This window comes from Mastigoproctus giganteus, chromosome 6, assembly GCF_048544385.1.
Source record: "Mastigoproctus giganteus isolate SK-2022 chromosome 6, ASM4854438v1, whole genome shotgun sequence".
NCBI classification, from domain to species: Eukaryota; Metazoa; Arthropoda; class Arachnida; order Uropygi; family Thelyphonidae; genus Mastigoproctus; species Mastigoproctus giganteus.
Window position 1 is genome coordinate 206,688,800 of NC_143580.1, and position 144,179 is coordinate 206,832,978.

The 144,179-nt window shown below is 38.6% G+C and overlaps 1 protein-coding gene across 2 annotated transcripts; it reads right to left on the bottom strand.

Moving 5' to 3' along the window:
* Positions 1–6,573: 6,573 nt before the first annotated feature.
* On the bottom strand, positions 6,574–98,645 carry mldr (mitochondrial ribonuclease P catalytic subunit). 2 transcript variants are annotated; one of them, XM_090375633.1, is made up of 7 exons: positions 98,600–98,645; positions 75,589–76,637; positions 72,499–72,543; positions 46,234–46,489; positions 39,607–39,743; positions 28,365–28,560; positions 6,574–6,722 (listed from the first exon to the last, which is right to left on the bottom strand). In XM_090375633.1, the coding sequence occupies exons 2-7, from the start codon at positions 76,533–76,535 to the stop codon at positions 6,579–6,581; spliced, it is 1,725 nt and encodes a 574-aa protein (XP_090231759.1). In that variant the 5' UTR covers positions 76,536–76,637; positions 98,600–98,645; the 3' UTR covers positions 6,574–6,578. The 2 variants fall into 2 exon arrangements, with proteins under 2 accessions (XP_090231759.1, XP_090231760.1); XM_090375634.1 differs by lacking the exon at positions 98,600–98,645 and adding an exon at positions 97,053–97,100.
* Between the last annotated feature and the right edge of the window lie 45,534 nt (positions 98,646–144,179).

A 144,179-nucleotide genomic window follows, 5' to 3' on the forward strand; every position in this document is an offset into this window, starting at 1 on the left:
GATATTATATTTTAGGCTTCCTTGTATATTTTGCAGTTATGCAACCAGGGACTAGTGTCACTACAATTTCTAGCAATGATTGACACACTGGTTTAAGTTAAACTTTGTTAAAATAAATAAATAGATATATATATCTAATATATATATCTATTAAAAACATATAAAAAAAAAAAAAAAACAGATATAAAGTACTTAAAAACAGATATAAAATAAAAGCATTAAAATACAATATATATATATTTTTTTATTTTGGTTTTTTTTTTAGGAGTATTAACAACTAAGGCCATATTGCTCCGGGGATATGCGGTGGTCATTCCCTGACCTTTCCGCATCCTCCGTATTTGGTGGCTCACGGACTCGAACCCCGATCTAATCAAGAAGCATGTGCTACGCACTGCTGCTCCTGCCCACGGAGGCGCCCAATATATATATAAGTAAAAAGCAATAAAATATAAGCTTTTGGACCAGTGTCCCTTCATCAGCTAGTTGGTGTACCGAGTGTGTGTGTGTGTATATACATATATATATAAGCTAAATTAAAATAGAATAATTGCCAGTAGCATAGCAAACCAGTAGAGTGAAAATGAACTGAACCAAATAAAATAACAATAACATAAAAATATAGGGGGGATGAGAATAAAAGAGAGAGTAGTGTTGAAGCAACGTTCCTAAAATAAGTTAGAAAATTAAGCCAATTAAAAGAAATTTGGCAGCATCCCCTAGTAGGAACCCATTTCCGAATTATGTGAAATCTCACTAAGGTGGAAACGTGGACTAACAACATTACATAACCAAATAATTAATAAAATACTGACCATTATGCCCCATCTCGACAGAGGACCATGAGGCCAATAACAGTTCATTTTCAGAAGTTCAGAGAAATTCATTTTCACTCTACTGGTTTGCTTTGCTACTGGCAATTATTCTATTTTAATTTAGCTTATTATAAGCAACATGTAGTGGAATGTGCTTTTCTGCTGCAACTGATGTTAGCTTTTCTACTATTTTTTATAATTTGTTCTTAATATATATTTTATTAATTTTTATCTCTATTTAATTTTTGGATTAATTGGATTATATTTACATGGGGATAGTGTGACTGTGCTAACGCTGCATTCGTACCGCCATCTATAGCCTAATTTGATTCTATATATTTTCAGTTCAACTATTGTTTTGTCAGTGGTGTGGTTTGGCCATGCGAGTACTAGGCTTCTGTCATTATTTTTTGCTGTATAAGGACCACTGCTATGCAAATCTATTGCATCGGTGGTTTGATCTTAGTATCATTCCATCGTTGCATGGATTTGTTTAGCGTTCGAAATACAGTGATTTCCTGACTATTATTGGCCTCGTGGTCCTCTGTTGAGATGGGGCATAATGGTCAGTCTATCTTATTTCATTTTATTAATTTGGTCATGTAAAATTGTTAGTCCACGTTTCCACCTTAATGAGATTTCACATAATTCGGAAATGGGTGCCTACTAGTAGGTGTTGCCGCCAAAATTCTTTTAATTGGCTTAATCTTCTAAATTATTTTAGGAATGTTGCTTCAACACTACCCTCTCCTTTATTCCCCCCCCCTATATTTTTATGTTATTGTTATTTTATTTGGTTCAGTTCATTTTCACTCTACTGACAATTATTCTATTTTAATTTAGCTTATTATAAGCAACATGTAGTGGGATGTGCTTTTCTGCTGCCACTGATGTTAGCTTTTCTATTTTTTTCTTATTTGTTATTAATATATATTTTTATTAATTTTTATCTCTATTTAATTTTTGGATTAATTGGATTATATATACAGTAGATTCCGGTTATTTGGGCCACCGGTTAATCGGAGCAGCCATTTATTTGGAGCAAATCCTAAAAAACAGAACCCAATCGAGAAAATAGCCAGGGTTTACTTTGCTTAATTGGGACAAAATGCCGTTTAATCGGGGCAGGAGACCGCAGCACTGAAGATTACCCTACGGTTGTCTCCGACTGTACCACGCAGTTTGGTCAGATTTCTGGAGGTCACAACCATAAAACAATAAAAACAATTAGCAGTCATCTGTTTATTGGGCTTTTCTGTTAGTGAAATCTATCATAAACTGATAGTAAACTCGATCTTACTGAATTTGCGATAATACCAACAACTGGAATTCTGTGGGTTATAATGGTACAATGTGTTTACACTTCTATGGAATCCTCAATCACATAAAAAAAAATAATTTTCAGAATCTTCTCTTCATTCCTTTTTTTAAAGCTTTATTTGTTACCCGGTTCTCACTTGTGCTTATCGTTACTTGCAATTTGTGTGTGCCGTGTTTTTTGTTATTGACTGCTTATCCTTTTACCGTTTTAAATATTAACCCCACCCACAAATGACATTGAGCAGAAATGTCAACTAGTTTAGTTAGTATGTACATATTACAGTACGTATTAATTATTCCGATTATCATGTATATTCTTCCAATTTTCACGTATCATTTAATTTTTTAATTGGTAAGGTAATAAAGGGTCAATTTGTGCTTAATATATCTTTGCTTTTATAGCCTGTGGATAATATTCCTCCTATTTTCGCTGTTCCCTAATAGAATTAAAATTCAATTCACAAACGTGATCACAATGACCGGCGCTTACTACACATCGTATAGTGAACGGTACTTTACTATGTTGAGTTCGTCGCAACGTGATTTGATTGTACAGTGAACCAATTGTAAGGGGGGGGGTACATTGTATTTTCAACTATTTACGTGAAACTTCAGATAATTGGGGCAGCTGCTTAATCGGGTCAAAATGCACTAGTCCTGATGTGTCCCAAATAACCGGAATCGACTGTGTATATATATATATATATATATATATACACACACACACACACACACACACATTGGATAAAATAAGAAGACTGGGCATGATCATGAAAATTAAAACCCCTTTTACTATTCATAGTGCCATTACAGCTATGTGGAGTGGCTCAAGCCATGAGCACTGGTGATAATCACATGAATAGTTGACAGTTTCAATGTCGTACATAAAAGGCAAGTTCACATACATTCCTGAGAGAAATCCCAGGTGCCGTCTGACACGAACATATAGAGTCTGCCCTTTTAAATCTCTGGCCTTCCCAATGAACTGGTACACCTACAATGAAAGCACGTGGAGATGGGGGAAACCCCTGGCGCCGTTAGACATGAACACACTATACTATGGGGTCTGCCATTTCTAGTGTGACGAGTGCTGGCATCCCTCACACATGCATAATACTGTGTTATCGTAGTTGTGATTTTACGATCATGCTCAATCATCTTCTGTTATTTTACCCAATGTATATATATATATACTCAGTATACCGACTAGCTCATGGCACACTATAACCTTGCTGTTTTTGTGCCTCAAAATCAATCAACCGACTAGCTGATGAAGGGACCTCACCCCGGAAGCTTCTATTTAATTGGTTTTATACTTATATTTTAACACTTATATTTTATATCTGTTTTAGTACTTTATGTGAATATATATTTATTTATATATTTATTTTAATAAAGTTTAACTTAAACCATTCTGTCGGTCGTTACTAGAAATTTTAGTGATACATAGCCAGATGTTCAACGCCTGTTTTCCAAGGACTAGTGTACCTCAATTCTTTTACAAAAGTGTCTGGTAGTTTCTCATATTGAAATTGACAGCATAATATACTGCAAAACATCTATTATTTCATCTATTTATGTTCACAATAATATTGAGAAGTACTAAAAACTTGTCCACAAAAAATTTCAAACCTGAAAATGTGCCAATTAATGTGAAATTTATGCTATCTTGAATATCAGATATCACAGAATACAATTTTTCAATAGAACTGTGCACTATGTAGTCACATAAAGCACTTCCTCAATGAACAAAAGAATAGAACCTCCTTTTGTTTTAGACTCTTCATGACCTTGGCAGTAGAAATGCTGATGAATAAATAAGAATCATCCTTCTGATTCAGTCTACTTCCAAAATGGAAACAGACTGAATCAGAAAAATGTGAAAGATTTAACAACTGTTGGCATAACAAATTTAATATCAAATTCTTCAAAATATTTAGAAGAATTTGATATTAAATTTGATATTAATGACTTTAGTAAATAGATAAAATATGTTGGATTGAAGAACTATGTTCAGATTTTCAAAGTTGGCACAGCATTTAAAAGAGACAAGCAAACTGTTTTATTCAAGCAAGAAGAGAAAAACATTGACAGACTTTTGGCACAAATGAGGATAACATTCCTTGAGTTATTAGCTTGCCTGCCCTGTTTTGAATTGTTTTCACCAGAAGTTCACAACTCACTTTTTCTTGAGTTCATTAATTTGTCTTCTTTCAAAACTTCTTTTGGATTATGAAATGGATTTGGACAGTCAGTGTCATTCATTAGTGATGACAACAAAAAATAGTCACCTTTCAATTTGGTAACTCTGTGAAGTGCAGTGCTCATGGCTATTTTAACCTTGTCTTTAAACTTGTCAGAAGTTGCTATTTCTTTCTAGTTAAACATGTACCCAAGGAATCAAAGATTGAAGCAATTAGTTTCTAAGTGAAATGCTTCTTTTCACTATGCAAAATCTTTTTTTTTTTCTTCAGTGGCATGCATTAACAAACTGCTTAAGGCTATCTTTCCTTTTAGCCATTCTTTTAAGACAGTAGTAAATATCCACCAAATATAATCCACTTTCATGGGAAAATGCCCACAAATTAATTAGATCACAATTAGAGCCTATTACCACCAAGTGCTCTCCACTTTTAGTACCCTCACTACTCCAGTTTTTAGCCATTCAGTTCTTTCTCTCTCATGGAAAATCTTGAGCTTAAAGCAATTCTCCAACACTGGCACTAAAGAGCAAGCTGGTCACCCACAATTTGGATATAGCTTGGAGTCACCCTAATTACCTTCATCTGTAAACAACTGAAAATGGTAAATTTTTAAGCCATTATTACCTCTTCTTTTCTTCTCTGTGCAATTTCACTAATAATGCTTTCTGGTTTTGTTCTACTTTTGTTCTGCATTTCAGCATTGGGAAACAAATTTCTAAACAACTCACCTGCATGATTAGAACAGCTCAGATGAAGGTTATGTTCTTTGATCAATGAGAATAAGTTTTCAACAAGTATAAAACTATCATCTCAGCAAAAGAAAAAAAGAAAAAAAAAAACCTTCCCAGAATCGAAAATATTCTTGAAAAGAGCACCCTTTTGTTCCCCTCGCTAATCTGCACCTGTTACCAACAGATAACATCTTTTCTAAATTGAAGCTTACAGACTTGTATTCAATACTCATGATGTGGCCGAACCACTGCCTTATACAATGGTATAATCACCTCCTTATCTCTGCTGGCAAAATTCCTGTATATCATTGACTAAACCACATGCCTGTCTACACTGCTCAGAGAACTTCTTATCTGACTGCACAATTACCTCCATTTATTTTTTATTCACCACTATTCTGAGTGTGGTAATGCACAGTTGGTATGTTATTCTGGAATTACTACTATCCTGTGCAATACCTTGCATTTGCAATGTTAAGCTTCAATTGCCCCTTCTCAGCCCATCTCCCTATTTTTTTCTAGATCTTGTTGCAGTAGCATATCCTGATTACTGTCATTAACACCCTGTCAACCTTCGTATCACTGTCAACTTAGACATTAAGTCTTAAGTCTTCGTCAATATGATTGATATGGAAAATATATATATTTTTTGGCATTGTTAATTAGCTTTGTACTACACAAAAACAAAATATTATAAATGATAGTGGCAGCTACATGTAAATGAAAACAAGGCATAGATTCCAGTGTTCCACGTAATTTAGGCACCACAGACTAGCACACATGATGGCCAATTAATTAATAAAAATAAGCAGAAATTCAGATGTTATCTAAATCAATATTTAAGAATTCTGAATTTAATAGCGAAGTTACGGTTTTACCTTTTTTTTTTTTGGAAAAAGCTCCATCTCGCTGATGACAGTGAGATGGAAAAGGGGTCAAAATGAGGGGAGAAAACTATCTCTGCATAAATCTGGAGAACTGGCAGGTATGAGAATTCAAATAATTCTAATATTTCTGCTTAATTTTGTCCTTCATTTCTGGTTAACAAATCAGATGTGCTAGTTTACTTTGCATGAAAGTAAACAGGACTGATCACTCTATTTTGAGTGGGGAAAAGATTTTTATACTAAGGTGTTACTGAATCCATAAAATGTCTCTTTCTCCTCGGGGTAACTCGGAATTTATTTTTATTTTTTTTTATTTTGGCTGGTGCAGCAAAAGCCTCAGACTTCCTCAGACCATATGGCTAATAATAATAATAATGTTAGATTAAAATAAATTAGTAAATTGAGGGAGGGCACATGCCAAATTGATATCAATGTAATTGCAGTGCAAGCACAATTCTTAGAGCACAAATTTTTTTTAATGGACATACACATCGAAGCAATTTGTTTCTAAGAGCAACCATTTCTTTTCGGTGTACAACCTGAAGTTGTTAATATTCCATATGCTTCTTAGAAAAAAATTCAGCAATTATGATGGTCATGAAAGTAAATGCAGTGCTTCATTTAACAACAATATCTTTTATTTTGTTGAAGACACAACCATTTCCCTGGATGCTCATATGGAGCTACTTCTTTACCATCATCATAAGGAATATGCCATCCATCTACTGTATTTCCTTGTATTGCAATGCTATACTTTAGAGGTCCCTAAATGAAGAAAAAAATAAATAAATAGCAAATTAGTCTTGATAAATTAGTATTAGTAAGGCCAAATAATGCAATAAAGACTTTTTCTACATCAGCCAAAAATAATAAATAAATAATTAAATAAAATAATAATAAAAAACACAACATTCATACCTTTTCCATTCTAACAAGGAAACCATTTAATTCCTTTGAATTTATTTACTCTTTCTGCCTCAACCACATTATGGGGCAACTTCTAGTGTTCAACAACCAGCTGGCCCTAAGTGAACTTCACAAGATCTAGTCTTCTGTTTTTTCCTTGAGATTTTTTGTTCTCTGTTTTTTGTCTCACCTATGATTGAAAAACAGATCTTCATTCATTTTACTCAACTCTTTGAGTGCTTTTTATATCTCAATCACATCTCTCTTTAGGTGTCTAGTTATCCAACTTTGCAGTCCATACTTTCTAAGACAATCTTCACCACATGCATTGATTTGCGTGAATCACTAATCCAGTTGCTTTTCTTCAAACTCTCTCCAGAAGCTCTATGTCTCTTTCTTAGGTGCAGTCTCCAGACCTGAATACAGTACTCCAAATGTAGCCTAACCATTTGGATGGTTAGGCTACATTTGGAGTACTAAAGAGATAAAGATATAATAAATACTTTCCTAACTACCTTATGCTACACAGTTTACACCAGATTGAATCATAACACTGAAGTATTTTTTCATGAACCACTTTTAGCTCCTTTCCATATGTAACTCTGGGATTTCTACTTCCTAAAAGTCTAACATCTGTCTAACGAGTACAGAGAAGGGCAACAAGATTAGTGAATGGAACAAAGGGGTGCTCTTACGAAGAAAGGCTTAAGTTTTGCAAATTACAGTGTCTGGAGACTAGGCACCAGCGAGGTGATCTGATAGAGGTGTATAAAGCCTTGAATGGTTTGAGCATGCTCAATGCTGATGGGATTCTTCCTCTAGCTCAGAATAATCACCTGAGAGGGCATGAATTCAAATTGAGGAAAGACAGATGTAGGATAGACGTGCGGAAATTTGCCTTTAGCCAGCGGGTGGTTGGTTGGTGGAACAGACTTCCATCCCTTGTCGTGGAGGTTGATAGCCTAAATAAGTTTAAGGCTCAGCTGGACAGGTATTTTGAACGAACGGAGGGGTGAAGTGGAAGTGGGTTTTTTTTTTTTTTTTTTTTGGCTGATGCTGCATAAGCTTGCTTTCTTGCATCAAATGCCTCTACTAATGCTAACATTATATTTAGAAGCATTAAACTTAATTGTCATTTTTAAAACCACATATGAAAGCAATCCATATCTTTCTGAAGCATCATGGCCTAGCATGAATTGTTTAATCGCTCTTCCCACCTTCAAAATATCTACAAACCTTGATAGCTCTCCATCACTGTCAACTTTTGACTTTCAAAAAGTTGGAGATCAGGCAGGAGGAAAAGAAATTTTTTTTTGTTTTTCTCCTGCCTAAAACATGAAAAAACAGGTTTTTCTGAAAACCCGTTTTTTTCATGTTTTGGACAAAAAAAAGGAAAAAACAGGTTTTCAGAAAAAGTGGATGGTTTTTGTAAAGTCCATACTGCACTGCACTAGAAATTAAATTTCACTGACAAAATTTACATTTTATATTAAAATATAGCCATAGAACTGTTTACTAGTACAGTATGCATGTAAACATTAATGTAGCTAGTATTTTTGGATCTATGGATTTCTGTTTGGATTATCTGTTAGACATGAACTGATTATGATTTCTTTGAGAAAGATACTATTTTAGCCTTTTCACTTCTTCAGACCTGCTGAGTCAAAGTTTTATTGATAACAATGATATTGCTATTAAGACTTGGCTGTCAGCAGCATTTTCTAAGCTCCAACAGAAAGAGATCTGAATTCAATTTTTTTTTTTTTTCACCCTCAGCATTGCTATGAGGAATTATTAAAATGGCAAAAATGACTTGGAATTATTTATCACATTTCATTCTTCCTTGTGTACTATCAGTTCCCTGACCAAAGACCACTGTACATCAATTCTTATTTCTTTCATAATAGTATCTGATGTAGTACCATCAGATGCCGAAAAACATCTCTTGCTTCATCTATTACTTCATTTGTACCTAGAAGTAACAGAAACATGTCCACAGAAAATTTCAGATTTGAAAATGGTACACTGCTAACTGATGAAATTTGTGCTACCTCAGCATTTATAAAAATACCTTTTTTCAAGGGGAACTTGTGCATCGTGTAGTAATAAAAGTACTTCCTCAATGAACCTTTTCCATTTGCTTTTGACTCTTCACAAAATTTGCAGTAGAAATACCCATGTTTAAGCCAGAATCTATAATGTGCTATGGTAACCAACTTCCAAAATGGAAGTGGATGATTTAAAAACTTGGTATAATAAATTTAATTAACCTTCTTCAACACACCTAGGAGAAATGAACCCAGTTTATGGATGTGATGTACCCTAGATTGAAAAGCTGATTGGATTTTAAAATGTTGGCATAACATTTAAAAGAAACAAGAAAATTGCTTTATTCAAGCCAGAAGACAGGAATAAGAACTGACTTTCTGCATGAGTAAGGATAAGATGCCCGGAATTATTAGCTTGCTTAACCTGTTTAGGATTGCCATCACCAGAAGTTTGTGATTTAGCTCTTTTTCTTGTGGAGTTCATTAATTTGTCTACTTTCAAAAATTTTTTTGGATCATGAACTGGATTTAGATAAGTCAGAGGTATTCACTAGTGATCATTTTGTCCTTTTCAATTTGGTAACTGAAAAAGTGCCCATATAACTTTTCTCACCACTTCTAACATAATTTTTTTAGACATATCAATGGATGTCACCGTTCTATAGGTCTAATACACATTTCACCAAAGATGGCCAACATGTACACATGTGTGATTGAAAATCTTTTTTACTTCAGTGGCATGTATCAGTTTAAATCTATCTTTCCTTTTGGTACTTTTTCTAGATAGCAATAAATTTCAATCAAATATTTATCCACTTTCACAGGAAGGCATGCAGCTCCCTTTTCAGCACAATAAGATCACAAGAACAGCTTAACAGCTTGTTAACACCAAGTGCTTAATCACCTCTTTTACTACACCAGGTTTTAGGCTTACCATTCTTCAAACAGGCTTCTGGGGTTGGGAATTTCCTAACTCATAATAGCTGCAATGGGATACACTAACCATATATATGACTCAAATTTTATTAACATAAAATAGAATAAAAATAATATAGTACAGAATAAAGTTTTGTTGTAAAAATAAAATACACCAACTGTGTAGAGATTACAATGATAGATAAAATTAAAATATATGAAATAATACAAATTAAAAGCAATAAAATTTATAAAACAACTATAGGTTTCAAATGCAACCACCTCCTTTATCAACAGTAAAACTTGTCTATCATGGCACATCCTTAAATAACATCAGCAAGATCACAGCTTGTGTTTCTGTAGGAGCATGGGAATTATCCTCCACACATGCATGAAGACCGGAAATGGCCAAGGAGGGAGCCAGGCAGAACCGTTCATTCCATCCAAACAGGGCTGCATTAATGCTACGGCCATGGCTGGTGGCCTCACCCAAAGAGGGGATTCATTTTCAATGTAAATATTTTCTAAAGTAGTGATAAAAATTTCTAATAATAATAGTTTTTACGGATGACAAAAATATGTATGACTGTATGGATGAAGAAAACTCTCTAAAAACAAGTTTTTTTTAAAAAAAAACCTATGTAGTATTTGTGTGTGTGTGTATATATATAAGCTTGCTTCACAATGGAATATACATCCATCAATTGCATACTGTGTTCGTATGAAAAAAGACTGGAAATGTGAAGCACAGATTAGAGAAGATTTTTTTTTTTTTTTTTAATGGAAACCCTAAACACGAGAGGTATTGGAACCTATAGTACTTAGTACTGTGCTTGGCTTGGAGGTTGAGAAAATGAAAGAAGATATTTGTTGACATTGGACTTGAACTTCTGTAGACTGTAATTTTCAGGAAATACGTACGAAGGAGGGTTGTTCCAGAAAACGGCAGTTGAATGAATAAACGAGGAAGATGAAAAGTTGGTTCTGTGAGTTTGAAGTTGAACAGTAAATGGATGTTGGCAGCACATGTTCAGACTGATTTGAAGGAGAGAGCGGGAATTATAGAAGCCAATTCAGAAGAACAGTGCCCATGGAAGTATCTGTAGAAGAGGCATGCAGCAGAAACAGTACACCTATGAGACAGCAAGTGGAGCGACTCTGTTAGAGATGAATCATTGATTAACCTAACTGCCCTCTTCTGAATGGAATCAAGAAGCCTGAGAGATGTGGGAACCACCCCAGATGTGGAAACAATATTTCATGGTAGGGCGGATTTGTGATTTGTACATAGTGAACAGCTGTTTGGAAGAAAAGTAATGCTGCGAACAAAAGAGAAAACCAAGTTTTTTAGATGCAGAGGAAGCAATATTTGTAATGTACTTGTGCCAAGAGAGATTAGAAGTCAAGGTAAACCCCAAAAGAGATATATCATTTTGCCTAGAAATCGGAGTGTCACTAAAGGTAAGTATAGGAGCAGAAGAATCCTTTTTGCAAGATATAAGACAAGACTGAGTTTTAGAAGGATTGAAATCAACTAAGTTGTCTTTGCCCCACTGGAGAATTACCTGGAGATCGACATTCAAGGAATTGGTAGCAGATTTTCGAGAAGTTGATCGAGTAGGACAAGATTTCTCAAAATGGAAAGTGGAATGCAATGTGCTATCATCGGCAAAACTATGGATAGAATTTACAGTCAATGGAAGAAGTTCATTAATATACAAGAGGAAAAGATTGGGGGAAAGAATTGAACCTTGGGGGACACCAGCATTAGTTAAGAAGTACAGAGAGCCATCACTCTCAGTGAGCAATCAGAGAAAAAAACTGAATAACAAATTACAAAAAACAATTGCCAAACCATAAGATGGAAGCTTGTTTAGAAGACCTTTATGCCAAACATGATCGAAAGCCTTTGAGATGTCAAGAGCAACTGCTTATGTTTCACCGTACTTTTCCATTGAATTAGTCCATAAATGGGTAACATAAGCCAGAATATCACCAGTGGATCAACACTGATGGAATCTATACTGGTGATCGTTGATCAGACGGAAGGTTTCTAAATAGTTTAACAGTTGGCAGTTAACTGATATCTCCATTACTTTAGAAAAAGTAGAAGTACCGTATTTCCCCATGTATAAGACGCACCTTAATTTTGGAGCCTGAAATTTGAAAAAAAATGTATTACATAAAGTTATTGAACTCAAGTTTTATTCATCATAAAATTCATACAACTCCTCATAACTTGAATTCAGCACTGTACGAAAATCTTTTCTGAGTCATTTCTGGGCAGAACGTGGCAAAACGTAACCTAATATACCGGTAACAACTGCAAAACAATGAGCGCAAAGACAACAAGCACGAAAAAGCAAGAAATGCAAGTAAAAAAATCTACAACCACTGTATAAGATGCACCCAGTTTTTAGACCCCAAATTTTTCGAAAAAAGGTGCGTCTTATACATGGGGAAATACAGTAATTGCAATGGGACGATAATTGGATGGGAGGGATTTGTCACCCTTTTTAGGAACTGGCTGGATATGAGCAAATTTCCAAGCAGAAGGAAAAACACCTTTGGAATAAGAAAGTGAAAAAAGGAGGCAAAGAACAGGAATAAGTTCAGGAGCACAGGTTTTGAGAACAATTGGAGAAATACCATCGGACCTGGAGCTTTCTTAGCATCAAGATTCGTCAAAATCCTTCTGACATCCTTTTGACGGAAGATCACATTGAATGGACCATGTTGGGAGGTGTTTTACCAAGATCATTAATACATGAGTTGGAAGAAAATGGGATGCTAGCAGGTCAGCTTTATCCTTGGCCGAAGTGACCTGGTTTGGACAGAGGTGGGAGCAGAGATGGGCAAAAGTTGCAGCCAATAGCTTTGGCAAGAGACCAGAATGCTCGGCTACCATTAGGGCAAGAAGCAAGTTTTCTACTCTTAGCCTGTTCAAACTCTAGTTTGGACTGATTAATAATTGCTTTACAATTGTTGCGAGCTTTGGTGTAGGCAGAAAATGAAACTGAAGAATTAGAAACAAGCCAATTATGATATGCAACGTTCTTCTCTTGGACAGCCTTAGCACATTTATTGGAAAACCAAGGTTTAGATAAAGGACGAGATTTTAAAGTGGAGTGTGGGATAAAGGATTCCATTCCTGCAAGAATAATTTCACTGACACGATCTGAGCAAACGTTGACATCAGAAGTTTTGAAACAGTAATCTGACCAAGGAAAAGAAGAAAAGAAATCGTGCAGGTCATCCCATTTTGCATTCTTGTAATGCCAAACAATACGAGGTAAGGAATAGCCATCAGATAAAGACTCCACTGGAGAAGAGGCAATCAACAAGTTGTGATCTCAGGTGCCTAAAGGACCTCTCATTTCGACCGTGTACTCAGAAGGGTTTTTTGTGAGAAAAAGATCAAGCGTATTGGCTGTATGATTAGGATTGTCCGGTATTCTTGTAGGTAAATGAAAAATCTGTGCAAGGCCATTAGTAATTGCAAAAGGCTCAGCATCTCTAACAGCTGTGTCAGTGTGAGTAGAAAACGGAAGTCAGCTGGAGTTGTGAACATTAAAATCAGCAAGGAAAATTACCTCACTGTTAGGAAAGTTGGACTGGAGAAAGTCAAGCTGCAAAGAGAGGAAGTCAAAGAGCTCCAAGTGATTAGTGGAGTTGGGAGAACGGTAGAGACAACAGATGAATTTGACAGAATGAGGTAGAGAGATTTTAAGCCAGAGAAGATGGAAAAGGGGAGATTCCAAATTATCAAGTCTCTGACAGGGAATATCGGAATGGACATATGCACAAGTACCACCTTTGAAGCAAACAGAATCACACAGCGAATAATTTGGGCATCTGAGATGAGCAGTAGTTGAATCAACCGATAACTGAGATTCTGTCAGAAAAAGTACATGGTGTTTGGCAGACTGCAAGTGGAAATGGACATCGTTGAGATTCAGTTCTTTTCACAGATAAGCTTACTCTATTAGTTTGATAATTCATGGTGTATTCAATGGTAAGGAAAAGTGGGTGGGACATGCTGTATGAAGTAATGAAATTTTTGGATATGGTGTACACATGGTAAGAATATACCCAGATCCTTGACATAACGTGCCTCGAGAATTCTCCCCCCACATACACACTACTCGAATTCCCTCCAGTCACTATCTGGCAGAGTAGAGATAGCAAGATTATACACTAGCTGATCTGGAAGTCTCCTAGAGAGTTACCAATAGGTTCGGTCTGGTGTACTAACTAGCGGCCAGCCTGCGAACACTGTTTTAGAGCTGTACCCTCAAAATGTAAAGAAGAATGGATCTCACCACAATGTTCATCATAACCTCAAAAGTCATCAATCATACTACATGATGGAAGAGATGGGGAAGGGTTGACCGGAACTTAGCTCTGGAGACTAAACATGGGTTCCACCACTTCAAGCCTTCAATAAGCAAAGTGGTGGTATTGCACCGGTTGGTGAGAGTCATCTACCACCTAGTACTGCCTGGTAACACAGGGGGGCGGCATGCCTCCATGTGGTGTGGGCGCCACATCTCGACCCCTGCTTACGTTGGTTCACACCTGAGTGGTCACACACCGTGTGCTTGTGCACGGAGGTTATATCCAGGATTACTAAGAGTCCCACCATTGTGAAGGTGCAAGCAGAGGATTTGGCTGCCACAGACCGTCCGGACTTCACCAAAATTGGGTCCACTTGACTTGAATGTCACCCGAATATCAGTTCCATCAGCGTTTTAGACTCCCAGGTAGCAAGTCCAGCTTGTCTGGCATATCTGAGAGAATGTCTGTGACAACCTCAAGGACCTCAAGATAAAGTATGATCAGCATAAATGGAATTTGTGTGAAATTTCAAAATGGGTTTTTGCTGTAGTTTCTGTAATTCCCTTAATTTCTCTAGGACAGTAGCAAGGCATTAGATTCACACTACAGTAGAAGAGAACAGTCTGCCAGTTGAATTACAGCTTGACGCATAGATTGAAATAATCAATCTTTCATCACTCTGTATCAAGCAATTTTTTTAAAGCATTTGATCCTCAAGGAGAATCTTCAGTTGGAGTGTCCAATTGAAGATTCTCCTTTATGCTTGAAGGATGGTCAATTTGAGAATTTGATCCTTCTAAATATGCAGTCTATTTTCCCAAATTGTCTAATGCAAAAGTTTAAGGTAGTATCTAGCATTTGTGTCCCCTGACTAAGTGCATTGGCTTTACATCCGTTCCAACTGATCCATCTTTCTTGAAATGCAGTGACCGATGACGATGGTTAGGCTCCAGATGCAGTCTAACCGCCATCTCATACAATAGGATAATCATCTTGTCCCTGCTGGAAAAATTCCAGACAAGCTGCTAAATTAGCTCCAGATGAGCTGAGTTAGCAGCCTGTCTGCACTGCTTACATGATGGACTGGAAGTTATACTAAAAGTTAAGATATGGAAGTTATTACTGCTTTGCTATCAGAAACAGCAAAGACTGCAACATAATACTGGAACCATCCATCCGAGGATATGTCCTCAACTGGGAGATGATTGTATAATCTCTCCATGTACTAAAACTGATTTTAAAATAATTGAAATAAATTATAAATAATCATTAGTATTAGTGCAGCTATTTAATATTTTTTTGTTGCCTTTGATAGTTAGCTATTAACTAATACTTAAAAATTAGTAATTAAAATTAAAAAATGTTATTACCTAAAATTATAGAACCTTTTCCTAATATAATATTAGTTCGTAAGTATGCATTTTCTGTTTTCTTTTTGTTTTTTTTTTTTGTCTAGGGAGTGTAAATGTGGTGGGCGATGGATGTGTTGGATTCTAACTGAGCAGCACCTTGCTGTATGGATGATGCCTGTGAAGAGGATGGAGGGCACGTTCATTATTCCTACATGGGGTGCTGCATAGTGGAAACCCAACATGTCCATCAAAGGAGCTCATCGGGAGGATAGTTAAGGAGAGAAACCGAAAAACTGTTGCATTGTAAGAACAGGGCAGAGGGTGGGCTTATTCAAGACAGATGAATTGGATCCCAATGATGTGGTGGGGCCAATAGTGCAGCAGACGTTTGCCCATTAGGAGGACAAGGTATACGGTGCACTCATCTGTTTGTGCTGGTGTCCTTCTGTAATAGCAATCCCGTCTACGGATCCGATTCACTAATTATGGATTGTTTTCTTCCTTTAAGCATTAGCTGATTGACGGATTTTCAAACGGACATTTAGAATGAGGACCGCTTCATCCAAGATGCTTGCTTGAATCGGGGATAGACAATTCAAGAATCTGTTGAAATAATGCAAAAAGGAGGCCAATGGGCTACAATTGCTATTGATTATATTATTGAGTTGATTTATGTATCATTAATCCGTGGTATTTGCAATTCGGAATGTAAATTTCTTGTTGCTAATAAACTTGATTTTTTTATTATTATTAAGAAAGTCCGTTTTCTAAAATTTCCAAAGGAGAATAGTCTTCCTTCAAATCAATATGCACTTTACAATCTACTCTGGATGGGCTGGGAATGAAGGCCTAGATGAATAACAGAGAACTTACTATTGATGATCCCTATATCACACATTCAATACTATCCACCAAGATTAAGGAACATGTTAGAATGCATAGCAAGGTGTTCCACTGTTGCTGCTTCTACTGTATGCAAAAGGATAATATATATACAAAACTTATCGTTGCCTACCCACAATCTACGTGACTTCGCCTGGGGTTAACCACCCAAACTGAAAGTTAAACAGCGATAGGGGGTTTCTCTGTTTCTGTTTCACTTTCATTTGGGTGGTTGACCATAACTTATCATTGCTTAGCCACCTAGATTGTGGATGAGCAACAATAAGTTTTGTATACTAACTTTTGTACATTATATTATGATATGCATTTTCTATAGATCTATCTAGGCATATATCTTAATATGATTACCTTATTTTCCCATTAAACTAACCTTCCCCATAATATTATAAAAATACAACATACATATATTACAGGGGCCTCAAATTTAAATATGGCCGGAAGCCTATTTCATACGTAATCCGACCCTGTATCCAAGAATTACTGTTTCAAAGAGGGGATGAATACATATTAGTGCAACAAAGACCACAAACTGGGAAATCTGCTGTGGCTGAATACTTCTGAGGGAGGGGGAAAACCACCACATTTCTCCAGGCTATGACATCATTGTTAATCATTCACATAGGTATTGGAACCAGAAATGGCTTGAGAGCTTGTAGATTTGTTATTTGGAACATAATACTATCAATACAGATAGTGGAGTCGGTATTCATCTCCTCTTTGAAGCTGTAATTTCTGGATGAGATGAACAGTTCCACCTGGCACACTCTCAAGCCACTTCTGGTCTTCATGCATGTGTAGAGGATAATTCCCATGCTCCTACAGTAACATGTGCTGTGATCCTGCTGTTATTATTTAAGGATTGGTTGGTTTTAATGGGAGTTTATCGGTACAAGTGCAACTAAGGCCAAATTGTGCCTGTCATAGTAATTCTGCAAATGAAATTTTTTTTTTCTTTTTTCCCATTCATGTATCAGATAAGTTCATATAAATGAGTTTCTTTTAAAAAATTAAATAAGTCAGACAGATTTGAGTCATCACTGAGAATATGGTTCATCTCTAATGAATTGTTTTGGGTTAAAGCTAATTTAAAATTTTTCAACTGAGCAGCATTATTTTGGGGACCTTCGAGAAGGATAGGTTTCACTGTTAATAGGGTGGGACAATGACAGCAGTGAGGAGGTTCATCACCTGTCAACAAGTTGAGGTGGGTGAGATGGGAATGCCCAATGCGTGTCCTTGCAAGGACAACCTCTTCTTATCCGTTTAATCTAGGTGGTAGATGAATCTCATCAACTGGTGCAATACCACCATTTTGCTTATTGGAGGCTTGAAGTGATGGAACCCACGTTTAGTCTCCAGAACTAAGTTCTGGTCAACCCTTCCCATCTTTCCCATCATGCAGTACGACTGATGACTTTTGAGGTTATGATGAACATCATGGCGAGTTCCAATCTTCCTTACATTTCGAAGGTTCCAAAACAGCTCTAAAACGGTGATCGCAGGCCGGCCGCTAGTTAGTACACAGGACCGAACCTATTGGTAACTCTTTAGGAGGCTTCCGGATCAGCTAGTGTATAATCTTGCTACCTCTACTCTGCCAGATAGTGACCGGAAGGAGTCCGCTTAGTGTGTATGCAGGTGGCATTGTCGAGGCCACGTTATGTCAAGGATCTGGGTATATTCTTATGATGTGTACACCACATCCAAAAATTTCATTACTTCATACAACATGTCCCACCCCCCCCACTTTTTCTTACTATTGAATACATCATGAATTGTAAAACTAATAGAGTAAGCTTATCTGCGAAAAGATCTAAACCTCCCAAACACTTCCTAGTTCATTTCACAAATATATGTGGTCTAAATTCTAATCTGAACGATGTCCATTTCCACTTGCAGTCTGCCAAACCACATGTACTTTTTCTGACAGAATCTCAGTTATTGGTTGATTCAACCACTGCTCATCTCAGTTGCCCAAATTTTTCCTTTCACCTCAAAGGTCGTACTTGTGCATATGTCCGTTCCGATATTCCCTGTCAGAGACTTGGTAATTTGGAATCTCCTCTTTTTGATCTTCTCATCTCTGGCTTAAAACTTCTCCACCTCATTCTGTCAAATTCATCTGTTGTCTCTACCATTCTTCCAACTCCACTAATCACTTGGAGTTCTTTGATTTCCTCTCTTTGCAACTTGACTTTCTCTAGTCCAACTTTCCTAACAGTGCGGTAATTTTCCTTGGTCATTTTAATGTTCACAACTCCAGCTGGCTTCCATTTTCAAGTCACACTGACCCAGCTGGTCGAGATGCTGAGGATTTTGCAATTACTAATGACCTTGCACAGATTGTTCATTTACCTACAAGGATACCAGACAATCCTAACCATATAGCCAACACGCTTGATCTTTTTCTCACAAACAACCCTTCTAAGTACACGGTCAAAGTGAGTGGCCCTTTAGGCATCTCATATATCACAACTTGGTGATTGTCTCTTCTCCAATGGAGCCATTATCTCATGGCTATTCCCAACCTTGTGTTGTTTGGCATTACAAGAATGCAAAATGGGATGACCAACGAGATTTCTTTTCCTTGGTCAGACTACTGTATCAAAACTTCTGATGTCAACATTTGCTCAGATCATGTCAGTGAAATTATTCTTGTAGGAATGGAACACTTTATTCCACACTCCACTTTAAAATCTTATGCTTTATCTAAACCTTGGTTTTCCAATAAATGTGCTAAGGCTGTTCAAGAGAAGAATGTTGCATACCGTAATAGGCTTGTTTCTAATTCTTCAGTTTCATTTTCTGCCTACACCAAAGCTCGCAACAATTGTAAAGGCAGTTATTAATCAGTCCAAACTAGAGTTTGAACAGGCTAAGAGTAGAAAAATTGCTTCTTGCCCTAATGGTAGCCGAGCATTCTGGTCTCTTGCCAAAGCTATTGGCAACAACTTTTGCCCATCTCTACTCCCATCTATGTCAAAACCAGATGGTTCTCTTGTCATTTCGGCCAAGGATAAAGCTGACCTGCTAGCATCCCATTTTTCTTCCAAATCATGTATTAATGATCTTGGTAAACACCTCCCACCATCCCCAACACGCTCCATTGAATGCTTCCTGTGGTCTTCCATCAAAAGAATATCAGAAGGATTTTGACAAAACTTGATGCTATGAAAGCTCCAGGTCCTGATCGTATTTCTCCACTTGTTCTCAAAACCTGTGCTCCTGAACTTACTCCTATTCTTTGCCACCTTTTTTCACTTTCTTATTCCAATGGTGTTTTTCCTTCTGCTTGGAAATTTGCTCATATCCAGCCAGTTCCTAAAAAGGGGTGACAAATCCCTACCATCCAATTATTGTCCCATTGCAATTACTTCTACTCTTTCTAAAGTAATGGAGAAATCAGTTAACCGCCAACTGTTAAACTATTTAGAAACCTTCCATCTGATTAACGATCACTAGTATGGATTCCGTCAGTGTTGATCCACTGGTGATATTCTGGCTTATGTTACCCATTTATGGTCAAATTCAAGGGAAAAGTTTGGTGAAACACAAACACTTGCTCTTGACATCTCAAAAGCTTTCGATCATGTTTGGCATAAAGGTCTTCTAAACAAGCTTCTTCATAAAGGGTTTTCATAAAAAAAAAAAAAAAAAAAAATCGTGAACTAAATTTCCAGTATTGTGGCTTTTTCTTTATATGGAAGAGTTTATTATGAGCTTGTTGCTGCATTGAAATGCCCATTGGTCAATACATAACTGTTTTATGATGAGTTTGCAGTCCATATAAGGAATCAATGCAAGTAAAGACACTAGGTTGACTGGATATTTTGATTGATCTGTTTTCTCATTTCTCTGGATTACAGCATGCCCAGGAATCCAGCAGAACCTTATCGTTGTGCTGTATTCTGCGAGATTAATTAACTGTGCTCTGATTTCTTTCAAAATAGGATGAGAGTTTGGACATTTATGTTATGAAGAAGTTACTGCACTCAATGAATCGGTATAGATTATTATCTCTTCATTAGACCTGTTGTTGACGTGTTCGATAACCATTTTAATTGCATGGAGTTCAGTGGTGTAAATACTGCAACTAGGGAAAAGTTTTTCAGAGATAGCACAAGTGGGAAGAAACACTGCCGCACCTACACCTGTATCAGATTTGGATCCATCAGTACATATTTGCAGTTGTTGTTGTTATTTGGTTTTTAGGAGCATTAGCAACTAAGGCCATATTGCTCCAGGGATATGCAGTGGTCATTCCCTGACCTTTCCACATCCTCCGTATTTGGTAGTCACGGGCTCGAACCCCGGCCTAATCAAGAAGCGTGTGCTACGCACTGCTGCTCCTGCCCACCTGGCTACAGAGGCGCCTTGCAGACAGTGTGTGTGTTTGCTGATGCAAGAGTTGAATGCAGTTGCTGTATATTTTGATTGTCCAGCACCTGTTTTCTCTGCTTCCAAAAAAAAGTCATCACACAAAGGTTTGAATATGGATCATGGCAGCTCCATTTCTCCGGTGTCTGTGTGGATATTGTCTAGTGGAACACTCCAATTCTGCTCTACATCCTTCAATCTGATTCCAGCCGGTTTATTTTCATTTGGTTTATTCCTGTAGAAATTTCGGAAAGACAGAGTCAACAGGTAAGGCCAAATGTGAGGGCGTACTCCAAAGTTTGGCTGCATACGTAAGCAGCAGCTGTCTCCAAAAGGATAATGGAGGTTCGTGTTCTTTGCTCCTTGCAGAAGTGTATAGCAAATGTTTTCTGCAGAGATAATCTGTAACCATTCTGTAACATCCATGATTGTGTTTTATTTATTGATAGTTGGAGTTTCCTTTCAATAGAGTACATATTTTGTGAGTGACTGGATACAGTGAGGTCATCGGCATAAAGATAAGTTTCTAGTGAATTCGGGATGGTTGTTGTTAGAGTTTGTATTCTATCTGCAAACAGTGTGGCACTGAGGACTAACCCTTGTGGACTCCTTCCTCACGTATGGAGATTTTTGAGAGTGTACTTTGATAAAATAACCCCGAGGGCTCACACCTGGTGAGTATGGGCTTGGCAAACCCAGGGTCCTGAGCTGGATATCATCATTCTTCTCTTTCTTGGTGATTCCCTTCTACTTTTGACTCTCTCTCTCTCTCTCTCTCAGCATAAGCCTCAGGCTTCCTTGCACCATATGGCTATTAATTAATAATAATAATAATAAGACCTGGAAAGTTCAATATTGAAGAAAGCTCTGAATTAATGATGGTAAATGTCCTCTTAGTCCTAGGGCATGTAGGTCACGAAGGATGCCATGATGCCACGTGGTTACAAAGGCTTTCTCTATATCTAAGCTCACCGTGGCCAAATGTTCATTCTTTATGAATGCATTTCACCCATTTGCCTCAGCCTTTATAATAAGGTCTAGGGTAGATCTGTTTTTACAAAATCCAACCTGATCGTTGTTAATGGTAGTTTGAGTTTCCAGATAACAGGTGAGGCCACTATGTACTATTTTTTCCAGAGATTTACCTAAGCAGCTAGTAATAGAGATTGGTCTATAATTATGCGGTGTGATTGGTCTTTTCTTGGCTTTGGAATGGGTAGAACTACAGAATGTCACCAGGATAGGGGAAAGTAATTTGACAAATATTCGGTTGAAAAGTTTTAGGAAAGAGTAACGAGTTTGCTCATTTAGATTCTTTAACATTAGGTAGTATATGCTGCCGTCTGGACCAGGTGCACTATTGGTTGATTTTTTTTTAAAGATTCTTCTAATTAATACATGGTTAGTGGACAAAATTAGTGAATGAGGACAAAAATTTCATGGTTATAAATGATTCTAAACTAGGCACCATAATTTCAAGTTATGGTGGGAGATGTTTAGACAGGATTTCAGGAAGTTTTATTTCAGCCAGCGAGTTATAAATTACTGGAATAAGTTACCTACATGGCTGAGAGTTTGGGGAAATTCAAAGGTCCCCTGGATAATTGTGATATGGGAGGAGGGAAACATAGGTTGTCTAGTTCCTTTTCTCTTATTAATTATTATTATTTTTAAAATTTTCTTCTTATTATTATTTTAAAAAAATTTTCTTATTATTATTATTTATTTTGTTTTATTTATTTATTTATCGGGTTTTTTTTTTTTTTTTTTTTTTTTGGGTGGTGCAGCATAAGCCAGGCTTCCTTGCACCATGTGGCCACTGCTAATATTAATAATGTGCTGGCTAAACAGAGCAGGCCATTCTGTAATGCTATCAAAGAAATACACCTTCTTATCCTTGTCAACAAAAATAGTATCCTTCCTTTAATGATTGGAATAACATGTACAAGTGGTTTTACTTCTGGTATAAATTATTACTTAAATCAGAAAATATTAGTATTAATGTGATTAATATTTTTATTCAGCAATTGAGCTTGAAGATTTACATCTTCAAATTCCTCTCAAGCATTTGCAGCTAGTTTAAAAAACAATCCTCTATACCTCTCCTCCATCCTCCATGGCAGCTTAGTAGGCAAGACATATCACCGTATGTCACTTGTTTGGTGATGGCCAAGTTTGATTCGCATCAACAAGTTGCACTTATATAAAATTCTTTAGATTACATTAAATGCCATGACAGATTAACCTCACATTTCAAACTTTAGCAAAGGCAAATATATATAAAAAAAGCATCAATGGAACTTTCAATTTTGTATTCTATTAAAAGAGATAAGCCTGTTAAATGCCAATGTGTAATTGATGTTCCTAAATAACTCTTAAGTAATTACAGTCTGCTGATGCAATCATCATAGGAAGTATTACCATGCAGCAGCATACCATAACTTTGTAATAGTTTTTGCATTATGCACTTACTGAAAACAAATGCATAATTACAGGAGATATTACAAAGTTATGGTATGCTACTACATGGAAGCACTGATTTAGAAGTAGAATAGCACTTTCTGACATAAAAATGAAGGTATCTGCTATTTCCAACTTTCACATTCAGATCCAAATTCTTTTGGATCAAAATCCTTGTCATACTTAGTTCTTCGCACATGTTTTAAGGAAAAAAATGTCTATATGCCAACTTTGTAATTTACAAAGACTATGTTCCTGAAAATTATTTTTTAAAGTGAAAGTTTGAAAATCAGAAGCAATTTTTCCATAGATATAATGTTATAACAAGAGGATGTGTGTTCAAAGAAACAAAATATGCACTTCTAAAAATGCATGAAAATCAAAATAACCATAGGATTTATGTAAAATGTATATCCTAACAACAAAACTTAAAACTTTTTTAATAATATTTTAAAATAATATCTTTATTGAAATATATAGTAGAGGCAGATTGCATTTAAGGAGCTGTGCTTATGAGTTCATGGATAGGGCGAGTGGACAAAACATTTCTGCTAAGAAAAAAATCACTACAGTTTAGCACAATGGTTTTGGAATTGTGTGTAAAAAATTATTATTATTGTAATTTAAATAGAATTAAATAATTTCATAAGTAACACTTTTCCAGCTTATTCTGACAATTGGTTAACTACCCACGGTTCTTCCAAATTTCAACAACTAACCTAATGGATACTCTATGCACCTTGTACAGCTGTGATAAAATCAGAGCCAGTCCTAGAATTCAAGGAACCCAAATGCAACAAAGTTGGGAATGTTCATCAAGGAGAAATTCTCCCTGAGATTTTGGGGGGACTTGTTTCGTTAGGATTTAAGTCCCCTTTCAGCCCGAGATTCAGGGTTCATTGCATCTGCTGAACTTCCACCCCCACTTCATATTAGCCCTCAACAATATCACTGGAAACATGAAATGATGGAATAAACTGTAGTTTCTCTACACAAATTATTTTGTTGTTTTGTTGTAAATTAGTCTTTAAAATTAATTTTAAAGACTAATTTACAAGAAATATAATACTGTTGATAATTTGCACTTCCATCACATGTGCCCAATTAGTACTTTTCGCCAAAATTAAGTATAGCATATTAGTTAAATATACACATGTTAAATATAGTACATAAAAGCTGGAAAGAGTTCACTGTTATCAATTTTACTTTCAAAAGGTGATGCTTCATGAAGTCAGAAAATTTCATAATATTGAGATATGAATCTGTATATCGAATATCCAGTGTGAAAGTCTGTAAATCATGTGTTTGTAGACCAGGAGCTCATTGTATTAAAAATTATCAAAAATTACATATGTTATGTATTCTTTGGAACCACTGTTCTTGCTCTCAAAAATTATTTTGTAAAGGAATAATGTTTCAATTCTTTAACAAGATTATTGCAGAGCAAGAATAAAATTAAGTTAAACTGAACTCTATGAAATAGCATAAATCTTGTTATGTCAAGATTTATGCTATTATCTCATCCACATTGGGTGAGCCACTCTTTGAAGGTCACTTGCTCTAACTTGTTTCAGTGTGTTATGCAGACCTCCAGTAAATAATCCTCCTGCAACAACTAACAAGCTTTAGTTTAAATAAGCCTTGTTCACTTGATCAATTAGACACATCAGTGTCATTCCAAAATATTAACAACACAATCCATTGACCAAAATTACTTGATTATCAACTAAGGAGATGCATTGTCACTAGCTATAATGAGGTCTACTCTAGTCATATACACAGGAGCAAGTCTCTAGAACTGCATCCCTGTCTTAACTCGCACAAACCTTTCCTTTGAGCTTCCCCCCCCCACTCCCCAAGGTAAATTTGCCATGCTTTCCCAATATCGATAATACAATAGCCTCCTTTTCAACACAAATTTTGATCATAATAATAAAAGGTTCGTCTTTATGTTAAGACCAAAATTTTTAAATTAATGGTATTTCTGCCTGGAATACCTTTAAAATAATATGCAACTATCACAGAAGCCATGAATGAATATACAGCCACTCCCTGACTTACATAAGGGTAGCGTTCTGCGGAACTCTACATGTCGGAATTTCCCTAAATGCTTAGGCAGCACTCCCAAATTTGATTGAAGCAAAAAAGAAATATTCAACAAACATGTAAATAGAATTATTTATTCAATTTTTTTTTATCTCATGTGCAGAAAAAATTACAAATGTGTACAAAATTACAAAAACTTCAAAATTATAAAATTACAAAAAGAGAGAGGAGACAGGCATAACGTCAGCAAGTTTTACCTTTCAAGCATTGTTGCCAGAATTAACTCTCAAGCTGATAAGCATTCCGCTATGGAAGTTGAGGGCTATGGAGATTTAGAAGGGGTTTTTTGCAGCTGCAGAATTGGCACTGGTGGCTTCACCACATACTTTAATGATTTGGCAACCAACGCAATGCCTGAACCTATTAAACCACCTGTTGCTTGCCACGAACGTGGCTTTGGCTTGGGGTTCGCTGTATTTATACTTAATATCTGAATATATACTTCTTGCTTTTGCTTGAATGGCCACTGGACTCCAGGCTACTTGCTTCTGAATCTGATTTTCCATCCATATTATTAATAGCGTTTCCATCTTTGATATAATACCTGAAAGCTATTTTAGACCTAATTTACATGGAATAGATGACAAACTTTGTCCTGCTTCATAATTCTTAATTAATCATCTTCATTTCTAAATCAATTTTGTTTCGTTTCCCAGCACTTGCACATTCCACATTCTGTTTGTCCCTTTCCCTTCACCATTGTAATAAGTAAATAGGAATGAAGAGAAGATTTTGAAAATTTATTTATGTTTTTTATATGACTGAAGATTTCAGTGAAGGTGAACTCATTTTACTGTAATGTAAAAACACACAGAATTCCAGTTATTCCTATTATCGCAAATGCAATAAGATCGAGTTTACTACCCGTTTATAATAGACTGTGCTAACAAAAAAGCCCAATAAATCAGAAAGTGCAAATTGTTTTTATTGTTTTATGGCAGTGACCTCCAGAAATGTTTTAGAAAAATATTCAAAATTGTATGAATCAATTTTGAATACAAACGCATTCAAAATTGATTCATACAATGGAACATATGATAACAATGAAAGTGTAGTGCAATTTCCATTATAAAAATGACCTTTTAGAGAGAGAAATAACTTAGTTATATAGCAAAAATTTCAAATTCCAAGATCTTGGAATGAATTACCAATAAAACACAATGTGTTATTGGGTTCACATTACGATACTTTCATGATACCTCCGTTTATTCGTACAGGATGCAAAATACGTTTCCATGATTTTTTAAGTTTGCACCGGCCAGCAAAAACTTATGTAAAGTCGAATTTCCATAAGTCAAGTATTACATAAGAAAATATAGCACGAGGGGGATGTTGAGATGGATGAATAATAAAATATAGTTTAATAGTATAGAAAATGATGACAGAGCAATGAAAGGTATGAAACCTATAACAGCAACAAGTGGATCTCTAATAGTACCACAGAAAAGGTTACACTGACAAAAAAAGGTGATAAAAAATGAGGGAGTGTGTGTTGCAATGACATACTGGTATATTGTGTCAGTAATTTGTGTACAATTCTGTTACTTTGCTGATAAAAAAAAAAAAAAAAAACAGGCTTCTGGGAGATAAAAACCATGCAATTCTCACCTGAGACCAATTAAGTCAGCTACAATGTGAAAAAAACTTGAATAAAATCCCTTGCATAATTGGTGGGTTCAATCCCAGGCCTTTTCCAGTGGGGACAGGACTGATATTCACTGTGTAACTGCAAGTTCACAAAGAAGAGAAAATAAGGAGTTTTTCATGTATGTGATACAATGAAGAAAAGAATGAATCTGATCAAATGCTTCTGTAACGGGTGTAAGAACTTATTCAACAACCCAGCTGATGACTTGAACAAGATCCTTGTATCAATATTTACAGATGAAGGAGAACCTTCATGGTGAGCAGAAACTTTCAGGGAGTCAGAAAAGTGGCAAATGTTTTAACAGAGCAAAATGCAAGTCTTACGCTTAAGGAACAGTCCCAAAATAATGTATACACTTTGTGGATTTGAATTAAAAAAGTAGATGAAGAAAGGGTTTTGTTGGCCACAACATGGGCACATGAAGTTCTCTGTGCAGTACAGACAGGTGGCAAGTACGGTCCATGGTATGCTGTCAATTTATTGAACATATGCTTGCAAAGTTAGGAGGTCACAATCGCATTGCATAAGGCAATTGTAAGACACCACTTAGAATAATGTAAGGATACCATATCACACCTAAAAAAAATATCAAGCTTCTGGAATAGGTTCAAAGACAGGTAACTTGAAATCTGCAAAAGGACACTTACTTTTTGGGAAAAACTTCAAATATGTGGACTGCAGAGCTTGATAAGCAGGCACCTCAAAGGAGATGCTGACTGAAATCTATAAGGCTCAGAGAGGGGAAAGTAAAAATAAAATAAATAAACAATTCTAGAAGTAGCAGTCATAAATTCAAATTACAGGGGAAGAGGTTTAGACTGGATTATGGGAGGTTTTCTTTCAGCTGCAAGTTGTTAATTACTGGAATGAGTTATCTCCAAGGGTGGCTGAAGGGCTTGAATAAATTCAAAGGTTAGCTGGATAGGCACCAACATGAGGAGAAAGTCACATAGACTGTTTATTTTACTTTATTATTTTGGCTGGTATAGCAAAAGCCTGGTCTTCATTGCACCATACGGCTGATACTAACTAATGTAATACTAACACACAACTACTTGAAACCAGTCTTACAAAACTGAAACTGATGACTGCTTCAATGACGCACACCAATTTTTCTAAAATCGGGAAAATATAAATCTGATAGATTTATATATATCAGATAGATTTCTTTCTGATAGATTATATCTATCAGTAAGGGTATATCAATGTATCTTACCTGCATTGCAAACAGCCTTGCACTGGAAATACTGGAAATGTCAACTCAGCAGTCTTCAAACAATAACATTTAAATCGATTTTACTATTAAATGGAAATTAAATTATAATTTAATACTGTGCTAGAAAAAATTTCCTACCTTATATATAAATTTTCTAGTTTTCTCATTAAAGAATGAATAAATTTGATGTGACTGTTGCCAACGAGCAAATAAACCACGTACTTCTAACATCTTCAATTTATTACAATGATTTCGCATAAGGTCTTTTGATACAAACATTGTATTTGGTCCACCAGCCATTGCAGCATATAAAAGGAAGGGATCATCTTTTGATCTACATAGAAAAGGATTAGTGTATATTAAATAGCATATTTAACCATTTTAAATTACAAGTACTCAATGCCCAAATTCTTCTAAATAAAATAAATCTCATTCTATGAATTTTTTGATTAGCAGTGCTAAAATCTCTAATCTCAACTTAGTTCAGCTAGGTTGTTTGCAATAAGCACAGAAGGCCACAGGGCACATATATATCATGCCTATAAATTTTGTATGTTCTATGGCTAGTTAATCTGTTTCTTGGATTAAAAACTAATTTCCGACAGAAGAAACCATGCAACCTTCACCCAGCAACTGACTAAACTTTGCAACCATGTGAAAAGTGCTAATCTGTTGCCTATGCTGATGGGAATTGAACCCGTACATTTTCCACACGGAGTGGAAAAACGGCAGTCAGAACAACCACTGTGCAGCCTTGAGGCACTTAATTCAGTTTTTGATCTACAGGGTATATAAGAAGTCTGGACACATATTGAAAATGAAAAAATATATACTTAAATCACTTATTATTCAAATCAATTGCCATCAACATCCACATACAGATGAATTCTTGTATATTTCTTAAAACAAACACTGATCTGAGAGCATGCACTCCAGACATTTTCCTTTAGTGCTGCAATATTTTTTGGTTTGGGGCTATACACCACAGACTTCAGGTAACCTCAGAGTAAAAATAAAAAGCCATATAGAGAGCTATCAGGATATTTCAATTCCTACAATATTAAACAAATATCAGAAGTGTGTTTTTGAAATTTTAAGAAAATGGTGCATATACACTGTCCTACTACTAATATCCAGATACCTCTCCTTTGATAGTTGGTTATGCCAACCTAAGCACCATGTGTTAGACTGAATTATGCATATGCTTGTATGCCTTTGAGGAGACATTAGTACAACTGTGAACGTAAGATGCCATGAATGACAGTATTAACAGATTTCCAGAGCATAAGGATAATAGGATGCCAAATAAGCAATCAACCTGCACCTGACATTTCAATGGTACTCAAGATCCTCAGGTTAACAACTGGTTCAGGTTTTATTTGAAAGAGCCTATTATGTGTTTGAGCTTGCCACAGAAGTACCCATCGTTCCTTAGAGATCATTTGTATATTAGATCTGTAGTCAAGATACAGAAAAAAATAATGACATGAGGCTGTGTTCAATGTACACAGATATACATCTGTGTCCATCCATTTTTTTGATGAACAGATGGAGAATATTTTCTAGGGCAGGCTTGATGGCATATAATTCAGCTGAACAGCTGCTGCATTCAGTAGGAAGTGATACAGAAATGGTATTATAAGAGAAGATGGCTGCAGCACCCAATCCCTCTTTCAGACTTTGATCCATCAGTATATATTTCTGTAACATGCAGATAATTTTGTGTGCAGGCAATATGGAGTTGCATGTTGATATTTGGATTATTTGGAAAGGAATGCTTTCTCTTCCAAATTATATATTTGCAAGGGAATACTTTCCCCAATTTTAAGAAATAAGTGTCATAGGATGGTTTAACATAAAATCATGTAGGATCTGAATTGTTTGGATCTTCGACACTTTTTCAAATGTATATTCCAAGTTTGTGGGAGTGCCCTGCAGTCTGATACCAGTAGGCTGAGTTGCTCTGGGTTTATTTCTATAGTACACCATAAACTCTGTATCGTTAAGTACTTGCCAAATGAGGCGTGTGTAAGCATGCTTTGAATTTTAACTGCATAATTCAGAAGTAACGTCTTTCTCCTGATTCTGAGTGGAAGTTCATGGGCCTCAATATAAAGACTTTGTACTGGTTGTTATTGTTATTATTTGGTTTTTAGGAACATTAGCAACTAAGGCCATATTGCTCCGGGGTATGCGGTCATTCCCTGACCTTTCCGCATCATCCGTATTTGGTGGTCACGGGCTCGAACCCAGGTCTAATCAAGAAGCGTGTGCTACGCAATGCTGCTCCTGCCCACCTGGCTATGGAGGCGCCACTTTGTACTGGTGATGTTCTATAAGCACCTATAGCAATACTGAGAGCAGAATGTTGAATAGTTGCAAGGCATCCCAGCATGCTCTCCCTAACAGAATCATACACCAGAGCACCAAAATCAAGGCGAGATCTAATTAGATCTGTACAAGTGAGGTAGGGTGTAACAGTCTGCACTCCATGTTGTAGAAGAAATAATTCTGTGTATGTTAATTTTTTTTGGAAAGTACCTCATATATGTTTGATGTATTCTAAGAAGTTTAACTTACTATCAAAAATCAGGCCAAGGAGAAAAACACCATTCACAACAGTTAGCATGATTTGATTTGTTAAGTGTAGCTCTGGATCAGGATGCATCTGTTTATTACAAAAGTGTATGACACTAGATTTCTGATGAGATAATGGGTACCCATTCTATAACGGCCATAGCTCACTATGATTAATTGAGGTTTGGAGTTGCCTTTCAATGAAGCTCATGTTCTGTGAACTGCAAGAAATAGATCATAGACACAGAGGTATGAGTTTACAGGGCTGGGAATACTTTTGGTTATATGAATAATTCTTATTGCAAATAAGGTTGCACTGATAACTGAGCCTTTTGGGACTGCTTCCTCTTGTATTAACCCCGGGGGCTCACATCTGGTGAGTATGGGCTTGGCACACCCAGAGTCCTGAGCTGGATATCATCATTCTTCTCTTTCTTGGTGATTCCTTTCTACTTCTGTCTGTCTCTTTCTCACTCTCAGGGTAACTTGGGATTTTTTTTTTGGCTGGTGTAGCATAAGCCTCAGGCTTCCTTGCACCATATGGCTAATAATAATAATAATAATAATACAGATTTGCAAGAGGACTTGCCGATAGCAAACTAGAGAAGATCTATGCTATCAAAACACCATGTGGCCTTCGCTCTGGCGCTTGTAATTTATAAGATTGGTTGTGGTAGGGTGCCTGTGGAATAGGTTCCATACTGTTTCTTTTCTTTTTTTTTGCACTCTTACAATCCTCATTCCACCAATAATTTAATGGTTCTGAGGATGCCTGACTATGACTGTAGGATGGTAGAAGACACAGCAGCTAGTATTTGTTTCATAATGTGGTTGGTGACTGTGTCAATAGTACGAGTCAATGATCTGATTATCAAAGGATACCTGAGAAGTGTATTTTGCCCAATCTGCCTTGTAAAATTACCATTTTTATGTGGTTTTCTGAGGTAATGGAGTGGGATATTTGAATTTTACATATTAATGGATAGTGATCACTATTGGGTGGATTGTCAAGAGCTGTCCCACTCGATACTAGGAAAGAGGGATGGAGAGCAGATAGATAGATAGACATATATTACAAAAGTTTTTCCTGTAAGGAGATGGATGTAAACTGGTGAGTCAATATTTAGCATGGTTAAATTTTGTCTATCAATGAGCATTTCAATGAGTTGTCCTCGGTCTGCATTAGAAGAAACCGACAGTGGATAGTGTAGATTGAAGTTATCCATTAAACAGAAAGGGGCCAACAACTGAAGGATAAGATCTAGTTCATGAATGGTACAAGAATGATTGGGCACTAGATAGATCAAAACAATTGTCAAAGTAATAAAAATCACTATACGCGTAGCAACAGCTTCAACAGAAGTTTGTAAAAGAGAGTGTTTGCAAGGGGCTCATGGATCTAGAAGTATGGCTACCCCTCCATGAAAATTATTTGTAACAGGTCTGTCTCATCAAAAGAGAGTATAATTTTTTATTGAGGGAGATACCTGAGATGTTAAATATGTCTCTTGTAAGCAGATGCCAACTAGATTATGGTTCTTAATTATCTTGTGGATGTCATAAATTTTGTTGCAAAAGCCTCTGTAATTCCACTGGGCGACGTTCACTGAAAGCCGAGCCTGTCTGTCTGCATTTTGAAAGTTTGCTTGGGGTGGTCAATTTATATTTTGTCCCTTTTTTTGGAAAAATAGGTCTTGTGTCCATATCATCTTTTGGGTTGATATCCAGAATGGTTTCTGTTTCTTCTGTTTCTGTAATCCTGCCCAGACACTACAGGAGGGAGTATATGTTGGAAGGAGTATATTTCCAATCAATGAATATGGTACACTGCACTATGGGACATTCTCTCTAAACACCCATTGTGGTGATGGTAGACAGTGCTCTATCTTCTAACTCCTTGACCAATGCCAGTGTTCACCAATGATTAGTTCTTTCTCCCGTTCTTACTGAGTTTTCTTTTTCTCAGCAATCTCTTTTCACTCTTGGCATTTCTTTTCTTCTAAACAACTACTCACTCTGTACAAATTTAAAATTCACCATACTATAGAATATTGTTCCCACATCTGGGATGGTGCCCCCAAATAGTCTAGAAACCTGAGAGAGAGAGAGAGAGAGAGAGAGAGAGAGAGAGAGAGAGAGAGAGAGAGAGAGAGAGAGAGAGAGAGAGGATACCCTCTCTCTCAAGCTTCTAGACCCCATTCAAAAGAGGGCAGCTCGGTTAATAAATGATCCATCTCTTACAAAATTTCTTCATTCTCTGTCTCATAGACATTCAATTTTTGCTGCATAACCTTTCTATAGATACTTCCATGGGCATTCTTCCTAACTGGTATCTATAATTCCACCCCACTCTCTCTCTTACAAACCAGTCCAAATACATGCCCAAAATGGAAAAATGGATGCTTACTCCCACAAGAAGTAAGCTATCATTCACTGTCCAAATCCAAACAAACAGAATCAACTTTTCCTTGTTTATCCCTTCTACTTCTGTTTTTTGGAACAACTTTCTTTCAGATGTATTTTCCAAAAATTGCAACCTACAGAAATTCAAATCTAATGTCAACAAGAATATTCATCTTCTCAGCCTTCAACCCATGCACAGTACCAAGTACTATAGTAACAGCAAATGAAAACAGAATATTATCATTCTAGTTGTTGCTGCCAACAACACTAGAATGATAAACTTTACGAGTTTCAAACAAACACACACTGATCTGAATATCATTTACAAGCTTCGGGGTTGGTATGGGAAGAATCTATACAGTGTTTTGGTTCTGTTATGTAAGATATAGAGAGAACATCTAGACCTACCATTTTTTTCTGAGGGACTGTGATGCCAACTTTACTCCAAATTGACTGAAGTGGAAGGACTGATGTATGTATTTCAGTAAAGAAATACAGCATGGTGATCGCCAACCTCCAATAGGAGACACCATCAAAAGAAGAATCTTAACTCACTATTTTCTATGGGACCTTAGTTTTGCTAATCACAATATTTTCAGGAATATATTCCCTGAAATTGATGAGATGAGGGATTCCTGTATTCATTTGATTTGATTTTTAATGGCGCATTGGCAGCTAAGGCCATAATGCGCCAAGACAAATTTAAAATCTTGTTAAACATTTTGGTAGCAAAGGCTACCACGTCAAACAATTAATTATTATGTTTAAAAAGGTATAAAAGTAAAAGCATAAAAAACTTAGATCTTTGTATAAACATTAAAAAATTGTAAAAAGTTAAAAACGTCACACATATTCTGTCTGTCACCTAAAATCTGACTGAGTGTAAATGGCTCAGTCAAATTATTAAAAGTGGTAAAATACAAGCGTCGGGCTTCTATAAAAACAGGACATTCTATTAAAATATGACGAACGGTTAAAATAACATTACAGATCTCGCACATAGGTGGGTCATCCGCCCTCAGCAAGTAGGAATGCGTTAGATGACTATGACCTATGCGGAGCCGAGCAAGAACAACTTCCTCTCTTCGGTCCCTGCGTAGACTGGACTGCCATTGCGCAATTACAGGCTTAATACGATGTAATTTATTTGTGGCCTGTCCGTGCCAAGAATCTTGCCATTGGGAGAGTAATTTAGAACGTATTATTTGCCTGTAGTCTGTATAGGGGACTGACAGGCAATGGTTATCCAGGGAAACAGCCGATTTTGCAGCCGTATCAGCTAATTCATTTCCCCGGATCCCAACGTGGCTTGGGATCCAGCAAAAGCGAATATCAAATTCTAATTCCAAGAGAGGAAGAAGAATCTGCCGGATCCTGGACAGGATCGGATGAGGATTAAACCTCACCGACACTAGAGCCTGTAACACGCTCAAGGAATCACAATAAATCATATACCTTTGGTAGTCGCTATTTTTAATGTGATATAGGGCTGTTTCTATTCCACGCAACTCTGCAGTATAAATGCTAGTTTCTTGTGGGATCTGATTGGATAAAGTTTTGTTAGGGAACACGACAGCATATCCCACATAGCTTTCTAACTTTGAGCCGTCTGTATAGACTGGCAGAAAGTCAGAATACTGCTGTCTATGTGATGCAAAGAGTTGCTGGTAGACAGATGGCGGTGTAGCAGCCTTCTCCCAGATCTTAAGGGAGAAGTCACAAGGTGGAGAATAAGCATGCCAGGGTGGAAAGAATTGCCTTGGTGATTGGGCAACATTGTCTACCGTCAAGTTCAGCTCATTCAGCAGCCCTTGAATGCGAATACCAAAAGGTTTGTTGGCAGTCCGACGGGAGTTGTAGAGGTTTTCCCAGCGCGGCTCAAAAACGGATGGCCACGTGGGATGATCGGGCAGGGACTTCAATTTGAAAGCGTACTGTAAGGACAACTGCTTACGTCGAAGAGACAGAGATGGTTCATTTGCTTCAACGTAAAGGCTTTGGACAGGAGATGTGCGAAATGCTCCAGTGGCTGTCCGGATGGCTTGATGGTGGATTGGATCTAAACACCGAAGTGCACTATCTCTAGCAGAACCGTAAACCTGAGACCCATAGTCGAGTTTGGAACGGACAAGTGCCCGGTAGAGACGAAGAAGGGTAGTACGATCTGCGCCCCATGAGGTTGACGAAAGGGCACGAAGGATGTTAAGCCCTTTTACACACCTTGTCCTAAGCTGGCGAATGTGTTTTAAAAATGTCAGCTTCTTGTCGAAAATAAGTCCCAGGAATTTGAATTCTGCTACAACTGGAATGTTATTTTGCCCAAGCCTTAATTCTGGGTCAGGATGAAGATTACGTTTGCGACAGAAATGCACACAAACAGTCTTCTGTGATGAAAATCTGAACCCATTAGCCAAAGACCAAGCTGTAAGATGGTCAATGGTTTTCTGCAGTTGCCTTTCAATGACCCTCATATTGCATGAATTGCAAAATATGGCAAAGTCGTCTACATAGAGGGCATTGTTTACAGTGGGTGGAAGTTGTTCTGTGATAGAGTTTATTTTGATTGCGAAAAGTGTAACACTTAGAACGGATCCTTGTGGGACTCCCTCTTCCTGAGAGAAAACTCGAGAGAGGGTGGATCCTAAACGGACTTGAAACTGGCGATTCGAAAGAAAGTTTTTAATAAAAACAGGAAGGTTACCTCTAAGACCAAAGTTATAGAGGTCTTTTAAAATTCCAAATCGCCAGGCTGTGTCGTACGCTTTTTCAATATCAAAGAAAACTGCTACCAAATGCTCGGATTTAATAAAAGCATCACGAATGGACGTTTCCAATCGGATTAAATGATCCAGAGTGGATCTATTTCTTCGGAAGCCGCACTGTGTCCTGGAAAGCAGACCATTTGTTTCTAAATACCATACGAGGCGTGCATTAACCATTCTTTCCAGGACTTTGCACAAACAGCTTGTCAGAGCGATAGGACGATAATTACTTGGATTGCTAGGATCCTTTCCTGGTTTTGGAAGGCAAGAACGATTGCTTTCCGCCAGGAGTCCGGAAATTGTTTATTAAGAAAAATTCTGTTAAACAGAATTAAAAGGTGATCCTTACATTGTGGTGTGAGGTGTTTCACCATTTCGTAGTGGATGTCATCGGGCCCCACAGCACTTGCGTGCGTGAGAAAGAGTGCAGCATTTAACTCCTCCTGTGAAAAGGGCTTGTTATAGGATTCAAGCCCTTTTGAATAGAAGTTCAGGGGGTTTTTCTCATTTTTCTCTTTCAGGGCCAAAAACTCTGCGGGAAAAGATGTTATTGCAGATATTTTTGCAAATGTTTCCCCTAGAGTATTTGCTACTGCAGTTCGATCTGCAATTGGACATCCATTATACTCGAGGATCACAGAAGGGCATGGTGGATATTTTCCCTTCATTTTCCGGATCTTATCCCAGACTACTTTTGAGCTAGCAGCCTGAGTTATGTAAGATGTAAAACGAATCCAAGATTTCCTTTGGCTCTGACGTCGTACATAACGCTTTCGCACGTGCACGTTTAAATGTTATTAAATTTTCAGTTGTGGGATATCGGCGGAATATCCCCCAGGCTTTGTTTTGTGCTTTTTTTGCTGCTGTGCATTCGGAATTCCACCAAGGTTTCGGATAGAGTGGGAACCGGCTAGATGATTTTGGGATTGCAATTGCAGCTGCTTGGACAATTGTTTCTGTGACGTACACGACTGCATCATTGATTGGCACCTGACTGACTGTAGCGATGTCAAGATTTGCCAGATGTTGGAAGGCATTCCAGTCAGCCTGATCAATCTTCCACCGCGGTAAACTAAATGGAAGACACGGTCTACCACTAGTTAGGGTGATTATCACGGGGAAGTGATCGCTTCCATATGGGTTCTCCTCTACCTCCCAAGCAAGTGAAGGAAGGAGAGAAGGGGTGCAGATAGAAAGATCAATGGCAGAGAAAGTTCGGGTAGGCATGTGGAAGAAGGTGTTTGTTCCCACATTTAGGAGGGAGAGATCATTGTCAGTGAGCATATGCTCTATGACTCGTCCCCTTCCATTGATGTCAGCACTACCCCACAGAGTGTTATGTCCATTGAAATCCCCAAGAATTAAACAAGGGGAAGGCAATTGCAAGATAAGATCATCAAGGTCTTTCTGGGGGATGTCAGTCCCAGGTGGCAAATAAACAGAGCAGACAGTTAATAAGAACCCCACTGTAAGGCGAATTGCTACAGCTTCAATGCTAGTTGTAAGCTGCAAAGGCTGAAATGGGATCTGGTTGCCGATGAGGATTGCGACTCCTCCGTGGGCAGGACCATCCACAATTCTATCCTTACGAATGATGGTAATGTTATGCATGGTGGGGTCATCATTTGCCTTTAAATAAGTCTCCTGTATGCAAAAGCAAACTGGTTTGTGCTTTTGCAGGAGTGCCTTGATGTCGTCAGTATTTTGCCGGAATCCACGACAATTCCACTGTAGGAATTTAGCCATTATTTGGACTTGGTGGGTCCATCAGGCGGCTTCCGAGGTGCTGAGGGCTTAATTTTGTCAGTCTTGGATTTCTCTTTCTTGGGGAAGTATGGACGCTGTCCTGTGTCCATTTCTTCCTCAGCGAAGAGTTCCAAAACTGACTCATCATGTACCTCCTTCTGCTCGACATCCATGTTTTCCTGGGTACTAGGTGTTACTTCCCCTTTCTTATTCTTTTCTTTTGCTTTTGTTACTTGTGGAGCATTAGGAGGTATCGATATAGGAGTGGCAGCTGATTGGTCCTTCTGTGCAGGTTTTTGGGAGCTTAAAAGATAACGTGCAATGGGAGTAAATGATTCTTTTGGAGGGACAGACATGTCCGTCTGAGTCCCAATCGAACATCTCCCTGCTACCTTCTGGGCGTAGGTAGGTTTTTTGATGTTAAGAGGTTTCACTGCTTTTCTTGCTCCTGGTACGATATGTTTAGCTCTGCCTTCAGCCGTTGAATCTCTTTTTCTTCTTTCCACCTCTGGCATGCTCTTGAATAGGCTGGATGTTCTCCCTCACAGTTAATGCAGGTGGGTTTAGTGGCTGAACATGCTGTTGTTTCGTGGTCCTTTGCACCGCACCGGGCGCATGCAAGGACTCCACGGCAGGCCATTTGAGAATGTCCATACTTCTGACATTTAAAACACCGTAATGGGTTCGGAATGTATGGACGTACTGGACAGTTGATGTATCCAGCTTTAATCTCATCAGGAGGTTTGGGAGAGTTAAAAGTCAGGATAACACTCCTGGTTTTAACAGTTTTCCCATCCCTTCGCGCAGTGATTCTCTTGACGGCAGTAACTCCCTGTGGTTTTAATTCGGAGCAGATTTCCTCCTCGGTGACGTCGAGAAGGTCCCACTCCGAAATGACACCTCTCGATGAATTTAGTGTTCTGTGTGGTGTCACTGTTATGGGTATACCTCCGATTGATGTTACTCGGAGTAGATGTTCAGACTGCCCGTCATTTTTTGTTTCAATCAAGAGGTCCCCAGAACGGAGCCTCTTAACTGACTTGGGTGTACCTGCTAACCCATCCAACCCTTTTTGTATAAAAAAGGGCGACATTTTACCAATCGGTGTTTCATTGGTGGAATGCATTATTAAGAACCTTGGGACAGGCCCTGATGGTAGTTCGGTTCGCTGCCTCTTTGTAGCAATAATGCTATCTGCCTCTCCGTCATTATTTTCAGATAGGGACCGGGTTGGGGCCCCTGAAGGAATACGTTTATCAGGATTCATGAAGTTATTTAAATTGTTCAGTGCCCGGGCTCCCCACCCACCACGGAGCCCAAAGGGACGCCCACTACCCGGCATGCAATAAATGCGCTCGGGAGTGGGACGCCAGGGCTACCCAGACACTATACCCGCACCGCTGCCAGCCTGAATCCTGTCCCTCGGACCATGAGGGTAGGGGCGTGGCATTGACACGGTTGACCCTCGCAGGCGAGCCTACTAGCCGATTGATCCTAGCCGGGCCTTCCAGGACCACCCGTCTTGTCGAAGCAGGGGCCAAAGTGGTGTATTGAAGCTGGGCCCCTCAACCACCAGGATCCCCCTTTCCGAATTTCCACGGGTCGCAGCGCACGGCAAACACGCCGGATTCCATTGATGTAAGCCCGGAACCTAGGCTGTGGGCGTTGGATCCCAGTGATGCTAGTCTGGAAGTCCAGCAGCGTCACTGGGTGGTCCCCTCACCACGTACAGGTGCCCACGTCGAGGGGTCCTGTATTCTTTCAACATCTTTTATATTATTATTGATGATAAAAATAACTTTCTCTAATTATATACTAATTTTTAATATTTACAGTTTAATTCAATAATTAAATATCACATGTATTCCTTGAAGTTTAGAAATTTTACTCACATGTTATCAACACTGAAGAATCGAGAATTATTGACTATTTCTCTTAAGTATTTTAATGGCCAATGCCTGATATGTTTCCTGCCAAGCACCACTACTCTCATTCCTTGTTTAGCAAAGTAGAGCACAACAGAAAGAAGCTATTAAAAGAAACACTGAGTAAATTTTCATATTTTCAAAATGCCACTTTTACATTGTTTATTGGTGATACTAGACTTTGGATTATATGCAGTTGCATATGTGCATATAAATGAATATAACATGAATGTTACTAGAAACACTATACATTTTGTTAATTGATCAGTTTTTTAGACATTAAACTTGGAATTTCAATCAGTGAAAACAATGCAAATAACATTAGCGTGGGGAAAATGTGTCAACAGTGTTTTTACTTTAATTCTTGCACAATCAAGAAAGTATACACTCTGAATGTGTAACATATCAGTTCAATTTTTCTGTAAAAAATTTACAGAATAAGCAGTAGGTAAAATATTTTACCATAATAAAATAGTCTATGAATGGCAGTATTGCCTTTTGTGTTGTTTGTGAAAAGAGTGTTCCACACAGAATTTTAATTTTATTAATTTTAAAACATTATCAATTTTAAAAATATTTTGTATTTTTAAAATTGATAATGTGAGGACATTATTTTTAAAAATAAAAATAATGTCCTCACTTTCCAAAAGCATATCAACAGCTGCAGTGCAATGAGGTGTGGTGTTATCATCCATAAACACAAACAGAAGCACATGGGGAAGGATTACCTCAGTACAGTACTGCCTTCCAGTATCTGGAGTTGTGTACATCCATCCAAGATAACGCCTCCTTAGGGCTTTATTGGATAGGACTTGTTCCCACTGCAGCACCTCCAATGATAGACCAGAGGTGGTTAGACATGTCACTATACATCTCGGAAAGCGTAGCATTTGCACCCATTGCTACTGCATATATTCCTTACTATTTGATTTAACAGCTGTTTAAGGAATCAGATAGTAATCTGATGTTAAATCAGACAGTTAATTTCCGTGCAAGGTTTACAACTATGGATGAGATGTTGGTTCATCACTTTCAGCCGGAGCAAAAGCTGCATGTAGTTGTCTTGAGGATAAAGGATCCTGTACCTAGTGAGGGTACAAGTGAAACTATATAAGAGATTAAATGACGTCCAGTTAAGAAGCTGGCAGCAGAATTTAAATGAAGGAACGAGAGCCTGGAAGATGATCCACACTGTGGAATACCTGCAATGTCCATCACTCCAGAAGTTGTTGACAGTGTGCATGATATGGTGATGAGTGATTGATCACTGAGACAATTTGGTACTTTGTTTGCCAATGTCTTGGGTATCTCATCTGAATGTGTATCACACAACAACAAAGGTTCTCACTAAGAAAAAGGTGTCAGCACAATGGGGCCCAAAGGTATTGACAGCACATCAAAAATGCAAAAGAATTGTCAAGTAAAGTGAACATTTGCACATCATTTTCAAGTAGATACAGCAAATTTCTGTGCAAGGTTTGCAACTATGGATGAGATGTTGGTTCATCACTTTTAGCCAGAGACAAAGGAGCGGTCCAAACAGTGGAAACACAACTCTTCTCCCATCCAAAGAACATCATCGGGATTCCTTCTGCAGGCAAGGTGATACAAAGATATTTTCAGATGCTAATGGAGTGATACTAGTGGATTACCTTTAGAAAGTCTAGACAGTCATAGCGGCATATTACACAGATTTGTGACGTGTTTGCATGTAAACATCAAAGACAAATGCCAAGAAAACTCAGAAAAGAAGTCTTGTTCCACCAGAACAATGTGACAAGTCTGTCACTGCTATGGCCACACCATATGAGTGTGGCTTTGAAATGTTGGGCCATCCCAATGTTCACCAGATATAGCACTGTCTGACTTTCCATCTATTTCCTAATTTGAAAAAATACCTGGCTGGCATCCTTTTTACTTACTGAAAGTGGCATCATTGCTGCAATGGATGCATTTCTGGAGGCCCAACAGAAATCTTTCTTTACAGCTGGAATCACACATTGCAGCATTAGTGGCACAAGGGTACTGACTCCAAAGGGGACTATGTTGAAAAATAACATGTTAGCAGACTCCTTAAATAAACCCTTGATGCTCAGGCCATGAACATTTCAAATGCTCCTCGTATGTCTACTCTGATATTTCCCATTGGAGACATACTAATTTGGAACCTTCCCTTTTTGATCTTCTCTGGCTTAAAATCTCTCTATCCCATCTGTCAAATTTATCTGTTGCTTCTATCATTCTCATCTCCACTAATCACTCCCAACTCTGACTTCCTTTCTTTGAAACTGGACTTCCTTGAGTCTAAATTTCCTAACAGTGATTACAGTGTCTGGAGATTAGGCACCTGCGAGGTGATCTGATTGAGATGTATAAAATCTTGAATGGTTTGAGCATGCTCAATGCTGATGAGATTCTTCCTCTTGCTCAGAATAATCACCTGAGAGGGCATAAATTCAAATTGAGGAAAGACAGATGTAGGATAGATGTGTGGAAGTTTGCCTTTAGACAGTGGGTAGTTGGTTAGTGGAAAAGACTTCCATCCTTTGTTGTGGAAGTTGATAGTTTAAATAAATTTAAGGCTGAGCTGGACAGGTATTTGGAACGAATAGAGGGGTGAAATGGGAGCGTTTCTTTTCTTTTTTTTTTTTTTTTTTGGCTGATGCTGCATAGGCTTGCTTTCTTGCACCATATGTCTCTACTAATGCTAATTCTTTGGTGATTTTAATGTTTATAACTCCAGCGAGATTCAGTCTTCTAATCACATGGATCCAGCTAGTTAAGAAGCTAAGGCTTTTGTAATTATTAACAACCTCACACAGATTGTTCATTTAACTACCAGAATACCGGACAATCCTAACCACACACCCAACCCTCTAGATCTTTTTCTCCTAACAACCTCTTGAAGTAAACAGTTGAAGTGAGTGGTTCTCTAGGCACCTCAGATCACAACTTAGTGATGATCTTGTGTACAACACTCCACTAGAGAAGATGCCATCATCAAGTTGTGATCTGAGGATTTTTCTCTTGTGGCCATTCTCAAACTTGCAATGTTTGGCATACAAGAATATGAAATGGGATGATCTGCAGGATTTCTATTCTTCTTTTCCTTAGCTGGATTAGTTTAAACACCATCAAATCTCATCCTTTATCTAAATCTTGGTTTTCCAATAAATGTGTTAAGGCTGTTCAAGATAGGAATGTTGCATATTACAACTGGTTTGCACTGAAATCTCCAGGTTCATTTTCTGCTTACACTAAAGCTTGCAACAATTGTAAAGCAGTTCTCAATCAATGAAACCTAGATTTTGAACAGGAGTAAAAAACACTTGCTTCTTGTCCAAATGGTAGTTGAGCATTCTGGTCTCTTGGCAAAGCTATTAACTACAACTTTTGTCCATCTATACTCCTACCTCTGTGAAAACCTGATGGTTCTATTGTCTCCTCAGCTAAAGATAATGTTAACTTACTAGTTACTTAATAGAATCCTACTTTTCTCCTAACTCTTGTATTGATAACTTTTATTAGGGATTACCATAAACCATCTTTGTGGTAAACTACCTCCTGCCATTCCCAGTACACCCTCTGTGGTCTTCCATCAAAGGGATGTCAAGAATTTTGAACAATCTGGATTTCAAAAAAGCTCCAAGTCCTAGTGAAATCTCTAAACTGGTTTTTGGAACATGTGCACTGTGCTTGCTCCTCTTTTGTGTCACTTTTTTTACATATTCTTATTCACCTAGTGCTTTTTTCTTCACCTTGGAAATTTGCTCATACCAGCCAGTTCCAGAAAAGGGTAATAAATCTTTTCCTTCCAATTATCACCCCCACTGCACTTACCTATACTCTTTCCAAAATAATGGTGAAATCTATCAACTCGCCAATAGCCAACTCTTAAGCTATCAATGCAATGCAATGCAATGCTACCCATCTGTGGACAAATTCAATGGAAAGGTTTCGTGTGACTCAAACTGTTGTTCTTGACATTTCTAAGGCTTTTAATCGTGTTTGGCATAAAGGTGTTTTAAAATAAGTTTCCATATTATGAATTGCCAACTGTTGTTTTGTAATTGGGTATCTGGTTTCTCTCTGACAGCTTGCTGCATGTGATGGCTCTCTGTTCTTTAGCTTCTCCATTAATGCCTGTGTTATCCTGGGTTCAGTTTGTTCAATGTTTTGAATATTTTCCGCCACCTCCTTAAATGCTGATCTCCAAGAAATTCTTCAGTAGGCAACGATGACTGAGTCAACTTCAATCCTTCTAAAACTCATTGCTGTCTTATACCTTGCAAAAAAGAGAGTATACTGCTCCGACACTTATCTTTGATGATGCTGAGATTTCTATACAAGTTCACATATCTCTATTAGGGATTACCCTGACTTCTAATCTCTACTGGCATAAGCAAATATTACTTTCTCTTTAACACCCACGATTAGTTTTCTTCTAAACTACTACTAATGATGCTGTATAAATTTCAAATCTACCCTACCATGTAATACTGTTCCCACAGCTGAGTTGGTGCCCCCCAAAACCTCTCTCAGGTTTCTCGACCTCCATTCAAAAGAGGGCATTTAGTTTAATTAATGACCCATCTATAACAGTCCCTCCACTCTTTGTCTCATAGATGATCTGTTTCTGCAGCATACCTTTTCTATAGATACTTCACAGACACTGTTTTTCTGAAATGGCATCTGTCATTTCCCCACTCTCTTCCAAACATGTGCTGCAACCAGTCAGCATTCATTTACTGCCCAACTCCAAACTCACAGAACTCTTCTTCTTCCTCATTTAACCCTACAACATTTTTTTTCTGGAACAACCATCCTGCACATGTATTTCCAGAAAATTACCATCTACAGAAATCAAAGTATAATATTAACAAGTATCTTCAGTTTTCTCAACCTTCAACCTATACATGGCACTAAGTACAGGTTCTAATACCTTTCATGTGGATTTTTATTAAAAAAAATAATAATAAATAAAAAACCAACCAATATTCCATGTGATATGTTAAAATCATTCATATTTTCCCCTATTTTTTTTTTTTTAACAGTCTAAATTTTTATTCAACAATAATTTATCTTGAATTTGAATAATATAATATATTCAACAATAATCTAAAGATACCTATATAGGACCTATATACATTTATAATATACAGGTGACCCCCGCTTAACGCTGATAATTCGTTATGTGGTAACTACTTACATATCAAAATTAAACTTAAAATTCCAATTAAAATTATGAATTTAACTGATCTAAACTGATTTTAATTGATTTTATTTAATTGATAAATTTTATCATGAAAAATGTGTCGATTTTGGGTTGTACTTTGGCCCTCTTCCTGGTAAACTAAAAGGGGTTTTAATTTTAAATCCTCCCCAGCATTACCACCCAACAATAAAGCTTTGAAACCTGGCATGTTTTTTTCTTCTTTCAATATGAAACTTCTTTTAGGCATTCATTTCCAAAAAAAGTCCTGCTTCATCTATGTTAAAAACTTGTCGGCAAGTATAACACATAATACCCCTCTTCAATAACTTTAACAGTTCTTTTTTTGATAGTTTCAGCTCCTTGATCTGCACTTGTGGCTTCTCCCTGGATTATAAATCTATTCAACTGGCCCTTACTAGTTTTAAATGGTTCCACATTTTTTTTTTAGGTGAGTTTTCTTCAAATCATCATATAGGCTAATCTCTCTCTTTTTTATTTATTTTTTAATAATATTTAACTTAACTGAATTCTGCATTGTATATTATTTTCAATAAAATTAGTTAAAGTCTCTCCATTTCAATCCTAATAGCCGGCCTAGCCCTAGTTGCTTTCAGTCGTACTGCATCCAGACGTTGGACCCTAGTCGTACTGCATCCAGACGTTGGATGCAGTACGAAGACTATAAATTTTTTATCATTTCTATCCGCCATTATTAACTCTTTAAAAATGTAACTGCGTTGGTTGCATTAATTATGATACAATATTCGAGTAAACTGTCCGTTACGCACGATGTCTATACTGTACTGAGTGATGATTAGACTTCGGATAAATGCATATAACACAAATATTACAAGAAATATACTTGATCATTTTTTAAAATGTTGATCTCGGAACTACGTGACAGGTCACTGTACTGCAATTAAATTGGCGTGCAAGAAAATTTCACTGAGTGTGGGAAAATTTCTCAAGTCGGCGTGGGAAATGTTTTAATGCTGTTTTGCTATTCATTTTCAAGTTTTCGACTCCATCAAATGAAAAAATTTTGTTAAATATGCCAAAAATGCAATCTGTAAAACAGCGCTATAGTGATTTGTGACAGCGTTATAGTCAGATATGGGTTATAATATAAGAACACCGTTATAGCGAATCAGCGTAAAGCGAACCGCATTATAACGAGGGCCTGCTGTATACAGGACCTATAAACATACATTATGAGTAGTTAGAGAATCAAATTATTTATTAATGTCAACTATTTCTTTGGTATTTCATAGCCATTATTTAATTAACAAGATGTATTCTATATAATACATATACTCAACAAGCATGGTATAAATAAACGAAGTATATAAAGTATATAAAAATATAAATAAAACAAATACTCTTTCTGCATATTCTTCAACAGATCCTCGAGTAGAGCCAGAAATAGCCACATTCAAACCATCTATCACAACGTCATACGGTTTCGCTCTAGCAATGAAGTTTTCATAATTTTGAAGTTCTTCTGGTGTGCTATTATAAAATATGTCAGCTCCCTTGACAATGTCAGATAAAAATGCCTGCTGCAACATTTTAAACTCTTCTTCTGTAAGCTCTAAAAGTTCCAAACATTTTTTACAAGAACTACATCTACCTTGTCTAGAGCAAATGGAAAAAAAAAAAAAAAAACATTAAAATTTTAATAAATTATATTATATAAATTACACAAACAAATTATATAAATTAAACTAAAACAAATATAAATTTATATATGTAAATTATAACAAAACGGAAAATAGTTACTAAGTAATTTTAAAGCACTTTTTAAAATCCTCTGCCAGGTATTTGTAGCTGTACAGCTGTAAAACATATGTAGAATTTTTTTTTCTTGATTGCAGAATTGTGATATGAATGTGGTATGAAGCAATAGAGTTATTCAAAAATGCTATGCTTCCTTTATGACATTCCATAGCAATAGTACAAAATGTGTGTAAAACATGGAAAACTATTGCAATATTTAAAATACTTTAGTTTCTAGAAACTACATACTAAGTCAATTAACATACTTTCTGCAAGAAAGTATGCTAATTGACTTAGCATTGTGGAATATGACACACCCCCAGAAAAAAGTGATACAAGAAAGAGAGAAAGACTGAATACCAGTTATCTAGAGCAGTGCTTGTCAAACTATCATTAGCATATGATGCAAAAAACCAAGCTTATACATCATCAGACAAAAAAAAAAAAAAAAAAACCTTCCCATTTCACCCATCCATTCATTCCAAATGTTTTTCTAGTTCTGCATTGAATTTATTTAAGTTGTCAACTTCTACGACAGAGGGAAGTTTGTTCCAGCAATCAACAACACGCTGCCTATCTATTCTACAGCTGTCTTTCCTCAATTTGAATTTATGCCCCCTCAGGCAATTAATCTGAGCAAGAGGAAGAATCCCATCAGCACCGAGCTTGCTCAACCCATTCAAGGCCTTACACAAATCAAACCGATCACCTTGCAGGTGCATAGTCTCCAGACACTGTAATTTTCAAAGCTTATGCCTTTCTTTGTAAGAGCAACCCTTTGTTCCATTCACTAATCTTGTTGCCCTTCTCTGTACTCATTTCAGCAGCTCTACATCCTTCCTAAGATGAGGCCCCCAGACATGTATGCAGTACTCAAGGTGTGGCCTGACCATTGCCTTATACAAGGGGATAATCTGCTCCTTATCCCTACCAGAAAAATTCCTGTATATCATTGACAAGACACCATGAGCTACTCTTGCAGACCATCTACACTGCTCAGAAAACTTCATACCTGCCTGTACAATTGTCAACCACTCTACCACTGTTAGTGAAGTACCCCAGATATGTTACTCTGGGGTTACTGCTACCCATATGCAGTACTTTAGATTTGTCAATGTTAAACCCCAGTTACCACCTCTCAATCCATCTGCCACAACTTTTCTAGATCATGTTGCAGTAGCGTACTGTCATTAGTGTCATTAACAACCCTGACAACCTTCATATTGTCAATAAACTTAAACGTTAAGCCTGATAAACTTTCATCAAAATCATTAATAAATACAGAAAACAATAAGGGACCCAACACTGATCCCTGGAGGACTCCACTAATAACATTAGTCCAAGAAGAGCAGTGCCCGTTCATTACCACTCTCACTCTTCTTCCACTCAACTGCTCCAATTGTACAGCAGTCTTCCATGTGCATTAGTATCAAAAGCCTTCCTAAGATCCAGGTATATGATATCAAAATTATTCTTTGCATCGAGTTCCTTTGTGACCACATCCCAATCAAATTGGTCAGAAAACACTTCCCCTTAACAAACTCATGCAGTGTCCGAACTATAACTGAAGTCTTGTCTAGATGATCCTGCAGTACTTCTTTAACCAGTGCCTCCATTAATTTCCCCAGAACAGAAGTTAAACTAACATGTCTGTAATTACTTGTGTCACCCTCTGATCCTCCTATGTAAATTGGGGTCACATTTGCACATCTCCAGTCCGTGGGTACCTCCCCTGAGTCCTAGGAAGCTCTCATAATTATGGCCAAAGGTTTGCCTACTTCCTTTCCTGCCTCCTTTAATATAACTGGATAGATCCCATCCACACCAGGTGCCTTTCTCATCTTAATTTTTAACAATTTCTCCTCCACTTTGCTCTCAGTTATTACAAAATCATTCAACTCACTGCCAAAGTTTAATACACCTGTGGCAATCCCCTCCCTTAATAACTCCTCATGTGTAAATGTTGATGCAAACTACTCATTCAGTTTGTTAGGTACTTATGCAGGATCATCAACAGTTGAACCATTGATATCATGTGGACCAATCTGATTCATCCCCTTCCTTCTGGAGTTTACATAAGTAAAGAAGTCTTTGCTGTTTTTATTTGCATCCTTTGTCAAAGATTTCTTGTAATCCACCTTTGCCTGCCTAACCTCCTTTGTGAATTGATTACTGACCAGCTTATATCTACCATAGGCTTCTGTGTTGCCAGTTAATTTATATGTATCACATGCATTTTTCTTTTCTGCCACATGTTTGAGAGCCTTGTCGATCAATTCGGCCCTGGAGGGATTGTGCAAGGCTCAACGAGTAGAATTTTTTTCAGCCTGGACTGTACTTGTTAACAGGAGAGATTGCTTCTACAGGGATGGGATACACTTAAATAGAAAGGGTGCAAGAATTTTTGCTGATGCCGTCGAGGCAGAGTTAGGTGGGTCGGAAAACTGCTAGTTGGGGGGGGGGGATACAAGGACTAATAGATTAACAGTAGCCACTGGCAGAGGTGGAAGTGATTCTTGCACTGCTTCTATTGAAATGAGCAGAAGCCTGAAAAACAAGATGCAGGATATTTCAGAGACTGCTGGGAGTCATTGCGGTACAAGTAAACACATGGGTTGTGTTAGGGTAGCTAGGAATAGAAACAGGTGCATGTATACCTGCGTGTACACCAATGCTAGGAGTTTGGTAAATAAATTTGATGAATTTGAGGTATTGCTCAAAACATCAAAGGCAGATATTGTTGGGATATCAGAGATGTGGTGTCACACAGATATAAGGAATGCGGAACTGGAATTTGGGGAATACAATGTGTATAGAAAGGATAGACAGGACAGGAGGGGTTATGCTATTAGTTAAGAAACACAAAGTCCAAGGAAGTGAAGCCAGTCGACATCGATGGACAGGCCAGTGTCGAGTCAGTTTGGTGTGACATAAGCATAGGGAAATCAAAATTGAGAGTAGAAGTGTGCTATAGGCCTAATGACTCTGATGAGTATAATAAGATACTGTACAGGGAAATAGAATGGGCCAGTAAATCAGAGAGTCTTATAATGGGGGATTTTAATTTCCCAGATATTGACTGGAATTTGTGGGTTGGTCACTCGCACACTAGCAAGGCTTTTGTGGATTTATTGGATGATTGTTTTCTACATCAGCATGTTCGTTCGGCAACAAGAGGGAGCAATACTCTTGATCTGATTAGACAATACATACACTGTATTGTCTATACATACACTATATAGAATTTAAATACTGTCTCAGACCATCATAGTCGCCTTTACGAAAACAAAAATCCTTCCCTTTACCTCTTATGGTAGTTACCTCCTTGAGTAAATCCCACTTCAACACACTGTGATCACTGCCACCTAGTGGTTCCTTTATCTGCAGATTCTTAATGCATGAAGAATCACTAGGTGGCAGTGATCAAAGTGTGTTGAAGTGGGATTTACTCAAGGAGGTAACTACCATCAGAGGTAAAGGGAAGGGTTTTTGTTTTCGTAAAGGCGACTATGATGGTCTGAGACAGTATTTAAATTCTATACAGTGGGACCAACTGATGATGTTACCAACAGCAAACTCAAAATGGGAAGCATTCAAGGAACTAATCTTGGAGGCTACCAGGCTTTACATACCAACTAAGAAATATTGTTCAAGGTTTAGGCCTAAATGGTTGTCAGATGAACTAATGAGACATGTGGCAGAGAAGAAAAATGCATGGGATACATACAAATTAATGGGTGACATGGAAGCCTATGATAGATATAAGTTGGTCTGTAACCAAGTCACAAAGGAGATTAGGCAGGCAAAGGCAGACTACGAAAAATCCTTGGCAAAGGATGCAAAGAAAAACAGAAAAGAGTTCTTTACCTATTTAAACTCAAGAAGGAAAGGGATGAATCAGATTGGTCCACTGGAGATTGATGGTTCAACAGTTGAGGATCCTGCTCAGGTGGCTAACAATCTAAACGAGTATTTTGCATCTACATTCACGCATGAGGAGTTATTCAGGAAGGAGAATGATGTCGGTAAAGTAAACACTGGCAGTGAGCTGGATGATTTTGTAATAACTGAGAGGAAAGTGGAGGAGAGATTGTTGAGGATAAACATAAAAAAGGCACCTGGGGTGGATGGGATCTATCCAGTTATATTAAAGGAGGCAGCAAAGGAAGTAAGCAAACCCCTAGCCATAATTATGAGAGCTTCTTTGGACTCAGGGGAGGTACCATAGACTGGAGATGTGCAAATGTAACCCCAATTCACAAAGGAGAATCAAAGACTGACACAAGTAATTATAGACCTGTTAGTTTAACTTCTGTTCCAGGTAAATTAATGGAGGCACTGGTTAAAGAAGCACTGCAGGATCATCTAGACAAGAATTCAGTTATAGCTCAGACGCAGCATGGTTTTGTTAAGGGCAGGTCTTGCCTGACCAATTTGATTGGATACTATGATGTAGTCACAAAAGAACTAGATGCAGGGAATAACTTTGATATTATATATTTGGATCTTAGAAAGGCTTTTGATACTGTTGCACATGGAAGACTGCTGCACAAATTGGAGCAGTGTGGCATTGGAGGCAAATTGCTGCTATGGATAAGGGGATGGTTGAGTGGCAGAAGACAGAGTGGTAATCAATGGACACTGCTCAACGTGCACTAATGTTATTAGTGGAGTTCCTCAGGGTTCAGTGTTGGGTCCGTTGTTGTTTTCGGTGTTTATGAATGATATTGATGATGGGATATCAAGTTTAATGTCCAAGTTTGCAGATGATACAAAGGTTGGCAGGGTTGTTAAGGACACCACTGATGCTATGCTGCTGCAACAGGATCTGGAAAGGTTGAACAGATGGGCTGAGAGGTGGCAAATGAAGTTTAACATTGACAAATGTAAAGTACTACATATGGGAAACAGTAACCCCAGAGCAACGTATCAACTCTGCGGTACTACACTGACAGTGGTGGAGAATGAAAAGGACCTGGGGGTAATTGTGCAGGCAGATATGAAGTTCTCTGAGCAGTGCAGACGAACTGCAAGAGTAGCTCATGGTGTGTTGTCAATGATATACAGGAATTTTTCTAGCAGGGATAAGGAGGTGATTATTCCCTTGTATAAGGCAATGGTTAGGCCACATCTTGAGTACTGTATACAGGTCTGGAGGCCTCATTTCAAGAAGGATGTAGAGCTGCTGGAACGGGTACAGAGAAGGGCAACAAGATTAGTGAATGGAACAAAGGGTTGCTCTTACGAAGAAAGGCTTAAGTTTTGCAAATTACAGAGTCTGGAGACTAGGCACCGGCGAGGTGATCTGATAGAGGTGTATAAGGCTTTGAATGGTTTGAGCATGCTCAATGCCAATGGGATTCTTCACCTTGCTCAGAATAATCAGCTCAGAGGGCATAAATTCAAATTGAGGAAGGACGGATGTCGGATAGATGTGCGGAAATTTGCCTTTGGCCAGCGGGTGGTTGGTTGGTGGAATCGACTTCCATCACTTGTTGTTGAAGTTGATAGCCTAAACAAATTTAAGGCTCAACTGGACAGGTATTTCGAGTGAACGGAGGGGTGAAATGGGAGTGGTGTTTTTTTTTTTTTTTTTTTTTTTTGGCTGATGCTGAATAAGCTTGCTTTCTTGCATCATATGCCTCTACTAATGCTAATGCTAATGTTTCATTAGTTCATCTGACATCCATTCAGGCCTAAACCTTAAACAGTACTTCTTAATTGGTACCTGTTGTGAAGGCCCAGTTTCTTTTATTTCCAATCTGTTTCAAACCGGTACTTTTGTAAAATACAAATCTTGAGGCCAGGTAAGGGACAAATCATCAGAGATCAGCAATGTCCGTGGCTAATTTCCAATTTGTCGCGGACCAGTGCTTGTCTGCTAAACCACACTTAGAGCAGCACTGATCTAGAGTATCATTTTACCTGTTGCCATGCTTTTTATAATGATATACACTTAGTGATCACTGAATTATGACCACCTAACTAATACTTTGTAGTTCCTCCTTTTGCCCTCAGTACAGCAGCTATCCGACGTGGCACTGATTCAACAAGATGTCTGAAGCATTCGGGAGGTATGGCGAACCAAGCTGTGTGTAGTGCGGCTAGCAATGCAGGTATGGAGGTGATTGGTGCATCCAGATGCCTGATATGCCTTTCCATAGTGTCCCACAATTGCTCTATGGGATTGATATCGGAGGAATTCGGAGGCCAGTTGATATGTTAGAAGTCAGAACTGTGTTCCTCAAACCATTCCTGCACATCAAGTGCCCAATGGCTCGGCACATTGTCATCTTGAAAGACACTATCACCATTAGGGGAAAAGTTTACCATAGCGGGGTGTACACAGTCAGCAAGCAGTTGATGATAGTGGAGACCAGTGATACATTGTTTCACATGCAACAGGGGTCCAAGTTTCTGCCAGTGAAACATGCCCAACACCATACAGCTGCCTCCACTTTTGATACTATGCATGATGGATGAAGAGCCTTAGGTTGTTGATGCCTAATCCGTACACAACCATCCAAGGTGTGGAGAAAATAACGTGACTCATCTGACCAGCACACCTTCTTCCAGTCTTCTAACATCCAACTTGCATGCTCTTTGCACCAGGCGAGACTTTTACACCGATGAACCTTGGTTAGGAGAGGATGCCGTAAGGGTCATCTGCTGGTATAGCCCATACGTATGAGTGTGCGACACATGGTCGTGCCAGATATTGTTCCGGGTTGGCCTATGTTGTATTGGGCAGTCAACTCTTCAGCAGTGCTGCACCTGTTCGCCTGTACGAGTTGTCAGACCCGGTGCTCACCTCTAACATCAACCTTTTGCTGACATTTGCAGTTTTGCCATCGGGTTGTTGTTTGACCATTTTGATGCCAGTCCTGGTAAACTCTAACAATGGCAGCTCTTGAACACCCCATCAGTTCAGCTGTTTGGGAAATTGAGGCACCAGCTTGTTGAGCTCCTACAATCTGTCCTTTATCAAAGTCCGATAAATCCTTCCTTTTACCCATCACGATTGGAATTTTACTACCTACTGAACCACTAACACCATATCTATGTTATGTACGTCGACTAACTGCGCACTCTCGTACCTCACGTGGTCAGCAGGTCGCATTCACTTTTCATAGGGGTGGCCATAATGCAGTGATCACTCAGTGTATACAATGGGATAATCACCTCTTTGTAATTACTGCCAAAGTTCTTTTATATCACTAAAGAACCCCATAAACTGTTCTAGCAGCACTGCACCTTTCTATCATCAACTAATTTAGACAAACCCAAAATACTCAATAATGTTAATAATTAAAAAACAGCAGGAGGACCCAACAACAAACTCTGTGAGAATCCAATAATAACACTGAGCACAGTCATTAATAACCATTCATTGTCTTCTACCACTTTTTTTTTTTTTTTAATGAAAACCCCAAACACGAGAGGTATTAGAACCTATAGTACTTATACCGTGCTGAGGCTGGAGGCTGACAAGATGAAAGAAGATGTTTATTGACATTAGACTTGAACTTTTGTAGACTGTAATTTTCAGGAAATACGTATGAAGGAAGGTTGTTCCAGGAAACGGCAGTTGAATGAATAAACGAGGAGGAAGATGAAAAGTTGGTTCTGTGGGTTTGAAGTTGGACAGTAAATAGATGTTGGCTGGTGGCGGCACGTGTTCGGACTGTTTTGAAAGAAAGAGAGTGGGAATTATAGAAGCTAATTCAGAAGAACAGCGCCCATGAAAGTATTGTAGAAAAGGCATGCAGCAGAAAAAGTACGTCTATGAGACAGCAAGTGGAAAGACTCTGTTAGAGAGGAGTCATCAATTAACATAACTGCCCTCTTCTGAATGGAATCTAGAAGCCTGAGAGAGGTTTTGGGGGTACCACCCCAGATGTGGGAACAATATTCCATGGTAGGATGGATTTGCGATTTGTACAGAGTGAACAGCTGTCTGGAAGAAAAGTAACGCCGAGAGCAAAAGAGAAAACCAAGTTTTTTAGATGCAGAGGAAGCAATATTTGTAATGTGCTTATGCCAAGAGAGATTAGAAGTCAGGGTAATCCCCAAAATAGATATATCATTTTGCCTAGAAATCGGAGTGTCACCAAAGGTAAGCATAGGAGCAGAAGAATCCTTTTTGCAAGATAAAAGACAAGACTGAGTTTTAGAAGGATTCAAATCAACTAAGTTGCCTTTGCCCCACTGGGGAATTACCTGGAGATCGGCATTTAATGAAATTGGTAGTGGATATTCGAGAAGTTGAAGCTGGTTGAACAGGGCAAGGTTACTCAAAATGGAAAGTGGAATGCAATGTGCTATCATCGGCAAAACTATGGATTAGATTTCCAGTCAAATGAAGAATTTCATTAATATACAACAGGAAAAGAGAGGCGGAAAGAACTGAACCTTGGGGAACACCAGTATTAGTGGAGAAGTTAGAAGACAGTGAGCCATCTACCATCACCCTCAGTGAGTGATCACAGAGAAAACTGGATAACCAATTACAAAAAACAGTTGGCATACCATAAGATGGAAGCTTGTTTAGAAGACCTTTATGCCAAACATGATCAAAAGTGTTTGAGATGTAAAGAGCAACTGCTTGTGTTTCACCAAACTTTTCCATTGAATTTATCCACAAATGGGTAACATAAGCCAAATATCACCAGCAGATCGACACTGAGGGAATCCATACTGGTGATCATTGATCAGACGGAAGGTTTCTAGGTAGTTTAAGAGTTGGCAGTTGATTTCTCCATTAGTTTAGAAAGAGTAGCAGTAATTGCAATAGGACGATAATTGGATGGGAGGAAAAACACCTTTGGAATAAGAAAGTGAAAAAAGGTGGCAAAGAACAGGAGTAAGTTCAGGAGCACAGGTTTTGACAAGTAGAGAAATACCATCAAGACCTGGAGCTTTCTTTGCATCAAGATTCATGAAAATCCTCCTGATGGAAGACCACAGCAGGCATTGAATGGAGCGTGCTGGGAATGGTCGGAGGTGTTTTACCAAGATTGTTAATACAGGAGTTGCAAGGAAAATGGCAGGTCAGCTTTATCCTTGGCTGAAGTGACAACAGAACCATCTGGTTTTGACAGAGGTGAGAGCAGAGATGGGCAAAAGTTGCGGCCAACAGCTTTGGCAAGAGACCAGAATGATCAGCTACCATTAAGACAAGAAGCAAGTTTTCTACTCTTAGTCTGTTCAAAATTTAGTTTGGACTGATTACTAACTGCTTTACAATTGTTGCGAGCTTTTGTGTAGGCAGAAAATGAAACTGAAGAATTGGAAACAAGCCAATTATGATATGCAACATTCTTCCCTTGAACATCATTAGCACATTTATTGGAAAACCAAGGTTTAGATAAACGATGAGATTTTAAAGTGGACTGTAGAATGAAGGATTCCATTCCTACAAGAATAATTCACTGACACGATCTGAGCAAACATTGACATTAGAAGTTTTGAAACAGTAGTCCATCCAAGGAAAAGAAGAAAAGAAATCTCACAGGTCATCCCATTTTGCATTCTTGTAATGCCAAACAATGCAAGATTGGGAACAGCCATGAGATAAAGGCTCCATTGGAGTAGAGACAATCACCAAGTTGTGATCTGAGGTGCCTAAAGGACCACTCACTTCGACCGTGTACTTAGAAGGGTTGTTTGTGAGGAAAAAGATCAAGCGTGTTGGCTGCATGGTTAGGATTGTCTGGTATTCTTGAAGGTAAATGAGCAATCTGTGCAAGGTCATTAGTAATTGCAAAAGTCTCAGCATCTCGAACAGCTCATTCGGTGTGACTAGAAAACAGAAGCCGGCTGGAGTTATGAACATTAAAATCACCAAGGAAAATTACCTCACTGTTCGGAAAGTTGGACTGGAGAAAGTCAAGTTGCAAAGAGGAGAAATCAAAGAGTTCCAAGTGATTAGTGGAGATGGGAGAACGGTAGAGACAACAGATGAATTTGACACAATCAGGTAGAGAGATTTTAAGTCAGAGAAGATCGAAAAGAGGAGATTCCAAATTACCAAGTCTCTGACAGGGAATATCGGAACAGACATATGCACAAGTACCACCTTTGAGGCGAAAGAAATCATACAACGAGTAATTTGGGCAATTGAGATGAGCAGTTGGTGAATCAACTTATAACTGAGATTCTTTCAGAAAAAGTACATAGGGTTTGGCAGACGGAAAGTGGAAATGGATGTCTTTGGGATCAGAATTGAGACCACGTATATTTGTGAAATGAACTGGGAAGTGTTTGAGAGGTTTAGATCTTTTCGCAGATAAGCTTGCTTTATTAGTTTAACAATTCATGGTGTATTCAATAGTAAGAAAAAGTGGGGGGGACACATGCTGTATGAAGTAATGAAATTTTTGGATATGGCGTACACATGGTAAGAATATACCCACATCCTTGACATAAACGTGGCCTCAACAATGGTCCACCGCATACACACTACTCGGACTCTCTACAGTCACTATCTGGCAGAGTAGAGGTAGCAAGATTATACACTAGCTGATCCGGAAGCCTCCTAAAGAGTTATCAATAGGTTCGGTCCGGTATACTAACTAGTGGCCGGCCTGCGAACACGTTTTAGAGCTGTACCCTCAAAATGTAAGGACGATTGGATCGCGCCCTGATGTTCATCATAACCTCAAAAGTCATCCTGCATGATGAAAGAGGTGGGGAAGGGTTGACCAAAACTTAGCTCCGGAGACTAAACATGGGTTCCACCACTTCAAGACTCCAATAAGCAAAGTGGTTGTATTACACCAGTTGATGAGAGTCATCTACCACCTAGTATTGCCTGGTAACACAGAGGGGTGGCATTCCTCCAGGTGGTGTAGGCGCCGCACCTCAACCTCTGCTTACGTTGGTTCACACCTGTGTGGTCACCCACAGTGTGCTTGTGCATGGAAGTTATACCCAGGATTACTAACAGTCCCACCATCATGAAGGTGCAAGCAGAGGATTTAGCTGCTGCAGACCTTCCACACTTCACTGAAATTGGGTCCACTTGACTTGAATGTCACCCGAATATCAGTTCCATCAGCGTTTTAGACTCCCAGGTAGCAAGTACAGCTTGTCTGGCATATCTGAGAGAATGTTTGTGACAACCTCAAGGACGACCAAACTATCCACTTAACTATCCATATACATATGGATAGTTAAGTGGTTGTGTTAACTGCTGTGTATGGATAGATAACTATCCATATATAGCAGTTACTTGCCCACAATGTTCCAGTTTATATAACCGTTCTTCATATGGAACAGTATCAAAAGCTTTACTGAAATCTGAGTATACGATGTCAAAATAATTTTTTGCATCTACTTTGTGATTACCTCATAATAGCTAATTAGATGGTCAGGCAAGACCTACTCAAAACAAATCCATGCTGTGATTGCCAGATAACTCCATTCCTAGCAAGATGATCCTGTTACTTCTTTAACTATTGACTTCCTTATTTTCCCCGGCATAGAAGTCAAACATGCAGGTCTGTAATTAGTAGTTTCATCCTTTGAATAGATGAGACATTTGCACATTGCCAGTCTGTAGGGACCTCCGTGAATCTGAGGATGCTCTTATAATATTGGATGAAAATTTAAAATACAGATTGACTATTATCAAAACTTTAGGTTACTAACCATTATTCACCTTTTTAAAAGTCCAAGTATAACCTCAGATAATTTATTGTATTTCAGGTTTTCTTTTGCTCCTGTCAGTTCTACAACCCGGTTCAGTGTACATGGGTTCTTTCATAATAGCTTCTGGCAGGGTCTCACATTCAAAACTGCAAGAACTGATATGCCTAAACATGTACTGCTTCATCTACTTATCTTCACTGATACTGAGAAGTGCTAGAAACTTGCCTACAAAAATTTTCAAAATTTAAAATAATCCACTGCCAATTAATGAAATTTGTACTAAATCAGCATTCATTTTTCACTGGTACTTACGCATCATATAGCAAGCACTAACATTAATGACTGTAAGTAATTTGTGTGCATGTGCACAAATGTGTGTGTGTGTGTGTGTGTGCGCGCACGTACGCATGCGTGTGTGTTGTCTATAAGCAGTGCTTTGGGAAAAAAAAAGGTACATTCCTTGTTACAGGTATATTAAGATAACACATGGAAAATTTTGCACATCCTCCTAAACACAACACCATATTTCTTTGATCTTTTTTACCGAAGAATGCTGTTAAATCAAATTTAACTTTGTTTCACACATACAAAAAAAATAATCTTTAATGCGACATACGCACAAAAAAAAACTGCTTTGATGTCATAGCAACTGAGATCATATTGCTTTGAGTACATTGTCTGTAAATTACATGTGTTCTATGGTTGATTTTCTGTTTCGATGGACAAAAAACTATGCTACCTCACCTGAGACTGACTAACTCAGCCACATTGTGAAAAAGCACCATAAAAATTCCTTGTGTTGTTGTTGTTGATGGGACTGGATCTCCAATCTTTTCTACCCAGTGTGGGGAGGATGGCGATCCAACCAACTGTGCTACTGACGAGGGCCACTTTTGTGCCAAACATACAAAAATAAATATGGTCTAACTTTACATATAACATAAAATGTGACATTTCATTTCACATATTCCACACATTTTATGTAACAGAGTAGTAAAACTGACAGGCATAATTCCTTAATTACAGTTAAATAACAAAATTCCAAGCAGAAATTGGTAGAACTGTTTTTAAAATTTCAAATTTAATGGTGAAATTCTAGTTTTCGTTCTAGTTCTAGTTTTTTAGTTCTAGTTTTAATTATAGTTATAAAAAAAATTGTATGAGCAGAATGGAAAGTAAAAATGGAGTGTCCATTCAGAGAGTTAGCAGCTATGCTAAATTTACTTACTGTAGGATTATATATCCCCTGATAATCATCTCATGCATTTTTTTTCTCTTCCACTTATCAGTTCAACCTGACATCCATTTAGGTCTAAACCCTGAACAATATCTTAGTTGGTGTAAAAAGCTTAGTAGCTCTATGATTACCTTCATGAACATTTCCCATTTGGCAATTCTATTTGTCAACAGCAGCTGGTCCCATTCTAAAAGAATTTCAAAAGTATCTAACACTCTACTGCAGTCACCTTTGTGGAAACAAAATCCTTTCCCTTTACCTTTAAATAAAACTCATATCGGTATGGTCACTGCCACCCAGTGGTTCTTTTACTCAAAGATTCTTAATACATGAAAAGTCACTGCTGATAATCAGATTCAGAGTAGTGCTTTATCTTACTGCTTCTGTATTCTGTAGCAATGCTGGTACAGAAAAGTCATCCAGCAAGTCCAGAAATAGTCTGCTACTGAGCGAGAACAAGTTCCAATCAATATCTGGAAAACTAAAATTCAACATAATAAGACATTCTGATTTACCAGTCGATTCTACTTTTCTGCATAGTTGTTCATTATACCTATCACAGTCATATGGCCTATAATGTATGCCACTTCTCATTTTATTTTTCCCAGTGTTTATGTCAAAACCACACAGACTCAATATTAGATTGGCTGCACAAAATTATTCGCTATATGATTCCTTCCGCCTCAAAGGTGGTACTTGTGCATGTGTCCGTTCTAATTATTATTATTATTATTATTCTTAGCCATATGGTACAAGGAAGCCTGAAGCTTATGCTGCACCAGCCAAAAAAAAAAAAAATTCCCGAGTTATCCCCCTGTGTGTGTGCGTGAGAGAGAGAGAGAGAAAGAGAAAAAAAGGTATCACCGAGAAAGAGAAGAATGATGATATCCAGCTCAGGACCCTGGGTTTACCAAGCCCATACTCACCAGATGTGAGCCCCCGGGGTATTCCCTGTCAAGACGTGGTAATTTGGAATATCCTCTTTTTGATCTTCTCTGGTTTAAAATCTCTCTACATCATTGTGTCAAATTCATCTGTTGTCTCTATCGTTCTCCCATCTCCATTAATCACTTGGAGCTCTTCGACTTCCTCTCTTTGCAACTTAACTTTCTCCAGTCCAACTTTCTTAACAGTGAGGTAATTTTCCTTGGTGATTTTAATGTTCACAACTCCAGCTGGCCGAGATGCTGAGACTTTTGCAATTACTAATGACCTTGAACAGATTGTTCATTTACCTACAAGAATACCAGACAATCCTAACCATACAGCCAACATGCTTGATGTTTTTCTCATAAACAACCCTTCTAAGTACACGGTTGAAGTGAATAGTCCTTTAGGTACCTCAGATCACAACTTGGTGATTGTCTCTTCTCCAATGGAGCCATTATCTCATGGCTATTCCCAACCTTGGGTTGTTTGACATTACATGAATGCAAAATGTGATGACCTGGGAGATTTCTTTTCTTCTTTTCCTTGGTCGGACTACTGTTTCAAAACTTCTGATGTCAACGTTTGCTCAGATCGTGTCAGTGAAATTATTCTTGTAGGAATGGAATCCTTTATCTCAATCCACTTTAAAATCTCATCCTCTATCTAAACCTTGGTTTTCCAATAAACGTGCTACGGCCATTCAGGAGAAGAATGTTGCATATCGTAATTGGCTTGTTTCCAATTCTTCAGTTTCATTTTCTGCCTATACCAAAGCTTGCAACAATTGTAAAGGCAGTTATTAATCAGTCCAAACTAGATTTTGAATAGGCTAAGAGTAGAAAACTTGCTTCTTGCCCTAATGGTAGCCAAGCATTCTGGTCTCTTGCTAAAGCTATTGACCGAAACTTTTGCCCATCTCTGCTCCCACCTCTGTCAAAACCAGATGGTTCTGTTGTCACTTCGTCCAAGGATAAAGTTGATCTGATAGCATCCCATTTTTGTTTCAACTCATGTATTAATGATCTTGGTAAAACACTTCCCACCATTCCAAACACGCTCCATTCAATGCCTGCTGTGGTCTTCCGTCAAAAGGATGTTAGAAGGATTTTGATGAATCTTGCTCAGAAAGCTTCAGGTCCTGATGGTATTTCTCCACTTGTTCTCAAAACCCGTGCTCCTGAACTTACTTCTGTTCTTTGCTGCTTCTTTCACTTTCTTATTCCAAAGGTGTTTTTCGTTCTACTTGGAAATTTGTTCATATCCAGCCAGTTCCTAAAAAGGGTGACAAATCCCTCCCATCCAATTATTGTCCCATTGCAATTACTTCTACTCTTTCTAAAGTAATGGAGAAATCAATTAACCGCCAACTCTTAAACTACCTAGAAACCTTCCGTCTGATCAACGATCGCCAGTATTGATTCCGTCAGTGTCAATCCACTGATGATATTCTGGCTTATGTTACCCATTTATGCATAAATTCAATGGAAAAGTTTGGTGAAACACAAGCAGTTGCTCTTTACATCTCAAAGGCTTACAATCGTGTTTTGCATAAAGGTCTTCTAAACAAGCTTTCATCTTATGGTTTGCAAACTGTTTTTTGTAATTGGTTATCCAGTTTTCATTCTGATCGCTCACTGAGGGTGATGGTAGATGGCTGTCTTCTAACTTCTCCACTAATGCTGGTGTCTCCCAAGGTTCAGTTCTTTCCCCCACTCTTTTCCTCTTGTATATTAATGACCTTCTTCCATTGACTGGAAATCCTATCCATAGTTTTGCCGATGATAGCACACAGCATTCCACTCATTTTGAGAAACCTTGCTGTGCTCAATCAGCTTCAACTTCTCAAATATCCACTACCAATTCTTCTACTCCTATGCTTATCTTTGGTGACACTCCGATTTCTAGGCAAAATGATATATCTCTTTTGGGGATTACCCCGACTTCTAATCTCTCTTGGCACAAGCTCAATACAAATATTGCTTCCTCTGCATCTAAAAAACTTGGTTTTCTGTTTCACTCTCGGTGTTACTTTTCTTCCAAACAACTGTTCACTCTGTACGAATCGCAAATCCACCCTACCATGGAATATTGTTCCCAAATCCGGGGGAAGAGGGCAGTTAGGTTAATTAATGACTCATCTCTAACAGTCTTTCCACTTGCTGGCTCATAGACGTACTGTTCTGCTGCATGCCTTTTCTACACATACCTCCACGGGCACTGTTCTTCTGAATTGGCTTCTATAATTCCCACTCTCTCTTTCAAAACAGTCCGAACACATGCCAACACCAGCCAACATCCATTTACTGTCCGGCTTCAAACTCACAGAACCAACTTTTCGTCTTCCTCGTTTATTCATTCAACTACCATTTTCTGGAACAACCTTCCTTCATATGTCTTTCCTAAAAATTGTAGTCTACAGAAGTTCAAGTCTAATGTCAACAAATATCTTCTCTCGTCTTCTTGACCTCCAACCCAAGCACGGTATTAGTAATATAAGTTGTAATACCTCTCGCTTTTGGGGTTTTCATAAAAACAAAAAAACTCAAAATTAGCAAATTATTTGCAAAGGCAGCTTTGTTTAAATTATATCTCATATTGTGAATACCTTCACAATGAGTTGGCCGTGATATTGCACTACTTCGAATAAGTAATGCTTCACCGAAAAGAGAAGACTATTGTTACTTATTCTCAACGGATACCCAGACTGCACTGTTTTGGGGCTATTTTGCCCTTCTTTGGTGGATGGGTCTAATTCTCTTGCAGCCTGAAGCATCAGTCCTTAATGCATTTTAGTCTTAATTCACCTTATACATCATCAGGCATCTCTCATATTGTGGAGTTATACTTCATAACAGTTTTGCCATCATTGCATCACTAGGGTACCTATCCACCCACTAAAGAAGGGCCAAAGAGCCCTGAAACAGTGCCGTCTGGGTGGTGGTATCCACTGAGAATAAGTAACGATGGTCTTCTCTTTTCGGTGAAGCATTACTTATTCAAATAGTGCAATATCATGGCAACTCGTTGTGAAGGTATTCACAATATGAGATATAACTTAAACGATGCCGCCTTTTCAAATAATTTGCTAATTAAAAGTTTAGCTGTGTACTAATATGATGCAGTTGCACTAACTTGCATGTTGTCTAATTCTCTTGTGCCTGAGACATTAGTCCTTAATGCATTCTAATATAATAAATATATAAAATGAAATAACACACACACACACACACACGCATACACACACACACACATGCACGCACGCGCACACATTTCTATAAGTGACAAACTACAATGTTATTAAATAAATTGATAAGTACCTTTTGACAACAGGAATAACGTTTTTTCTTTTGGCAGATGCAGAATAAAAAAAAAAAAAAAAAACCTTCCCATTTCACCCATCCAGTCACTCCAAATGTTTGTCTAGTTCAGTCTTAAATTTATTCAGGTCATCAACTTCCACAACAACAGTTGGAAGTCTGTTCCAGCAACCAACTACCCGCTGGTTAAAGGCAAATTTCTGCACATTTATTCTACAACTGTCTTTCTTCAATTTGAATCTATGACCCCTCAGGTTCTTAATCTGAGCAAGCAGAAGTATCTTGTCAGCATTGAGCCTGCTCAAATCATTCAAAGCCTTATACATCTCAATCAGTTCACTGCACGGGTGTCTAGTCCCCAGATGCAGCCACTTGCAGAACTTAAGCCTTTCTTCATAAGTGCACCCCTTTGTTCCTCTCACCAATCTTGTTGCCCTTCTCTGTACTCGTTCTAGCAATTCTACATCCTTCCTAAAATGAGGCCTCCAGACCTGTATACAGTATTCAAGGTGCGGCCTGACCATTTCCTTATACAAAGGGATAATCACCTCCTTGTCTCTGCTAGCAAAATTCCTATATATCATTGACAAAACTCCGTGATCTGATCTGGCAGCCCATCTGCATTGCTCAGAGAACTTCATATCTGACTGCACAATTACCCCAGGTCTTTTTCATTCTCCACCTCGATAAGTGTAGTAACACAGAGTTGGTACATTTCTCTTGGGTTACTGCTACCCATATGCAGTACTTTGCATTTTTCAATGTTAAACTTTAGTTGCCACTTTTCAGCGCATTTTCCTAACTTTTCTAGATCCTGTTGCAGTAGCATACTGTGTTTAGTGTCATTAACAACCCTAGCAACCATTGTATCATCAAAGGTTGCTAGGTTCCCCTTAATCATCAGCAAACTTGGACATTAAGCCTGAAATATCTTCATCGATATCATTGATAAATACACAAAACGCCCAGCACCGAATACCAGGGGACACCACTAATAAAATTAGTCCATGAAGGAAAGTGTCCATTGATTACCACTCTGTCTTCTCCCACCCAACCATCCTTTTATCCACTGTAGCGACTTACCCTTAATGCCATACTGCTCCAATTTGTACAGCAGTCTTCCATGTGCAAAAGTATCAAAAGCTTTCCTGAAATCCAAGTATATGACATCAAAATTATTTTTTGCATCCAGTTCCTTTGTGACCACATCATAGTATCCAATCAAATTGGTCAGACAAGACTTCCCCTTAACAAACCCTTGCTGTGTCTGAACTATAACTGCAGTCTTGTCTAGATGATCTTGCATAGCTTCCTTATTATTATTATTAACTGTATGGTGCAAGGAAGTCTGAGGTTTGTGCTGAGAGAGAGAGAGAGAGAGAGAGAACAAAAGTCAGAAGTAGAAGGGAATCACCAAAAAAGAGAAGAATATGAATCCAGCTCAGGACCCTGGGTGTGCCAAGTCCATGCTCACCAGATGTGAGACCTCCTTAACCAGTGACTCCATTATTTTCCCTAGAACAGAAGTTAGACTAACAGGTCTGTAATTACCCGTGAACCCTTTGATCCCCCTTTGTAAATTTGGGACACATTTGCACATTTCCAGTATATGGGGACCTCCCCTGAGTCCAAGAAAGCTTTCATAATTATGAGAAGTCACAGTGCATTTAGATGCTGAAATATTTTTTAAATTAAATGCTATATTAAATGCATTTAAATTAAAACATTTAAATGCTGAAACACTTTTGTTATTACCACATTATTACCACGTTGACCAAGATTTTTGCAGCTCCAGCTAATGCTAGTTTTCATTTATATTTAGTCGTTTTATTGACTTAATTGTTATACTAAATTATTTTCTATAAGTAGTTTTATAGTTCTAGCCAAGCTCCATGGTTTATTTTTGAATTTAGATAGTGATTTTGAAAGTTAATAAGTAGTGTCCATAGATTTTACGTTCGTAACTTGCCACCATTGTTATACGATACAGAAAGCGTAAGGTTTAACAAAAAACTAGATAGTGAAAAAAGTAGCAGTGTATTAGAAATCTGTTAGATTAGTATAGTATTATCGATTAATCAGTAAAATTGAATAATCTTATTAAAGTTCATTGTTAATTAAATTAAACTTAACGGAATCATGACCCAGACTAGAGCAGCAAAGCAGTGCTCAAAGAATAGCCATAGAATAGCCAGCACTCTGGCTATTCTTTGAGCACTAGAGTGCTGTGGCTCACAGGAGAACTGAAGAAGGCGATTCTCCAACACATCACAGTCTAAAACAGGTGCCTCTGTAGCCAGGTGGGCAGGAGCAGCAGCGCATAGCACAGGCTTCTTGATTAGACCGGGGTTCGAGCCCGTGCCCACCAAATATGAAGGATGCGGAAAGGTCAGGGAATGACCACCGCATATCCGCGGAGCAATATGGCCTTAGTTGCTAATGCTCCTAAAAACCAAATAACAACAACAGTCTAAAACAATGTGTGAAATGTGAAATGTTTGCAGACCTGTCAAGAACAGGACATGATCTAGCCAAGGAGGATGTCTTTGTGTGTAAGTGCAGAGAATTTTAAGAAAATAGCCGCCAACTCAGCATTCTGATGGGCATCTATGAGAGTTTGAGATGTAGGGTAAATGCCCTCGAATAAATTAATAAGAGGGGCCCATCAAGCTCTCAGCTGCCCAACTCAATGCCAGAGCTCACTCCTGTGAATCAGGAAACATAGCAGCACTCTCCATGGCAGAATGTGCTGGTCCCACAGGAACTAGTTATTGTCAGTGACTCTATTGTCAGGTAGATGGGAAATATATTATGCAAAAAGGATAGGTGGAACAGGATCAGTGTATATCTGCCAGGGGCAAAAGTTGATGATGTTGTAAGGCAGATATCTTCTTTTAGGGGCACAAAATATTGTTGTACAAGTTGGCACTAATGACCTTAAGAGTAAGAGATATGAAGATTTACTTAACAAGTACAGGCCAATGCTGGAAAAAAGTCGCAAGTTAGGGTTAAATTTGAAAGTGTCAGCAATTCTGCCCAGACACGATAGGAGGGAGTATATGATGAGAGGCTTGTCATTCACTTTAGCCCTGGAGAGATTCTGCAAGGCTCACTGAGCAGAATTTTTTTCAGCGTGGTTTGTGCTTACTAACAGGAGAGACTGCTTCTACAGGGATGGGATACACTTAAGAAAGGGTGCAAGATTATTTACTGATGCTATCGAGGCAGTGTTAGGTGGGTCAGAAAACTGCTAGGTTGGGGGGGATTCACAGACTAAAAGATTAACAATGCCCACAGGCAGAGGCCAAAGTGATTCTTGCAATGCTTCTATTGTAATGAACAGCAGCCTAGAGAGCAAGTTTCTGGGGAATTCAAGAGCTGCTGAAAGTAATCATGGAACAAGTAAATACATGGGCTGTGTTAGGGTAACTAAGAATAAGAACAAGTGCTTGTATACTTGCATGTACACTAATGCTAGAAGTATAGTAAATAAACTTGATGAATTTGAAGTGTTGATCAAGACAACAAAGGCAGATATTGCTGGTATATATCAAAGATATGGTGTCACACAGATACAAGCAGTGCAGAATTGCAATTTGGAGAATACAGAAAGGACAGACAGGGTAGGAAGGGAGGAGAGCTATGCTGTTAGTTAGGAAACATAAAATCTAAGGAAGTGCATCCAGTTGACACGGGTGGACAGTGCAATATTCGGTCTGTCTTGTAATGTGGGATTTTAACTTTCCAGATATTGACTAGAACTTGTGGGTTGATCACTTGTATGCTAGCAAGACATTTGTGGATTTATTGGAGGGTTGTTTTCTACTGCAACATGTTCGAGGGGCAACCAGAGAGAGTAATACCCTTAATCTGATTATCAGCAGTGATTATTCGTGCATTCAGAATTTGCAGATAAAGGAACCACTAGGTGACAGTGATCACAGTGTACTGATGTGGGATTTACTTAAAGATGTAACTACCAACATGGTTAAAGGGAAGTGTTTATGTTTTCGTAAAGGTAACTACAGTGGTCTCAGACAGTTTTTAAATTCTTTACAGTGGGATCAACTGATGATGTTACCAACGGTGAATTCTAAATGGGAAGCCTTCAGGGACAATCTTGGAGGCTACTGGGCTTTTCATAACAACTAAGAAATACTGTTCAAGGTTCAGGACAAAATGATGTTGAATGAATTAATGAGGTTGTGGTAGAGAAGAAAAATGCATAGGATGCATATAAATTATCAGGCAGCACAGAAGCCTATGGCAGGTATAAGCTAGTCTGTAATCAAGTCACAAAGGAGATTAGGAAGGCAAAGCCAGATTACGAGAAATCTTTGGGAAAGGACGCAAAGATAAACAGCAAAGAGTTCTTTACTTATGTAAACTCTAGAAGGAAGGGAATGAATCAGATTGGTCCACTTAACACAGATGGTTCGACTATTGATGATCCTGCTCAAGTAGCTGATCAACTGAATGAGTATTTTGCATCTACATTAACATGTGGAGTTATTCAAGGATGGGAATGCCAGAAGTTTATCAAACTCTAACAAGGAGCTAAGTGATTTTGTAATAACTGAGAACAAAGTGAAGGAAAAATTGTTGAAGTTAAACATATAAAAGGCACCTGGGGCAGATGGAGTCTATCCAGTTATAATGATGGAGGCAACAAGGGAAGTAAGCAAACCCCTACCCATAATTATGATAGCATCCTTAGAGTCAGGGGAAGTCCCCACGGACTGGAGATGTGCAAATGTATCCCCAATTCACAAAGGGGATTCAAAGGGTGACACAAATAATTATAGACCTGTTAGTTTAACTTCTGTTCCAGGGAAAATAATGGAGTCACTGGTAAAAGAGGTGATACAGGATCACCTAGACAAGACAGCAGTAATAGTTCAGACACAGCATGGGTTTGTTAAGGGGAAGTCTTGTCTGACCAATTTGATTGGATACTACAATGTGGTCACAAAGGAACTGGATGTAAAAAATAATTTTGATATCATATACTTGGATTTCAGGAAAGCTTTTGATACTGTTGCACACGGAAAACTGCTGTAGAAATTGGAGGAGTATGACATTAAGGGTAAGTTGCTACAATGAATAAAAATGATGGTTGAGTGGGAGAAAACAGAGTGGTAATCAATGGACACTTTCCTTCGTGGACTAATGTTATTAGTAGTATCCCCTGGTATTCGGTGCTGGGCCCATTGTTGTTTTGTGTATTTATCAATGATATCGACGACAGTATATCAGGCTTAATGTCCGAATTTGCTGATGATACAAAGGTTTCCAGGGTTGTTAATGACACTAAACTCAGTATGCTACTGCAACAGGATCTAGAAAAGTTAAGCAGATGGGCTGAGAAGTGGCAACTGAAGTTTAAAATTGAAAAATGCAAAGTACTGTATATGGGTAGCAGTAACCCAAGAGAAATGTGCCAACTCTGTGTTACTACACTTAGCGAGTTGGAAAATGAAAAAGACCTGGGGGTAATTCTACAGTCAGATATGAAGTTCTCTGAGCAGTGCAGATGGGCTGTCAGATCAGGTCATGGAGTTTTGTCAATGATATATAAGAATTTTGCAAGCAGAGATAAGAAGGTGATTATCCCTTTGTATAAGGAAATAGTCAGGCCACACCTTGAGTAGTACTATATACAGATCTGAAGGCCTCGTTTTAGGAAGGATGTAGAGTTGCTAGAACGAGTATAGAGAAGGGCAACAAGATTGGTGAGAGGAACAAAGGGGTGCACTTATGAAGAAAGGCTTAAGTTCTGCAAGTTGCAGCATCTGAGACTAGGCATCTGTGAGGTGATCTGATCGAGGTGTATAAGGCCTTGAATGGTTTGAGCAGGTTCAATGTTGACGGGATACTTCCGCATGCTCAGATTAAGAATCTCATGGGGCATAGATTCAAATTGAGGAAAGACAGTTGTAAAATAGATGTGCAGAAGTTTGCCTTTAGCCAGCAGGTAGTGTTTTTTTTTTTTTTTTTCATGAAACCCCAAACATGAGAGGTATTAGAACCTATAGCACTTAGTACTGTGATTGGTTTGGAGGTTGAGAAGATGAGAGAAGATATGTTGACATTAGACTTGATCTTCTGTAGACTGAAATTTTCAGGAAACACATATGAAGGAAGGTTGTTCCAGAAAACGGCAGTTGAATGAATAAATGAGGAAGGTGAAAAGTTGGTTCTGCGAGTTTAAAGTTGAACAGTAACTGGATGTTGGCGGCATGTGTTCGGACTATTTTGAAAGGGAGAGCAGGAATTATAGAAGCCAATTCAGAAGAACAGTGCCCATTGAATATCTGTAGAAAAGTTGATTGGTGGAACAGACTTCCATCTGTTGTTGTGGAAGTTGATAGCTTAAATAAATTTAAGGCTGAACTAAACAAACATTTGGACTGACCGGATGGGTGAAATTGGAAGGGTTTTTTTTTTTTTTTCTTTTTGGCTAATGCTATATAAGCTTGCTTTCTTGCATCATATCCCTCAACTAATGCTAATGCTAACACTTTTGATATTATGTATCTAGAATTAATGAAGTTTTTAATTCATTAATTCTACATAAATGAATACAAAGTTCCCTTTGTATTCATTTATGTATGTATGAGAAGTTATGGTACAAACTAGGGCATGCTGGCATTACTGGGAAGAAGGTCATCAAGTGGATCAAGGGAACTGAAAGGAGGCACAAAGGTGATAATTAATGGGCATAGTTTAGAGTAGACCAATGCAGAGAGCAGATTCTCTCAAGTTTCTGTGTCCCACCATTTCTGATTTTCTTCAATACACTGATTGATGAGGATATATAACAAAAGCTGTCAAATTTTCTGATGCTTTTAAAGTACATAATAAGGATAGTTAATAATTGGGAACAGGCTATAATGCTTCAGAATGTAAGATCAGTTACACATAGGGACTGAAAGATGGCAACTGAAGTTTAATCCTGCTGAGTATAAAGTTTTGCATTTGGGGAAAAGAAATCTGGGGGATGGCATCTAGACAAGAAATTAAAGGTAGTTCAGAATGAGAAAGATTTAGAGATTATGATAAGAGCAAACACAGTTTTTCTTGCAGTGTAAGCAGATGGTCAGAAGGCTCAGGGTGTACTAGCAAAGATTAATAAAATTGCCAGCAAGGAAAAAGATGTTATTATTCCTCTTTATAAAACAATGGTGAGACTGGGAGGAAGTGCTATGAGTTGTCTCTTTGATGAAATCTGAAAAGATGTGGACTGCAGAGGCAGGAGATCTAAAGAACGGCCTCATAGAGGCCGTTCTTTAGATCTCCTGTCTTATATGTGGTTTAAAGCCATTATAGGAATACGTAAAATGAATAAAGGAGATATTTTCATACTACCAGGAAAAACAAGAACAAGGAGACACAAATACAAAATTTTGGGAAGCAGCAGATTAGATCTTAGATTAGGTTTGCATCTGGGGAGCACACTGCCTCCCATTTGAGTATTAGGTAGATAATAGGTATAAGTATTAGATAGCTGAAGTAGCAAGCCTGACAAGATTCAAGATGAAATTGAATTGTTATTTTTTAAAAATAAGTAAATTGTGATTGCAGAGTTTTCTTTTCTTTCTTCTTCTTCTTCTCGTTTTTTTTTTTTTTTTTTTTCTTGTTGATGCCAAATAAATTTGCTTCCTTGTATCATTTGCCCTGATTAAATTTTGAATTTTATAGTTACAAGAATAATTTAATTTTATCTTAAAACCAATTTATTATGCTAATTTTAGTCTACTGCACAGCAACACCATGACTTCAGAAAACATCAACAATTACACTGGCAATACACCACTCCATGTTTTGCATTGTTGGATTGATGTACTTGGACTGATGTATTCATGAAATTAGGAGTACATTAATTCAAGCAGCACAGAGCACTAGTTATCATTGGTCCACCTGATATAAATAGAAAAATACATAAAAATTGAAAGGATTAGGGTTAATTAACAAACTGTAAATTGTTAAAGGTTATTTAATTCTTAAACACTTTGGTTGGTGAATGATTTTTAATCATGACTCAGATATGAAGTTTTCTGAACAGTGCAGATGGGCTAAAAGAATAGCTCATGGAGTCTTGTCACTGATATACAAGAATTTTGCTAGCAGGGATAAGGAGGTGATTATCCCCTTGTCTTGTATAAGGAAATGGTCAGGTCTGGAGGCCTCATTTAAGGAAAGATGTACAGCTGCTGGATCAAGTACAGAGAAGGGAACCAGATTGGTGAGTGGACAAAGGGCTGCTCTTACCAAGAAAGGCTTAAATCCTGAAAATTGCAGTGTCTGGGGACTATGCACCTGTGAGGTGATATGATTGAGTTGTATAAGGCCTAGAATGGTTTGAGCAAGCTCAATGCTGATGGAATTCTTCCTCTTGTTTAGATTATGCACCTGAGGAGGGGATAAATTCAAACTGAGGTAAGAAAGTTGTAGAATAGATGAGCAGAAATTTGCCTTTAGCTAGTGGGTAGTTGATTGCTGGAACAAACTTCTGTCGTTGTGGAAGTTGACAGCTTAAATAAATTCAAGGCAGAACTAGACAAATTTTTGGAGTGAATGGCTGGGTGAAATGGGAAGGTTTTATTTATTTATTTTTCTGGCTGATGCTGTATAAGCTTGCTTTCTTGCATCATATGCCTCTACTAGAACTAATGCTAATAGTATACTATTTTTAGAAGTAAATGCCCTCTAACTCACATATGTATATTTACCTTCCAACTTTTGTAAGCACTCCTTTCCAATTTTTGCCATCAATACTATAAAGAAAAGAGGTAGTATAGTATCAGTAGTAACAAAATCAATGAGAAAGATAGTTTTCAATTTAAATATCATTTTGATTTGAGATCGTTTTTTAAACTCAACTAGGAACAAGAAACTAGACTACTGCATATACCAGGAATGGCAAAGCAATGGTGCCTGCCACAACTGGTATTCACACAGGGAAATATATGGGCACATGGCCACTTATAAATAGTTTATATCTTTCTATACATTAAAAGAGTTTTAAATGAAGTAGCCATTGCAAAGTATAAATAGTTTATATCTTTCTATACATTAAAAGAGTTTTCCCCCTAGTGACATTTATTTGAGCCAATGGGAGAAGAGGGTGAGGCAATTACGTCCCTACAAATGCACATGTAAATAATTACATAGGTCATTTTGTTGGCCACGTAAATAATTACGTGGCCAACAATGGCAGTTAGCTGTGATGATTTCTTTTATATGTGCTCTTGCTAAATAGTCTATACATATGGTTTTAAGGTGTTTATTTTAAATTCTTTTGTGAAACTCGAGTATAGTGTGATAAGGTTCTTCAGGTTTGACTATTTACAATCATGGAAAGGTAATCTTTATGCTAAATTTACGATAATCCTGTTTTGGATGTTTCAGCTGCAACAATATTCCTCATGCATTATAGAACCCTAAGCAAAATAGGGAGAACAGGGATGCAGATTGAGCAGAGCAATTACGTCACTACAAATGCACAAGTAAATAATTATATAGGTCATTTCCTGATTAGATATCAATCAGTGCATTTCGACAGGTGTGTCTTTTACGTATAAAAGATTTGACTTACTCCATAATACCTCTACATTTTATGTAGAAAAGAGTGCATGGGGGTTAGCGAGCATGGGGCAAAGCCCTCTAGTTATTATTAAAAAACGTTTTTCTGAAGAGACAATTGATGGTCTCTCAATCTGGCAATGAAAACTGTTAAGTGTAATTGCATGTAGAATTATACAGCAAGAAAGTTCTCATTATAACTTTTCAATTGTACTTTATACAAACATCTGATCATTAATAACAATAAAGACACTTACTAATTTTAGTCCCCAACCCACGCATACAAAAATTGTATATATATTTTTTTGGTTCAGCTTACTTTGGTACCAGGTATTTGGCATGCTTGTGGCCAGCTTACAAACTTTCTGACTGCAAAGTGTAATCGAAAAGTTTTTCGACTGGTCACAAGATAACCCTACCATAGTTATTACAGAACTCATCTGTTAGGCGAGAGCAAATTAACCTGGAAAGCAGCTTGGCAGATTGATCACGATTTATTTGCTGTTTATTTAAAAACTGCTGAATATTTCATTCAGAAGTGACACATCATGAAGTAAGGTCACAGGCAATGCTGACTCATTTACAGTTTATTTAAAACTGTTTTATGTGTTGCTCAAAAGTGATGCATCATGAAGTAGCCATTTATAGTGTTCTTTTCTGATTTGTTTTTATCAAAATGAGTGACTTTATAAAGACAGTACATCTGCATCAACACTAGCATATAGGTTTCTGTAGGTTTCAAAATTTCTACAGAAATCTACACATTAAAACTTGCTCCTGGAGACGAAACTGAGCAGAAGCCAAACATTTAAGGGGAATGAATTCTGTTGACAATACTGAATATTCAGTTTTTAAACATTTAGTACTGTCATGATACAAATTAAAATATTTGTTCACCTCACAGGTACTTGTTATATGTGGTTTATCTATGGACGTGTGATGCTCATAGGCATCACGTCAAAGCATTTTAATGCAAAATTTGAACGTGAACATATTGCTGCCAAATTTGTGTATTATATGATAATTGACAACCAAAAGCAGAATCAATGTATGTCAGAATCTTCAAGAAAATACTTAGAAAGCCTCATGATTCCTTCATCACAGGTAATCATTATTATTATTATTATTAGCCATATGGTGCAAGGAAGCCTGAGGCTTATGCTGCACCAGCCAAAAAAAAAATTCTGAGTTACCCAGAGAGAGAGAGAGAGAGAGAGAGAGAGAGAGAGAGAAGCAGAAGGGAATCACCAAGAAAGAGAAGAATGATGATATCCAGCTCAGGACCCTGGGTGTGCCAAGCCCATACTCACCAGATGAGAGCCACTGGAGTATGAGATAGAATTATGGGCATGACTTTGAAATAAAGAATGTCTTCACTACTGTAGAGTTCAATTTCATCATGCCTGAAAGCCAGATAATTTTACTGCAGAGTGAAGAGCATACTGTTGATGAAGTTGTACATCAGGAATTTATCCAACAGGAAACAACAGCAAATCAACATTTTCTACAGGGGCACAGCAAAAACATCAATGTTTTTGATGTTTTTTGATGCACAGCATGTTAAAACACTATAAAGGTAAAGGTAAAACCTATAATTAATACTAATCTTGAAGCAGTTGGGCCAAACAAAGTTTTCCGAGATGCTGCATAGTATACTTTTAACGTTGGACATTAATTAGATTTAAAATATGAACTAAAGAAAAAATTTTTTGCACTTAGTGATTTAGATCCTGAGCTGGATATCATTATCCTTCTCTTTCTTGGTGATTCCCTTCTACCTCTCTCTCTCTAAGGGTAACTCGGAGTTTTTTTTTTTTTTTTGCTGGTGCAGCATAAGCCTCAGGCTTCCTTGCACCATATAGCTAATAATAATAATAATAATATAGCATTTTCACATGTCAAATATAAATTGACAATCAGTGTTTTATAATAGATGTCCTTTTTTGGATTTTAAAATATGGCAACCCTACAAGATACTGACACAAATTAAAATATATACATTTATATCAGTAAGTGAACATATTCTTGCACATTTAGAACCTTTAAAATTAAACAATATTTCAGCCTTTAAACTTGAACATACATTTGTGTTCTTAATGTTAGCTACATGCTGCCTATATATATATGAAAAAATAGAAGATAAAAACTGAACTATTCTTTTATTTAAATAATTAATAAAAATACATACACAGTTCCCTAAAAGCAATTAAAATAGTTAAAAAAATTTTTAAACTTACGTTTCAAAATAATCCAAAAACTTTTCTGCTACTATCTGAGGAACAAGAATCTGATTTAAGTTTAAATATGTAAATAGAGCTTCTAGTTCTTTATAACTCTGCTGCAAAGAATTCTGTTGCTGAGCATACTTTAAAAAGTTTTCATAAACAGAAGTTTGTACTTTTTTAATTTCTTTCATCAATTTCCAACCCAATTTACCATCCCCATTACGAAATGCTGCACCTGCCAGAGCATTAAGTGATTCATCTAATGGTGAAATGTGATTCTGTTTCTCTAAGACTGTAAGGGCATCTTTCCACTTACTTGTTCCACTAAGTCCAATAATGATATTGTGACAAGTAAGTGCATCAAAAACATCTAAATTGTGCTTAAATTCTTCAAAAATCCTAAAAATTTTTTCTTCAGGGGGGTCCTCTATCATTCCACAAAGAGCCATATAGCATGATAATGTTACAAATGATGGCGTAATATTCCTTGCATGCATGTAATCCATAAATGAAGTAGCTAGAATATAATTTTGTTTCTTCTGCAGTGCAGTCATTAATATTCCTTCAAAATTAATATCAGTTATCTGTTTTTGCAAGTTCATTGCTTTAGTTTTCAATTCTTCCCACTCTTCAGGAGTTAGAGATTTCTTGTCCTCACATAGTTCATATATTGTGTCAATTAAAATCTTTTTATAATCTATTCCCTTTTGTTTTTTTGGTAAAGAAGCTTCTGCAGTTTGTGTACTAAAATGAGGAATATGGAGAGCATATCCCAATTCTGGAATTTCTTTTTTTAAATGCATATACAGTTTCCTATTATGCTGATATCTACACAAAAGCTGATGGCAATCCTGACAAGCCAATTTTAATATATAAGTTTGGAAATCTGATTTTGGCTTCAGAAATGAAATGAAAGGACGGAACAAAGACATTCTGAAATAAAATATACTATGCATCATACAATATGCCTATGATTAATCCCACACAAAATGTACAGAAACTGTTCTTGAACAAGCCTAAGTTAAAAGTGGAGTACTGTTTTCTTGGAGTTCTGAAACCATCTGGAAAAAAAATAATAATAAAATAAATTATATATATAAACATTTTATAACATTTTGCACTTTAATGTGCATAAACTATTTTACTACTCCTCATCTGTACAATTTACTTTTACAATTTTATAATGCAAATTTAAGCAAGAAAATACTTTTACAATTATCTATAGGTCCTTTTCTACAAGTCTAAGGTAATTATAACTGAAAGGCTGTTATAATTGAAATAATTTGAATTTATGCTTGGGAAGACAAACAGGTGAATGCTGAGTATTGAGGATTTGCTTGACATTATATTTAGCAGTTTACTTACATAACAGTATCAGTTTATAAATGAATCACAGTTCGGTACTTTTATACAAAGGCAAAGGTGGGATAGACAATACGTTGTATAAAAGTTAGAAAATACAATTCACTTACATAACTGATACTGTTATGTAAGTGGATGTAATATCCAGCAAGTCCTCAATACCTGACATTTGCCAAATAATTCCTCAAATAATTATTCCCCAAATAATTTCTCAAATAATAAGTTTTTGAGAAAACTAAAGCCAATGGGACTGTTTCATTTTGTGAAAAACAAGTCTTTTTCTCAGGCTTGTAATAGTAAAAACATTGGCTTTAGTTTTCTCATAAGTAGCCAGATTTTGACTATAGACAAGGTGTCACATTATTACTGAGCTATTTTAGTGCTATTTAAAAAAGAATAACTATTCTGACAAATGTGTACGTGACACTGCCATCTTGACAGTGGGTGTGCAGACACTGTTAGTTCAATGTTGATAGAGGAGTTGAGGGGAAAAAACAGGAATTTTAACTGAGATATCCTGTAGCACTCGATTTTGCTCTAAAGAAAACTTTTTCATAGATTTAAAATAGAAAAACAAACAGAAGTGCTTGATTATTATATAACTTTATACGTTTTTGATGTTAGTTGTTTTATACTGTAATGAACTTTAACTACATACTGAAATTGACTTTCTATATTTTAACATAAGTTCATATTTTTTTTTTTTAGTTTTGTTCATTTTTTTTTATATTTAGCAGTGGCAGATTAAGGTATGGGCTATAAGGGCTCTTATCTGGAGTACCATTCTTTAAGGGGTGCCAAAAACAGAAGAATAATGAGGCAAGAAATATATATATATATATATATCCTTAGTAAAAGAGTGCCAAAAAATCTTTCTGCCCAGAACCAGGATGTGGAAATTATTATTTATTATTATTAAGTCATATGGTGCAAGGAAGCCTGAGGCTTATGCTGCACCAGCCAAAAAAAATTTCTGAGTTATCCTGAGAGAGAGAGTCAGAGCAAAGGTCAGAAGAAGAAGGGAATCACCAAGAAAGAGAAGAATGATGATATCCAGCTCAGGACTCTGGGTGTGCCAAGCCCATAGTCACCAGACGTGAGCCCCTGGGGTTGTTTCCCTTTTTCTCCCAAATTTTCAACCATTTCTCAATTTCAAAACATGAACACATAAGTCGATACAACTACATGGAAAGGCAGTTTTTGTGAGTATTGATTTGTTTTTGTGACAAAAGGTGTGTGTTTATTGTGTTTATATATATTTAACAATGTGAATATTGGTTTTTTAAATACTTTATTGTACAGTGCATCATTAAGATTGAAACAACACAATCACATATTATTTCCATTATTATTCTTTGCACAATTTTTCGTAGATGTAGCAGTGCAATTACTGTGAAAAAAAAAAAACAGAGATGAGCAAAATTGATAGTACATATGAAGTTTGAATGCTGAAAAATGGATAGAATTTTCTAATGTGATCCCGCTTATATCGCAATGCGATTCTTTGGATCTTGAGCATCACGTTACAATGGGTTTCAGCTGTAATCATAAATTATTGTTTGAAAATTTGATGCCTTGATATAATTTAACATGATAAATCTAAATATGACATCAAATTATGACTTTAAGCTTCTGAGGGTGCAAAGTATACAATGGTGCAAAGCACTTTTCATTACTAATCTAATATGGTACAAAACACATCTTATTAGCTTTATTCTTTTTGTAGGCTGTAATGTAGACCGCTGAAAGACAATATGGGAACAATAATAGCTTTCAGCATATTAGCAAATTGTTGCAAACTGCTAAGGGAGGCCAAAACCAAAAACACATCAAGAATAGTGGCTCCAAGATAATGGCATAAAGAAAGATGTATTAAAGGTATGTTCAAGTTCAGCCAAGTGTAACAACATCCCAGAATGATTGCTGCCTAGCTCTCTCTCTCTCTCTCTCTCTCTCTCTCTCTCTCTCTCTCTCTCTCTCTCTCTCTCTCTCTCTCTCTCAAGCTCTCAGTGGCCACAAGTATAAAGTTACAAAGCAAATTGCATATAGAAGCTTTAGGAACAGACTCTATGCAACCACACTGATATCTCAGATTCCATGATTATAACTTAAATTTTGCACATTAGTGTAATGCATGCTTTCCACTCTCGCTAATTTTCATTTATGGTGTCAACAGCATAATCTTTTTTTATTTTTCCATTCCTTTATTATGCATTATGCTTTAACTAACATTTATAAAATTACTCATGACAAGCGGTGTCATGAATGACATCTTATCAGAAGTCTATTCCAAATCTGTTTCAAGCTAAACCTCATTAAAAGCCAAAGTTTCATAGGTCTTTGAAAATCATTCCAGCATATAAATGTGAAATTTTCCTCTCCATAAACAGTCTGACCATAAAATATATACACCTTGCAACTATACATAATGTCTCAAAATTTCAAGAGATCAAGAGAGAGAGAGAGAGAGAGAAAGAGAAACAAATTTATACACATATGATAAGCATCAAAAAATATTTCTTGACTGAATGTCTAAGAGTATGAATATCTTGGTACAGCACTGAAAGGGCTGACATATCTACAAAAGTCTGACAAATTTTGAACTAAGATCTCAAGGTTGGTGTTGAAAGTAGAATGACTTTGAGGCTTGTGTTGAGTGTTTTTGGTAATACAAATGGGTGAAAAAAAGTGGCATAACATGCTGTGAAACTTATCTCTTCAGTTGCACCTTGCACCAAAGATTTTGAAAAGTCAGGATACTCTGCCAGAACCATCCAAAACTGGTTATGAAAAGAACAAATAAGGTAAGAGGAAGCATTTAGCTCTACATTAATGATAATGCCAAACAGACTGGAGCAGATTTGAAGCATGAAATTGTAACATTCAATGAATCTATAGCTTTCAGTGAGGACATAGATGGTACATTTGCAGTTAGATTTCCAGCGGTTACCCCATGGTTTCTCTCTTTCCAGAACCAAAATTAAATATCTTACCAATGAAGCACTAACTCCATATTTCCACAAGCAATGGTAGAATATGTTCTAGGAAGGAACACACCAGCTATCCAGTTATGATGAAACAAAATACGTAAATGAAAAGGAACTAAAGATTGTGATAAGATATTAGTCACAAAATGATGATCCTCTGCAGCCACGTTTAAGCATTCTTTTTAGGACTTGCTATTGCAGATGAATTTTCATCACATTCAGTATTAGTAGTATGAAATGATGCAAGAAACCAAGTTTATACACTATCAACAAAAAAAAAAAAAAAAAAAACTTCCCACATCACCTTGTCCATTCTCTCTAATAATTTGTAGTTGCTCCTTAAATTTATTCACACTACCCACTTCCACTGCGCCAGATGGAAGTTTTCCCAAAAATCACTTACCCACTGGCTGATAGAAAATTCTGCACATCTATCCTGCAACCATCCTTCCACACTTTAAATTTATACCCTCTCAAGGGGGTTGCTGAGCAAGAGGAAGAATGTTATCAACATTTAGCTTACTTAATCCAGTCAAATCCTTAAACATTCAATCAGATTTCCTTGCAGGTATCATTTTCAGATGCTGCAATTTGCCTTTCTTGGTAATGGTACATTCCCTCCCTCCTAACTAAGCTAATTGCCCTTCTCTGCACACTTTCCAATAGGGTCAACATCCTTTATAAAATGAGGCTTCCAGACCTATATGCAGTACTCAAGATGTGGCTTAACTATTGCCTTATAGAATGGGATAATGACCTCCTTATCCCTGCTGGCAATATTCCTGTATATCACTGGCAAAACCATATGAGATGTTCTAACAGCTCATCTGCATTGTAGCAGTTCATGTTTAAATGCACAATTACCTCAGGACTTTTTCATCCTCCACTACTCTAGTGTTATCACACAGTGGGTATGTTATCCTGGATTACTACTACCCATATGCAATAAATTCCACTGGTCAATATTAAACTTCAATTGTCACTTCTCAACAAGATCTATAAAAATTAGGCTGAGAATCTGCCTAATTTTTCCAGATCTTTTTGCAGTAGTATACCCTGATTACTGTCATTAAGCTGTAGATCTTACAAATATAACAGAAATTTCTGCTGATATTTAAGAATATTTGCTGATGCTATCGAAGGAAGCTAGGTGGGTCGAAAAACTGCTAGCTTGGGGGAATACAAGGACTAATAGATTAACAGTAGCCACTGACAGAGGTGAAAGTGATTCTTGCACTGCTTCTATTGGAATGAGCAGAAGCCTGGAAAACAAGATGCAGGATATTTCAGAGACTGCTGGGAGTCATTGCAGTACAAGTAAACACATGGGTTCTGTCAGGGTAGCTAAGAGTAGAAACAAGTGCATGTATACTTGCATGTACACCAATGCTAGGAGTTTGGTAAATAAATTTGATGAATTTGAGGTATTGCTCAAAACATCAAAGGCAGATATTGTTGGGATTTCAGAGACGTGGTGTCACACAGATATAAGGAATGCAGAACTGGAATTTGGGGAGTACAACGTCTACAGAAAGGATAGACAAGATAGGAAGGGAGGAGGGGGTTATGCTATTAGTTAAGAAACACATAAAATCCAAGGAAGTGAAGCCAGTCGACATCGATGGACAGGGCAGTGTCGAGTCAGTTTGGTGTGACATAAGCATAGGGAAATCAAAATTGAGAGTAGGAGTGTGCTATAGGCCTAATGACTCTGATGAGTAAAATAAGAAACTGTATAGGGAAATAGAGTGGGCCAGTAAATCAGAGAGCCTTATAATGGGGAATTTTAATTTCCCAGATATTGACTGGAATTTGTAGATTGGTCACTCACACACAAGCAAGGCTTTTGTGGCCGTTTTACTAATATTCTGATTTATTCAGATATAGCTATATATTTCTGATGCGTTTGCACTATATTTATACAGAGGCTTTTGTGGATTTATTGGATGATTGTTTTCTACATCAGCATGTTCAGAAGGCAACTAGAGGGAGTAATACTCTTGATTTGATTATCAATAATGATTCTTCATGCATTAAGAATCTGCAGATAAAGGAACCACTAGGTGGCAGTAATCACAGTGTGCTGAAGTGGGATTTACACAAAGAGGCAACTACCATCAGGGGTTTTTGCTTTCGTAAAGACGACTACAATGGTCTGAGACAGTATTTAAATTCTATTCAGTGGGACCAACTGATGATATTACCAACAGCAAATTCAAAATGGGAAGCATTCAAAGAACTTATCTTGAAAGCTACTAGGCTTTACATACCAACTAAGAAATATTGTTCAAGGTTTAGGCTTAAATGGATGTCAGATAAACTAATGAGCCATATAGCAGAGAAGAAAAATGCATGGGATACATATAAATTAACATGGGACACAGAAGCCTATGATAGATATAAGTTGATCTCTAACCAAGTTACAAAGGAGGTTAGGCAGGCGAAGGCAGATTACGAGAAATCTTTGCCAAAGGATGCAAAGAAAAACAGCAAAGAGTTCTTTACTTATGTAAACTCTAGAAGGAAGGAGATGTATCAGATTGGTCCACTTGATATTGACGGTTCAACTGTTGATGATCCTGCTCAGGTAGATAACAAACTAAATGAATATTTTGCATCGACATTCACACATGAGGAGTTATTCAGCGAGGGGAATGGCAGATCTGTATTCAACTCTGGCAGTAAGCTAGATAATCTTGTAATAACTGAGAGTAAAGTGGAGGAGAAATTGTTGAAGATAAACACAAGAAAGGCACCTGGGGTGGATGGGATCTATCAAGTTATATTAAAGGAGGCAGCAAAGGTAGTAAGCAAACCCTTAGCCATAATTATGAGAGCTTCCTTAGAGTCAGGGGAGGTCCCCACGGACTGGAGATGTGCAAATGTATCCCCAATTCACAAAGGGGGTTCAAAGGGTGACACAAATAATTATAGACATGTTAGTTCAACTTCTGTTCCAGGAAAATTAATGGAGGCACTGGTGAAAGAAGCACTGCAGGATCATCTAAACAAGACTTCAGTTATAGCTCGGACACAGCATAGTTTTGTGTGTGTGTGTGTGTGTGTGTGTGTGTGTGTGTGTGTGTGTGTGTGTGGGTGTGTGTGTGTGTGTGTGTGTGTGTGTGTTATGGAGGTTTAATGGCACATAAGCTGCTGAGGCTATAGTGCGCCTGCATGGTTTTGTTAAGGGAACGTCTTGCCTGACCAATTTGATTGGATACTATGATGCAGTCACAAAAGAACTGGATGCAGGGAATAACTTTGATATTATATAATTGGATCTTAGAAAGGCTTTTGATACCGTTGCACATGGAAGGCTGCTGCACAAATTGGAGCAGTGGGCATTGGAGGCAAATTCCTGCTATGGATAAAGGGGTGGTTGAGGGGGGGAGAAGACAGAGAATGGTAATCAATGGACACTGCTCATCGTGGACTAATATTATTAGTGGAGTCCCTCAGGGTTCAGTGTTGGGTCCATTATTGTTTTCTGTATTTATAAATGATACAGATGATGGTATATCAAGCTTAATGTCCAAGTTTGCAGATGATACAAAGGTTGGCAGGGTTGTTAAGGACACTACTGACACTATGCTGCTGCAACAGGATCTGGAAAGGTTGAGCAGATGGGCTGAAAGGTGGTAAATGAAGTTTAACATTGACAAATGTAAAGTACTACATATGGGAAACAGCAACCCCAGAGCAACATATCAACTCTGTGGTACTACACTGCCAGTGGTAGAGAATGAAAAGGACCTGTGGGTAATTGTGCAGGCAGATATGAAGTTCTCTGAGCAGTGCAGATGGGCTGCAAGAGTAGCTCATGGTGTCTTGTCAATGATATACAGGAATTTTTCTAGCAGGGATAGGGAGGTGATTATTCCCTTGTATAAGGCAATGGTCAGGCCACACCTTGAGTACTGTATACAGGTCTGGAAGCCTCATTTCAAGAAGGATGTAGAGCTGCTGGAACGAGTACAGAGAAGGGCAACAAGTTAGCATTAGTGAATGGAACAAAGGGTTGCTCTTATGAAGAAAGAGCTTAAGTTTCGCAAATTACAGTGTCTGGAGACTAGGCACCAGCGAGGTGATCTGATAGAGGTGTATAAAGCCTTGAATGGTTTGAGCATGCTCAATGCTGATGGGATTCTTCCTCTTGCTCAGAATAATCTCCTGAGAGGGCATAAATTCAAATTGAGGAAAGACAGATGTAGGATAGATGTGCAGAAATATGCCTTTAGCCAGCGGGTAGTTGGTTGGTGGAACAGACTTCCATCCCTTGTTGTGGAAGATGATAGCCTAAATAAATTTAAGGCTCAGCTGGACAGGTATTTCGAAGGAAGAGGGCGGGTGAAGTGGAAGGTTTTTTTTTTTTTTTTTGCTGATGCTGCATAAGCTTGCTTTCTTGCATCATATGCCTCTACTAATGCTAATCTATTTTAATAAAATAAATCCAGGAAGGGTGATGGAAAGGGTGTATTAAGTTAAAGATAGTAAGTATTAAGATTGGATATTTAGTTTTAATGTAAATAAGGTTAAAGTTTGAAGAAACACTGGATTTGGGGGATGGGAAAGTTATAGACAATTTGTTAAATAGCGGCTAAATGGAAACAAGTAATTTTAGGTAATATAAGAGAGCAAACAGGTACAGCGGTCAGCACTAGGGAGGGGATGCCATTTGATTTGGGATGCCACAATAGGACCGTGAACTGGATTTCGAAGGTCTCTTTTAACCTAAGCCAGCTTTAGCATTAGTAGAGGCATTTGATACAAGAAAGCAAGCTTATGCAGCATCAGACAAAAAAAAAATAAAGTAAAATAAATAAATAAAAAATAACCACTTCCACTTCACCCCTCTGTTTGTTCGAAATACCTGTCCAGCTGAGCCTTAAACTTATTTAGGCTATCAACTTCCACGACAAGGGATGGAAGTCTGTTCCACCTACCAACCACCCACTGGTTAAAGGCAAATTTCCGCACATCTATCCTACATCTGTCTTTCCTCAATTTGAACTTATGCCCTCTCAGGTGATTATTCTGAGCAAGAGGAAGAATCCCATCAGCATTGAGCATGCTCAAACCATTCAAGGCTTTGTACACATCTATCAGATCACCTCGCTGGTGCCTAGTCTCCAGACACTGTAATTCGCAAAACTTAAGCCTTTCTTCGTAATAGCACCCCTTTGTTCCATTCACTAATCTTGTTGCTCTTCTCTGTACTCGTTCCAGCAGCTCTACATCCTTCTTGAAATGAGGCCTCCAGGCCTGTTTACAGTACTCTAGGTGCGGCCTGACCATTGCCTTATGCAAGGGAATAATCACCTCCTTATCCCTGCTAGAAAAATTCCTATATATCATTGACAATACACCATGAGCTACTCTTGCAGCCCGTCTGCACTGCTCAGAGAACTTCATATCTGCCTGCACAACCACCCCCAGGTCCCTTTCATTCTCTACCACTGTCAGTGTAGTACCACAGAGTTGATACGTTGCTCTGGGATTGCTGTTTCCCATATGTAGTACTTTACATTTGTCAATGTTAAACTTCATTTGCCACCTCTCAGCCCATCTGCTCAACCTTTCCAGATCCTGTTGCAGCAGCATAGTGTCAGTAGTGTCCTTGACAACCCTGCCAACCTTCGTATCGTCTGCAAACTTGGACATTAAGCTTGATATACCATCACCAATATCATTTATAAATACAGAGAACAATAAAGGACCCAATACTGAACCCCGAGGGACTCCACTAATAACATTAGTTATTAGTAGATTAACTAATAGATTAACAGTAACCACTGGAAGTAAACACCGTTCCTAAGCCACCATTAGGAAGTAAACAGGAAATTAGTGGATGTACAGTGTTCGCATAAAAAGAAAACAGCATCAGGGTGACTAATATTTGGGGAATTTCGATATATTTAGCAGAGAAGGTGTGAACACAAAAATGAATGTTTTGGAGGTGACCGGCAAACATGAAAAGGTCATACTGCCGTGTGAAAAAAAAGAAAAAAGAAATTTCTAGAAAAGGGTTGGTTTGTGCTCTAGGAGACAGCTGTGGTGAGATGTTTTAGCAAATAGGAAGGAATGAAAAATTAAACAGTGTGGGGATTGGTTGTGAGTCCTTGGGGGCGGGCATTCCAAATTTGAGGGAAAAAGAAAAGTTTGTAGGGAGTATTTTGAGCAAGTGTCCACTCTGTATCTGACTTTTCTGTGGTGTAAAGTTTGAGGGTTGAAGTGGAAGAAAAAGAAAAAAAAAATGGAAGTAGATTTTTTTTGGTCAGAGTTCACATCTTGTGGTAACAAGATGAAGAAGAAACTGAAATAAAAACATTCAAGAAAAAAAGGCTTGTCCAGCAACAGACGGCAGTGATGGGGTGATCGACACCCCTAGCAACGAAATCACAAGATGTATCTCCAAAGTTTTGTTGTGTAAGAGCCTACACTTGTGTCTAGGGTCCAGCCCATTGAGAAATAGCCACTTGTGCATATGTGAGCCAAGAAAAGAAAGAAAGCCTGTCCACCACTAAGGAAAGCAGAGTGCCCAAGAAATGTAAGAAAGCATGTCTGCTATGAAGGAAGCCTGATCACAAGGAAATTGGAAGTAGCAGCCATTTCAGAATGTAAGTCTGTTCCTGTTTTTTTCTCAAATCCTGAACTCAAGGACTCATAACCTAGCTCTGTAAAGAATTGAGTAATAGTCCTTTTAAAAGAACATTCCTGTTGTATTAGGCAAGTTAGTTACTAAGGTTGAGATAATTTGTTATGAAGGTAAATGATTATGAAATAACGTAAGGGTAGTAAAGGGGATGACTAAGATGATAAGATAAGTAGAGAGTAAATAAGGTAGAATGGGTGATATACAGTGAATATCAGTATTTAGTATTAGTAATGGCCGCATGGTGCAAGAAAGCCTATGTCTTATGCTGCACCAGCCAAAAAAAGAAAAAAGAAAACAGAATAAAAAATGATAAAAAAATAAAAAAAATAATAATAATTAAAAAAAGAAAAGGAAATTAAACCTATCATCCTATGCACTTCCCTTACCCGAAGGTACTATCCAGATGACCTTTGAAATTCCCCAAACTGTCAGCCTTTACCACCCATGTAGGCAACTTATTCTAGTAATTTATAACTCGTTGGCTAAAATAAAACTTCCTGCAGGCCTATCTAAACATTTCCCCCCTGTAACTTGAATTTATGTCCGCTAGTTCTAGCATCATTTATAATCTTGAAAATTTCATCCTCATTCATTTTACTGATGCCTCTCAGAGCCTTAAACATCTCTATCAAATCTCCTCTATGGTATCTAGTTTCCAAACTCTGCAACCCACATATTCGAAGTCTTTCTTCATAAGGATGCCCTTTTGCCGATCTCACCAGGCAAGTTACCCGTCTTTGCACCCTTTCAAGAAGCACGATGTCTTTCTTTAGGCGTGGTCTCCATACTTAAACACAGTATTCCAAGTGTGGTCTAAGAAAAGCCTTATATAATGGGATTATCATGTCCCTATCTACTTGCAAAAGTTCGATAGATCATCAATAGGACACCATGGGCCTTCCTTGCAACCTGTTTACAATGCTCAGATAATTTCATGTCTGACCGGATCGTAACACCCAAGTCCCTTTCCTCCACTACTGGGTTTAGTTGAACTCCACTAAGTGAATAAGTTAGTTTGGGATTACTGTTTCCCAGGTGTAATACCTTACACTTTGTTGGCTTAAGCATAGTTGCCATTTTTCTGACCATTCCTGAAGTCTATCTAGGTCTCTCTGAAGAAGCTCAGCTTGACTGTGATCATTAACTACTCTACTAATTTTAACATCATCTGCAAATTTAGACATCACGCACTCTATCCCTTCATCGATGTCGTTTATGAAAATTAAAAACAACAGTGGCCCTAATACTGATCCTTGGGGAACCCCACTTCTTACATCAACCCAATCTGAGGAATAGCCATTTATCACAACCATCTGTCTCCTGCCCTGAAGCCATCCTGCTATCCATCTAAGGATTTTCCCAGTGATTCCAACCTGTTCCAGCTTATAAAGCAACCGCTCGTGTGGGAATGAGTCAAAAGCTTTGCTGAAATCTAAATAAACAATGTCAAAATTATTCCCTAAATCCAACTCGTGAGTGACCCTTTTAAAATAGCAAACCAGATTTGTTAAACATGATTTTCCCTTTACAAAACCATGCTGAGTATCCTTGAGAATTTCAATTTGATCCAAATGATCCTGAATTCCACCCTTGATCATTGCCTCCATGATTTTCCCTACCACTGAAGTCAGACTGACAGGTCGATAATTTCCCACTTCACTCTTAGAGCCACCCTTATGTATGGGAGATACATTGGCACTTTTCCAATCCAAGGGAATCTCCCCAGAGTCTAGTGATGCTCACATAATTAGCCTCAATGGTTAAATGCACTCACTTGCCGCCTCCCTTAAGATTATAGGGCATTTTCCATCAACTCCAGGAGCCTTACTGGCCTGTAGGCTTGAAAGTTTTTTCATTAAATAATCTTGCGAAATTTCAATATCATTAATTACATATTTTTCAACTTCGCTCCCACAATTTCCCACTGCCACAAAAGGTTTTTAAATAAAAACCAAATAAAAACATTTGTAAATATCGATGCAAAATAACTGTTGAGTTCATCTGCAGCGGCAGCTGGTGTATTTAATACTAGCCCTTTCCCTTAAGTAAAGGTCTGATCTGGTTTGTCCTGCTCTTCTTGGCATTTATATATGTGGAGAATTCCTTATCCCTCCTCTTTGCTCTGTTTGCTAGTGCTTTCTCATAAACTGCCTTTGCCTGTCGAACCTTTTCTATGGCTCTATTACAGATCATGGTTATTGAGTTAAGAGGATACCAGTTGTAATATCTTTCATGCGTTAAAGGCTTGAAAAAATATAAAAGAGTAATAAGAGTTCAAATGAGTTTTACTGATGTAAGCAATAAAAATTGGTAATATAAGAGAATGATTGAGTAATCATCGAGGATTCATATTACATAAGATGCAACTGATACAAACTGATGTTAATAATTTGTAAACTGAGAATAGTCAATGAGAGAGATAGTGTATTATACTGTTGTATGGTTCAAATATATGGAAATTGGTATGCATGTATGTAACTTTGTTTTTTTATATAAATGCTGTATATAAAGTTCATTAAAGGTTTGTAAATTTTTATTGAAAAAAATGTATGTCATTAATGTTCTACTAACACCCACTTCACACCCTAGAATCTAGTATTTTCTGTGAATTGCAGTAAGATTTACATTTTGTGGGCTGTTTGAGACTTCAATAAGATGGGGGTCTAAGAAAAAGGGAAGCAAAAACAGAACCCCCAGAAAGCATTCTACCAAAATTTGTATCATTTGCAATTTACAACTGCAATCTACAATTTCAATTTATCTTCAAGGTAAATAGATCTGTAAATGTAGAAGTAAAATCTGCTTGGGGAGGTAGTCTTATTAATATTAGTATATGTGATATACATATAGTGCATAAGGATTTTCTGAAGGGCCTATTACAGAAAAAATGTTCAGAGATGACTATATAATTAGATTTCCAAGCAGCTTATTTTATTTTTTTTTTAATGCAAACCGCAAATACAAAAGGTATTAGAACCTATAGTACTTCGTACCGTGCATGGGTTGAAGGTTGAGAAGACAAAAGAAGATACTTACTGAAATTAGATTTAAATTTCTGTAGATTGCAATTTTCAGGAAAAAAGTGTGAAGGGAGGTTGTTCCAGAAAGTGGAAGCTGAAGGAATAAATGAGGACAAACAGCTGGTTCTATGAGTTTGACATTGGATAGTAAAAGAATGCTGACTGGTTGCTGCACATGTTGAGACTAGTTTAGAAGAGAGGGGGGGATTATAGAAATCAATTCAGAAGAATACTGCACATGGCAGTGTCTTTAAAATTGGCATGCAACAGAAATAGAATGTCTATGAGACAGAAATTAGAGAGATTTTGTAAGAGGTTGGACATAAATTAAACCAACTGACATCTTTTGAACAGAGCCTAGAAGCCTAAGAGGAGTTACGAGGCCACTGCCACAGATGTAGAAACAACATTCCATGGTAGTGCAGATTTGAGATTTGCATAGAGTGAGTAGCTGTTTAGAAGAAAGGTAATGATAAGAGCAAAAGAGAAATCCCAGAGATCAGCAGTCAGGGTAATATCCAACAGAGGTATGTTACTTTCTTTGCTGGATAGATTCTATCTGCCCCATTCTAGTTAAACATAAAAAAGGCAACTCGGGAAGATGAAATCTATCCAGTTATACTGATTGATTGATTGATTGATTTGGGTTTTATTGGCGCACTAGCAACTAAGGCTATAATGCGCCCCAGTTATACTGAAGGAGGCAGCAAGGGAAGTAAACAAACCCTTAGCCATAATTATGAGAGCATCCTTAGAGTCAGGAGAGGTCCCCATGGACTGGAGATGTGCAAATGTATCCCCAATTCACAAAGAGGGTTCAAAGGGTGACAAATAATTATAGACCTGTTAATTTAACATCTGTTCTGGGGAAAATAATGGAGTCAATGGTTAAAGAGGTGACACAGGATCACATAGACAAGAGAGTAGCAATAGTTCTGACACAGCATGGGTTTGTTAAGGGGAAGTCTTGTCTGACCAATTTGATTGGATACTACAATGTGGTCACAAGGGAACTGGATGCAAAAAATAATTTTGATATCATATACTTGGATTTCAGGAAAGCTTTTGATACTGTTGCACGTGGGAGACTGCTGTAGAAATTGGAGTGGTATGGCATTAAGGGCAAGTTACTGCAATGGATAAAGGGATAGTTGAGTGGGAGAAGACAGAGAGTGGTAATAAATGGACACTGCTCTACATGGACTAATGTTATTAGCGGAGTCTCCTAGAGTTCAGTGCTGGGCCCATTGTTGTTTTGTGTATTTATCAATGATATCGATGAAAGTATATCAGGCTTAATGTCCAAGTTTCTAGATGATACAAAGGTTGGCAGGGTTGTTAATGACACTAAACACAATATGACACTGTGACAGGATCTAAAAAAGTTAGGCAGATGAGGTGAGAAGTGGAAACTGAAGTTTAACATTGACAAATGCAAAGTACTGTATATGGGTAGCAGTAACCCAAGAGAAACGTACCAACTCTATGGTACTACACTCAGCGAGGTGGAGAATGAAAAAGAGCTGGGAGTAATTGTCTAGTCAGATATGAAGTTCTCAGAGCAGTGCAGATGGGCTGCCAGAGCAGGTCATGGAGTTTTGTCAATGATATATAGGAATTTTGCTAGCAGAGACAAGGAGGTGATTATCCCTTTGTATAAGGCAATGGCGGGCCAAACCTTGAGTACTGTATACAGGTCTGGAGGCCTTATTTTAGGAAGGATGTAGAATTGCTAGCATGAATACAGAGAAGGGAAACAAGATTGGTGAGAGAAACAAAGGGGTGTGCTTATAAAGAAAGGCTTAAGTTCTGAAAGTTGCAGCATCTGGAGACTAGGCACCTGTGAGGTGACTTGATCAAGGTGTATAAGGCCTTGAATGGTTTGCGCAGGCTCAATGCTGACAGGATATTTCCACTTGCTCAGATTAAGAACCTGAGGGGGCATAGATTCAAACTGAGGAAAGACCGTTGTAGAATAGATGTTGGAAGTTTGCCTTTAGCCAACGGGTAGTTGATTGTTGGAACAGACTTCGATCTGTTGTTGTTGTGGAAGTTGATAGCTTAAATAAATTTAAGGCTGAACTAAACAAACATTTGGAGTGACCGCATGGGTGAAATGGGAAGGGTTTTTTTTTTTGGCTGATGCCGTACACACGCTTCTTGATTAGACTGGGGTTCGAGCGTGCCCACCAAATACGGAGGATGCGGAAAGGTCAGGGAATGACCACCGCATATCCCTGAAGCAATATGGCCTTAGTTGCTAATGCTCCTAAAAAACAAACAACAAACAAACAACCAGGAGCAGAAGAATCTTTTTTTTTGAGATACAAGACATGACTGAGTTTCAGAAAGACTGAAACTCAGTCAGACAGAAAATTAATGAAGTTATCTTTGCTCCACTGGAGAATTACTTGGAGGATTTTCAGTCAGTGGAAGAAGGTCATTTATATACAAGAGGAGAGGAGTAGGAGAAAGAACTGACCCTTAAGGAACACTAGCATTACTGGAGAAGTTAGAAGACAGAGAACTATCTATCATCAAGCATACTGAGTGGTCAGAGAGAAAACTGGGATACCCAATTATAAAAAAGCAGTTGACAAACAGTTGATAAGATGAAAGCTTATTTAGAAGACCTTTATGCCTTACATAGCCGAGTGGTCAGCAGCGTGAGCACAGTAGCATGTGCTCTTTGAGTGGACCGGGGTTCAAGCCTGTGACTGCTAAATACAATTAATGTTTGTATTGATTGATTTATTGTAAACTCCACTGACCTGATGGTTGTGCTAGAGTATAAACAAGAACATTTTCAATAGCAACTGCTGAAGTTTTACCAAAATTTCCACTAAATTTGTCCATATATGAAAAACATCAGCCAGTATATCATCAGTTGATTAACATTGACAGAATCGATACTGGACATCATTGAGCAGATGGAAGGCTTCTAAATAGTTAAGGAGTTTGTGGTTACTGGATTTCTCCATTACAAAAGAGTAGAAGTGTAATGGGACAATAACTGAATGGGAAGGACTTGTCACCCAATTTAGAAACTGGCTGGATATGAGAAAATTTCCAAGCAGAAGGAAAAATATCAACAATATAAGAGAGTATAAAAAGGTGACATAGAACAGGAGTAAGCTCAGGAGCACAAGCCTTGAGAACAAGTGAAGAAATAACATCAGAACCTGGTGCTTTCTTGGCATCAAGACTGTTCAAAATTCTTCTGACATCCTTCTGATGGAAGACCACAGGAGGCATTGAATGGCAAGTACTGGAATTGTTAGGAGATAGTTTACCAAGATCATTGATACAAGAGTTAGAAGGAAAGTAGGATGCCAGCTGGTTGGCTTTATCTTTAGCTGATGTGACAACAGAATCATGGGGTTTAAATGGGTGGGTGTAGAGATGGGAAAAAGTTGTGGTCAATAGATTTTTAAAGAGACCAGAATGCTCAACTACTATTTGATCAAAAAGCAAGTTTTCTACTCTTAGCATGTTCAAAATCTAGTGTGGACTGATTAATAATTGCTCTGCAATTGTTGCGAGCTTTAGTGTAGTCAGAAAATGAACCTGCTGATTTGGATGCAAGCCAATTACAATACACAACATTCTTATCTTGAACAGCCTTAGCACATTTATTGGAAAACCAAGGTTTAGATGAAGGACGAGATTTTAAGATGGGGTGTAGAATGAAGGATTTTATCCCTACAAGAATAATTTCACTGACATGATCTAAGTAAACATTGACATCAGAAGATTTGACACAGTAAACCAACCAAGGAAAAGAGGAATAGAAATTAACAGATCATCCCATTTTGCATTCTTGTAATGAAAAACAATGAGTTGAGAATGGCCACAAGAGAAAGGCTCCACTGGAGAAGAGAACATCACCAAGTTGTGGACTTTTAGAAGACCATGCATCTTACCTGTGTACCTGGAAGGATTGTTCATGAGAAAAAAGATCAAGTGCATTGGGTGTGTGGTTAGGATTGTCTGGTATTCTGGTAGGTAAATGAACAATCTTAGCATGGTCATTAGTAATTGCAACACCTTCAGCATCTCGACCAGCTAGGTCTGTATGACATGACTATAAAACAGAAGCCAGCTGGAGTTGTGAACATAAAAATCACCAAGGAAAATTACCTCACTGTTAGGAAAGTTATACTGGATATTGTTATTTGGTTTTTAGGGGCATTAGCAACTAAGGCCATATTGCTCCGTGAATATGCAGTGGTCATTCCCTGACCTTTCCGCATCCTCCGTATTTGGTGGTGATGGGCTCGAACCCCAGTCTAATCAAGAAGCGTGTGCTGCGCACTGCTGCTCCTTCATTATACTGGAGAAAGTCAAGTTTCAAAGAAAGGAAATCAAAGACTTCCTTAGAGAAGTTGGGAGAACAATAGAGGCAACAGACGAATTTGACAGAATGTGGAGAGAGAGAGAGAGATTCTAAGCCAGAGAATACTGAAAAGAGGAGATGCCAAATTACTGTCTGTGACAGGGAACGTCAGAGCAGACATATGAACTCAAATTTGCAGATGATACAGAGATTGGCAGGGTAGTTAATGCCAGTAAGCAACTGCAACAAGATCTAGAAAGATTAGGCAGATGGGCTAAGAAATGGCAGTTGAAGTTTAACATTGACAAATGCAAAGTATTGCATATGGGTAGAAATAATCCCAGTTTAATGAATGAACTGTGTGGTATTATATTCAGTGTAATGGAAAGCGAAAAAGACTTGGGTTAAATGTGCTATCAGATATGAAGTTCTATGGGTAGTGCACAATGGCTGCCACGTTAGCTTATGGGGTTGTGTTAATGATATACAGGAACTTTGCTAGTAGGAATAACGAGATGGTTATCCCATTGTACAAGACAATGGTTAGGCTGCATCTTGAATACTGTGTATAAGTCTGAATCCTCATTTTGGGAAGAATGTAGATCTGCTGAAATGGGTGCAGAGAAGGGCAACAAGACTGGTGAAGGGAACAAAAGTGTGGTATTACCAAGAAAGACTTCAGTTCAGTAAATTGCAGAATCTGGACACTAGCCCACTGCAAGAAGTTCTGAGTGAGGTGTTTAAGGCTTTGAATGGATTGAGCAAGCTCAATGCTGATGAATTCTTACTCTTGCTCAGACTACACATGAGAGGGCATAAATTCAAACTGAGGAAGGTTGGTTGTAGGAGAGATATGCAGAAGTTTGCCTTCAGCCAATGGGTGGTTGATTAGCACCCAAACTTCCATCAGTTATTGTGGAAGTAGGTAGTTTGAATAAATTCAAGAAGTAGACAAATTATTGGAGGGGATAAATAGGTGATGAGGGAAGGTTTTTTTTCTTTTCTTTTTTTTTTTGGTTGATGCTTTATAAGCTTGCTTTCTTGCATCATTTGTCACTTCTAATACTAAATAAAGTGACTGCACCAATGTTGAACTCTGAAAACACCAAAGGGCAAACCACAGAAGCCTTGAGTTGAATATCATCATTCTTCTCTTTCTTGGCGATTCCTTTCTACTTCTGATTCTCTCTCTCTCTCTCTCTCTCTCTCTCTCTCAGGGTAACTTGGGAATTTTTTTTGGCTAGTGCAGCTTGTTTGTTTGTTTGTTATTTGGTTTTTAGGAGCATTAGCAACTAAGGCCATATTGCTCCTGGGATATGCGGTGGTCATTCCCTGACCTTTCCACATCCTCCGTATTTGGTGGTCACAGGCGTGAACCCCGATCTAATCAAGAAGCGTGTGCTATGCACTGCTGCTCCTACCCACCTGGCTATGGAGGCGCCACTGGTGCAGCATAAGCCTCATAATAATAATATTTCCCTTTACATTGGAGATGCCTTTTTGTATATGTTATAAAGGTGTGTTACCATGGTTAGAATTTTTGGACTCAATAACTTAATTTAAGCTTCACTTAACTACTCATTAAAAATAAAAATTAAATCAATAAGAGGTAAGCAATAAAAATATACATGTAACATAATGTATGGGGAGTATCAAAAAGTCTGCACCCTGACCTAGATAAAACATCAGTAGGAATATGCATTTTTAATATAAGTTGTCTAATATTTATTAACTAAAGTGTGAAATTTCATTCCTGTAGGTGATCGTACATCAGAGGTGGAGCCTGGACTCGAAGGAAGGACGCTATAGTTGACAAAGTGGAGTATCGAGCGGTGATCAAGTTCCCACATTTGCAGGGCAAGAAAGCTCAAAAAATTGATGAAGAAACGAAAGCTGCGTATTGTCCATCCTATGACACTGTAAAAAAGTGGAAATGGGAGTTCCAGTGCAGTCGTACAAGTGTCTTTGACAAGCCAAGAGAAGAAAGGCCGTCAACATCCACATACAGTGAGACAGTTGCAAAGGTTGAGCAGCTGGTGCTGAGTGACAGATGTGTCACAATTCATTTAATCGTAAATGCAGTGGGAATTAGTTATGGGTCTGCCCACAGCATTTTACATTACCATTTGCACATGTCTAAGGTCTTCGCATGATGGGTTCCAAGATTGCTGATGCCTTTGCAGAAGCAATGTTCTCGCCAACTGTTGGATTTGTGCTACTGCAGCACCCACTCTTTTCTACTGACCGAGCACCATCAGACTACTACTTGTTTCAAGAAAGGAAGAAACCATTGCATGGACGCTGCTCTGGTTCATCTCAGAAAGTCATCAATAAAGTGGAATCATGGTTTCAAGGAAAAAGTGCAGACTTCTTTGATCAAGGCATTAAACAACTGATCCATACATGGGAGAAATATGTTACTATACATGGAGGGTAAATAGAAAAGGATTAAAGTTCCTTTAATCCTTTTATACCAACATTGAAACATCAATAATACAATATAACAATTACACTTGTTTTATGCACATACGGTGATATGTTGTCCAACTTTTCAGCTTGGCCAAAACTCGACACGGACTTTTAAATTCACGAATTTAAAAAATTCATTTATATTCACTGAAAAATATTTTAGTACTTATCTATTATCGTTCCATCAGTGTAATTTACACATCTAATCTAACCATTTAAGTATTTAATTACACATCTAATCTAAAAATTTAAGTATTTAATTACACATTGAATCTAACCATTTAAGTATGAATAAATATACATAAATATACACTGGTTAGGTTATGTTATGTTGGATTATATTAAACTAACTTGCAAGGTACACTGGCGCGAGGATAATAGACAAGTACCAATGTATTTTAAAGAGCTTAGTTCGCAGGAAAAAAAAATATATAAAAAATATTTATTTTTAATAGAAAGAAGCTGGATATTTGTCTAATTATCAGTGATGCAGGATCAAATGGATCGGTTACATAAACATTTTGACATTTCCTTGTTAATGTTAGTAACAACTGGATGGCATAAATAATAAATGATTTAATATATCAAATATCTAGCAGTTAATTAATTGAATAAAATAAGCAAAAATACAAGATGAAGATCTCTACCTCAAAAACAAAATCAATGGGATTATATGGAAAAAACATAACAAATCAAATTGTTATTGATGACAAAATAATAGAATATCCGATTTCACCTATTTGGGAAATTGGCTGAACTGCAGATAATAGGTACACCTTGTCATCACATTCCAGGCATGGCCAAATTCAGGACAAATTCAAGAAAGAAGTGTGGATTTTTTAAGGCTTTCATTTTTGGCTAGTGAAAAAAGATTATGTTAGCTTATGCCAGTAATTTGGGGCAGATTAAAGCAAAATTAACCCCTGGATCTCACATCTGGTGAGTATGGGCTTGGCACACCCAGGGTCCTGAGCTGGATATCATCATTCTTCTCTTTTTTGGTGCTTCCTTTCTATTTCTGACTGACTGTCTCACTCTCTCTCTCTCAGGGTAACTCAGGAATTTTTTTTGGCTGGTACAGCATTAGCCTCAGGCTTCCTTGCACCATATGGCTAATAATAATAATAATAATAAAAGAAGCCACTTCCTCTGGAAGTATACCCATAATCTGGGGTATAATCAGGAAATTTAAAATCAAAGGGAAATACAACTACGCTAAAGTACTAAAATACAATAAAATTAATGGAACAACTAAACGCCACTTCAGAAAACAAATGACAATGGAAACAAAATTACAATTGCACAACGTCACTTCAAAATCAGCCCTCTTCTACAGTTGTGAGCCCTGGGTAATAAATAAGAACTAGAAGCAGCGCAATTGAGATTTTTAAGCCCATTATTTGGCTTTAGAAAAGACTGAATTTCTTTATCAAAGAAATTCAGATATTTGTGAGAAATTAAAAGTAGATACCGGAACTGACATAAAATGGTATCAGAAAAAATGGTTCACTCACAAAGAACGAATGAACCCAAAATTAGCATTACAAACCTCCAGGTAAGAGAGATGTGGGGAGAACAAGACAACGAGTTCAAAACCATCCAAGTAACTACCTTCGAGGGATACAGTGGAAAAGGTTTTAACCCTATTTACGTTCCCGATAAAAAGATCTAAGTCGGATCGATTTTTTTTTTGGCTGATGCTGTAGGCATATGCCACTACTAATGCTAATGATGACAATATCGAATATTTGGATCACTAGAATTGTTACGTGGTTTTCGGTATATCGCATCTTATACGGTATTATCTTATATTATTACAAGATGTGATATTACCATTTTATTATTAATAGCTATATGGTGCAAAGAAGCCTGAGGCTTATGCTGCACCTGCCAAAAAAAAAATTCCCTAGTTACCCTGAGTGAGAGAGAGACAAAGGTAGAAGGGAATCACCAAGAAAAGAATGATGACATCCAGCTCAGGACCCTGGGTGTGCCAAGCCCTTACTCACCAGATGTGAACACATGGGGTAATCGAAATATACATGTATATATCTCATTTAGCTACCAGCCCAAAACATGACTATGCCGAATCAATTCCACTTAAAAATTGAGGTTGAGATCGTCACCTACTAGTTTGTTTGTTATTTGGTTTTTAGGAGCATTGGCAACTAAGGCCATATTGCTCGTCACCTACTGGAACAAGAAGGCTATCTAACATGAGCAGTAACGTGAATACCGCTTCATTAAAACTGTTTTTTTTTTTTTTTTTTTTAAACGCTACATCCGTTATAGTTCATTCAAAATATAAAGACGAACACCATACAAATCAAACGCACACATCACGCAGTGGTAATCCTACCTTATCAACGCCACCTACATATACAATTAGGCAGAGAATAAAATCTAAATTTTAAACTCATAATATATTATGAGTTTAAAATACAGTACACTAAGGCGCATTTAGGGCTAGAGCCTCAAGCTGCGAACAAATTTAGACTATGTATATAAAGTGCTTAGCATCATAATACACAGCCATTTCTGAATAAACAGAAAATTTTTAAGGTGGCATCGTTTTAGGTTATATCTCATATTGTGAATACCTTCACAACGAGTTGCCATGATATTGCACTACTTCGAATAAGTAACGCTTCACCTAAGGAGAAGACTAGTGTTACTTATTCTCAGATAGGTACCACCACCCAGACAGCACTGTTTCAGGGCTATTTGGCCCTTCGTCAGTGAGTGGGTAGGTACCCAAGTGATGCAATGATGGCAAAAACAGTTATGAAGTATAACTCCACAATATGAGAGATGCCTGATGGTGTATGATGTATTTAGACTAAGGCGCATTTAGGGCTAGAGCCTCAAGCTGCGAACAAATTTAGACTATGTATATAAAGTGCTTAGCATCATAATACACAGCCATTTCTGAATAAACAGAAAATTTTTAAGGTGGCATCGTTTTAGGTTATATCTCATATTGTGAATACCTTCACAACGAGTTGCCATGATATTGCACTACTTCGAATAAGTAACGCTTCACCTAAGGAGAAGACTAGTGTTACTTATTCTCAGATAGGTACCACCACCCAGACAGCACTGTTTCAGGGCTATTTGGCCCTTCGTCAGTGAGTGGGTAGGTACCCAAGTGATGCAATGATGGCAAAAACAGTTATGAAGTATAACTCCACAATATGAGAGATGCCTGATGGTGTATGATGTATTTAGACTAAGGCGCATTTAGGGCTAGAGCCTCAAGCTGCGAACAAATTTAGACTATGTATATAAAGTGCTTAGCATCATAATACACAGCCATTTCTGAATAAACAGAAAATTTTTAAGGTGGCATCGTTTTGGGTTATATCTCATATTGTGAATACCTTCACAACGAGTTGCCATGATATTGCACTACTTCGAATAAGTAACGCTTCACCTAAGGAGAAGACTAGTGTTACTTATTCTCAGATAGGTACCACCACCCAGACAGCACTGTTTCAGGGCTATTTGGCCCTTCGTCAGTGAGTGGGTAGGTACCCAAGTGATGCAATGATGGCAAAAACAGTTATGAAGTATAACTCCACAATATGAGAGATGCCTGATGGTGTATGATGTATTTAGACTAAGGCGCATTAAGGGCTAGAGCCTCAAGCTGCAAACAAATTTAGACTATGTATATAAAGTTCTTAGCATCATAATACACAGCCATTTCTGAATAAACAGAAAATTTTTAAGGTGGCATCGTTTTGGGTTATATCTCATATTGTGAATACCTGCACAACGAGTTGCCATGATATTGCACTACTTCGAATAAGTAACGCTTCACCTAAGGAGAAGACTAGTGTTACTTATTCTCAGATAGGTACCACCACCCAGACAGCACTGTTTCAGGGCTATTTGATGTATGTATGTGAATATCTACTCGAATATCCACTTGTCCCTATTAGACTTAGAAACGCAAAAAAGGTAGAGGGAAAGTTAAAGTAGGAGTGGAAGAGGAAAAGAAACAGTGTAGAAGAATGAAAGGGACAGTAACTCCTTCAACTCACACCACTCAAAAACTCATAAACTCCTCGAATAGGCAACGCTTCCCCAGTGGAGAAGGCGGTTGTTACCTATTCTCGGAAACTCCGGACATCATCAAGCTCCCCCTAGCAGCACTGTTTCAGGGCTATTTGGCCCTTCGTCAGTGAGTGGGTAGGTACCCAAGTGATGCAATGATGGCAAAAACAGTTATGAAGTATAACTCCACAATATGAGAGATGCCTGATGGTGTATGATGTATTTAGACTAAGGCGCATTTAGGGCTAGAGCCTCAAGCTGCGAACAAATTTAGACTATGTATATAAAGTGCTTAGCATCATAATACACAGCCATTTCTGAATAAACAGAAAATTTTTAAGGTGGCATCGTTTTAGGTTATATCTCATATTGTGAATACCTTCACAACGAGTAGCCATGATATCGCACTACTTCGAATAAGTAACGCTTCACCTAAGGAGAACACTAGTGTTACTTATTCTCAGATAGGTACCACCACCCAGACAGCACTGTTTCAGGGCTATTTGGCCTTAATGCGCCTTAGTCTAAATACATCATACACCATCAGGCATCTCTCATATTGTGGAGTTATACTTCATAACTGTTTTTGCCATCATTGCATCACTTGGGTACCTACCCACTCACTGACGAAGGGCCAAATAGCCCTGAAACAGTGCTGTCTGGGTGGTGGTACCTATCTGAGAATAAGTAACACTAGTCTTCTCCTTAGGTGAAGCGTTACTTATTCGAAGTAGTGCAATATCATGGCAACTCGTTGTGAAGGTATTCACAATATGAGATATAACCTAAAACGATGCCACCTTAAAAATTTTCTGTTTATTCAGAAATGGCTGTGTATTATGATGCTAAGCACTTTATATACATAGTCTAAATACAGTACACCATAAAATATCGGTGTAAAAACGCCATAATGAACTTATAATAAAAAAACTACATAAAGGCATCGATTTAATTGTACAGTAGTATCTCATATTGTAACTACCTTCACAAAGAGTTACCATGTATTACACTACTTCGAATAAGTAACTCTTCATAGAAGACTATTATTATTATTATTATTATTATTATTATTATTATTATTATTATTATTATTATTTCTACCTGATTGGGGATTCCAACTCGTGACGGGTATTGCTACCAAGTACACAGGTGTATGTTGTTATGTCTCCTGTTACTGTTGGTCGAGGAACTCTCTGACTATCCCACAGGTAGATTGCGACTTTCGGAGTTCCATATAGGTGTTCGCTGGGAGACCTATTGCTGCTAGGCTGTTATGCAGAGTCTTTGGCACCATACCTGTGGTTAACACGATGATTCAGATGGTCGTTACTTGTTGCATATGCCACATCTCTTTGATCTCCTGTCTTAGGTTCGTGTACTTCCTGATTTTTCCCCATGGGTTTTCTGCAGGTTGGTTGCCAGTGTTGGGTACAGGTATGCCATCAGATAGGCAGACTTTTCCTTCTTGTCCACAAGGGTTATATACGGTCTGTTGTGTGGGATTTTCCTATCCGTTATTATGACGAGGTCCCAGTACAGTTTGTGCGTTGGGGTAGTAGTAGTAGTAGTGGCACATGATGCAAGAAAGCAAGTGTAGGAGCTTATGCAGCATCAGCCAAAAAAAAAAAAAAAAAAAAAAATCACACCATCCCCTCCAAATGCCTGTCCAGTTCCTCCTTAAATTTATTTAACCTATCAACTTCCACAACGACAGATGGAAGTTTGTTCCAGCAATTAACCACCCGCTGGCTAAAGGCAAATTTCCGCACATCTATTCTACATCTGTCCTTTCTTAATTTGAACTTATGTCCCCGTAGGTTGGTAATCTGAACAAGTGGAAGGATCCCATCAGAATTCAGCGTGCTCAACCCATTCAAGGCCTTATAGACCTCAATCAGATCACCGCGCAGGTGCCTAGTCTCCAGCCACTGCAATTTGCAGAACTTAAGCCTCTCTTGGTAAGAGAATCCCTTCATTCCCCTCACCAATCATGTTGCTCTACTCTGTACACGCTCAAGCAAATCTACATCCTTCCTAAAATGAGGCCTCCAGACCTGTACGCAGTACTCAAGGCGTGGCCTGACCATTGCCTTATACAGAGGGACAATCACCTCCTTTTCCCTGCTAGCAAAATTCCTATATATCATTGACAAAACCCCATGACCCGCCCTAGCAGCCCGTCTGCACTGCTCAGGGTCTCTAGTACTGCCTGGGGTTCGTAATTGTAGTACGGTATACTTTCTTCGATCAACTGGTATTTCGTGCTCGCTTCTGATGTATTATCCTGGCTACCTGGTCGTGTCTATGAGTGTACTCAGTCTGGGTGATCACCTTGCATCCCGCAATGATGTGTTTTATCGTTTCTGAGGCCAGGTGGCATCGTCGACATGTGTCATGGGACATTACGAGCTCCTTGGTGATCTATTTTCTATTGTTCCTCTTAAAAACGCCATAATGACCAATAATAAAAAACTACATAAGTAGTGTAAAGGCATCCATTTAATTGTGTAGTAGTATCTCATATTGTAACTACCTTCACAAAGAGTTGCACTACCTCGAATAAGTAACGCTTCATAGAAGACTATTATTGTTATTATTATTGCTGCTCTTATATAATTTCTCCCTGATTGGGGTTTCCATCTCGTAACGGGTATTGCTACCAAGTAGACAGGGTGGTTGTTGTTACATCTGATGTTACTGTTGGTCGAGGAACTCTCTGACAATCCTACAGGTGTTCAGGATTGCGACTTTCTAGAGTTCCTTGTAGGTGTTCGCTGGGAGACCTATGGCTGCTAGTCTGTTATGTAGAGTCTTAGGCACCATGCCTGTGGTTGACACGATGATCGGGATGGTCGTTACTTGTTGAATATGCCACATCTCTTTGATCTACTGTCTTAGGTTCGTGTACTCTTAAAACTCGGTAATCAATAGACACTGCTCATCGTGGACTGTTATTAGTGGAGTCCCTCAGAGTTCGGTGTTGGGTCCATTGTTGTTTTCTGTATTTATAAATGATATTGTTGATGGTATATCAAGCTTAATGCCCAAGTTTGCAGACGATACAAAGCTTGGCAGGGTTGTTAAGGACACTACTGATAGTATGCTGCTGCAACAGGATCTGGAAAGGTTGAGAAGATTGGCTGACAGGTGGCAAATGAATTTTAACATTGACAAATGTAAAGTACTACATATGGGAAACAGTAACCCCAGAGTAATGTATCAACTCTGCGGTACTAAACTGACAGTGGTAGAGAATGAAAAGGACCTGGGGGTTTCTACCTGCTAGTGCAGGTAGATATGAAGTTTTCTGTGCAGTGCAGACAGGCAGCAAGAGTAGCTCATGGTATCTTGTCAATGATATACAGGAATTTTTCTAGCAGGGATAGGGAGGTGATTATGGTCAGGCCACACTTTGAGTACTGTATACAAGTCTGGAGGCCTCATTTCAAAAAGGATGTAAAGTTGCTGGATCGAGTACAGATAAGGGCAAGATTAGTGAACGATTAGCAGCTGATCAAAATTAGTGAATGGAACAAAGGATTGCTCTTACGAAGAAAGGCTTAAGTTTTGCAAATTACAGTGTCTGGGAACTAAACACCGGCAAGGTGATCTGATGGAGATGTACAAAGCCTTGAATGGTTTGAGCATGCTCAATGCTGATGCGATTCTTCCTCTTGCTCAGAATAATCACCTGAGAGGGCATAAATTCAAATTAAGGAAAGACAGATGTAGGATAGATGGGCGGAAATTTGCCTTTAGGCAGCGGGTAGTTGGTTGGTGGAACAGACTTCCATCCCTTGTCGTGGAAGTTGATAGCCTAAATATATTTAAGGCTGGGGGAAGTGGAAGTGGGGGTTTTTTCTTGGCTGATGCTGCATAAGCTTGCTTTCTTGCATCATATGCCTCTACTAATGCTAATGCAAATACATCCTGATTTTTTCCCCATGGGTTTTTTTCTAGGTTGCCAGTGTCGGGTACCGCTATGTCAATCAGATAGGTAGCCTTTCCCTTCTTGTCTACAAGGCTTATGTCCAATCTGTTGTGTAGGATTGTCCTATCCGTTATTATTGCGCGGTTATAGTACAGCTTCTGGGTTGGCGTCTCTTGGACTGCCTAGGGTTCGTACTTATAATACGATACACTTTCTTGGATCAACTGGTATTTCCGTGCTAGCTTCTGATGTATTATCCTGGTTAACTGGTCATATCTATGAGTGTACTCAGTCTTAGTAATCACCTTTCTTCCCGCGGTGATGTGTTGGATCGTTTCTGAGGGCAGGTGGCACTCAGAAACGATCCAACGGAGTGTGCTCCTTGGCGGAAATACATCGCCAAGGAGCACACTCTCTTGGTCTTGGATGATGAGCATGAATCCTTCAGTCTCGGGGAAGAGCGTCTCGCTCGTCAGCCATGCATTGGAAGCAATTGTATCTATGTGACTCTGATGAAGATCATTGTAGTGTGTGCCATGGAGTGTCTTCTCTGCCCATCTTTCTAGCTTCGTTTGTACCTCCTGGTTGGGGGGACTCCTCGCTTAGGTATACTCCTTGCCTATCTTCTTTATGGCCTGGTGGAGTGCTGCTGTGCGTTTCTGGAAGTAATCCTTCAGGTTAACTATCGCTGTCTTCTGTTGCTCAATGAGGTCTATCAAGCCCCTTCCTCCTTCTTCCCGGGCAATTGTCAGTCACTCCACGGCAGCTCTCGGGTGGTGTTGGCGGCTGTTGGTCATCATTGTCCTTGTCTTTCTCATGATTTCCTCCAGCTCGGTGTTGGCGGCTCTTGGTCATCATTGGCCTTGTCTTTCTCATGATATCCACCAGCTCGGTGTTGGTCCAATCTATGACCCTGAAGGAGTATGTTAGCACAGGGACTGCATAGGTGTTTATGGATTTAATTGTGTTCCCTCTGTTCAGCTTTGCTTTCAGCAGGCGTCTGAGCCTCTGATGGTATTTTTCGATCAGGCAGGCCTTAATTTCCTTGTGCTGTAACTGCTGAGCCTGCATCATCCCCAAGTATTTGGAGGCCTCTCCTGCTGTCATGGCTTCGATCTCTTTACCACTCTGCAGCTGGTAGTTTCGGTTGACTAATTTTCCCTGACGCAATCCGTGGGTCTTGCATTTTGTCTATAGCAAATTCCATGGTTATGCAGCTGATCAGGATTTTGTACATTGTTGGGAGGCAAGTGATTGGCCTATATTTCGCCGGGTTTCTTGTATCTTCGTCTTTAGGCTTCAGATATGTGATTCCTTGAGTGAGAAACTTCGGGATTGTCTCTGGGTGCCTTATCATTTGGGTGAACTGCTCTGCCAGGTGCTTGTATGTGTAAGTGAGCTTCTTGTACCAGTAGTTGTGGACGTTATCTATTCCTGGAGTTCGCCAGTTGTGAGAGTTCTTGATCATCTGTTTTACTTCTTCTTCTTCGCGAATCTCCCATCCTCTCATTTCTTGTAAGTCCTTGGTTTTCTTGTGTTTTAGTTCTATCCAGGTGGCTCGGCTGTTATGTTTTACTTCCCTGCTGCATATGTTTCGCCAGAAACCCTCAATTGTCTTCTTCTCTGGTGGTCCGTTCCCTTGTTTTCCGTCTTCTCCGAGATTCCTGTAGAAACCTCTTTGGTCCTCATCGAAGATTCGGTTGTTTATTTTCCTCTTGGAGCTCTCTTTGTATCGGCATAGTCTCTTGCTGAGTGCAATGAGGTTCTGCTTCAATGTGTACAAGTACTCTCCTATTCTCTAATTTTTTGTCTCATGTTTGCTGTGGGCGCTGTCTCCCTTGAGGATGCTCTTCACTTTTCCAATTAATTTCTTACTCCTATTGCCCGTTGGTCAATCTTGGTCAATTGGCCAATCTTGACTCTTAATTCTTCTATCTTCTGCTGAATTCTTCTTTCCCAAGCTGCTGATCTCTCTCTTCTCTTCCCTCCATCCACGTGGCTGCTACTGCAGCACAATACACAGCTGTAAAATGCCCACATTTTTCATATTAATTTACAGATATTTCCCATGCATTTCCCTCCCCCCCCTTTGCTGTGCCCCTTCTTGCTAAAGAGTTGTTTTGACCGTTTCAGCAGAAAATATAAATGCCAATCGTACATGAGTAACCGCTATCAGTTTCTTGTCAAATATAGAATGGTAAAATTCGACTTAGTTGCTTTCTCAGTTATAAATTCCCTTTGCCATTATTTTCCTAACTGAAGATAACAGTCGCTACGTAGAAGTAAGTTCACAAGTCCACGAAAATACGAGCTTCGCTCTCCCTGACAAATACTGGTCAGTGTGTCTGATGTTGACCGCGTGAGAAAAGTGTCCCACGCTAGTTCAAGCTCGGTGTGAGGCGAAAGTTCATGCGATAAGGAGCATATACCCTGGTGGACGATGAGCGAAAGGGGGTTGTTTTGTGGTGGCTTTTGGTAGAAGCAGTCGGTTAGTTAGTCTGTATGAGAGAGAGTGAAAAAATACAGTAAGTTTTTGGAAACGGGAATTACGTTACAGAATGACTGTACAGAGAGAAGCTTGAAGAACAGCGCAAGAAGATACAGAATGAGCGAGCGAAGATAGCAGAACCCGAAGGAAGGCTGCGAAAGCACGGAATCCCCTCGCCGAGTTCCGCCCCCGTAGAATGAGTCATCCGTATTTAGGTAAGTCATCCCACAGCTATACATAAACCTTACTCCTCAATAATATAATTAATTATGTTAGCATTGATAAATTGTAAAATGTCCTAATACCGCTATCTTAAATAGCGCATCACTTAGATTGTCAGTTTCACAAATTAACAATAGGTAAATGATGTATCCTAAGCATGCTATCCTAAATAGTGCAGTATTTTTAGTATTGACCCCATCATGTTTGTACAACCATTATGTCATATGCTAGTCCTTGCCTGAGATGAAGTATCCACACGAAGAACACCTATGTGAAGAACCCATTAATTTCCAAAACATCAATAAATGCTAAGAACTCTTAAATACTTCCATAAAGTCAGTTTATATTATTGTAACCAAATGATTTAGGATTTGCTTGTCACTGCCGCTAGGGCAGTAGTTTTCATACATGTATCAATTCTATAATGGAGTATATTAAACTATATTTTGTTTTAAACATATGCCTCAGGCCTATCCTCTATTCACACGAATGAGTAAGCAAAGAATTATATAATAGAACTGATACCGCGGGTACTCGAATTTCTACCTATAATTGGAAAGAGTTTGAGTATTTTCACAACGCCTGATCGAAGCTGCAGTTCCTATTCCCTTGAATAGTTTACCGAGGGCCGAGATCATTGTCCTAATATGAAAAACCACTAGACAATCACGTGAGTATACTGGGGTTATCATTGAACAAATGATTAAGGAAGGAAAGTGTCCCGCCATACAGATGTGTTGTCCAGAGAAGTCCGAACGAACGAAAGTAAGTAATTAATAAGCAAGCAAGAAGTATAATAAATAAAAACACCCCAGTATAACACTTGTGCCAATTGTGACCAGGATTAAATATTTTGCGGGATGAAAAACTGTCTACACAGAAGAAGAAGTCACAAAGAGAAAGAATCTAAAGGGATTACTGATAAGTAGTAAGATTGTTGATTTCGTGCACTAAGAGAATAGGTAGGAGGCATTACTCCTTTGCAACAACACAGGACATCTACACTAATTAATAAATTATTCCTATTTTTATAATTAGATTTAATAAACAAATGACTACATGCTATAACACACTCTTGTTTTAAATAAGTGATTACTAACATCATAATTTTGTTTCAGCAACAGGTAAGTCACATTATTTTGGAAGACAGGGGCCCAAAATTAGCAATTAAATTTCCCAATTCCTAGTAAATTTAAAAAAAAAAAAAAAATGGAGGATCAAATTCCTCAAACAACAGGAATATCATCCCCCCTACCTCAAACACAACAGCCACCACCCACCCCAGAACCAGACAGACCGCATTCAGCGAATATCACAGGATTTTTAAGTCTTGTGCCATTATTCTTTGGCAAAAATGATGAAGGCCCTTCAGTCCAATTGTTTTTCGAAACTTTGGAGAGTGTTGGAGAATTAGCACTCTGGGGACACAGAGAACTTTTGGCAGTCTCGAAATCTAAACTTCGCGCTTCGGCAGCCGACTTTTTAGCCCAATCCTTTGAATTACGCGGGGAAAAGAATTACAACATATTTAAGAATGTTTTTTTGGCTCAATTCGAAAAAAGGGAACCAATTATCACCTCCCTTCAGCAGTTCGCCAGTGCTGTACAAGCACCTTCGGAAACCATTGCGAGTTATAGCGCGCGCGTGAGGAATTTGGCAAGGGCAGCTTTCAAAATTCAGGGAGAGACACCTGAAGTATTAAACATTTTAGACCAGGCAATGCTGGCCCAATTCCTTAGGGGCATATCGGGAAAAATTAGAAAAATGGTGCTCACACACAATCCTTTAACTTTTTCACAGGCAATTGAGATTTCGAAAAGAGAGGAAATTAATGACCAACTTACTCACACAAAAACTGTCCCTGTACATGTTATTAATAGTCCTGTAAGGGCCGAGAGTGAACGGGAGCGACAGGAAAATAATCCCAAACACATTCTTGAACCCATTCAAGATCAAATACGCGACTTACAACAATCGTTAAGTTTATTATCAGTAAATCACGCAACAATCAACAATTTAGAGACACAGATAGCCGCCCTGAGTCAGCAGATGCAAACTATGAAGGTGGGAAAATTTCCCCCTCCCCACGGTCAGGCAGCATTAGGCGCTACCTACCTCCACTCGGACAGCGCAGTAGATCCGCTAACCGACGCTAACGTGACCTTCAGAACAGAGGTCGTTGACCGCCCGGAAAGACGCATAATCTTGCCATACTACGGCCGGCAGCAGGCAGCCAGAAATATGGTAAAAAATCGCGAACGAAGGGAAAGACGCATTTTTGACGGTCGTCCGAGCTTCCATCAACCCACTCAACGTTTCTGCAGTCGCCCGTGCACGAATTACGAAACGGACATGTACACTGCATCCCCAAAAATTAGGACGCCCTATGCTAATAATCAATATTGTAATTTTAATGAAAATCGAGATCAAGCTGCCAATAGAATGTATTATGCTGATCATAATAGGAGTAATATAGACTCTTATTCTAGGATAAGGAGAGGAACATATAGGAATGAGCATATTCAGGGGCAAATTCGGCCAAAAACATTTCAGGGCAGACAAAATAATTATACAAATACTGGAAGCTACAGGCGAGATAGAGATAGAAATTTATGACTAAAAAGGGGTTCTAAACTTAATAGGAAGGATTCGCGATGTAATAAAACCCTTTTGCCAACCCCTAACTTTAGTAAAGTTAGTAAGCCAGAAGTCAGAGACATCAGAACACAACATGGCATTTACATTCTGGAGGATAATACTAAACTACCTGTGGTATTGGGTTCTGTACAAAACATTAAAACTAGATTTCTTTTAGACACAGGTGCTGGCGTTTCTTTAATGAGTGCAGATTTATTTAATAAAATTAAAAATGATACATCGTTAGATTTCAGACCTCCAGAATTAACTGTAACCGGAGTTTCGGGAAATATTGTGCCAATACACACTACAGTAACTGCTAATATTAAATTAGATAAGGCAACTTTTAGGGAGAAAATTCTGGTTACTTCAAAAAATTTTAGTGGCAAATATGATATCATCCTCGGCTTGAACATATTAAGGAAGTTTTCATTCAGCCTAGACTTAGGTAAAGGGATCATACGATCAGTTCCATTAGGGATTTGCCTGAGGGAAGAGGATATTCGGCAACAATTGGTGGATTCCACACCCACAGTTGCTAAGCTTACATGTAAACATGTGCTCCCAGCAAGCACAGAACAGGTGGTAACAGTATCTTGTGACCAGCTTGCTGCTCCTCCCAAACAACTAGTATTAGCAGGGCCAAATTCAAACTTAAGCCGGGATGATTTAGCAGTGAAATATTCGGTAGACCAGGTAGACGAAAGTGGGAAAATATCTGTGCTCGTCGCCAATTTAACAGCGGAACCGCTGCATCTTCCAAAAGGCATGGGTATTGCGTGTCTGGAGAACCTGAATCCTCAATCAATTAACCCTAAGAGCCAGGAAAGAGGCAAAAGGGAAGTTTCTCCAGTAACCATAGAGGACTTTAAGCTTGATCACCTGACTGCCGATCAAAGACACCAATTATCAGACCTGTTACGCAAATACTGGGATGTGTTTGCCAAATCACCAGCCCAACTAGGCAACTCAAAAGTTATCCAACACAGAATTAAATTGACAGACAACATTCCTGTTAGACAGAATGCTTATAGAACCCCCTTTTTACAAAAGGATGAGATTCGCAACCAGGTCCAAGAACTCCTAGATTCAAACATCATTGAACCCAGCTGTTCTCCGTATGCCGCGCCCATTGTTCTGGTGAAGAAGCGAGGTGGGGGATACAGGTTATGTATTGATTTTAGGAAACTTAACGCCAAGACGATCTCCGACGCATACCCGATCCCTTCCATGAGTGAGATACTTGAACTTCTGGGAGGCGCGCGCTACTTCAGCTCTTTGGACCTCGAAGCCGGATTCCACCAGATTGAAGTGCACCCCGCGGACCACCACAAGACAGCTTTTACTACAGGGGAATCGCTGCTACAATACCGGCGCATGCCTTTTGGGTTAAAAAACGCGCCATCTAGTTTTGTGAGAGCAATGGGGCTTGTCTTGGATAATTTACAACGAGATTCCATTTTCGCTTACTTAGATGACATAATCATAGTGTCGAAATCTTGGTCCTCACACCTTTCGAAGCTTGAGAAAGTTTTCCAGCGCCTGAGAAAGTACGATCTGAAGCTGAAACCAAAGAAGTGTGAGTTCCTAAAAGAGCAAATAAAATACTTAGGTCATCTTATTGATAAGGACGGTGTCCGTCCCGATCCAGCGAACGTGAAGGCCGTTCGAGAGTGTCGAGAGCCAAGAACAATGAAGCAAGTGCGATCGTTTCTTGTGATGACAGGATTTTACAGAAAGTTTGTCCCAGTAGTACGCAGAGATAGTCAGGCCGCTAACCCAATTTACAAAAAAGAACACCCCCTTTTTATGGAACAGTGCCGCCCAAGAGGCATTCGACAAGCTGAAGGTCGCTTTGACCACACCACCCCTATTGATTTACCCTGACTTTTCTAAACCATTTTTTGTGTCCTCTGACGCATCTAATTATGCAATCTCGGCTGTGCTAGAGCAACAAGTTGACGAAAATCAAAGACAGCCAATCGCTTACGCCTCCAGACTACTAAAGAAAGCAGAGACTATGTATAGTACCACAGAAAAGGAAGCTTTGGCAATAGTCTTTGCGGTATCACAGTTCAGACCATTCTTAATAGCCTCCAGTTTCACACTAATAACAGACCACCAACCATTAAGCTATCTTCTTCACTTAAAGAATCCATCCCCCAGATTAGCTCGCTGGAGTATGCTTCTACAAGAATACAATTTCAAAATCATATACAGGCCGGGTCGACTTCACTCAAATGCCGATTTCCTTTCAAGGCCAGTGTTAGAGGAAGAGGAAAGACAAAAGGGGCTTAAGAAATCCAAAACTGCTGAATTAGTTGCTCCTATAGCAGCAAATCCCACCATAGAGTCACTGATCATGCCGCAACAACAAACCAGAACTTTGATTAGGAATCTCCAAAGAGAGGACCCTAATTTGCAGGAGTTAATTGAGCAATTAGAAGGAACACTACAGGCAACAAGCAAAGTCCCAGATTCCTTCTATCTGAGTGAGGACAGGATACTGTATCACTACACTTTACCTGACCATGGAGCTACTCGCTCAGAGCCCTGTGAACAGTTAGTAGTTCCAACCAGCTTGAAAGCAGAAGTGTTGAAGTCCTGTCACGACGGTTTTCTCAGCGGGGGCCACCTGGCCCTACACAAGACGTTAGAGAAGGTTAGAAAACACTTTTTCTGGCTAGGCCTTTTTGGCGACGTCAAGAATTATGTGGAGACATGTCCATCGTGTTTGGAGCGTAGAGGGTATAACCCTAAGGCAAAAGCAGCCCTGATGAGAGTTCCTAATGAGAACTCACCTTGGGTCCGAGTGTCCTTGGACATTTTGGGACCCCTTCCAATGACTTTGAAAGGGCACAAATATTTACTGATGGCAATAGACAATTTTACCCGTTACGCAGAAGTAAGCCCGCTTTATACCCAGAAGGCTGAGGAAGTGGCCACAGCTTTCATAAACAATGTGATCTCGAGACATGGGATTCCTACATCCGAACAGATCAGGGCACTAACTTCATGTCATCACTGTTACGACAGGTGTGTAAAAAGCTAGATATTCATCAGCTTCATACGAGTTCCTTCCACCCCCATGCCAATGCAAAGGTCGAACGTCTAAACCGCACCTTGGCAAACATCCTGTCTCATGTAGTGAACGAGTCTCAAACGGACTGGGATGTCATGGCCCCACTAGCAATCGCTGCGTACCACGCGGCAACCCATAGTTCCACACAGGAATCGCCAAACTTTTTAATGTATGGCAGAGATTTGGTGTTGCCTTCCGACTTATGGCATTCCAAAGAGAGACATTCATATGCGTCTTTGGAAAACTATGCAGAACTATTGTGTGCACGCCTTCGCAGATCCTATGAAATCGTCTCTCAGCACCTGGAAGAGGCAGTGCAGAGGCAAGAGGATCGTAGAGCATCTGTTGCAGTAGACAAAAACATCCGTGTAGGAAGCCTTGTTTATCTTTTTACCCCTAAAATAAAAGTGGGCACTACAAAGAAATTGGCTCGATTGAGCACAGGTCCCTACCGTGTGATCAGTCAGCCATCATTAGTGAATTATGAAATACAGCACCTGTATAACCTTAAAGATAAACAAATTGTGCACGTGGACAGATTGACAAAGGTTATTGACAGGAAAGTGTTTCCCGAATTGAGAGTAGAGGAATCAGAGGATAGCAATTCACCAGACCAAACAAGCACTACATCAGTGCCCAAAGAGACATGGATCTTTGATGAACCTTTAGTGGAGGATTGTGATCTTATCCCACCTATAATTCCTCGTCCAACTATGTCCAGGCCGACCAGCTTACCCGTATCAATCCCGTTGTCATCCCTCCCACCAAGAAATCAGGAGGGCCAACCAAGGACAGATCAGTTAGTAAGACCAGAAGGAGCTGTGCAAGCACCTACTCAGACCCACGGATATAATTTACGTAGTCGCGACCGAGTAACTCATGCCCCACCAAAGGAAATTGTGGTGTCCCAGTCACAAACTGAGGAATTAGTACCAGAGACAGCTTCAGTGGAAAGAGCAGATACAGTGGTTGATACTTCCAGCAATGTAGCTGAAGCAGAAAGAGGTGTCACCCCAGATCAGAGTAACAACACTCAAGCAAACACAAGCCAAAGCGAGCCACCAGATAGGATAGAAAGAGCAGTTCAGTGGATATTGGGTCCACATCTTGCTGAGAGATACCTTCGACCAAGCGATGGCAGTAGTTCTGATCTGGCAGGTATTCTGAGAGATGCCTGGAGAGACTAAAGTGAGGATAGTGATGTGTATCGATTTCAAGGAGAAACAAGCCATAATTACAGTTACTAGCAAAGTGAATGCTTTGGCAAGACAGTTGTGTACACCGAACGACCAGTTTCAGAACCAGCACCAGTAAAATTTAAAAAATAATAATAATAATAAGATTGGTGACAGAAAGTGGAAGCGGGAAAAAGGATTGAGAAGTATAAATGGCACAGGTGGAAACACAGAAGAGAGAAGATATGAAAAAAAAAAGGAGAGAAAAAAAAAAAAAAATCTTTTTAGCATTCTTGTAAGGCATTCAATGTACAAAAGGTTCGACTCCGAATCTGTATCTAATAGCTAAATCGGGGAAGGAAGAAGGGATATACACCTGTATACACATCCCCTGCATAATAATGCATGAGATGAAAGGGACAGAGAATACTGAGAACTATAGGAGCAGATGTGAAGAGCAAGCACAAGTCTTTTTTTTGAGGAGAGAATGAGGAATGATTGGGAATTTAATTTGCATTTCTGCTTAAACTGTGGTAGGACCATTGAGAAAAGGTTTCTTTTTAATTTACATACCACTTTACCAGTACAAAAAAAAATTTATGACATCAGGAGATCAAGATTTTAGATAAGTAGATCATCTTCCTGTACTAATGTGAAAAAAAAAACACTTGTGTTATTTCAAGAGAAAGAGAGAGGGGATAAGCGAAGTTATGATAAGAAAAGGATCAAAGTACATAACTGACCACAGAGGTGAAGAAATTGATCAGTTTTGTTGGATTCTGGCAGTGTGTTTTATCAGCAGCCAGATAAATGGATGGCAAATTGAATGACATGGCACAAGTAGGAAAATAGATTAATTTATCTTTATAAATCTCACGCAGAAGCACGAACCACTCCAATGAACCTTGAAAAAAAACAAAACCAGAGATTTTGTATCCGAATTCTATTCAAATATGACCATTGAGCTAATACTATTAAAGCAAACACCTTTCTCCACCAAATATATCTAGACTTTATGAAATTATGCGGTATAAAAATGGAGAGAGGAAGGATACAGGTGGCTGAGGGAATGTCCGGAAATCCCCTAGTCACTTTTTGTTTTCCCTCTCTCTCATTGCACATCGAAATCCAAAAGTCAAGAGAGAGGATCCTAAAAAAAAAAAAAAAAAAAAAAAAGGGAGAACAAGAGGGAGATAATATTTGGTTTCTTTTGGAGAGAGGATAGGGCAATTGGCCTGGGGACGGCTGGTTCCTCCCAGTCACTAGTTGTTTTTATCACTTTCCAGAGAAAAAAAAATTTAAGTGAATAGGAGGTAACTTCTGAACTTCAAGATCTAGACTTGGGATCCATCTTCTTGTACTACATATATATAAATATATATATTAAAAAAAAAAAAAAAAAAAAACTTTACTGTGGAAAGAAATCCTCAAAACAATATTAATCAGAATTCTAATTCCGTCAATAATTTCTTTTTGAATAAAGTTTACCTACTAATGAGAACTTCATCATGTATGACAGTAGGGAGTAAGTGATAGTGCATTAATGTAAGAAGATCAATATAGAACAAAACATATAGGTAATATTGACTATAAAAAAAAAAAAAAAAAAAAAAAAAACAGAAACAAGATTGCTGAAGTAGTGTACTCATGTTCGTGCCTTCAAAAATCCAGACTGCTGATAAACAAAACATTGTGCTAATTAGGAGAATCAAGGGCTATTTTAAAATAAGAGAATGATTTCTAAAGTTTTTGTTTTCTGATGGGGATATTATTTTTTTTTCCATGCATGGCATGTTTGATTTTGCAAATGAATTGAGTAATTCGTCTTCGGAGAGGTATGCAAGGAAATCAAGAAAGTGACATTTGAGGTTGTGAGTGAGAGCAGGAAGAATGAATGAAAGGTAAATGTGGAGTATGTATGGTACCAAATACTCCCTCACCCGGGATTCGAAAGTATAAGGAGGAAAAGATGTGTAAGTGGGGCAAATCTTTAGTATGGAAGAGAGGATGGATGGAATGCATAAACAGAAGTATTTTCTTCACTAACTAGTCGTGTTTATCCGTCCTTGTTTAGTCGCGATGGTGGAGTTTCACAGGTCTGTACGATGCCTCATCGCTAGAATGCTGACCTTCCTCCTAGCACCTTTACGTTGGATACAGAGGGTGACCACCACAGAAAGGGAGATCCCAGCGCCTAATCAATCCATAAGTCCTTGTCAGGAGTCTTCTGGAGCTGAGCTGATTCTAACCCCGCAGCAGCTTTCCCAGCAAGAGCGGAAACAAAAGGAAGTAAGGCGGTCTCAACCCATGAGGAGGAAACTTAAGGCAGCCCTGGAAATGCGTTTTCCCTGCCACTATGAGAACCATGGCACGAGAAGTTTCCTAAATTGGAAAGGTGAGGTGCAGGTCTCAAAACATAGATTTGGGATGGTGAATCGCTTTGTCCGCCCAATCTGGTGCACACCTGCCCTTCCCCGGTCACCAACGACACACCCCCTTGGATCACTTCCTCCTTTCTCGAAGTGGATCGTCATTGATTTTCTATTTGCCAGTAACCAAGAAAGTGCACTCAAAGTAGAGGAGATTGCCCTAGTAAGTTGGGACCATCAGTATATTGCATCAACCCCAAAGGCAGGAGCGTTTGCATCTCGGCATTTCGGATCATGGTTAAGCATCCTTACGAAGCCATACCAAACGATCATAGCTATAGGAGAAAGAAAGGCACAAAGCCTGGAAAAAGTCCTTCCCTTCCGGACTGTGGTGGATGCTAAAGTCTTCTCCTGTCCCGATCCAGAATTCTTGCCTGATGCAAGAAACAATCCCTTTCATTTTCCCTGGAACCACCCGGCGGACCACTGTGCAGTCCGCACAGTGAACCTTTGCACCCAGTGGCTGGAATTCATCGGTCTAGTGAAGGCAAGAAAAGCTCTTCCTGAGAACTGAATAGTGAAAGTGGTTTACCACAAGGCCATGTGTTAACAGCCAAGAAAGACAAGGCCAAACGTGGAGACAGAAGAGATTGTAATTCCATTCATTTCTGTGTAAGGAGATTGCTAAGGTGTACAATATTCAAAAGAAAAATTATATATATACATATATATATTTTATAGACCTAACTTTAATATTTTTATCAGCTTTACATATATGATATTTCTTTTATGTATGTTGCAGTGTTCCATTTTAGTTATTAGTTCATGTCTATGTTATTGTGATGTTTAGTTACATGTATACAATTATAATGTACTTGCTTAATTAACTTCAGATGCTTTGTGTCCATGACCTAAGGACAGTTACTAATTGTGTGATTGTTTATGTTTTATGTCGTGCCTGTGAGCCAAGTAAGGACTATGAACAAAAGCAGTGCCCAGAACATTCCTTGGAGGGATAAGCTCCTTTTGTGTGTCTCCAGCCTGCTGAAGAATAACCTCACCGAATCATGGACTACAGAAGAACTTTTCTTTTACTGCCTGACAACCTCAGCCTGGAAGTCCAGATCTGTTTTCTGTTGTGCTTCAAAATGCTCACTTATTTAAACCAGGGAAACTGTTAACTGAAGCACGGACTTTAGTGGTGAGAAAAAAAAAAAAAAAAAACAATTTCTCAACAGATGGGTGCAGACAATGGCCTCCATGTGGAGAGCGAACAGCATTGAGAAGTATGAATACATTAAGTCCACACAGTGAACTAAGTGCTATATGCTTTGTTTTGTTTGTCTTGTATTTTATTTGATTATATCCATATAATATGTTAGTAATTAAGTTTCTTTTACATACTGTAAGAGGAGGAATGTTTATGTTGTCCCCCCCTGACAAAAGTCAAAGCCCCAGTAGGGACGTTGAGAATTTCAGTCTTAGTTGTGTACCCCGACTGAAATCCTCAGCGGTAGTGGCGAGGAGTGTAAAATGCCCACATTTTTCATATTAATTTACAGATATTTCCCATGCATTTCCCTCCCCCCCTTTGCTGTGCCCCTTCTTGCTAAAGAGTTGTTTTGACCGTTTCAGCAGAAAATATAAATGCCAATCGTACATGAGTAACCGCTATCAGTTTCTTGTCAAATATAGAATGGTAAAATTCGACTTAGTTGCTTTCTCAGTTATAAATTCCCTTTGCCATTATTTTCCTAACTGAAGATAACAGTCGCTACGTAGAAGTAAGTTCACAAGTCCACGAAAATACGAGCTTCGCTCTCCCTGACAAATACTGGTCAGTGTGTCTGATGTTGACTGCGTGAGAAAAGTGTCCCATGCTAGTTCAAGCTCGGTGTGAGGCGAAAGTTCATGCGATAAGGAGCATATACCCTGGTGGACGATGAGCGAAAGGGGGTTGTTTTGTGGTGGCTTTTGGTAGAAGCAGTCGGTTAGTTAGTCTGTATGAGAGAGAGTGAAAAAATACAGTAAGTTTTTGGAAACGGGAATTACGTTACAGAATGACTGTACAGAGAGAAGCTTGAAGAACAGCGCAAGAAGATACAGAATGAGCGAGCGAAGATAGCAGAACCCGAAGGAAGGCTGCGAAAGCACGGAATCCCCTCGCCGAGTTCCGCCCCCGTAGAATGAGTCATCCGTATTTAGGTAAGTCATCCCACAGCTATACATAAACCTTACTCCTCAATAATATAATTAATTATGTTAGCATTGATAAATTGTAAAATGTCCTAATACCGCTATCTTAAATAGCGCATCACTTAGATTGCCAGTTTCACAAATTAACAATAGGTAAATGATGTATCCTAAGCATGCTATCCTAAATAGTGCAGTATTTTTAGTATTGACCCCATCATGTTTGTACAACCATTATGTCATATGCTAGTCCTTGCCTGAGATGAAGTATCCACACGAAGAACACCTATGTGAAGAACCCATTAATTTCCAAAACATCAATAAATGCTAAGAACTCTTAAATACTTCCATAAAGTCAGTTTATATTATTGTAACCAAATGATTTAGGATTTGCTTGTCACTGCCGCTAGGGCAGTAGTTTTCATACATGTATCAATTCTATAATGGAGTATATTAAACTATATTTTGTTTTAAACATATGCCTCAGGCCTATCCTCTATTCACACGAATGAGTAAGCAAAGAATTATATAATAGAACTGATACCGCGGGTACTCGAATTTCTACCTATAATTGGAAAGAGTTTGAGCATTTTCACAACGCCTGATCGAAGCTGCAGTTCCTATTCCCTTGAATAGTTTACCGAGGGCCGAGATCATTGTCCTAATATGAAAAACCACTAGACAATCACGTGAGTATACTGGGGTTATCATTGAACAAATGATTAAGGAAGGAAAGTGTCCCGCCATACAGATGTGTTGTCCAGAGAAGTCCGAACGAACGAAAGTAAGTAATTAATAAGCAAGCAAGAAGTATAATAAATAAAAACACCCCAGTATAATATAACACAGCTGTATGGATGGCCTCCAATGTTGCACCATTGCTGTCGAGGTAATGCGGTATTATGTGCCGATTCAGGTGGTCTGTGACTCTCTACAAGGTTCTATTCGGCCTCTGCTTCGGTATCACGTGAGTCTTTGTGGGGTACATTCCTTCGAATTCTGCTAGGGCCTTCTTCCACTCGTCCTCTATTCTGGATATCATGACCTCATCTGTTTCCACTTCCCCTGCTGTGGGTTGTATTTCATCTTGCTATTCTGGCTCTGGTTCGGCGGTGGTATGTTCTTCCTCCTCTGGTTCCATATTCTTTATCTTTTGTAGTTGATCGCTCACGTCCTGCTTGATTTTTTCCAAGATTGCAGGGCTATTAGGTTCTTCACAACGATGGTCCTTTCTCTGGTCTGCTATTCGCTGTTCGGTGACCTGGATATCCGGGAATCGTTCGAGCCACTTGGTATGTAGTCTAGCCCTGTAAGTTGTCATATCGATCTCCAGCTTCGTTATTTCGTAGTATGCTTGCAGGATGTACGTATTCATTTCGATGCTCCACTTCTTGCGCTGGCGTTTTCTTCCTTCCTGTGTGGTCACTAGTGCAGTTGCACAGGAAGCACTTCCAGTTGTTGGGGCTGGATGGTCTTGCCCTTCTCTTGTGGTAGCCATATATTAAGGGTATGTAGAACTGTGGCTACGACTGCACTTCAAGTGATGGCTGGGGCAGTCCCTTTGGATTTGTTCGTGGCTTATCGAGGGCTGTGCTATGGCATTAAGAAGAAAATATCTACTAGACTTGTTGGCATAGAAGTTGACATAAATTCTGATATTAAGAGGGAGAAGAGAAGATGTTTAAATGAGATTGTTAACTTGTGGCAAACAAGATGGGACACTGTATCTACTGGTCGAGTGACAAAGAAATTTATTCCGGATGTTACCTTTTTAAGTGACAGAACAGTTCGAAGTTGGTTTACGCCAAGTTTACAAACATCATTTTTACTAACAGGTCACGGCTCGATGAAAGCGAAATTATTTCAGTTGGGTCTTTCGGATACAGATCTCTGTTTTTGTGGTGAGAGTGAAAGTTGGCACCATATATTATATGTGTGTACAATTTACGATAATGTCAGGGAAATAATCAGGGAAATCATTGCTGAAAATGAGTTAGGTCGGGAAGAGGTGTTTGTATCTAATAGGAGTGTATTTCAATTATTCCAGGATTTTGCAAAGGGAGCCTTTGAACTGAGGAAACGCCTGTTAAACAGTTGAACCAGAATAGTGTGTTGAAAAGAATACTGAAGTGGGTCCAGAATGCCCAAGAGACTATTGGTGATGATGAGGAGGATTTATTTATTTATTATTATTTTTTTTTTATTATTTTTTAAATTTATTTATTTATTTATTTTATTTTTTTTTTTTTTATTTATTTTTTTTTTATTTATTTTTTTATTATTATTTATTATTATTATTTTTTTATTTATTTTTTTATTATTATTATTTTATATATATATATTATATACACGTGTGTTATTTATTATTATTATTTTTTTTTTTTTTTTTTTAGCTCTGGATTGGGCCCCCAGAGGGTTTTTTTTTTTTTTTTTTTTTTTGTTGTCTCATAACCTGAGACCTTATGCGTCCCATCTACTGGAACTGGCCCACCTTCCCGTGGTGTGGACGAGTATCTAGAAGCAGCCTTCCTGGTGATAGCTGCTTCTCGGTAGCTAATGAGGTCAGCATAACACTACAACATAACATGCATTAAACTACACGAACATTGCACTACTACACGCTGGCCTGTTTTGCAGAGTCTGTTCAACGTACAAAGAAACGAGGTGGATTTGAACGGACGTTCTAGGAGCCACCCTACCTATACACACACATGTCCACACATGTCCACATGTGGTAGCCATATGGGGACAGCGCCACTCGCTACACTGTCTTCCTCGGGAAACCGTCTCTGATTTTTGAAACTGACCCCCTCTGCCTAAGGCCTGAACGCGAGTGACTCTATCCTGCTCCACACTCGATGCAGTATGATTAATATTTCTCCGCGACATCATCATTATTGGAGGTGGACCTGTTTAGCTTTCGGCTTATGTCCAGTGGTAGTTCTCGCGACTTAAGCCAGATGGCGCCACGATCTGCCTTAGACGCTACTCCGACCTTGGGGTAGGTAGGTCCTTGGAGCAACTTTCACCATGTTTATTAATTTTTTATTACTATTAATTTACGCATGTCTGCACCCAGACAGTTCCAACTTGTGGACACTGCACAGAGAAGGGACACGCCTTTAAAGACTGTCCACACAAAGACAAGGAAGCCACCTGCGCAAACTGTAAGGCAATGAAAATAGAACACGCGCATTCAATCAAGGACCCGAAGTGCCCAGCCTACCTTAAAGCCAAAAGCATATACCAAAATAGAATCGATTATGGGGACAAGAAATAAAAAGTATAATATAGCAATGATTAAGATAATCCAGACTAACGCGCAACGAGCCAAAACAGTGGCAGACCAAATCCGGGTCAGGGCCGATGAGGAAGACACCGACATAATCATATTGCAGGAGCCATACGTTCACGCAAAGCGGGTGGTGGGGTATCCACTGCAATATAAGGCCGTCCACACGGAGGAGGACACCCCATGGGCAGCGGTCCTAGTCAGGAACACCAAAATCACTGCAACAAAAGTAACTCAACTGTGCACGACCTGGGCTGCCTGTGCCCAGCTCATTACAGCACTAGGCTCCCTATATGTAGTGGCCCTTTACAGCAGGCCAGGACAGGAAATTGAGACCACAATCAACTACCTGCGCCGTCTCCAAAACACTCTGCCGAATGAAAAAATAATTATAGGAGCGGATGTAAACTGTCGCTCTCCACTATGGCACAGCGTTACTGCCGACAGAAGAGGAACAACAAATGGGCAGCAACTCGAAAACTATCTGATAGGATCACAATTTGTTGTACTGAACCAACCGCACCATCTGCCAACATTCTGCAACACCCTCTGGGAGGCCACCATCGATATCACTCTAGCAACTAGGAACCTGGCGAACCACGTGACCGACTGGAGGGTGGAAGACGCTTGGACCACCTCGGACCATCGAGTCATCACCTGCAAAGTAACAAGAACGCTGCCAAGAACAACAGCAAATATACAAACACCCCACAGATACGCAGTTGCCAAGGCAGATTGGCCCCAATACAAAGAGCTACTAACTACAGCGGTTAACAACAAACCTCCGTCCCTAGATCCACAGAATAATCCGAACGAACTGCAGAAGGCAATTACTAAATTGATGATAGATATCAGCAACCAAACTATCAGGAAGAAACAACCCCGACTGGGCGCAGTCCCCTGGTGGACCCGGGACATTGCCATGCTCCGGCGACAAATGAACAAGAGTAGGAAGGACTTCCAGAGGGCCCGAAGAACATGGCCAGCAAATGAGGTTGAAGCCCTGAGGCAAATATATAGACAAATAAGAAACCGGTACACTGATGCCATAAAGACAAGTAAAAGACGCTCTTGGGAGTCCTTGGTCTCCACAGCAGGGAACAATGACCCCTGGGGCATTGTCTACAAAGTAACAACCAATAGACTGCCTAGGGGGGAGGTGATTTCTACCACTAGGACTCGGCAGGGAGATCTCACCACAACCTGGGAGCAGTCGATGAATAACATACTCGACAGAATATATCAAAAACCAAATATGTTAACTATGCCAGGTCAGAAACAGACATGCTACAGAAACGATAACTACAGAAACCAGGCGATTGAGCCTCCCTTCACCCTGGATGAACTCAGCGTGGCCGCTAGTAGGGTCAGAAATAGAAAATGCCCGGGCCTCGATCTTATTGAGCCTGAAATACTGAAGAAAACCGTGGAATACAATCCGCACCTACTCCTAACACTATACAATAGATGCTTGGAAACAGGACATTTCCCAACTGCATGGAAAACAGCAAATTTAAAACTAATACTGAAAAATCCTACCAAAAATCCAGAATTTCCGGATTCATATCGACCCATCGCACTGCTCCCAGTGGCAAGCAAATTGTTTGAAAGATTACTCCATGTGAGAGTTATAAAACACTATGAAGCGGCAGGCCTACATGCCAGAAATCAGTATGGCTTCAGACCAGGATCCTCAACCGTGGACGCACTGGGAAACTTGCTAAGGATTTTCCAGGATTGTAGACGAAAGTATCTGCTGCTCATCTCTGTTGACTTTGCTGGGGCGTTTGATTCACTTTGGTGGCCAAGCGTCCTGGCAAGGTTGAGGGAGGCTGAGGTGCCTCTTAACCTCTACAAAGTAATCGAAAGCTATTTAACACAAAGAAGAGTGGAAATCAATGTACACTATCAAAAAATAACAAGAGAGGTGCACAGAGGATGTCCGCAGGGATCGGTGCTTGGGCCGCTTCTGTGGACAATGGTCCTCGATGAATTCCTGACTACGGACCTGGGTTCTGTGGCAGTACACGCCTTCGCGGACGACTTGACATTGACGGTAGAGGCGGACTCCAGGGCCCAATTGGAGACGCTGGCAAATCAGGCACTGCAGCGGCTGCAGCAATGGGCATCAAAGAACCAGCTGAAAATATCGTCAGACAAGACCTCATCGATCCTGCTAAAGGGGACTCTGCAACTACGACGACCCCCGCAAATTAAAATCAACAATGTAACAATCAAATTTGTGAGCCAACTGAAGTATCTGGGCGTTATCCTAGATAAAAACATGACGTTCCAGCCGCATCTGAAATACATCAGAAGAAAAATCAGAGGATACTCTGGACTGGTAACCAGAATCACAAGGAAAGATTGGGGACTCAAGAAAAAAGCACTGATGCTTTACTATAAAACAACCTTCCTGCCTGCAATCACCTATGCAGCAGCGGTTTGGTATCCAAAAACGACACTGGTAGTCAACAAAAGAACACTAGAAATGACCCAAAGGACCATACTGCTATCAACAACGCGCGCCTGCAGCACGGTAAGTACCCCAGCATTGCAGGTACTTGCTGGAGCGCTCCCTCTGGACCTGGAGGCAGTTCAGGCCGGGCTACTGTTTTTGCTGGCCAGGGGAGTGGCCGCTACCCACCAAGGATACACGACTGACCCGGCGGGCAACCTAAAACACGAAAAAAATAGGCTACAGACCCACCTCCTAGATCTTTGGCAGAGAAGATGGACAGAGACTACAAAAGGCGAAGTAACAAAAAGATTTCTACCAGACCTCCAGAAAATATACCCAAAGCAGCCACCGTGGTACTTCCCAGGGTACCATATGACAACACTATTAACCGGACACGGACCCTACAAGGAGAAGCTGTTTGGCTTCCGACTTGTTGAGGACCCCAACTGCATATGTGGAGAAAGTGAAAGCTGGAGCCACATAGTCTATGATTGTCAACACTATGAAGACCTCAGAGGGCTACTAATAACAAGGTTAAGATACTTCCCAAAAGGACTGGAGCACCACTTCCTGGACACTGAGGATGAATATAGGGCACTCTCCCAGTATGCGCAAGACTTATTCACCAGGAGAAAAACACTAATAGCTATCTACAGCAACGTACACAGAGATTGACAAAAATCGGCGCCAAATGTGACAAAAAAACTGAAACCTTGCAGAGGACCAGTACTTGGAAAAGAAGAGTGCTGATCACACGGAAGAGAAAAGCAAGGACGGGGGAATGCAGCACAGACAGTAGAGAACAGACTAAACGCAGCACAGTTGCAAACAGCTTGATGGCGATCTGAAGAGGACACCCTCGCCCTCTTCACCTATTATTCCCACTTCCTTGGGGGGAGGGGACATTTTTTGTTCCTTCTCCTCCACCCCCAAACTTCTACTCTGGTGGGGCATGGGCATGCCCCACTGAAAACTGGGGCTATCTACTCTATTGGCCCCATATTTCTGTCTTTTCCCCCCAATCTTCGGTCTCCCTCCCCTCTCTACCTTCATCATAGCGAAAGCCCCACACGTCAAAAACTAAATATGATAAAATTACCTTACGCCCAAAACTCGGCCTAGCAAACCAAAGCGACATTACCCCAGCGCAGATTTTTTATTTACTTATATATTTATTTTTATTATTATTTTTTTTTATTTATTTATTTTTATTATTTTTTTTTTATTTTATTTATTTATTTATTTTTTTTTTTAAGGTCCTAGCCGCCGAAATCCCAGGAAATTAAGCGGCAGGACCTGCCAGAGTGAATCTACAGCTACTGGGTTCCTGGTCTGCCTCCACGGGGCGTAAGTGGGACAACGTTGGGCCTCAATAGGGGTCCAACGGCTAAATGACCAGATGAACAACGGTACAGAACACAACACATGAACAATTCCCACACACTTTTAAATCTCTGGCATTTCCCAGTGAACTGGTTCACCACAATGAAAGCAACGCGGAGATGGGGGAAACCCCTGGTGCCGTAAGACAACAACACACACTTACACTTACACTTACACTTACTATTAATTTATTTATTATTATTATTCTAATTTATTACTATTATTATTATACCTGTCTCCTAGTGTGATAAGTCACGTTTGCTTCTGACAAGGCCATACTCGAACCCAGGTCCATCAGGCTGGTATTCCAATGTCTTAACCACTGGGCCATAATTATTATTATTTCTCCCTGATTGGGGGCTCCACCTCGCGACGGATATTGCTACCAAATACACAGAGTGGTTGTTCTTATGTCTGGTGTTACTCTTGGTCGTTCTTCGATCAACTGGTATTTCCTTGCTAGCTTCTGATGTCTTATCCTGGCTACCTGGTCGTGTCAATGAGTGTACTTAGTCTGGGGGGCAAGCTTGCACCTCGAAGTGTGTTGAAACGTTTCTGAAGCCAGGTGGCATCGAGGACATCTGTCATCGAACAATCCAGGCTCCTTGGCTATGTATTTTCTATAGTTCCTGGTGTTGATTACCTGGTCTTGGACGGCAGGCATGAATCTTTCAGTCTCGGGGAAGAGCATCCCGCTTGTGAGCAATGCATTGGAAGCAATTTTATCTATGTGATCTTGATATAGATAATTGTAGTGTCTTCTCTGCCCATCTTTCTAGCTTTGGGGGTGGGACTCCTCGCTTAGGCTGAGTGGGGGTATACCACTTGTCTATCTTCCTTATGGCCTGGTGGGGTAGTGCTCTGTGTTTCTGGAAGTAATCCTTCAAGTTAACTATCGCTATCTTCTGTTGCCCGATGAGGTTTATCAAGCTCCCCCCTTCCTCCTTCTTCCCAGGCTATTGTCAGTTTCACCACGGCAGATTTCGGGTGGTGTTGGTGGCTCTTGGTCATCATTGTCCTTGCCTTTCTGATGATATCCTCCAGCTCGGTGTTAGTCCAGTCTATGACCCCAAAGGCGTATGTTAGCCCTGGGACTGCATAGGTATTTACAGCTTTAACTGTGCCCCCTTCATTCAGCTTTGCTTTCAGCAGGCTTCTGAGTTTATGGTGGTATTTTTCGGTCAGGCAGGCCTTAATTTCCTTGTGCTGTAAATGCTGAGCCTGCATCATCCCCAAGTATTTGTAGGCCTCTCCCTCTGCCATGGCTTCGATCTCTTTACCAGTATGTGGCTGGTACTTTCGGTTGATTAATTTTCCCTGGGGCAATTCGTAGGTCTTGCATTTGTCTAGACCAAATTCCATCCTAATATCATTGCTGAATTCTTTGGTGATCTGGAGTAGTTGCTGGAGGTGCTTCTCCGTTCCCGCGTACAGCTTGATGTCATCCATGTACATCAGGCGGGTGAGGTTTACAGGTTCTTCCTTCCTTCTTTGAGGTTATATCCGTACTTGCTACTGTTGATCATAGTGGACAGAAGGTTAAGTGCTAGACAGAACCACAATGGGCTCAGGGCATCTCCCTGAAAGATTCCTCTCCTGATGGGGATCGGCCTGGTTGTGATGTTTTCGACCTTAATGGTGGTATCCATTTCGCCATTGTTTCTCCTAGTAAGTTTGTCACTATCGGATTGACTTTGTAGATGTTCAGCGCCTCTGTTAGCCAGCTATGAGGCACGGAGTCGAAGGCCTTGCAGTAATCGACGTAGGCTGTGTACATGTTGCGGCGCTTCTTGTAGGCTTGCTCCATAACCGCGGCATCTTTGGTTAATTGCTCCTTGCATCCTTTACTCAGCCACTAGCATCTTTTCTGCTGTTCTGCCATTATGTTCTGGCTCTCCAAGTGGTCTGATATCTTCCTGGTTATGCAGCTGGTCAGGATCTTGTACATTGTTGGGAGGCAGGTGATTGTCCTATATTTCGCTGGGTTTCTTGTAGTTGGTGGTCTGTCGTTGTCAAGACGTCCTTTGAGAAGTAGGGTTCTACTATTTTTATCTGTAGAGAGTTCCAGTTTATTAATAATAATAATAAATAATAAATTTTCTGTTTATACTCCGGGACGACCAAATGGTCAGAGGAGTTCACAAAATAGAGAGAATACATGAAACAGCACCGTATTTAGTATTTTTTTTCATTCATTCATTTATTAATTACACACAATATAGTCCCAACATTATGTACATAAAAGTATATACATGATTTATATACAAGATATATTTACATATAATTATATGCTCTGACAAACATTAAACTCTCGTGTGTGTGTGCAAGTGTGTTCTTATTCAGGGTAGCTCCCAGGCATAAGCCCAAATCTACCTTGAGAACTTGGGAATATATAGTCTTTACAAAGCAGTCCTTAAAAAGTATGTTAAATTACTTGAGTCTGATTTTACTGTAGCGCTATTCGCACTTGAAATCCCGCACCCACTGGAGGTAGTGCAATACCAGTGAGTGCCAGCAATCCCGCGCCCCGGGTTGCCCATACCAGGGAGCCAGCAGGAAAAAAAAAAAAATAATAAAAAAAAAAATATATATATATATATAATAAAACAACAATAATATTCAATAGTCTGGATGGCACAACTATAAACTTCAAAAATCACAGTTCAACTGAATATTTCCTCAGCTGCTGTTTCACATGAACTGGAACCTCCAAAACCAATAACGGTACTATCCAGCAATCTCCAACTGTACGCCATGGATAATAGACGCTTTAGACCACCAGACCCGACGCAATGAATCTGATCCAGCACGGCAGAATCCAGAATGGAGTATTCATGATTGCAGCACAAAAGACAACCAACCAGAGCACCAGACCCAACACCATGAATCAGGTCCAGCACCCCAGCCGCCAGCCAGATGTAGAAACCAATAGTGAAACTCCATGAAGACAATTAAGACACTAGGTTTGCCTCTGAAGAAAGGCTCTGAGAACAGTTCTTCTTGCAAAAACAGCAGCTGAAAACTCCTGAAATAAATTAAAACAGTCACGATTTGCAATAAGCAAAAGCACTGTATCAAATGATAAGTCAGGAATATGCGCCATCAAAATCCGCCTTTGGTCTTCATACTCCCGACATAAAAAAATTACATGCATCCAAGTCTCCTGCTCGCCACATGTACAGAAAGGATCTGTCTCCAACCCTCTCTCATATAATTTGGCCCTAAGTGAGCCGTGTCCTGTTAACAAATAAGAAGTGTACATAGAAGGCGTAAACCAAGATGCCACGGTTTTTGCCAATGCATAGTTCACCTGGGGAATATATTTCCTCGTCACAGCTCCAACATCACCACTTTCCCATCTGGTCTGCCATAAATCCATTAATTTGTTCCATATTCGTTGTTTTTCTTCTTTAATATTATTCTCCAAATCAATTGTAATATCCAAAAACGTTACTGATGTACCCTTTTTCAATTTGTACAAAAACCCTCTGTAGACAATAAATAAATCCAATGGCATGGTACCAGCAATTACCTGTAGGGCGTTTGTAGACGCTGTTCTAGGTACTTTCAATAAAGTTAATAACATAGAGCGCTGAAGCGATAAAAGTTTCGATCGAATCCTAGTTTTAGTTACCACAGAAAACCAAACAACAGCCGCATATGCCACTATCTGGAGAAAAATAGTCTTATAATACAATGACAACACTCTCTTATTCAATCCCCACTCCTTACGAGAAATCCTAGCAATGGAGCCTGTAAAGTGTCTTACTTTTACATTTAGGTGTGAAACCGTATTTAGTATTCACGGGCTTGAACCCCGGTCACTCAAGGCACGTGTACTTATACGTGTACGTGTACCGAGTGGTCAGGCACGGCCACTCGGCTACGCCGACCGTTTTTTTAGCCCAAACCGACAGGGCATTAAAGACGGTGTTGGCTCTGGTCTCAATAGCCACACGAGTAAGGCTTTCCACAACGATAACCAGGACATCTTCATATCAGAGCTCGGTAGTATGAGGAAAGTCCAACAAGTATCATTCATTCAGAATCATATTCCAAACAGCATGCCCCAGAACAGAGCCCTGGGGAAAGCCTCCGGTAAGTTGGCGGGTGATACAATGATATTTTGTTTTGATTGTAACTTTTCTGTTAGAGAAGTAGTCTTGCAAGATATTTGAAGATGTTGTAGTGGTAGTATTAATAGAGGCATGTGATGCAAAAATACAAGCTCATGAGAATATGTAACATAAGCCAAAAAAAAAAAAAAAAAAAAAAAACAATTTCACACAGCTATTCCCTCTAAAAGTTTGTCCAGTTCCTCCTTGAATTTGTTTAAGCTATCAACTTCCACAACGACAGATTGAAATTTGTTCCAACAATTAACCACCCACTGGCTAAAGGCAAATTTCCGCACATCTATTCTAGAACTGTCTTTCCTCAATTTCAATTTATGCCCTCTTAGGTTCGTAATCTGAGCAAGCGGAAGAGTCCCATCAGAATTCAGCGTGCTCAACCCATTCAAGGCCCTATACACCTCAATAAGATCATCACGCAGGTGCTTAGTCTCCAGCATCTTCAATTTGCAGAACTTAAGCCTCTCTTGGTAAGAGGATCCCTTCATTCCCATCACCAATCTTGTTGCCCTTCTCTGTTGACCGCTTAAGCAACTCTACATCCTTTCTCAAAAGAGGCCCCCAGACCAGTACGTTGTACTCAAGGCAGGGCCTGACCATTGCCTTATAGAGGGATATTCACCTTCTTTTCCATGCTAGCAAAATTTCTGTATATCAATGACAATACCTCATGACCTGCTCTGGCAACCTGTTTGCATTGCTCAGAAAACTTCATAGCTGACTGCAAAATCACTCCCAGGTCTTTTCCACTTTCTACCACTCTTAAGTGTAGTACCGCACAGTTGATACGTTCTGGTTGTTGCGTTCAAGCCCGTGACTGCTAAATACGGTGCTGTTTCTTGTATTCTGTCTATCTTGTGAACTCCTCTGACCGTTTGGTCGTCCCGGAGTATAAACAGAAAATTTATTTATTTAATAATACTTCCCGCTAGCCGCATGCTCAAAATCCGCTATTTTTAACACTTAACCCGCCAACTTGCTAAATTTTCATTTGGGTTAAATCCTATTAATGGGTGCCATAAATATTTTTAAGACCCCCTACATTATGTCCATACAAAAAACTTCCAAATTGCCTATCAAATGCAGTTTATTCTGAAGAAGAAGTCAAAAATAACAACTACCGTTTAACGGAGTTGATAAATTTAATGCAGTGACAATATTAATTACTTGATTTCTTGGTTGGCGAAAAATCACATTTTACAAAGTACAGCTTTTTGTGAAGATTGCAATCTTGAAATGAGGCTGACAAAAAGTAAATGTAAAACTGATATTTTTAGATGGGACTGTAAGAAACTTTGCCGTAAAACAAAGAGTATTAGACATAAATCATTTATTGATGATAGTAGATTATAGTTATTTCAAAATTTATTATTTCTATACTTCTGGTCTCAAGATCGCATTGCTCTTGATTTAAATATCAATAAAAACACTGTTATTGAAAAATGCAAAGATATGAGGGAGTTCTGCATGATATCAATAATTGATTAAGATTTCAATAATTCATGATATCAATAATTGATTAACAAGGGGAGAATTTCAGAAAATGGAATACCTATGGAAGTTGAAATTGATGAACCATCATTTTTCAAAATAAAATATAATAGAGCACAACTAACAGGAACACAAATTCGATTTGATTCAACAATTTAAAGCTATGACCCAACGGTCATGTCGTTTGACCGCGAGTGTAACACAGTATTAAAATTGTTGGGGTTCCCCTCAGGGGAATCCCTGAATAATATAAAACCGATTCTTCGCTTTATAAAAAAACACTATGAAATAAGATATCCTTACTATGTTACGATGTATATCAATAAAACATTTCAATTATGAAATATTTATATTGTTAAATAAATATTTCTTAATTTAAATGTTACATTGCCAAAATATATAAAATGCTAAACATATTTTAAATATTTACTCTTTCCGCTAATAAATCCGCTATTACATATTTTAATCTGCCAAACCTGAAGCAGTTCCGCTAAATTGGCAACACTGATACTCCTATTGATTAAGGGATCATTGAGTGGGAGCAGACACACTAGTTATTATTGGGAGCTACACTTCGTGGACTAATGTTGTTAATGGAATTCCACAGGGCTCACTGCTGGGTCTTTTTGTTTTCTGTGTTTATTAATGATATTGTTTAAGGCATATCGGATTTTATGTGTAAATGTGCAGATGATACAAAGGTTGGAAGGGTGGTTAATGAAAGTAAATTTCACATAATTAAATTATGCTACTCAGTAAGGCCTAGACAAATTAGGCAGTTAATAATCCCGTTGTAAAAGCCATCTTTGCTAAAATCGAGGCGTCAAAACTTTGTTTTAGGATGGATATAGATCTAGTGAGAAGAAAAGGATGGAAAGGCTTCAATCTGCAATCTGCTGCTCCTGGAAACGGTACATGCGAGGAGATCTGATTGAGGTGTTTAAGACTTTGAGTGGGTTCAGTAAATTCTGCGCTGATGGAATTCTTCAAACTATACACCCATGAGGGGGGTTGTCTGAAGAAAGGGGAAAAATTCAAATTGGAAAGGATTGTTGCAGAATCGATGTGCAGAAATTTGCCTTCAGTCGGCAGTAGTTGATTGTTGAACCGCTACTTAGTGTTGTTGAAGTGGATAGTTTGAATAAATTTAAGGAGGAACTAGAGAAACTGTTAGAGGAGATGGACAGGTGAAATGAGAATTGTTTTTTTCTTTTGGCTGATGCTCTAAATGATTGCTTTCTTTACGATCATTACCAATATTAATAGTAATGGCAATACCGATACTAAGTATATTAGAGTTAACTAATCATATTCAGGTGTCCTTGAGCATATTTCTACGGTTTGTTTATAATTTCCCCCCTTTCCAGCATAATTTATTTACAAATAACAGTATTTAAATAACAGTATTTAAAATGTGATTAACCCCGGGGGCTCACATCTGGTGAGTATGGGCTTGGCACACCCAGGGTCCTGAGCTGGATATCATCATTCTTCTCTTTCTTGGTGATTCCCTTCTAATTTTGACACACACACACACACACACACACACACACACTCTCTCTCTCTCTCTCTCTCTCTGTCAGGGTTACTCGGGAACCTTTTTTTTTTTTTTTTTTTTTTCCTGGTGCAGCATAAGCCTCAGGCTTCCTGGCATCATATGGATATTAATAATAATAATAATATAGAGTGCCCATAAAGTACTTTTACCTAATTTTAGAAAATTGATAACTAGAAATGTACCATTCGTATAGAAACAAAGTTGGTTTTAATTGTAAAATTCGGGGAATTTTACAATGATGTTGGAGAATTCCAAGAGGAAAGGAGGCGACTAGTCAAAGAACGAAAAAAAATGTTGGTTGCAACGAAAGAGTTCAAGCAGTTGCCAATTCTAGATATAGAAATTTCAGAGAAAACAGTAGAACCTAAATCAGGGGCGGGGAACCTTTTTACATTGGAAGGCCATGTATTATTGAACCAAGATACTATTAGGCCACATGCTGAGAATTTACTATTTACAAAAAAAAATTATATTTTTGTAAGCATATTTACAATTTTAATTACAGCCTGTTATTGTATGAGGACTTTGAACAAAAAAATTAGGCGAAGACATTTATTTGTTTAGCTTAGCAATGATGATAGCAAAACTACAAATGGACGAACTTACACAACAAACCATTTTTGCGACTGCTTAATGCCAGTTAGTAGTCTGATGTTTGGTTCCAACATCGCTGAGCTTACTTTTAATTGGTCCTCCAAGTGAATATCCATTATCTGAGATCTCAAGCTAGTTTTAATTTGTACCATATATAAAAATGTTGATTCACAGCAGTAGGTTGTGCCAAAAAATGATAGCACTCGACGAGCATGTTGGCGTAGATGTGGGTATTCAACAGTATTTTTCCATATTTGAAGAGGATCCTTCTTCGAGTCAAATCGAGACTTCAGAATATTACCTTCTGAGAGCTCAATTAATTGCATCTATAAGTCATCATGTGTTTTGGAGACATCAATCAGGTGTAGTTGAAAAGCCAGTTTCAGTGTGAGATCATGTTTATCAAGATCAGCAAACCTTTCATTGTATTCTTCAATCAGGGAGTCAAGGACAGCTGTGTATTCTCTCATATCGGGTTCCTTAAACTGTAAACTAAATTATATAAGGAGAATAACGATATATATAAAAAAAGAGACTAGATAAAATTTACCTTAAAAATATTTTGAGTTTGTGTTATGTCATGAAATAAAAGGTGGATTTCGCATTTGAGAAAAATAAACAAAAAAGCTGCAACTGGTACCCGCAAAAGCCGCAGGTTCCCCGCCCCTGACTTAAATAATTTTCTTTATCAGTAAAGGGACAGGTTGTGATGAAAAGTATCTATAGGGAAGACTATGGGAAATATTGAAGGAATCTGAGCGACCCCCTCCGCAAAAAAAAAAAAAAAAAAAAAAAAAACCACCTAATAAAAAATGAAGTTTCTGTTTATAATCTAAGACAGCCACAAAACACGATAGGAATTTGCACGATATAAAGATATAAAAAAAAGTGTAATAAAAAATTCAGTACAGATCGAATTTACAAATTTCTGCTGTTATTATATGGCGTGTTATATGCTAGCAGGAAAACTAGGAATTATTGAAATAATTTTGCATATTATATATATATTAATTAAAACTTTATAGACTCAGCTATAGTGATGAATTTTCTACTGATAAATAAAATCCTGCTTGGTCAACCTTGCTGCAGTATTACTGAAGTGTATCCAAACTGTAATAAGAAGTATAAATACAAATTGTGTCACTAAATATAATTGCAATATATTGTCTATATAACTTTGATTTCAAAGTCACCTTCACGTGAAACATACGTGACAATCGTTTTTCTTGCTGTTACCATACTACCAAGGCATGCGCAGTACAAATAAAGAAGGGAAGAGGCTAGTAATGAAAATGAGTTTGTTGGCAGTGATTGATTTTAGAAATTACAGTTATTATATATTATTATTTCAGTTTTTATTCTAACAGTGCAATTATATAATATAAAACAAAATGTTCTTTGGGAATTTAGCCTGTCATCCTCCCTGTTGGTGGAATTATGGGTAATTGTGCTACTTCAGTCTGCGTATCCAGCAAAAGTAGTTATGGCGTATAAAGATATTTTCCGTTTACAATGCTAATTGAGTCCAGCTCTGTCTAAATCAAAAAAGAAGCTGCGTCTTCTGTTCAAATAAAGGAACATTTGAAGCTCGTTTTAATGGGTCAAACTTGCAGTGTTGATAATGTGGTCTACAGCTATTCACCTGGAAGTTCAAGTAAGCTTATACAGTGTATTTTAGTTATGAAAACTTGATTATGTGTTAACAAGCACGCAGGCAGTTATGTAAAGTTTGTAGCATGCACAGAAGTGCAATTAATTTGAGATATCCTGAAAGATTAAAATCAGTACGTTATATGTCTGCACGTCCATTGTAAAGTACAGGAAATTTATATTCAAACAACATGAATCAAGTCTCAACAGGTTTCTCTTAGACGCGATTATGGTTCAATTCTTTTCAGGGTACTAGCTATGTATTTAAAGAATTTTTGCATTACAGCATTTAAGCTCCCGCCTAGTAAAATTTGAAAATTCTACTCATGTTATTGTAACCAGACTAAGCAACCTTTTATTTTTCAATGCGCCACATAGCACCTGACTTGGGTGGAAGAGGGGAGTTAAAATTAAGTGGTGTACATTATCTATTTCTCACCAAAATCTAGCACAAATGGAATCATTAGTTTTATTTATAGGAGGGTTTTCCAAACTTAGTTCTTTTAGGGAGTCGTACAAACTCATTTATCATTTTAAGAGGTCACGGTTTGCTAATATCCATGGTGTATATATGAACAGGCGGCCCCAGGATTTTCTAATTGGGGGTGGGGAGGGAAGCTAAAGCAGTGTTAAGGAGAATCACTAAGCATTAATCATATAGTAGAAGAAACCACCTTATTTTTATAATAAGGGGACTTATAGCCCCTACCTGGGATCGCCACTGTATATGAAGGCGAATTTTTTCCACCTTAGAAAGTAACCCGTTGGTGTTATTAAACTTCATCGAAGCTAAAAACATATGTGATGATTGTAGGCATGCGCTTAACAGGTGACTTAGAGAAATAATCATTGTATTAGAACTAGTCGTCGCAGCTTACCCAATAGATTGGGTTCGAGGTTACTAACTATGTGGACGAAAGATTTTGAGCTCTTGGAAACGGATAAGTCTTTTGGAAAATTGTCGTTTTTTTTAAATTTAATTAACATATGCGATGGTGTTCAATAAATAGTTTAATAGTTCTAGTCACTTTTGTTAGCTTTTATTTTTATTGGAAAGGAGTACAGATGAAGGTGGATGGTAGGAAGACTTCCACCTGGAGATCAGAGGTTAAAGGGATAGATGGGCACCTCCTCTGAAAGGAGCCCATCCTCCACAGGGATTGTTATGAACAGAGCAAGATGAGGGTGGGTGGGTGGGTAGGTAGGGAGGTGAGTAAAGGCATATGGTCAGAGTGCCCTATGTGTGTGGGGGGTGGAAGATTGCGCTTTAGACTTACAGCAATGTGGTAAGAAATCCCACACTGGCCAGTCCAGCTGTAGCCAATGTCTGCAGATCCCATACCATGCCTCCAAAGAGAGGATGTGTGACGTCAGCAAGGCAGGGGGGTTTCCTAAATAAGTTGCCCACACTCTGGTCTAATTTCGGGAGGGGCTGCCAGAACAACGCATACTACACATAAGCTGATCACTCATTCACCTGTCATACTTATGCAATAACACCTTTTTTTTTTTTTTTTAAACATCTGTTTAATATATTTAATACACATTAAACATTTAATGGACGTTTACATACACTCCCCATAATCACACATTTACTTCATTCACTTACAGACTTTTTTTTTTTTTTTTTGAAGGTTAAGTGCACATTCCCACCCAATATAAACACCCAAATGATTATCCCATTTGGATGTGAAACACATTCAGACTGGACGGCTCAGGATCCAAGCGTAGCGTTTGTGATACGATCAATCAACTGAATCAAAATGGTGCCACATTAATGAAAAAAACGTACTGCGAACTGATGAATGCAAATTTGAAAATTTTTGATCTAAGCGTAGAGTTCGTGATACGATCAATCAACTGAATCAAAATGGCGGCACATTGTTTAGTGTCTACAGGCAAGCAGGTGGTGATTCCTCCATGATCTGGGCGTTGTTCCTGTTTTTCTGAAGTGGGTGACATCGTCAGAATTGAAGGAATTTTAAGAAAAGAAGGCTATAAAAACATTTTTGAGCATAATGCCACATACTGTGACTTAAACTGTGGAAGAAATTTTATATTATAACAAGACAATGACCCGAAGCACAGCTCTAAACTGTTCAGAGATTTTCTAGCAACTAAACATCAGGAGGTGGTATTTCAAATTATGGCGCTACCTCAATAAACCAAATAGAGCTTTTATGGGATCGTCTAGATCAGAGGTGGCCAACTTAATTTGTGATGCGATCGACTTTTTTTTTCCTTCAAAATGTGCCGCGATCTACCATCTCAAAAATTTCATTGCACAAGGTTAAAAAGGTTAATCAACACATATTGAAAAATGTTTATAAATTTTAAAATTAAATACGATTCAGAATTATTTTAAAATCATACGTTTTTTTAATTTATGTGAAGTTTGTGTCGTAATGTCATCTACCAAGCTTTCAAAATCGGGGATATGTATGCTAGTCCGAAGGACTAGCATACATATCCCCGATTTTGAAATCGCTCTTTAGTAGAGCGATTTTGAAATCGCTCTTTAGTAGAGCGATTTTGAAATCGCTCTTTAGTAGAGCGATTCTTCGTTTTTTTTTTTTTTATACAAAAAGGCCGATTCACGTAGATATGTGTAACCAAAACAGGAATTTAAAAGTTCGCTGCATTTTTTTACATTTGGGTACTTTTCTCGGCAAACGTCTTTTTCTGATGATCTGCTTTTAGGAAGATATCGTTTCGTAATGTAATAATTTCATTTTCAAGCAATATTTTCACCATGTGAAAAATCGCAGCAATTTTTTTCTGCAATTGTTTCGTATCTAAGTCGACATAAAATGGATAAGAAATATATTGAACAATGTCTTCAATTGTTTTAAAATCACTGAATCTGGTTTCAAAATCATCCACAACTTCCTCAATTTCAGAAACATTTCTCACTATCAAATTCAAAAACAGGATACTTTTGCAAATGATCTTGCATATTTACAAAATGGTGGAATTTTTTTTTCTTTGAGATCCTTAGCCATTGCCAAAAATTGATATTTATATGCAGAAATCATATCACTAATCATGCCACCCACATTTTTATTTTTTCCTTGTAATTCCAAATTCAGAGATCACACAACCACACCGTATCTTGCAGCTGCTGATAATCATCTCCACATTGATCGACAAATTTTTTTAATTTCATTCAGCAAATTTCGAAATCTGTAGAAACTTACTCCGTCTCAGCCACTATACATCTGTGTGTATTATCAGATCTGATTCATTTTCATCGAGGTGCATTTTGAAGTCTCCTTTTAAGAGATTGTCCTCTGATGGAATTCACGATTTTGAAAATGTCCATAATACTTTTAGTATTTAATCTTTTGCTGACTAACACTTGTTGGTGGATGATACAGTGGTAACTCAAAAAATCTGGGAATTCATCATCCTTTTGGCACAATGCGATGAATTCCTTATGCACTGTCATTGCTTTAGCTCCATCTGTTGTAATTGATACGAGCTTAAGAGGGGTAATTTAATTTTTTCAATAAAATTTTTAAATGCGTTAAATATATCAAGACTTCTACTTCTTTCTTTTAACGAAACCATACCCAGCAGTTCTCTAGTGGCAGAATCACCGAAAAGCATAGCAACGAGCAATTGAGCTATGTCATTGACGTCTGTTGTAAAGAAAAGGACGCACAATTAGCAATAGGAGCACGCAACTGGTCGCTCATATTTTTACTAATTTTTCGATGCGTCGCATCACAGTATTTCAAGATAATTGCAGATCTTGAAGGGAAATTTTAATTCCACTTTTGTTCTTAAAATTTTCAAAGAGAGAATCTGTTATTTCTGAAAATGCGTCTTTGATGAATTGACCATCAGAAAGTGGTTTGCAATTTTTTGCAAGAAATGACTCACTTTAAATGATGCTACAGTTACTGCTTTAGATTGTAAATTAGGTGTCACGAAGAAATTTTGTTGTGCATATAATCTGGATTTAAGTTCTTTTAATTTATTTTTTTCTAAGTTCACTATTAGGTGAAAAATCCGATTGGGATTTACCATGAAGTGCCTTTCTAAATATCCTTTTTTGGATATAGCCACGGAAGCATTGCAAATCAAACATTTTTCTTTTATCATTACAAAAAAGTATTCTAGTTCCCACTCTTGATGAAAATAATACGTTTTACTCTTTTTTGTAGTATTCATTTTAAATAAAATGGTATTAAATTAACGTATAAGCACTGTCCAGTTATTAATATTAAGCCAAATAAGAATTCGACACATACGCTATGCTCTCCTCAACGTCACTGCGTGAATTTTCGCTATACAAGCCTAGCGGCTGCACGGCGACAAGAGTGGTCATGTGGTTCAACGGATTTGTAATAAGCGTATCAGTGAGGCGCATAATAATATTTAGATTTTGACTAATCTATTTTTTATATATATTTAAAATTCGTCGTGATCGACTTGTTGGCCACCCCTGATCTAGACTGTCAAGTCTGCGCCCATCTTCACGAAATTTATGGAAACCTTGTAAATCGCTTGGGACAATGTTAGTCAAGACACTGTTATAAAATTAATCGCTAGAATGCCACGTCTGTGGAAGGCATTGATAGAATTTAATAGAAGGCATTGATATAATGCCACGTCTGTGGAAGGCATCAAAATATCCTTGTGGAGGATATTTCGATTCAAAACCAGTACAGTTAATCATTAAAAAAATTTTTTTTTGCTGTAAATTTTTCAATGCTTAATAGAATACTGTAATCTTAAAAATACTCTGTAGTGTGTTGTTTTTATATTAAATTTTACATTGTCATAGCTAAAACCAAAAAATTAACCAAAACTGTTGTTATAGTTAAAAGATGACAGTTGTTGCTAAAAGATGACGAAGCAGCACATAATCAGCTGACGGTAGTGCTGCTAGCCGTTGGTAGTTGAAATGGCAAATCTTAAGTTGGTAAATCAAACAGCCTAGTCGAGAACAAAAGTCTAGTCTCTGCTAAGAGGTGAAATAATCACAGTATAGGAAGCCAAGCGCTATCGATATGTTTTTTTTTTTTTTTTTTTTTTTTTTAATGTAATGATCTTTCGGAGAATAAAGTGAGTTCACGTAGAGTCATAACCACTGTAGGTGATAATCCTGTATTATACTGTGCGTTAATCACAGCAGAATTGTTAAATACGTGTTATTTCAAGTTTTTTTAAATTCTAGGAAGAAAGCTATGTAAACTGCATTACGAAAGCGCGAAGAGTGTACTACGATTGTTTAATTTATTAAATCACAGAGCCTGATATGCATGTTAATCTCACGCGTTCTTCATTATAAAGTGTTGTGAATGGTAACAGGATAATTAATTATTTACTTTAATCAATTTTAATCGGAGAAAAAAAAGAATAGAATTAATTTGAGAGATAAATCTAAAACGAAACCCTGAAACGTAATGCACTGTTTACATTAACTAACTTATGTTTGGCCTGCTTATATTTTGAGTGTAACGTTTGTGTAGATGACATTACGTAAATGATGATAAAATTGAAACAGCACTTTATTTATCTAAAGAAAAGTAAATTCAGTAGTAGGCATATCATCTGGATTGAAATTAAAATAATATTAGCAAAGCAATTTCTTTCATATATGCAATTGTCGTTAGGACACAGGAAATTAATGAAACCAACTCTTCTCGCTGTTAGTTCCATTGAACTAATATTTTACGAGTATACCACTATTTTCTCGCCCAATACAGAACAATATTATCATGCCTTAGTGTTTCTTTAGTGACGGGGAGCTTCCTTGAGAGTGCATTGGAAAGCGATCATTTTGAATCCTTTGGACTTGGCTTGTTCCTGTAGAGTGACCGAGCACGTCTGTGGAGTCTGAAACAGATAAAAAGAAAATAATCAAATGAGTGCATCGATGTATCTTTTATTATAATACAGATTACGCTATACCATAGTGTTTTTCTTTGTTTTTTTGACGGTGTGTTCAGTATCGATAATTATGAAACATAAAACCTGGGGTGGATGGGATCTATCCAGTTATATTAAAGGAGGCGGCAAAGCAACTAAGCAAACCCTTAGCCATAATTATGAGAGCATCCTTGGACTCAGGGGAGGTTCCCACGGACTGGAGATGTGCAAATGTATCCCCAATTCACAAAAGGGGATCGAAAGGTGACACGAGTAATTACAGACCAGTTAGTTTAACTTCTGTTCCGGGTAAAATAATGGAGTCGCTGGTTAAAGATGCATTGCAGGATCATCTAGACAAGATTGCAGCAATAATTCAGACACAGCATGGGTTTGTTAAGGAAAAGTCTTGTCTGACGAAGTTTATAGGATATTATGATGTGGTTACAAAGGAACTGGATGCAAAAAATAATTTTGATATCATATATTTGGATTTCAGGAAAGCTTTTGACACTGTTGCGCACGGAAGACTATTGTACAAATTGGAGCAGAATGGTATTAAGGGTAAGTTGCTACAATGGATAAAAGGATGGTTAAGTGGGAGAAGACAGAGGGTGGTAATCAATGGGTGCTGCTCTTCTTGGACTAATGTTATTAGTGGTGTCCCACAGGGTTCAGTGTTAGGTCCACTGTTGTTTTGTATATTTATCAATGATATTGATGAAGGTATATCAGGCTTAATGTCGAAGTTTGCAGATGATACAAAGGTTGGCAGGGTTGTTAATGACAGTAATGGCAGTGTGCTACTGCAACAGGATCTAGATAATTTGGGCAGATGGGCTAAGAAGTGGCAACTGAAGTTTAACCTTGACAAATGCAAAGTACTACATATGGGTAGAAGTAACCCCAGAGAAACGTACCAACTGTGTGGTACTACACTTAAGGTGGTAGAAAATGAAAAAGACCTGGGAGTAATTGTGCAGGCAGATATGAAGTTTTCTGAGCAATGCAGACAGGCTGCCAGGGCAGGTCATGGGGTTTTGTCAATGATATATAGGAATTTTGCTAGCAGGGAAAAGGAGGTGATTATCCCTCTGTATAAGGCAATGGTCAGGCCACGCCTTGAGTACTGCGTACAGGTCTGGAGGCCTCATTTTAGGAAGGATGTAGATTTACTAGAGCGTGTACAGAGAAGGGCAACAAGATTGGTGAGGGGAATGAAGGGATCCTCTTACCAAGAGAGGCTTAAGCCTCTGCAAATTGCAGTGGCTGGAGACTAGGCACCTGCGCGGTGATCTGATTGAGGTATAAGGCCTTGAATGGGTTGAGTACGCTGAATTCTGATGGGATCCTTCCACTTGTTCAGATTACGAACCTAATGGGGCATAAATTCAAATTAAGAAAAGACAGATGTAGAATAGATGTGCGGAAATTTGCCTTTAGCCAGCGGGTGGTTAATTGCTGGAACAAACTTCCACCTGTCGTTGTGGAAGTTGATAGGTTGAAGAAATTTAAGGAGGAACTGGACAAGCATTTGGAGAGAATGGTGTGTTTTTTTTTTTTTTTTTTTTTTGTTTTTTTTTTGTTGGCTGATGCTGCATAAGCTCATACATTTGCTTTCTTGCATCAAATGCCATTACTACTACTAAAGCTGATGTATATTTATCCATTAATAGCGCTAAATGAATTGTAAATATTTCTATAACAATACAGATAAGTTGATACAAAGGCTACATATGATTTGTTTAAAACAAGAACAGTTTCAAATAGGCCTGAAGAAAACTGTTTCCGACTTGTTCCCCTTCGTTTTCGATGTTGGAGATGACTGAAACATAGCTTCACTTGACACCAAAGCTTCTACTCAAAAAGCTGGATTGTCTCTGATGGAAGGCTAGATATCGTCCTCAACATGTGAAGGTCATGACGACTTTGAAATATCTCCGAAGGGGGTGGGGGTTATAGTGGCATAGGGTTTGGGTTGAGACGCCACCAGTGGTTTTCCCGAATTCCCTGCGCCTTTGTTTCTCTTGTGCGGTAAAAGAGAATTCTGTAAAAGCTAACAGTCTGTGTTGTGTTGGGTTATGTTGTTCATCTGGCTGGAGTTAAGTGTTTGGGTTGAGGCACCACCAATGGTTTCCCACAACTGCGCCTTTGTTTCTCTTATGCGGTTAAACAGAACTCTGTAAAAGCCAAAAGTGTGTATAGTATAGTGTGTTTAAGGTATAACGGCACCAGGGGTTTCCCCAATTTCCACGTAGTTTACATTGTCGTGTGATACAGTACACTGTAAAGGCCAGAGATTTAAAAGTGTATGGATATTGTGTTGCGTAGTGTCGTGTTCTTCTGGCCATTTAGCCGTTGGGATCCTGGTGGGTCCCAACGTTGTCCACATTAAGCCACGCGGAAGCAGACCAGGTACACCATTAATTTGTTTTATTCTGGCAGGCCCTGCCACCTAATTTCCTGAGATTTCAGTGGCTAGGGCCTAATTAAAAAAAAAAAATTTTTAAAAAATAATAATAAATAAAATAAAAAAAATTGGGGAGATAACGCTAGAATTGGAAAAGCCTGGTGAATGCGGTTTAATTTTGTCAAATTTAAATTTGGACGTGTGGAACGTGCGCTAGTGTACAGACAGAGTAGGGGAGAGAGACTTAAGACTGGGGGAAAAGTATGGAGTATGGGGAGAAGTATGGAGACGAAAGAGAAGATAACTCCAGTGATATCCATTGGGGAATGCCCATTACCCCACTAGGAGAAAGTGGGGGATGGCGGGGAAGGAAGGAGACAACAGATCCTTTCATCCCCCCACCAGGATAGGGAAAGAAAGTGGGTGAGGCTAGGTGTCCTACCCAGATCGCCAACTGGCGAGGTGGCAGCTTAGTTGCATTCCCAGTCTTGGTTTTCACAATGTGTCCAGCTAGGGCTGCCCAGGCTGAGTTTCAGTGCAGGGTTCGTAGTGATGAGGTTTTTCTGGTCATGCTAAGTGGTTTCCAAGTTTCTTGGTTGCGGTAGGGTTCTGCGCCTTGTGAAAGTCTTGGCCAAACTTTGTGAATGGTTTGTAGTTCTGTTTGTCATCAAGTAGGCAGTGTTCCTGGGTTTGTACTGGAGTTGAGTGATGAGAAGGGCTCGGAGATCTTCGTACAGATGGCAGTCGAACATCAAGTGGTCCCAGG

Coding starts and splice junctions, on each gene's coding strand:
- mldr (XM_090375633.1), bottom strand. CDS start 76,535: ATGATGCATAGTATATTTTATTTCAGAATGTCTTTGTTCCGTCCTTTC. Junction 72,544..75,588: donor TTTTTGGATTATTTTGAAAC/GTAAGTTTAAAA, acceptor TTTTCTTTATAG/TATTGATGGCAAAAATTGGA. Junction 6,723..28,364: donor CTAGAAAATTTATATATAAG/GTAGGAAATTTT, acceptor TTCTTCATTTAG/GGACCTCTAAAGTATAGCAT.